Below are 144,179 nucleotides of genomic sequence, written 5' to 3'. Positions count from 1 at the left end.
AGGACAGCAGCAGTCTTAGCTGTGAGCAGTGCCCTTGGGGAATAAAGACCAAGCCCACTCCACAGCACAGAGAGCCAGGACAGATGCTAAAATAGCCACAGCTACTCACCTGGCAGCTATGGCAGTGAGAGGGCAGACTGGGCTGGAACTCTGTGGGGACACCCGGGATTTGGAGGGCACTCAGAATTTTTGCTGAGTTGTAGCCACAAAGGACGGTGGCCAGTGTGCTCCTTCCCCAAGCTGTGGGGAAAAGCAGCAGCCCTCCCCACTGAGATTCAGCCTGTCACAGGTGAGGCAAAGAAATGCAAATTGAGGCTCATGAACAACCAGCCTCTATCCCACCCTCTGGAAATCTTCTTATGCAGAACACCAGGGCTACATTCCAAGGATAAATGAGTAAATGAGACTATTAGCCACCAGGAAAAAGCTAGAGGATAACTAAACCTTTCCTGGGCTTGCAAATCTACCCAGGAAAGGAAGACTTGACAGTGGTGTTTAACATGGGCCCACCCAGGATCATCCAAACTCAGTAGAGGGAGCAACAAACAGCAGAACACCAACACCCACAGGGAAAATTTGGCAGGCTCCAAAACCCACTGAGATAGCCAAAATTGTGAGACAAAGAAACAAATCCCAAATGAAAGAGCAAGAGAACTCTATTGAAGATGAGATCAATGAAATGCAGCTAAGCAAATTATCAAAGGAAGAGTTCAGAGCCATGATCTTGAGGCAGCTCAATAGCATGAGTCAGGACATCAGCACCATTAGTAAAGATATAGAAACATTGAAAACCAACCAAGTGGAAATGAAGAATGACATAGCAGAAATAAAGAACACATTGGAAGGACTAACCAGCAGAGTGGAGGAAGCTGAGGGCCAGATCAGTAAATTAGAAGACAGGGTAGAAAATATCAACCTATCAGAAAACCAAAAGGAAAAAATAATTAAAAAACAGGAAGATAGCTTAGGAGAACTGTGGGACAACTGGAAATGTAATAACATTCGCATCATAGGATTCCCTGAAGAGGAAGAAAATGGGCAAGGGTTAGAGAATATATTTGAAGAAACAGTGAGAGGAAACATTCCTAATTTGGTGATGGAAGAAGGCATTGAAGTTCAAGAAGCATGGTAGAGCCCCAAGTAAGAAGAACCCAAACAGGCCCACACCAAGATACATAGTAATTAAAATGCCAAAAATTACAGAAAAAGAGAGAATCCCAAAGACAGCAAGAGATAAGCAACAGGTTACCTACAATAGAAACTCCATAAGGCTCTCAGCTGACTTCTCAACAGAAACACTTCAGGACAGAAGGGAGTGGCATGAAGTAATCAAGGTCATGAAAAACAAGGATCTGAATCCAAGACTACTCTATCCAGCAGAGCTATCATTCCAAATAGAAGGTCAAATAAAGAGCTTCCCAGACCCCCCAAAAAAAGGCTAAGGGAATATATTAACACCAAACTAGCACTGCAAGATATGCCAGAAGGACTGCTGTAATTAGTAGAAGAAATAGGAAGAAAAATATAACCACACTAAACAAAAATGGCAATAAATAAGTACATATCAATTATCACCTTAAATGTGAATGGTTTGAATGCTTCAATAAAAAGACACAGAGTAGGTGACTGGATAAGAAAGCATAACTCACATTTATGTTGTTTACAAGAGATGTACCTCACAACAAAAGACTCACATAGGTTGGAAGTGAAGAGATGGAGTAAATCTTTCAAGCAAACAGAAAGCAAAAAAAAAAAAAAAAGCTGGGGTACAATACTCATATCTGATAAAGTAGATTTCAAAATGAAGGCCATAACTAGAAACAAAGAAGGCCACTACATAATATTGAAAGGATCTATCCAACAGGAAGATATAACCTTGGTAAACATATATGCACCCAATATAGGAGCACCAACATATATTAAAAATCTTTTGGAGGACTTCAAAGGAGAAATCAACAGTAATACAATCATAGCAGGGGACTTCAATACCCTGCAGACATCACTGGATAGATCTTCCAACAAAAAATTAACAAGGAAACACAGACCAAATGAAGCGCTAGATCAAACGGATTTAATAGATATCTACAGTAAATTACACCCCAAAACTGCAGAATTCATATTCTTCTCAAGTGCACATGGAACATTTTCAAAGATAGACCACATGTTAGAGCACAAACTAAGTCTCTACAAGTTCAAGAAGATTGAAATCATATCAAGCATCTTCTCAGATCACAATGGCATTAAACTAGAAATCAATTGCAACAAGAACATGCAAAGATATTTGAACACATGGAGGATAAATAGCATATTATTAAACAATGAATGGGTTACTATGGAGATCAAGGAAGAAATTAAAAAATTCCTGGAAAATAATGAAACTGAACATATAACAACACAAAATCTATGGGATGCAGCAAAAGCAGTTCTGAGAGGGAAGTTCATAGCACTACAGGCCTACCTCAAGAAGCAAGAAAAATTTCTAAGACTATCTAACCTCACAACTAAAAGAACTAGAAAGCAAACAAGAGAAAACCCCAGAGCAAGTAGAAGGAAGGAAATAGTAAAGATCAGAGCAGAAATAAATGACATGGAGACCAGAAAAAACAATTCAAAGGATCAATGAAACAAAGAAAGAAAACTACTGGCCAATATCCCTGATGAACATAGATGTCAAAATCCTGACCAAAATACTAGCAAATCGAATCCAGCAAAACATCAAAAAAATTATTCACCATGACCAAGTGGGATTCATCCGAGGGATGGAAGGCTGGTACAATATTCACAAATCAATAAATGTGATACACCACATAAGCAAAATGAAAGATAAAAATCATATGATCATATTAATAGATGCTGAAAAAGCAGACAAAATCCAGCACCCATTTCTGATAAAAACACTCAGCAATATGGAAATAGAGGAATCATATCTTGACATAATAAAGGCCATATATGAAAGACCTACAGCCAACATCATACTCAATGGGCAAAAATTAAAAGCATTTCCCTTAAGAAGAGGAACAAGACAAGGATGCCCACTTTCGGCACTCTTATTTATTTGACATAGTACTGGAAGTCTTAGCCATGGCAATCAGACAGGAAGAAAAAAAAAGGGATCCAAATTAGAAAGGAGAAAGTGAAACTGTCATTATTCACAGATGACATGATATACTATACATAGAAAACCCCCAAAGACTCAATCAAAAATTTACTAGACTTAATAAATGAATTTGGCAAAGTAGCAGGATATGAAATTAACATCAAGAAATCGATGCATTTTTATACACCAGTGATGAACTCACAGAAAGAGAAACTGAAAAAACAATCCCATTTACCATCGTGGCAAAAAAATTAAGATACCTAGGAATAAACTTAACCAAAGAAATAAAGGACCTATTTGCAGAAAACTACAGATCATTGAAAAAAAGAAATAGAGGAAGATATAAAAAAGTGGAAGCACATATCTTGTTCATGGATTAGAAGAATTAATATCATTAAAATGTCCATACTACCCAAAGCAATCTATAGATTCAACACAATTCTCATCAAAATTCCAACAACATACTTCACAGATCTAGAACAAATATTTCAAGAGTTCATATAGAACCAAAAAAGACCTTGAATAGCCACAGCAATCTTGAAAAAGAAGAACAAAGTTGGAGGAATTACATTACCAGATTTCAGACTATACTACAAAGTCACTGTAATCAAAACAGCATGGTACTGGTACAAGAACAGGCATATAGACCAGTGGAACAGAACAGAAAAAACAGAAACGGACCCAAGGCAATATGCTCAATGAATATTTGACAAAGATGGCAAGAGCATACAGTGGAGTAAAGACAGTCTCTTCAATAAATGGTGTTGGGAAAATTGGACAGCTACATGCAGAAAAATGAAACTAGACGATCAACTTACACCATACACAAAAATAAACTCAAAATGGATAAAAGACTTAAATGTGACTCATGAATCCATAAAAATCCTAGAAGAAACTGTGGGCAACAAAATTTCAGACATCATACAGAGCAGAATTTTACTGATACATCACCTAAGGCAACAGAAACAAAGAAGAAAGTGAAACACATGGGACTACATCAAACTAAAAGGCTTCTGCACAGCAAAAGATACAATCATCAAAATGGAAAGGCAACCCACTGTATGGGAGAGCATCATTGCCAATGATATATCAGATAAGAGGTTAATTTCCATTATATAGAGAGTGCCCATACAACTCAACAAAAAGAAGACAAAGAACCCAATTACAAAATGGGCAGAGGAACTAAATAGACACCTCTCCAAACAGGACATACAAATGGCTAAGAGACATATGAAGAAATGCTTAACATCACTAATCATCAGAGAGATGCAAATTAAAACAACAATGAGGTAACACCTCACACCTGTCAGAATGACCACCATCAACAAATCATCAAACAACAAGTGTTGGTGAGGGTGTGTAGAAAAGGGGACTCTAGTACACTGCTGGTGGGAATGAAGACTGGTGCAGCCACTATGAAAAACAATATGGTGTTACCTTAAAAAATTAAAAATTGAACTGCCATTTGACCCAGTGATCCCACTTCTGGTAATATACCCTAAGAAGCCTGAAACACCAATCAGAAAGAATATATGTATCCCATGTTTGTAACAGCACTATTTACAATAGCTAAGATCTGGAAACAGCCCAAATGTCCATCAGCAGATGAATGGATAAAAAAGCTGTGGTATATATACACAGTGGAATTCTATGCAGCTGTAAGAAAGAAAGATCTCTTATCCTTTGAGACAATATGGAGGGACCTGGAAAGTATTATCCTAAGAGAAACAAGCCAAACAGTGAAAGACAAGTATTATATGATCTTAATTATTTGTGAAATATAATGAACATAACAGTCTGAGGAATGGAGTAGTCCCAGAGATGTGGAAGTGGGGTACAGAGTGACAATCTCCAAAAGAGGGGTGGTGGGGGAGAGATAAACCACAGAACTTATATGCATGTGTGCATGAACAATGGACATGAACAACAATGCTGGGGACGAGGGGGAGGGGGGAGTCAGTGGGGGGAAAAGGAGAAACATCTGTAACAAAAATAATTTAATTAATTAAAAATATATTTCCTTTCTTTATATCCTTATTCTAAAAGCTTTTTTCTATTTTTTTGAGTGTTTTTTATTTTTATAATTTTTTGTTAAAAACTAAGACACAAATACATATTATCCTAGGGTCAAAATCGTCAGTATAACTGGCTTCACTACCACATCATGTCCCACTGGAAGGTCTTTAGGGGCAATAATGCACAAGGAGCTGTCACCTCCTATGATAACTTAGCTTCTTCTGGAATACCTCCTGAAGGACCTGCCTGAGGCTCCTGAGGAGGTGTCATTCTTTACAGAAGTACGTTCGTGATGGTTTGCTTGGTGTGCTTCTTCTTTTATCATAGATTTGCTTGTAAGAAGATAATGCACTGGGAACATTCTATTAATAAAATTCAGCGTTGGGATCCATGTTTTCAAACTTTTTAAGGAACTTGTTGAGCCTGCAAAAGCTTCTTCTAAACCCTTCACTGCATATTCTTGGGGGTTCTTCTTTTCTGTCTCCTGAAGTTTCCTTTTCTCTTATCTCTTCTTCAGCTACGTGTTCCTGTTCTAGTTCCAACAACTTCTCATTAGTCGATTCCTCAGGAACCACCTCTAGGGGCTCTTCAGTGTCATCCCCATTCACACCCAGGTTAAAGCTGCTTGCCATCTCAACTACAGCCTTGTTGATTTTTGCAACCTCCTCATCTTTGGCAAATCTTTTGAAATTGCAAACAAACTTCTTGAGTGTCTTTTTCCAGATACCATTTCTACATTTTTTGATGACTTTACCCCAAGCCCAAGCAAGGTTCTTAATGCAGTCATAGATGTAACCCTTCCCGAATTGCCTAAGTGTCTTCTCAGTGTCTTTGATAGTTGCAGCAGTAGACTAGGCTTGGGTCCTCCGCAGGTAGAAGGCCTTCAAAGCTACAACAATGCCTTGATCCACTGGCTGGATCAAAGAGATGATGTCTGAAGGGATAAACACCACTTCAATATTGGGATAAAGATCACCAATAAAAGGAATATGTCCAAGAGCACTATCAATAATATGCAAAATCTCAAAAGGTATGTTATTCTCCAAAAAGTACTTCCATTTTTCTGACATAGCAATTCAGGAGGGCATCTTGGAAGAGGAGATGGGTCATCCAAGACTTCTTTTTGCCCCTGCAGTACATTGTCAGTGTGTGCTAATCAATATGCTTGAAGACCTGGGGTTCTCACTGCATCAGATCACAAAGAGTTTCACTTTGTAGCCTGCAACATTGCCCCAAGTAAGACCATTCTCCTATTCTTAAAAGCTTTCAAACCTGTCATTGACTGGGCCTTCTTATGGAGGAAAGTTCATCCAGGAATCCATTTCCAGAACTGGGAAGTTTCATTAATATTAAATATTTGCTCTGGCAAGTAACTTCCCTATATAATTAGCTTGTCTAGTTTCCCAAAATTTCTTGAGCTGCCTTCACATCACAACTCGTGATGCACCATCACTTGCACCAGCGTAATCAGTAAGGATTCTTGACTCATTTAAACCACCAAGAGTAAGCAGTAATTCAACATCTTGGTTAGGTCCCGCCTTTTCTTGCAACATCTCAAACAAACTCTTGCTTTGACAGTGATCATCATGGTGCTGAGAGGGATACACTTCTGTTTACAGTCTTCAATCCAGGTATTTGGAGGTTTTTTTATGTCTGATATAAGCCCTTGTTGGGTTTTGGTTAGTCTCATCGCCTTCAATGAAGTAGACCCTTTCACAGCTTCCATCTGTTCTTCTTCAAGGTCACATCTACGGTGGAATGAGATTTGCCTGACTGGCATCAAGACCATGACTGATTTTCCACCTTCATAGTCCTTATTTTCATTTCCAGGTCAATTATTCAATGTGGCCTCTCACTGGCAACATTAGCAGTGGATCTTGTACTTAAGGGTCATAATGAAGAAAACAATACAAGATCAAGTCAAGCACAAGAGAAAATGATACAATCAAGAGACACAGTAAACATAAGATATGAGGCTGCTGCCACCACAAGACAGCATACTGTTTTATAGCAACCCTTTTTTAAAATTTATTCAAGTGACATTAGTTAATAAAATCATATAGGTTTCATGTGAACAATTCTAGAATACATCATCTATATATTGTATTGTGTGTTCACCACCCTAAGTCAAGTCTCCTTCCATCACTGTTTATCCCCCCTCTACCCTCTTCTACCTCCCCCCACCTTCTTTCCCTCTGGTCATCACCATATATTGTCTGTGGTGTCCATGAGTTTTTGTTTTGTTTTTTGGCTTAATCCCTTTACCCTTTCACCCAGCTCTGCAACCCTTCTCCCCTCTGACAGCTGTATAAAGTGTACACTCTAAAATAATGATAAAAGTGCAGTGTAGTAAATATATAAACTAGTAACATAGTCATACATTTTCATTATCAAGTATTGTGAATACATAATTGTGTGTGCTACGCTCTTATATAACAGGCAGAGCAGTACATTGGTTTACACTAGAATCACCACAAACATGTGAGTAATGCATGGAGCTATGACAATATGAGAGCTAGGACAGCAATAAACGATAGGAACTTTCCAGCTCCATTAGCACCTCATGGGACCACCATCATATATGCAATCTGTCATTGGCCAAAATGGCTCTATTGCAATGACTATGATGCAATATAAATAATGTAAAATGTGTGTAATGTAGTCCTTTCATTGGACTCCAAATTATAGACAACACTACTATCTCATCACAGACTTTTTGTTGTTGGTGGTGGTGGTTCTATTGTTGGGGAGGTTGCATATGTTGATGGTATAATCTATGAATATAAAAGAGTATTTTGTTTGCAGGATGTTTCATGCTTAGTTGAAAAGAGAGTGTCGAAGGCCTTTGCATATTCTCCTGAGAACCTCACGTGACAAGATCAAAAACACACAACTGCTATATGAGCTCCAGAACTTGGGACTCTGGGCCATGCTGTGTCAAGCAGAGATTGTGGAGTAGGAGAATGAGTGATTGCCAGTTACCAATATGAAGCCCATGGCGGTCTCTGCTGCTCTTGTAAAGTGGAAGGAGATTTGTCACAAGACCTAAAGCCCCCAGTGACAGCACAAATCAACTGAAGAAATGTAGTTGCATTTACTTTCATCATTGCAGGGCTAGTCCACAGCCCTGAGTTGAAACAAATGAGTCACTTATCCTTTATCATCTATAAAAATCAGTTTAGCCCAGCCGGTGTGGCTCAGTGGTTGAGCATCAACCCATGCACCAAGAGGTCGCCAGTTCGATTCCCGGTCAGGGCACATGCCCAGATTGTGGGCCTGATCCCCAGTGGGGGGCATGCAGGAAGAATCAATGTTCTCTCTTATCAATGTTTCTATCTCTCTCTCCCTCTCCCTTCCTCTCTCTCTAAAATCAATAAAGAAAAAAAAAATTTTAAATCAGTTTCTTCTCTACTATTCAGGGATGTTGTGAGGATTAAATAAAATGCCAAAGAGCATGGTGGTTGGGGGAGTGGAGTCTGTGTGCAAACAAGAGACCAATGCTCTGATGAGAGAGATGCTTTCACCTACTGCAGAGGATGGGAGGAACAGAAACACAGTGAGTCTGTGGACTCCGGGCTTCCCTCCCACACTACTCTTCATGCCTATCACCAAACGTAACTCAACCACAAATCTCTTGTTTCTACAAAGATTTGGCAAAATGGGCTTATGATCATTTGCTCTTAAAAGGGAGTCATGGGGCCCTCGCCAGGTGCTTCAGTTGGTAGGAGTGTCGTCCACACACCAAAAGGTGGTGGGTACAATTCATGATCAGGGTACATACCTAGGTTGTGGGTTTGATTGTCGGGGGGGGGGTGTTCAGGAGTCAGTTGATTGATGTTTCTCTCTCTCTCTCTCTTCCTTCCTCTCTTTCTAAAATAAATCAATAAAAACATATCTTTGGATGAGAAAAAAAGAGCCATGGGAGGGAAACACTCGTGGACTCTGAAGATTCATTGTACTATAATTCGTAGGCCAGACAGTCTGCCTCCAGGTCTTTTCTGCACATTATAGAACATATCTTATCCAGGTTTCAATACATCTATTTTTCCACTTATTGAAATCCAACTTGGGGCTACATTTTTTGGATGTCACAGTTCACTTAAGTCTCACAACAATTCAGTTAGACGTTTTTCCTTTCATTTTGAAAGGATTCAAAGGTTTGGAGAGTTCTTAGAGTTTTTAATAACTTTACCCAATTTCACACAGCTAATGAGCAACAGAGTCAGAATGTAAACCTAGGAATGTCTGTCTGGTTACTTGTGCCTTTGCCACCATGACAGGCTAAAGAAATATTTAAATTATAGGTTGCTTTTTGAGAGGGCTGTGTCTTGCTTACTGTTGTGGCCTCGGTCCCTAGACACTTAATATATTTTCAATGAAGAATGAATGAATGATCACCCAACCACCGATTCCCCTAAGATTCCAGAGCACTTACAAGGCTCACAGGCAGCCTTCAAGGTTTCCTTTCCAGGATTGGAGCTAAGGGATAAAACCATAAAAGTATGTCCTCATAGAGACAGGGTTGAACAAGCACCTCTGGGATCTCCTGGTCTCTTCTTGATTTGTACCAACAGGTGAATCCAATTGTGGGCGGTAGTGCTGTTTAACTTTATGCTTTCCTAAACAAATGCCAGTCAACTGAGTTCAGTGCAATCAAAATGATTAAATTCTATGGCCTTAAACTTAGTTCGTGGCCTTGGATAAGTCATCTTATCCATATGGGCCTCAGCTGAAAAATGCATTGAGTAAAAACAAATATCTGACCTCAGGAAGACATCTGAAACTACTGCCTGTCTTACCTGCCAGGGTGCCCAGTCACTTAGAGCTGGAAAGTGGTCAGGCCCAGGCCCAGGAGCCGCCTGTCTGGCTTTGGATCCCAGCTCCAGCTCCGACTAACCTCGTGACCTTGGCACTTGCCTTCATCTTTCTCATCAGGATCAATATTTGCCTCATTTCTCAAAGCTGTATTTTTGCATAATCACAAAGAAAACAGTGCCACTGAACGTGACTGAAAACGTTACGAAGGATGGGTGGAGATGCACAAAGAGATGTTTGGTTGTGTGTAGAATAGGGAGGGGCACATTTAGTGATGATAGGGGCCTTCGTATTTCAAGTCTGGGGGATATTTTCCACGTGGGTTCAAGTTTTAGCTGTTTGAACTTCTTGACAGTGAACAGCATAAAAACATGGCATTCTCCACGTGCTGTGTTTTATCTGGTTAGTCATGAACTATCATAAGACTTCATAGAAAGTAACAATTGGTTGAGGAGTTGTTGATAGTTTAACAGAGAATATTTTAAAAATAAAGATCAGAGCATGGGTGGTTTTATGAAATCACTATATGAAAATTTTAAACGAAAATAGAATGTTCATAATTATTCAACCTCTCCATGTAAATTTTATGAATCAGTAAATGGGAAAAAAAACTTGATTTAAATTGAAAACAACTGAATAAAAAAAATAAAAGAAATGGGGCTCAGAAGGTATCAATTGTCTACTAATTAAATAGGATTATTGTAATAATAATCACCCATGTGAGATATGTTAATGCTCCCCATGGTGAGAGACCATTTTTCCTCTGTTACATCTTATATTGGCATTCTGTTGCTGCTGTAACAAATTGCCACAAACTTGGTTGGCTTGAAACAACACAATTTCTTATTTTACAGTTCTGGACGTCAGAAGCCGGACACTGGTCTCAATGGGCTAAAATCAAGATGTTAGTAGGGCTGCATTTCCCTGCAGGCTCTAGGGGAGAATCTGTCCCCTTGCCCTTTCCAGCTCCTAGCAGCTGCCTATATCCTTTGGCTCATGGCCCCTGCCCGTCTGCAAAGCCAGAAACAGAGGGTTGAGTCCTTCCCACATTGCATCACTCTGACCTCCTTTTCCTCCTTCCTCTTCTAGTTTTCAGGACACTTGTGATCACATCAAGCCCATCCAGATAATCCAGGATAATTTCCCCAACTCAAGATCCTTAATTTAATCATATTTTAGAGTCGTTTTGTCATATAAAGTAACATATTCCCAGGTTCTGGGATTCAGACATACACATCTTTGAGGAGTCATTATTCTGCCCTTTACATGTCTCTTTTGAATCTGTGTGTTATGGGTAAGAGCATGCATTCTGGAGGCGGACCCTATTGGTTCAAATCCCAGCTCTGCCGCTTACTAGTTATACAATCATATTCAGGATTCTTAACCTCTCTGGCCTCAGTTTCCTCATTTAAAAAAAGTTTTAATAATTCACACATATCTAGTTTTGAGAGTATTAAATAAATTAATAAAAATAAAGTGATCAGGACATGTTAATGCTATATAATTGTTAACTTAGTTAAAATACACTCACTTCTACAAAGAACCCAATTAAAAAATGGGCAGAGGAGCTGAATAGACACCTCTCCAAACAGGACGTACAAATGGCCAAAAGACATATGAAGAAATGCTCAACATCACTAATCATCAGAGAGATGCAAATTAAAACAACAATGAGGTATCACCTCACACCTGTCAGAATGGCCGCCATCAACAAATCATCAAACAACAAGTGTTGGCGAGGGTGTGGAGAAAAGGGGACTCTAATACACTGCTGGTGGGAATGCAGACTGGTGCAGCCGCTATGGAAAACAATATGGTGCTACCTCAAAAAATTAAAAATTGAACTTCCATTTGACCCAGTGATCCCACTGCTGGGAATATACCCTACGAAGCCTGAAACACCAATCAGGAAGAATATATGTACCCCCATGTTCATAGCAGCACTATTTACAATAGCTAAGATCTGGAAACAGCCCAAGTGTCCACCAGTAGACGAATGGATAAAAAAGCAGTGGTACATATACACAATGGAGTACTATGCAGCTGTAAGAAAGAAAGATCTCTTATCCTTTGAGACAATGTGGAGGGACCTGGAAAGTATTATCCTAAGTGAAAGAAGCCAAGCAGAAAAAGACAAATACCACATGATCTCACTTATTTGTGGAATATAATGAACATAACAGTCTGAGGAATACAGTAGACCCAGAAACATGGAAGTAAGGCACAGACTGACATCCCTCAGAAGAGGGGGTGGGGGGGTGGGAAGAGATAAACCACAGAACTTATATGCATGTATGCATGACCAATGGACATGGACAACTAAGCCAGGGACAGGGCGGAGGTGGGGTGGGGTGGGGGGTGCCAATGGGGTAAAAAGGTAAAATATTTGTAACAAAAAAATAAATAAATAATTCATAAAAAAATAAATAAATAAATGAATGAATAAAATAAAATACACTCACTTCTATAACATACAAATCCCCAAATGTTGGTGGCTTAATACAATATGCTTATTTCTTTCCATGAAAAGTTCAGTCACAGTCATAACAGAGGGACAGGCTCTACATCATGCAATTACTTTGTCTCTATCCCTTCCTAGGGCTTCCGAGTCCTGACCATTCAGCCATAGGGAGTCAAAGAGAAGAAATGAAAAAAAAAAAAAATCTCAAAGGAAGATTTTATGGGTCAGGTCTTCAAATTACTTGCACCATATTCCATTAGTTACTGCAAATAGTTTGGTAAATGTGGTCTAACTAGGTCCCCCAAAAGGAGAAAAAAAAAAAAAAGCTTGGTATTCTCTGCCAAGGGTCTGCCAAGAAGCCACAGGGTCGACATGGAGAGGAAAGTCCCAATGACACTTGGCCCCTTTGCAAACAGATGAGCCATTCTGGGTCATTTGTGAAAGAACACTTCTAGAGGAGACAGAAGGCTGTGTTGGAGACTTCCCCAGCCCAGACTCCATGCTGCTGTGGATAAATTGGAAGCTGGGTCTGCGGCTGTAAGAGGAATACGAGCCCAATGTGGACACAGCCATGTGATCGCCGACCGAAGCAAGGGATATTGTGAAAATAATCAGCAAGCAATTAAGAAAGTGAATCTTGGTTGAGAAGGCAAATTTGGGCTGCAGATATGGATCTAAGCATTATTGGCACAACAATTAAAGGCAGTAATTAAAGTTAAGGAATGTGTTAAGAGCAGGTACATTGAGAATAGGACGAATGAAGAACAGAAGGAGAAAAACCACAGGGGAATGAGTAACTGGGGAGATAGCAGAAGAGGAGAGTGGGGCAGGGGGTGCAAAAGAAAAGGCAATTTGTGCCGGCCAGTGTGGCTCAGTGGACTGAGCATTGGTCCATGGACTGAGATGTCCCGGTTCGATTCCTGGTCAGGGCACATGCCCGGGATTTGGACTCAATCCCCAGTAGGGGGCATGCAGGAGGTAGCCACTCAATGTCTCTCTCACATCAATGTTTCTTTCTCTCTCTGTCTAAAAAATCAATAAAAACATATATATATATATATATATATATACACACACACACACACACACACACATATATGTGTGTATATATGTATACACACACACACACATATAAACATATATATACATATAAAAGGCAAACTGTCAGCAGTCTCAAATGCCAACAAGAAATAAAATGACAATGACCCATTGCCTTAAGAAACTGAGAGGTCACTGGCATCTCTACAGGAACAATCCTTGCAGAACGTACAGTGGAAGGAATGTTGCTGAAGTCAGATTATACAGTGATAGGGAGCAAGGACAAAAGAAAAGTGAAGGAGGGGACAGCTCCTCCAGGAAGCTTTGTTGTGGAAGGGAGGAGAATGACAGGACTTTGACAGGAGACGGTGACTGAAGAGTTTCCTCTTTTCCTCTATGGGATAAGCTTGAGCACATTTGCAAGCTGAGGGGAAAGAACCAGGGATGGAAGGCTTGAAAAACAGAAAACAGGGATGATGGACAGGCAGGAGATGGGAGGCAAACGAAGAACCCCAACATGTCTCAACAGTCCTAGTCCCACTCTTGTTAGGATATTGAGGGGACGGGGAGCCCGCTCCCATAGTATGTGAGGGCCTGAAGAACAATGCCGAGCAGCTGGGCTTGAAAGGCCCTTTCAAGGACATGCACAGTTGATTTTATGCCACTCAGCATCGCTACCTACAATTATGGAAATGAGCAAATAGCTTGATTCACACTCTGCCTAATAAAATGCAACTTCTATTTTAATTCAATAACCTGAAACCTCTCACTATACACCAGAGAACAGAGCAGATCCCACTCCTAATTAGGAGACTCTTTCATTTATTTATACCTACTTCGACCCAAAAGGCTTTAAGGTGATTAATTAAAAAGAAGGAATCCAGATATTTCACGCCTTCCCTCAGATAAGGATTTAATGCTAGAACAATTAGAGCAAGCAAGGAGTTTGGAGCTGCTCCCCCTCCCCCCAAAAACCCATCCCCAGAAGACTATATGGAGACCACAACCAAGGTTTTCTGAAGCAGGAAACGAAGAAACACTACTCCTCTTTTTAAGTGATAAGAAAAATCAGTGTTCAATTAAGTGGATATAAGAGATTTAGTAGAATTGTTCATAGGTATTGAAATCTAATTCCGTGACGTGGATAATAGTGTTTATAAGTCATCATTAGTAATAAATCAATGATTTAAGAAAACAAGAATAACTAACTGCTTATGATATTAGATGTGAGATGGCTAAAGAAGTCCAGAGAATCTTGCAAAGTGAGCAATGCAGCCACGAACTCCAGGCATCAATCTTCACGTGGAAGCCACAGCTCAAGCAACGTCATGGTCTAGGACGAAATGTAACCTGGCTTTGCAAGTTCAAGACCTAAACAACGAACTGCAGGGTATGCACCCACTAGGACCCCCTCACGTTCTTCCACACACCTTCTCCCTTCCAGCACTTACTTTTCTCCATTTTACTAGCTACAAGTAAACATACTATATTTTGTTTTTAATGCTTTTTACTGACTGTTTCTCCCCATGAGAATGTACACTCTCAATGAGGTGAGGGATTTTTGTTCAGTTGGGTCAGTGTTATATCTCCGAAGCCCGTAATAGTCCCTGTCACTCAATAGATCCCTTTCAAGGGGAGAAATGAATGAAGTAACAGAATTGACTCATATTTTAATTACCATTTACTCTACCATCTCAGCCTCATCTTCCAGCGCTCCCCATGCACCCAAAGCTTCCTATTCTCAAGTAGCCACTGCTGTTTCAGATTCCTATGTCTTTCACACAGTTTCTCCATTGATTTGGCATCTTTTTTCCCCTTAGCCCCTTCTCAACATGCCCCCCCCACACACACACACACCCTTAACTGCCCCAAACTTTCTTACTCAACCTTCAAACATCAAATGTCTTAGCTTAAATATCTTTGCCTCAACAAAGCCTCCCTGCCCCACCCCAGCAGGTTTACTCTCTCTTTCATTCAATATTGACTCATTTGACTGATGTCATGGAGGGTTCTCCACGTCTCTGCTCCTGGGACGGACATGAAGCACACCGGCATGTGGACCCTGTGCCTGTGGAGCGCACACCACTCCCCGTTTCCCGTCTCTATTACAGCATCTGTCAACTTCCAGTGCAGTTGTGTTTACATCTGTCTCCTCAACTGGATGCTGAAGTCCTGCAGGGCAACACCATTTCTTATTTGTTTTCATTTCCGCAGCACCCAGCGCAGTGTTCGCTGCTTGATAAATGTCTGAATGAATGAAACAACTTAATGACCAAAGGATATGAAATGTACTGTTTCTACCCTTCATGTTAACAATCTGCTTCTTTATAGTCCTGGTACTGTAGATGTCTGTGCTGTTGCTGTTGAAGTTACTGTTACGCGTGGTCTGTTTCTTCTTATCCAGCTTCTATAATGGCTAGCTCTCATTCACAATCTGCTTTGTGCTAGGCACTGTGCTAGACATTGTGCAATATCAAGGACCTCAGTGAATACTCACCACAACACTTCCAGGCAAATAGGGTTGTCCCTTTAAAGAAGACCTTCCCTTTCCTTTTCTAATACCCCTTCTCCTAGTCAATGTCCTTTCTTCCTTGGTTTTTCTCAGAGCACTTCAGCCGTACCCCTACCATGAGAGAAAGGCTCTGAAGCCTCAACGTTTTACAGGGAGATCCAGATCCTTGTATCAGTTCAGCCCCTCCTGCCCTGTTGCTCAACTTGCCTTTGACCATAAATTGTCCGATACAGATCTTGGCAAGGTAACAAGTCTAGACTATATTGATTTCCTTGACAAGCAACAAATAGAACATCATGATGAGTTATTTCAGTAAAAACCAAAAAGAGTTACAACTTCGGACAGCTGTCACTGAACCCAGTGCTACCTAAAGATTGATACCAGGTCCTCTCTCAGAGAAAAAGCTAACAGCAGTCAATTCTTCCCCTCAAGCCCCTTGACTGCTAGGATTTACGAGCATTTGAGTTATTTGGCAGCATCTACATTGGCGTAAGTCACAGCTCACCAAGACGTTATCCTCAGACTATAGGGGGTTAGTGATTAAGATGTGAGAATGACCTCACTATACCTCAGTCTCACCTGTGACACAGTATTCAAACTGTGTCCTCAGTCTGATTGTATAGGGAGGTTTGAGGGAATCTTCAGATTTTGAGGTCAGATAGACACTGTTGGAATCTCAACCCCTTCATTTGTTGGCTATGTGACCTTGAGATAGCTATTTAAAGTTTCTTATTATTTTTCCATCTGACTGGTAATTTCAGACACTACTCCTAGATTCCATAGATTTTCTGGGACAATTAGATGGAATATCATAAATAAAGAGTCTAGCATTTCATAATGCATGTTCATTCTCTATTCTTCTTTTGCCCTGTTCTCTCTATTTCTTTCTTATTAAAGCATGGAAATTTAGAATCTTACAACTATAAGGGAATGAGATGCCAGCAATGTCAAACACCCAACTACTGCAGAAAGTGTTCCATTAAAAAAAAAAATACATTTGGTTTTCAAGGCTCAATCACCCATGAAAGCTTACTACTGTACCAGGCAGTTGATGTTGAATGAAGGAATGGATGAGTGAAGCAATGAAAAGATGCATGAAAACAAAACACAGCCCAATACTTTTAGGTTTCCTTGGCTATGACCCATTATCTGTGGTAATAAAAACCTGTCTGTTGTAACGCCAATCTTTCTCTATTATGTGTGTGTTTGTCTACCCCTCCTAAACCGAGGCCGCGTTCTTCACAGGGCCCATTTTCTCTAGCACCTAGAAAAATAGCTGCTATAGAAAACTGGATCAATAAATATTTGGGTGAAGGATAAATGAATAGATATTTTAAGAGTTCTAGAAGCCCTTTTTATATTAAAAAGATTTTACTATAACGACCTACACTCCTGCTGCTATGCATTATATTTCCATACAGTTATGCTGGTTGTGATTGTTCTAACATGCATGTACATTCAGCACCATCGACAAAGTCCTCTCTCAATAAAGGGGGTTGGGGTCTCCCTGGAATAAGGTGGACATTCTCTGCATGAGCCATAGGAGTTAGAGATATATAGTCAAGACACTGAAATGTGGATACCAAGAGAGCCTAGAGTTACACAGGCCTCTGTACAGAGTAGGCACCTGATAAATGTTAACTAATGACTGAAGGAAAATGAAATCCCATTGCCTCAGATCTAAATTATACATTAAGACTGTCCTGACTCTTTGAGGCTGATAATAAATGGATAAAATAAAAACACTTTGGAGCATAAATTCTTAAAGTGTGGGGAATTTCTTCCTCTAAATCTTTCTTTAATTCTTATGTTAAAAAGAAGTTTCTTCCTTTTTAGTGACAACAATCTCAATTCCACAGGGCCTGTTGGAGGGCTAATTATAAAACGTTATCCATGCAGTTTATAAACCATGTATTATTGCCCCAAACCCTGAGCTAGCCCCAGGGGTGGGCAGTTTGGGGACAGTAAAGGAACAGTCCCTGCCTTTGAGGAGCTCCCAGGTTCATAGGATAAAGAGATAGCAACATAACATAATAAAAAATGTATTTGTTTTCTAGGGCTTCCATAACAGATTACCATAAAGTAGGTGGTTTAAAACAACAGAAATTAATCTGTCATAGTTATGATGACCAGAAGTTCTAAATCAAGGTGTCAGCAGGGCCACAGTCATTCCAGAGCCCCTACAGGAGAATCTGTTCGTGCTTATTTTGCTGACTTCCATCACTCCAATCGCTGCCTCTGTCTTCACATGGCCTCTTCTCAGTGTCTGACTCTCTTCTGCATGTTTCTTCTAAGAAAACTGTATGGATGAAGGGAATACCTGAATATTCCAGGACGATCTCCTTATCTCAAAATGTTTACCTCAATTACATCTGCAAAGAGCCTTTTTCCAAACCAGATAACATTGAAGTGTTCTAGATATTAGGATATGGAAACATCTTTGTGTGGGGCTACAATTCAGGCCACTACAATAATTAACCCTGTTAAGTGTGGCTGTCTTCATATGAAAAGCAGAAACTGAGGTTCCAAAAGGTTAGATCATTGGTGCAACATCATTGAGGGTGGAAAATCAAAGAACTGGTTACACCCAGGTCTGGTTCAAAGGTGTTTCTTCTCTTCTTCTCAACTATGCCTCAGTCATGAGATTATAACATAGTATCACGCAAGGTCCCAAATGGTCATGAGATAGAACTCAGATCAAGTAAGGAGGATTGTAAGACTGGTCTTGAAAGATGAGGGAGTAGAAAAAATGCTACCTATAGAAAGATAACGATGCATACGTAAATAAGAATAAAATACTAGATCACAAAAAGTCTGCCATAATGGAGGTGAAGTGCTTTGAGTGAGTAAAGTGTTCTGAGATTGACATATTTCCGAAAGGAAGGTAATTACTATTGGGATGAGGGGAGGGGTAAGAGGAGAGAGCTAAAGAGGCTTTCTGGATGGGTAGCAGTCGTTGAGAGGGAACTAAAAAGAGAAATAGGATTTGGATGTACCAAGAAGAAAGAGAAGGTACCCCAGGAACTGAGGATGTTAGTACAAAAGCAAGGAAGAGAGAAGCCAAGGGGTCTGCTGGGAATCTGGACAAATACAGTTTGGCTACAGTGCAGGGTACTCAAAAGGGATTACTGAAAGAAAGAGAAATAAGGAGTCTTGCAAAGGACATTTGATGAACCAATTTAGTGCTGTGCCTAGGAATTTAGATTTGACTCTATAAACAGTGGGAGCCAATGAAGACTTCTCTCCAAGATACATAGTGAAAGAATAAAAAAAGAAAGTCAAAGGGAATGAGATTTGCTTCTGGTTCTTTCAGCTTCTCTCTTTTGTGCCTTCATCCTAAAAATACAATCCTAATTAGTCCTTCTTTAGCCTTTGTTTTGGGGAAGAAGGTGGTAAAAGAAAGACTGGCTCTGAGGTATGTTACAATTGTAGAAGTTTTAAAATGGTACCGTGTCGGCCATTTACCCCCTATTAGGAAAATAACTCATCTGTTTCTGACCCCAGGGCAGAAACGTGATTATCAGCTCCTTTATGCTCTGCAATGTGTGGTCTGTGTACACTGACCATCTCTCAACTTCTGTGTCTAGACACTGGCTGAGGTCTAACAGGGCTGGAATGTCTAATGAAATTGCAAACAGCATTTGATCACAGCTTCTTCAAAATTGAGAGAATATAACTTTCAACCCCACTGAAAAGACTCTGAAGCAGAGTGAAACAGATGAGTGGGCATCAGGAGTTCATTTACTTATACTGGAGGGGCAAGTCAACCCCTGCCATTGCTACCTCTCTGGCCCTGGATGAGACCATATGACAGAGAAAACGTGACTGCTCACCTCCGATAGCACCATTGACTGGTGCACCAGCAGCTCCTAAGGTCAAGGTCAAAAGAGGTATTGAAAACAAGAATTTCCACAAAGACCCCTTCCAGGACACTTCTTCATTGTCCCGTGAGTCAGTCCATCGGCTTCTCCCATCACCGTTTTCACTTAGGTGATGTAAGAGGAAACTGACCTGCTGTCTCAGCATAAATGAACATCTGGTAACAGGAAGCAGGGAATGGTGTCAATGAATCTTAGGAGATGTAACGATAGAGGAAAATATTAATTATGCCTGACATTTGTAGACCCTATTATAAAGCACTTTCAGAGGCATAATTCCAGTTTATCTTTATAGAATTAAACAATACATTAAACATGCTTAGACGTGTGCCTGGAACATAGCAGGTGTTCAATAAACATCATTCTCCTTCTCATTGACCACTAAACTGTCCCTGCTGTCTGTCGCCTTTTCAGCCTGACTCTAGGCTGTCACTTCCTATTACTCTCTGCGGTGAAAACTAGGGCAATATTGTTCTCTTCCGTTCCTGCTAACAAACAGAATCCGACCAACTCCCTTTCAAATGAACCTGCAGAAGTGCAGAGTGACAGTTTTTGTAAATCATTTTAATGGGGGAAAAAAATGATTTCTCTGCTCAACATGAACACAACCCGGGCCTGCTAAGCTAAAACAGTCCAACGCTAGCAATCTATTTCAGCTGCCTAACAACCAAATTACATCAGGATATATTGGGTCCAGATAATTGCCACATGATTAGTTATGAGGATGATCAGAAATATTAGTACAGTCACACTGTCATGGCTTTGTCTATGCCATGGAGGGAGCAGGCTGGCCCTTTAAGACGAAGTCATGGAAAACTTGTGATAACTACAAGAATTCATCTGTAGCTAGAGGTCTGCTAGGTGTGAGATATTTCTTTCCCATGTGAATCTTTCCTCCACAGAAAACATCTATGTACGCTAACTTACATGTGCAGCACTACGGTAGGAAGACAGTTAAAGAACTGTTGGCACACACCTCTTTCCTGTTGCCTACAGCAGTAAATAGATCTAGATCCTTTCTCTGTCTATCAACGTGGTGTTCATTCTTCAATGTCACTGCCAAATCCCCTGCAGTCAGAATGAACCACTTGTCCTTCTGGGCTTCCACAGCTGGGTGCAGGCATGACCGATTAGCCCTTAATTCTTTCTGCCATGTGTAATACTCGGTTGTTTATTTGTTAAGCTTCTCTACAAAAATGAAGGTAAGACAACACCTTCTTTATCTTTATAGTCTCTCCAGGGCCTAGTGTGGTGCCTGGCCCTTGGGTGGTGTTCAGCGAATGTTTGTAGAATTTAAATGCAAGTTGGGTAAAAAAGTATGGAGCAAACAATCATTTTTTGAGACAATCTGCAGACCCATGCTGTTAGAGCCCTCCTGATTCAGAAACTTGGAAGCCTCAGCAGAGACCACGTTTGTTGCCCACAGTGTGTACTCAGCAGGCCCTACAGTACAGGAACCTTTCTCAATACTATATTGATGGTTAGGGCATGTATTATACTGACCCCAAGACACTCTGAGGCCTTTATAAGTTATAAATAAGAGAAGATTTGACTAAACTCAGCATGAGAATCAAGGGGATCAGTCTCTATGAGCAAGGAGTCCCAGAGACTGTCATTTGATATAGGTCAGTCAGACGTGCCAATCAGAGTATTACCAAGTTGGCGGGGCACTCATGTTATCTGGAGATACATGATCAATAGAGCTGGGAAGAACCAGAGCCCACCTCCAATGTTTCACTGCAGAGACATTGACTCTTGACATTTGAGGACCCTTGGAAATAGGGGTGCTATAGCTGTCATCATTTCTCCCCTGATATCGGGTTCTACTCTACTGGGATCTGCGGTATCTTATCTTTGAGAGAGTGTAGTATGGTACAGAAAACGTGACCCTTGTATCTGATTCAAACCCCAAATCTACCAATGGACAAGTGTGTAAGCTTGTGCAAGTTAATGAAGTAACTGGGCTTCAGTTTCCTTATCTCTAAAATGGAGATTATAAGATCTTCCTTATGTAAAAAAAAAAAAAAGTTCACTATCATCCTCATCCATCCATGGCTTAGAATACATTAATATTACCCACTCTGGTCCCAAATACAAACACATGAGTTTCATCCACCCACCCACACCGCTAGGTAGCTGGTGGTTTTCTCAAGGCTTATGAAACTATGATAGGCATTTTTATAGAGTGGCCAAATACTATTGTGTATGAGGCCAAGAGGCACAGTTGGGGGAGGTGGGAAGCATCAATACCACTTAAGGTATAAATGAATAATTGCTGTTATAGATGGGACAAGCAATCTTCTCAGATGCTATACAGGGCTATGTTTTCTCAGTCATTGGCTGTGACTGTGCCCACAAAGGTATGACCTCCTTGGGCCAGGTGGCTTCCCATCAGCTGAGGGCAATCTTCTAGAGAAGGGGGACAATTGTAGCCATTAGCTGCCAGCACTCATGACAGCCAGAGATGGGTTTATTGATCCAGTAAAAAAGGGGAACTGGGCAGAACATTCACCACACAGATAAACTGGCTGAGAAGTATTAAAGTATGATGAATACTTGTACCCCTTGTGTTAATCATCACCCCAAAGCAATCTGTCCCAGAATCTGCAAGCTCCCAGTTCTAACCTTGGAACATATTTGAGCCTGACTACACATGAATTCTTGAACATAACAGAAGCTATTAGTGTTCCAGCTATAACCCTCTGACACCCAGCTCTAAGAACACACCTATTGCGACCTAAAGCAAGTACTTGTCCTCCCTGCCCAAGGGCTTTCTTTCAGTCCACATACATTGGGAAGGCTAGAAGTGCCAGGGGGCTAGTGCCCCAGAACAGCCTTCAGTCATCACAGATAGGATCCAGAGGATAAATATCCAGTTTTCTCCCCCCTGGGGTGGCATAACTCAGAGTCATGTTCTGTACCATCACCAAGAGCTCCCCAGCAGGGCTGAGCCCCAGTTGCCCAGGTGGTAACACATTTTCGGCTATCTTTTTTTTCTTGCCTCACCTTTGGGTGCTCCTTTTAATAACCTCCCAAGTAAGCTACCTGTTCTTGAATTCTGAACTCAGAGTCTTCTGGGGGAACCCAATCTAAGTCCATATTTAACCACTAAGATTCAATAGCTACATTTCCAGCACAGCCTAATTCTTCGAAAAATTGTATTATATTAAGATGCGTGATAATTCTTTGTTAAAAGATTATTTGATTAAATTTACCTACCATTTTCCTACAGGGCTGAAAAATAGAGTTAACTATATTTGTACATAAAGAGAAAGAGATCGAGTCTCATTTGGAATGTTCTACAAATAGAACAAGCCTTTTAAAGTATATGGCTCTCTAAGGTTACCCTGGGAGCCCCTGACTGACAGTTGTGTATCCCAGTCTTGACCCCTGGTGATTCCCCCAGCACCAAAGCTCCTCTACTGATGAGTTCCATCAGGCAACCAATCTCTCTCCAACCCCTCTCTTTCTCCCCCAACCCCTTCCACATCTCCTCCTCCTCCTCTACTTCCTATTTCTCCTCTCTTCCTTCTCTTTCTATTTTCCAAGTGCATGATCATTAGAAAACACCACGCCATTTTGAATTCCCATTCTTGCTACACTAGCAAATCTGAATTGTAAAGTAAAATAAGCCCCATAAGATGAAACAGACCTATTATTTCCTGCACTTCTCCATGAGCTGAGTGACAAATGGAGCACCAAAACACCAGGACAGCTCATGTTAATTATGACTAAATTTACTGAATCAAACAATGAATTTTAAAGAAATAATTCTAAGATGTCATTTCAATTAAGGCACTGTCACTGTGATAATGGATGTGGGTGTCGTCCAGCAAAGTCGATCATGGCACTGTTATAGGAAAGAACTATTAACTCCAAAGAAGCAAGACAGAAAGGAAATTGACGCTTCCCAAGGCTTCAGGAAGAAGTAGAAATCACAGAGCTGTTTGACTATGAAACCTCTCACCCTGGCCAGCATTGCTCAGTGGTTAGAGCATCAGCCCATACCCAAAGGGTCACAGGTTTGATTCTGGTCAAGGGCACATACCTTAGTTGCAGGTTCAATCAGGGTCATGAGGGAAGTAACCAATCAATGTGTCTCTCTCCCATTGATGTTTCTCTCTTTCTCTCTCTCTCTCTCTCTCTCTCTCTCTCTCTCTCCCTCTCTCTCTCTCCCTCTCTCCCTCCCTTCTACTCTCTAAAAATCAATGGAAAGATATCCTCAGGTGAGGATTAGCAACAACAACAAAAAATATGTATCTCAATTAAACTCAATAATCTAGAACAGGTCACCCTAGCAGTGTTCTCCTATCAGTGACATTAAGCGAGAATGTACTGTATTTAGAGAGAAAGGTTCTAACTGACACCGCCTTGGCTTTTCTCCCCAAAATGATTCCCTCTGTTGGGCCCTGAGAAATGAACCACAGCAGCTTCATAAAGTTTGGGGAACTGGAACATGAAGGGGAGAGGAATCACAGCCACAGAATGTAGATCAAGAAGAATCTCATGAAGGGTCATCTAGAGACACTACAGAATTGTCTAAGCAACAGTGAGGATCTAGAAATTGGAGCCTAATCCAAAACCACACAGTCCACACCTCACACCTACAGCCTGTCCATTTTCTCCCTGCACAACATGGGTCTCTACTGATGCTAAGTATAAGGAAGTATCCTGAAAAGACTCTTATTAAAAATGAACTAATCACCCTGGCCAGTTTGGCTCAGCAGTTGGAGTGTCAGCCCATGGACCTGGGAGTCCTGAGTTCAATTCCCTCTAAGGGCATGTACCTTGGTTGCAGTTAGTCCCTGGCCCTGTTTGGGGTCATGTGGGTGGCAGCCACTCGATGTTTCTCTCTCTCTCTTCCTTTCTCTCTTCTTCTCACTCTATCTGAAGATAAATGCAAAAACAAAAAACAAACACAAAATGAACTAACCAATGAAATAGATAGCAGGTTGACGACTAACAGTAGGTAGGCAGGGGTGTTTGTGGGGGAGGTAGAGGGATTGAGAAAAAAAGAGAGAGAAACAACTCTTTGACATGAACAACAGTGTGGTGATTGCCACGGGGGGAGGAAGTGGGGGAGGTAGATGAGGATATAGGGAGATAAATGGTGATGGAAAGAGACTTGACGTGGGGTGAACATACAGTACAGTGTCCAGATGATGTGTTGTAATTTTGTACAACTGAACCTGTATAATTTTGTCAACCAGTGTCACTCCAATAAATTCAATAAAAAGGATTTTAAAAAATAAAAATTTTAATTAAGGAAATAAATCTTCTAATATGTCACCAAGAACAAGCATGCAAAACACCTCTTGGTTTCATTTTGTTCGCCTGTAACACAGTTATAATAACTACTAATTAAAGGCTAACCCTCCCCCGCAAAGTACCCTGTTCTCCCTATGTACACATCACACTCTATTGTACTTATTTAATGTACGCTGTCCCACTATATTAAACTCCAAGCAGGCAGAAATTCAATACGTCTAGAAGACAAAATTTGTGTGAGCTAGAGTGTTGGTCAGAAGTAGGGTGGTGATGTAAGGTGGCAGAGTGAGTCCTCAAAGCTCTTTCCCCTCCCTGGGTGAACAGCAACTATGTCCCTGATAGTGAGCCATGTGGAAAGGATGGAAGAGACACTATCCACCCAACAGAGTTTAACTAATTATCCTTTGCAAATATATGTGTGTGTGTGTGTGTGTATAAATATATATTTTTTAATATATATTTATATAAATATATATATATTTGTCTTCTGTATCTTAGAATTTTTCATAAAATGAATAGCTCTCCTGGCTATGGACACCCTTGGGGATTTCTGTTCATCTTCACAATCTGAAAAAAAGGACAATTTCATCTTTAATTATAAATATTCATGGGCTTGAGATTGTGCGTGTCATTATATTTCTCAAATTAGTTCAGAAGGAAACTGACATTTTATTCAAATTCTCTTAATCTTCACTGAAACAGAAGAGGATGACATTGTCGTCTGAAAAGAAACTTTTCACTGTCTTTGTCACCTGATAAGTTCCCATTCCCAATCAAATCCTATTTACAGAGCTTCCTCCCAGTGTTTCTAGAAAGATCCAAGTGATCAAGAGGGTGAGGACACTACGAAGTCTATGAGGAAGGAACTGACCTAGAAAAGATGAAAGCAAGAAGAAGGTGACAATGTGAGTCACATACAGTAGCTCGTGGAGTCCTCACTGCCAGCCTATTACCCCTCACTCTACCAATGAGAAAACTGAGGGTCAGAAAATTAAATGGTCTGTCTATGTTCCTTTCACTCTGAAAACAGTAGCATAAAAATGCAAAAGTTGCTATTTGGATAGCAAATCTAGTTCTCTTTCCAATCTACCGTAGCTGCTTATAAATCCAATAAGCCCCATAGATTATTGTTCTGTTTGTAAAAGCTTCTCAGCAGCCCGACTTCCTGACAAGGACCTCCTAATGGGCCACCTGACATGCCTACCACAGTGACTCCTGTTTCACAGATAACAAAAAGGAGGCATAAAGAAATGTAAGTAATTTAAAAATATATTATACAAAAGCACCTGAAGTTATATACATTTTTGTCCTTGAATACCGTCGCATAAAAAGTTTAAGTAGAGGAAAGAAAATGGGAGAAATGATGTGTAGGACAAATTGTTAATCATACAAGGTGGGGTCTAGATTCCTTTCACCAACACAGAAGCTTTATTAGTCTTCTGGACTGGTGAATAAATTATAAAGTTTGCAGCTTAAAATTCATTTATTACCCTACAATTTCTGAAGGGCAGGTGTCTGGGCACCGTTTAACTGACTCTTCTGCTCAAGACCTCACAAGGCCAGAAGCAAGGTGCTAGCTGTCTCATCTGAAGCTCAGGGTCTTCTTCCAAACTCACATAACTGTTGGCAGAATGTATTTCCTTGCAGCTAAACAACCGAAGGCCAGCAAAGACATCTCTCTAACTTCAGAAGAGTCTTAATCCCTCTTTGAAAGGGCTCATCTGATTAGGTCATGCCTACCCAGAAAATCTCCCTTTGCTGAACTCAAAATCAAACTAGTTAGGGACCTAATTATATCTGTAAAATCCCTTCACCTTGGCCGTATAATGTAGCATAACCATGGGAGTGACATCCACAATACTCACAGGTCCTACCCATAGTCAAAGGGAAGGAACTATACATGGAACATATACTAAGAGGTGGGAACCTCAAGGACCATCCTAGAATTCTGCCTACCCAGAAGCAATACCACTTTCCAACTTACAGTTCTCAGGTTCATGTTTAATACACTACTGGTAATCCATACACCAATGTGACATTATCCCTGGATTTTTTGCAGATCTTTTAAATAGATGCCAGATCATTACCTATTAGTTAAGCCAGAGTGAGTATCTAACTGTCATGCCTGGCACAGAACAAAAAGTCTAGAAAGACCAAAGTAGATAAAAGATTCAGTCCTTTCTAAGCAGATACTTCCAATGTACTCTGAAGAGAGCTGGGCTATATTGTTTATAATAATCAGTAGCTAAAATTTATTTATAAAAATTGGTAAGTCACTTCCACACTCATAGGCTTAGTCACCAATGAAGAACATGGGGACTCAAAGAAGAAGGGACCAAAAAATAAAAATGGAGCTATTTCGGGGTCTGTAAGACTACACCCAAGGGTAATGCAACCTTTGTCAAGTTTTATTGGAATTCAGCTCTAGAAAGAACTGGGGGTGGGGTGTGGGAGGGAACCTAGAATAATCCAAGGACCTAGACCTTCTTGAATGTGGCCCTAATTTTCACTGTACGCTTGTATGACCTGAGTAGCTCTCTTCCCCTCCATGAGTCTCAGTGTCCTCGTCTATAAATAAGAGTGACCTGCCTAAGTTGAGATGATATCTAAGGTTGCTCCTCCTCCTCCTCAAAATAAGTGCTATGATTTTGTGGTCAGCATGGAAGGGCCTGGAGCGCAGTCCTTCAGCACCGTTGAGATTGACTACAGAGACAGATAGCACTTCCCAAATAGCACAGTTCTCTTCTAGAATGCATGGAATCAAGCACCCTTCCCTTTGTAGTCAGGAAGGTTTTTTGGCAGGCCATTGTCTTTCCTCTTCTTGGTGGTTTTTATAGGTCCCTTGTGTGTTTCCCCTTCCAACAAAATATTAATTATCCATGAAGTTGGGTGTAGTGATGGGACCTGTCTTACAAGTCCATGGACAAGTAATTTAACCACCTAGACCTGTTTCCTATTTAAATGGGGATAATAATGCCCACTCAAAGTAGTGGTAAGAGAATTCACTAATGGGTGTACAATCAATCATCCAGCAGGGGTCCTGGAACATAGTAGGTATTTCTGGCCTAGGCTTAGCACCATTCATCCCCTTAGAAGGCCAATTTTGAGGGCATTATTTATGAAAGGAGAGAGGCTGTCTGCCTGCTAAGTGAGCTTACAGAGAATTCAGGTCTGATAATCAAAATTAATAATGGTACTCAATCTAATTTTCCAAGCCAGAGGAGTGGAAGGCTGAGCTGTAATCAATCTTTAGAGGTCAATTCACAGGGGATTCACCAGGTAAAGGCTTACTGTCCCCTTGTGCAGACAAATTCCGCACTCTGTTCACACATTTACTTCCAGCAAGATGCCCTGTGGCTCTCTTTGACAACTGAAAATACACCCACCCTTTTATCCACCTCTAACTAGCCAACTCTTGGTTAATTTCAACTCTTTCTTTGAAAAATTGTGAGTTTGATTAGTTTCTAAACAGGATATACTTGCCTTGCCCGTGGAGCAAAAATCAAAAGTGTTTGCTTTTAGTCTCCTTGCCACTTCTGAGTCCAGACAACCAGATGCAAATTCCTCGAATCCTACCATAGATAGTGTGTGTACTTATATATGTGCACACACACACACACACACACACACACACACAAATATGTGTATATATTCTTTTGCATCGTGCTTTTTACTGTATCTTCCTTTTTTCTGCACCTTAGTTTTTCACAATCGATGTTGGTTATCATCCCATATCTGTACATTCCCAAGTTGCCTTAGTATTTATTGACTGCATAGTATTTTATTGTATGAGTGAACCATAATGCATATACACACATATAGAAATATTTGTATATATGTTCCCAATCTTGTGCTATTTCAGATCATTTATTGCAATTTCTGTAATTAATCATCTTCTATTTATATTATTATGAATATATTTTTTGGATAAACTCCTAGAAATGGAATTATGCCAACTATTCTTCTAATTATTCTATTTAATGTATTCACTCAACAAATATTTATTGAGAATCTAGTACATAACAGGCCTTATTCTAGGTGCTAAGAATATAGCAGTAGACAGAATAGACAAAATTTTTCTTGTGGTGTTTGTATATTTTAGTTATAATAATTCATTAAATATTTATAATAGTCCTTGTTATAGATGGGAAACTGAAACACAGAAAAATTAAGTTATTTGCCCAAGATGATACAGCTGGTAAGTAATGGAGTTGGGTTAAAGCCAGGAGGTATTGTTCTAGAGGTCAAGTTCATGTGTTTTACTTTCACAACCCCTCTGAAATACTCTACGCACCGCAACTTAACTCCATCCTACAAGAAGGGCCTACTGTTTTTTTAACAGATGTTCACCACAGAAGAATGTGTCTTGCCTCCAAACAATTGATCCATGGGTATAATTTCTAAAGACCTGTCTTAGGTCAGGTTTCCTAGAAGAGGCTCTTGTCCAGGCGAGTCACTGAGAGAAGAAAAGGAGTGGGGGCAGCAAGTTAGAGCAGGGGAAAGGCTGCATAAAGATATGATCTCACCTGAACTCTAGTCTCCGCTGGGCCCCTCGGGAGCTTGGGAGCATAAATGCCTCCACGGAGTTGTCCCACCCAGCAGCAACGGGAATGACCAGCTGCATCACCATTATTAGTCAGTCAGTGGCTGTGGGCTGCCTCCAAGGAGTGAGCATACCTTCCCAGGCAATTTTAGGTGAAGAAAAGTTCCAGAATAAGGATGCAGGTATGAGCTGTTAGCAATCAGCAATCACAGCAGCTAAGAGGGCTATGTGCTAGCCCAGTAAAGGGAATTTGGCCAGGGCCTCAATGGTGTGCACTGCAACAAATATAGGGCATAGCCTCTGCATCTGATTTTCCTGCAGGTACCTCAGAATCAACAAGTTCAAGACTAGGTGCATCAACACTTCCTGCTTCTATATTCTCCATCACATTAAATAGCACCACCTTTCATAGAGTTGCCCACTACAGAGGATCCCAGGTCCCTTACTTCCCTATGTCCTTCATCCCCTTCATCCTCTTTAGATAACCAGTTTATAATTTATAACTCACAATGTGTTGCCTTCCTTTAAGGAGAGTGGATTCAGGCAACTAGAAAGTCCTACTCATCCCAACTCAACAGTTACACGGACCCCATTATTGCCTTCTCAAATCTATTTTCCACTTGCAACCTGAGTGATCTGTCAGATCAACACCCAGCTGATCAAGCCGTCCCAGGAACCAGACTTATAAATAAAGAAGCCTTCAGATGACCACATGACCACAGTCTCAACCACCATCAGTGTACAAAAACATTAGAACCCCCGAGCTGAATCCAACAGCCCGTAGAATCATGGGAGAGAATAAAGTTGTTAAGACAGTTTGGGGTTTATTATTATATAGTCATTGATCACCAGAACTATAATTGAATTGGTGTATAGGCTATGAATTATAATTGTTTCTCTGCATTTCTGTTTCTCTACTAAGCAATCTAGGAGAAGGGCCATATATTGTTCATCTCTAAATCTTATAATGTAGTGTACTGACAGTCAGATAGACTTAAGAAATATTTGATAAGTGAATTAATGAATGAGAAAAGAGAAGATTCTGAGGATGAAAAGTCGTGTGTGTCCTGGGCCCATCTTCAATGAGTCTACCATCATTGCTTCCACAAAAGTTCAGTTTTATAAGCATTTACTGGGTGACTACACTGTCCAGGGTCAGATCCCAGGCTTGTCGTTTACAAGTTGTATAACCTTAGGCAATTGACTTAAACTCACTGAGCTTCATTAGTTCATCTACACACTTTGGATAATGAATGCCTAACTTTTTTATATTGTGGAGAAGATTACATAATAGGATTTTATAATTCTCACAGTAAATGTCTCATTCCATGTTTTCCTTTAATGTGTGTTAATTGAATTGATAGCATATATGAAGTTAATAATCCAGTAAAAGAACTAGCAAAATAATCGGTGTACTTCATAGAGTCTCAATAAATATATCCTCTCCTTCACTTTATTCCCCTTCATTATAAGGTCATGGGGTCAGCCAGTACTAAGACTAAAAAGTCCACAGTACAATTGAAAAATGATGGCCAGATTTAGTTTTGACTAGTTATTTACCATGCATCCAGAACTGGTATGAGCAGCAATGCATCAATGTCCATACCTGCAGTCAACACCAAATTTCAGATTCTGAGTCAAACTTTCTAAGAAATAAGCCTCTCTACAAGTAATCAAGTCTCCCTCCAGAATGCCCCTGCGTTTCTCCTCCAGGGAAACGTTGGGACGACTGTTCCAGCCACTGCCGCGGCAAGTTTTGTATTTGTTCCTCTTCTATAATGAACCAAGTTATTGAAATTATGGGCTGTTGGCCATTTCTCCAAAAAGAGAAATCTTTTCAGCATGACATTTATGTGTAGTGGGATGTTTATCAGCAAAGAGCATTTCTTCCTAAAGCAGCAAATGACTCCATGAGGTAAAATTATGGGGTGATCTCATACTCCTGCTGAACAGGAAGGGGAAAATGTCAGCACTTACATCCAGAGGACTGGAGTGTCTATAATGTGTCCTTCCCACAGCGCACTTAGCATGAAGGGCTGTTTCTACAAGCCATTTCCAGGGTATTTTACCTGGAGTAACACAAATACCTGATCACCATAAATAGGGAGAAAATAACAGGCACTTTGACTTCTAGAAAGAAATGTACTCATTACTATCAAAGAGAGGAACATTGGGCTGATTGAACATATATAAATTGACTGAAGACCTGTCTAGTTGCTAATATATCCTCTCCTCTCCATTAGTCTATGACTGCGTTTTTTAAAAATCCATTTCCACAGTGCTACTTAATAATAAATATAAAATAAAGTGAAGGTGATTCTCCTTTCCCAGCAAACAGAGAAAAATATATCTTGTCTCCCACCTTGGAAGCTGTAGTTTGTCCACATAACCGGTTCTTTCCTCATGTCGGGGCTAGCACACACGTTCAAACTTTTATGTGACTGTATCAAACAATTGCCCCCACAAAGGCAAACATGATATGGGAATAGCATGAGCCCTAATGTCAGAGAGCCTAGGGAACATGTCCTTGCTGTCCTCAGCCTGGAGAAAGATGCCTCCCTTCTGTGGATGTCTCTGTCCTCCCCTTCCTCCCCATATTGTTCCCAGTACTCATCGCTCATCCTCTAAGAACCACCTCAGCTGTCATCTCTGTAAGAATTCCTCCTGACACATCCCAGCTTTGGGGACAAACCCCACTGTGTGTTCTCAGCGCTTTGTGCTATAATTCTTTATTTGTCTCTCTTTTCTTGGAAAACACACACACACACACACACACTTCTTTCCTGCACAGTAAGATTGTGCTGCATTTACCTCTATAATCTCAGCAATTAGCCCTGGGCCGGGAATGTAGCTGGAGTTCTTTAATGCTGAAAGGAGTTGCATGGATGAGAATAATCAAACAGATCCAGACTGGCCCTTGGAGAATATCTTGTACATGTTCCTCATTTAATAAAGACAGTTGTGAGATCCAAAGAGACTGAGGGGTTGTCCAGAATCATGCAGCATGTTAATTGCAGAAAGAAGATTGGAATTTGGTTCTCCTAAATCCTAGTCCAGGACTCTGTTAATTATAGTACGTCAACAATATGTACTGGGAACATGTGTGAGAGGTTCTGTGCCTTGAGCATGGCTCACGGCCTCATGGAATTTATATTTCAAATACAAAAGGAACTACGGGATGCATGAAGCGTGGCGGGATGTAACTCTTAGAGTTGTACAAGTGAAATAGCATGGGAGCGTGGTGACGTGAGATCGATTCCAGGGGAACGGTCGCAGACATTCTGGTGTTTCGAGTCCCCTTGCCTTGGCTGCCTGTTTCGGCAGCTCACCTTGAGCAAGCACTTTGTTTCCTGCCCCAGAGCCAGGAGCCACCCAGCATTTACACAAGCCCCATGGAAAGGGGGTAACAGCCTCTGGGGGCAAGGCTCAAAGATAAATACGCTGGTCACCCATCCTTCAGGTGGGGGAGAGATTTTTTTAGCATTGATTTTTAGAGGGAGAGGGAGAGAGAGAGAGAAACATCGATGAGAGAGACACATAGATTGGCTGCCCCATATAGCCCTCCACTGGGGATTTGGCCCACAACCTGGGCATGTGCCTTGACTGGGAATCGAACTGGCGACCTCTTGGTCCATGGGTCGATGCTCAACCACTGAGCCACACTGGCTGGGCAGGGGGAGACATTTTTATCTTTAGGAGTGGAGGTCCTGGAGAAACTAAACCCTGTTGACCACAATGACCTTGAGAACACATGTTTTCATGGGCTTTTCCTCTCTCCACCTCTCTCTCCCTGCTCCCTCACATCAGCTTGCTCTGATCACTTCCCAGGTATACAGCCCTTAGAGCCTTATTTCAGGCTCTGCCTCAGAGGAAACCAAAATTAAGACAGGAAATCAGAGGTTCAGGGTTGCTTTATGACTTCCCTGGGCTCCGGACATTTTTGCATTCATGGGTCCCTTCTCCATTCAAAAAAAGAGGTATGTAACTATAAAATTATACCGTACATAACGATAACATTATACCTTACCACTGCCTTGGTATAAAGACAAATATAAAATATAATCCAGGCTGTAGTCATTATTATATATTCATTATAATATTCTGTTTTTCCATATGACTTTAAAAGCATTTAAAATTAAAATATTATCATGGCCCAAGGCCCAGTGCCCCTGTGCCTAATGGACGAGTCTGTCGTGCAGAGTTAAAGGGACAGCAGGGAGGCCTCGTGGACACGGTGTCATTGGAACTCATCTTTAAAGAATGGGCTTAATTTGAACAGACACAGACATAGACTTTTTATCCTTTCAACGCAGATTATTGTTTTTTAATATTTATTTTTATTACATTCGTAAATCATGTTTATTGTAGGAAATGTGAATAATTCAGAAATATTCAGATAAAAATAACAGTCACTTTTAATTTTACCAACCAGAATAAACTCAACACTTGATCATATTTCCTACGGGTATTGGTTTTGTGTTGTTTGGTTGGGATTTTTTTTTTTTTTCATCATTTCCATATATACGTGCAGACTTTTGCCTCAGTCTTAGAGAGAGTTTTTTCTTCTTTTTTTTTTTTCTGGTATAAATTACTGACGATGACTGTCTGCTGTTTGTGTGACAGGGACTTCCTTAAGTCATCTGTCTTTTCTGCCTGGTAACATTCAGAACTTTGTCTTTGTGCACAAATGGCGTCCTTTCCTTGCAGGGTGTCTAGGGTGAGACATCACATTCTCTTCTCTCCTCCGTTCTTGAACTTCTCTTTCAGTTTCCAGCTCATTATCCCTCTCTGCTGTATTCTGGATGACTTTGGTACTTCTTCCGTTCTATTTATTCGCTCCTAAGTCATGGCTGGGCTCCCGTTCAAACAGTCCGTCAACGTTCCTTCTCACCCATGGCTGTAGTTTTCATTTCTAAAACTAGCTACTTTTTTTTTTCTTCAGATTGGTCCATCCTCTTTCATTATCTCCATTTTCAGGGACTCCATCACTTTGCAACTTTGAAGAACAATACGTTAAGACGCTTCTTTGGCTGACTTTGTTGTTCTGCTTTCTCAGGTATCCGTGCTTCCATTTCTTGCACCTGCTGACCATCCCTCCAGGTGGTGTTTCTTCAGTGTTCTGCGGCGGTTACTTCTCAGCTTATCTTCATCTGGGGTTTCCTTTAGTGGGAGTGTGGGGCGTGCAATGCATTAGGGAGCCCTCCCTTGGATATTCCCCGGGTGCCTCGGCTTGGGGTCGTTAAGGGCTCACGGGTTCGAGACCTGTTCATGCAGTGCTCAGCTCAGGTTTACAGTGCACACAGGCAGTGCCAGCTCGGGGCATGGTGCCCCTGGTAAATCTGATCCCACCTTGGACCGACCAGAGTAGGCAGCGAGCTCTCTGCCCTGGCTACACAGTCTGCCATTCTGACAAATAAATCGGCGCTTATTTAAATTTTGCACCCTGCCTTTTAGCCCTTCATTTTTATAAAATCAGAATATAAATAAGAAAGGTTTCTTTGTCTGGAGGCTCCAGTACTTTACGCAGTTTGTGGAATAGGCTGAAATTGTTTGAATATTTTGTGTTTGGGCTGCTCTTCTTTTTCCCTGTGGAGAGGGTCTATAGTTTTCATCAGATTCACAAAGGGATCTGAGACCCCAAAAAAACTCAGAAACCAATACAGGGGTGGGCAAAAGTAGGTTTACATTTGTTTGTGTGGAAAATAATACAATAAGTAATCAATAATCATACAAGTATAAACTCTGTGTTTTGCATACTCACAAGTATAACCGACTTTTGCCCCCGCCGCGTATTTCAAACACTCTTCAATGTCTCCTACATTAAGTTTAGCCCTTAGAAATATACCAAGAACTATAGCGGTAAGTTTTGAAGAATTTTTTCTACATCGTTTTACTATAGAGCAGAGCTGAGAGGGAAATGTTTGGAGCCCAGTGTGAGTGATAATACCGCATGCAGGAAATGAGTCTTTCTTTCAGAGAATGTATAGATTCTGTGCTTCTTGGGGCTCAGGGAGCAAAGGTGCCTGGGAGGTCAGTCCAACCACTGTGAATGACTTACTCAAACAACTACCATCCTGAGTCTGTGTTTTCTCTGCGCCCCTACCCTAGCCCCAGAGAAACATGAGGGCCCAGAAATATTGCAAAATCAATGCAATATGGCATATATATACACACACACACACTTAGTTACCAGCACATAAAATAACATCACACAAAATGATTTTAAGATAAAAGCATGATTAGAAATAAAGGGATCAGCCTGGCCGGTGTGGCTCAGTCAGTTGAGTGTCATCCTATGCACTGAATGGCTGCCGGTTCCATTCCTGGGCAGGGCACACACCTGGGTTACAGATTTGATCCCCCGTTGGTAGTGTACAGAAGGCAACCGATTACCCTGGCCAGTTTGGCTCAGCGGTTAGAGCGTCGGCCTGCGGTCCAGAGAGACCCGGGTTCAGTTCCCGCTAAGGGCACGTACTTCGGTTGCAGTTTGTCCCCGGCCCTGGTTGGTCGTGCGGGTGGCAGCCACTCGATGGGTCCCTTCACATCGATGTTTCTCTCTCTCTCTCCCTTCCTCTCTCTCCCTCCCACTCTATCTGTACAAAAAATGGAAAAATATCCTCGGGCGAGGATTAAAAAAAAAAAAAAAAAAAAAAAAGAAGGCAACCGATTGATGACTCTCTCTCACATCAATGTTTCTCTCTCTCTCTCTCTCTCCCTCTCTCCAAGCATGTCCTTGGGTGAGAATTTTTTTACAAAGATATTTAAAAAGAACAAATAAAGGGGGTTGCTTTCTAATGACAAAAATCCCAATTCACCAAGAAGACATATTATTGGAAATTGAATGCATCGTGAAAACATAGGCTCACAATATGAAAGCCAAAACTTGACAGGATTACAAGAAGAATATGACTTGTTCATCATCCTAAAAAGAGACTGTCAACACCTTCACTCTGATAGGTAACATCTATGACTGTGTTTTCTCAAATAGTAGCTGACCAAGTGACTGTTCACCAGCTGAGATTCAGTGTGGGCATCTTCATAGTCACACAGCGGGGAGGTGGCCAAACACAGATGCACATCCAGGTTCATTTGAACCCACAGCCAAAACCTTTCCAGTAGACCAGAGCCTGCTAACAAGCACTAGGGAAGAGATCGCACAATCAGAGTGACTATTTAATACACAGGACTCATTCTGAGTATCTTCCCCCCAGCAGCCGTCAGTTGCTAGTTCTCCCCACCTGTTAATTACTGGGGTTCGTGTGGGGGTGGACTTGGCTTCCTGAGCAGCCCACACAGGTTGTCACACTGTCAAGGATCCCTCTATTAACGAGCTGTCAATACGTTGCCAGCAGCCGCCATTTGGTTTGTTCAGGGTGTGGAGACTTGGTGCCATCATTTAGAGGAATTTGGGGAAAAAAAAAAAAAAAGGCAAGAGGCAGATGTCTTCCAGTCTGTTCTTCCACAACAGACTCGGGGATACGGCGTGGGTTTTCACTGGCGGAAGAGGGAGAAGGTCTTTTAAAATAAGTGTAACGGAGGAACAAACGAGGCATGAAGGAGGGAAGAAAGAGACTGATGCACTTGAAAGTCCACTTTTCTTTCCTCCAGACTTCCCACGGACAGGTTTCTAAACGCCAGACGTCCTGGCCACCGTGGACGTCTCGAGCTTGGATTTTAAGTATGATTAAAGAGGCAGGGTCTAGATTTTTAAAGTGAAAGGTGTCATTTGCCTGCAGCCTTTTCAAAGTCACCCTAATGAAACAGAGGGGAAATCTGTCTGTTTGAGGCCTGTGTCCTTTCTGCTTATAAGTAAGAATAACCTCTGAGCTGACAGGCCCTCCCAGCTCACCACTAACAAAGATGCTTGCAGAAATGCCAGCTTTGCAGGGTGCTTCCAATAAGGGGATGGGAAGCCCTGCTTTTGAGCAGCTACATTTAGAGCTGGGCCCCGATAAAAAGCCATGATCCTGACCTATTAGCATCACTGAAGACAGGGGAAGAGGCTCTGTGCACAGAGGGGCATGCATTATTGGAGGCTGTACAGACATTAAGGGACAATGGCGAGACTAGGAGAAACTTGGGGATTTCCAAGAACCTCTGATCAGCAGGATTCATCACAAGCACCAGGCAGGAGACCCTATCAGAAAGAACCTGGACGGCAAACAAACAATTCAAGTTTGCCAACCTCCTGACTCTAGCTTGTGCCCAACCCCCATGTTTCTCCCCATCGGTTGTCTCCTTGGGAGTCCCTATGGGATTTTCTCCTATAAATCTTTGAGCTCCAAATAGAGAGGAGAATATCAATCAGGCAGCAACATTGGTGTCTTCCATTGTTGGAGGTAACATTTTCAGAAAGATTCTTCTCGTGTCTTCTGTTGCCAGGTGTTATAGAACAGGGGTTGACAAACCAAAGCCCATGGGTCAAATCCAGTCTGCCACCTACTTTTGTAAATAAAGTTTACTGGAAACACCATCATACCCATTCGTTTGTAAATTGTCTGTGGCTGTTTTTATGCTACAACAGCAGGGCTTGTAGTGACAGCAGAGACCACACGTGGTCCACAAAGCCTGAAATACCTACTGTCCAGCCCATCATAGGGAAAAAATCTCAAAGTTCAAATCATCTATACATGCTGGATAAAATATTCAAAATAGATTTCTAGAGAAGGGCTGAGACAGCAAGGAAGTTAGTAAAAATTGGGCAGGAAAAATGAACTCACCCTGGCCAGGTGGCTCAGTTGGTTGAAGCATCATCCCATACACCAGAAGGTGGCAGGTTTGATCCCCAACTGGAGTACATAAGGGAGACAACTGATTGATGCTACTCTCACATCAATGTTTCTCTCTCTCTCTCTCTCTCTCTCTCTCTCTCTCTCTCTCTCTCTCTCTCAAAATCAAGACATAGCCTCAAGTGAGGATTGAAAAAAATTAATTTACAAAAACAAATACACTAGTGAATAATCAGGCTCATTCTTTTCTCCCTGAAGACACAGATCATTATACAATGGAACCTACAATCAGGGACACCACAGAACTCTGGGACCCTGAAGAGTGAAAACCTCCCCGAGAAAACCTGCAAAGAAACCACCTTGCAAAGAATGACATTAAGAAAATGTGCCTATCTTAGTCTTGCCTCTGGATGGAGGGGAGACAATCTCCCCTGAGAATTAGTAAATACAATCCAACCTTCAGGCACATTTGGGGCTGGAATTCACACTATCTATGTGGCACGAAAACATCCAAGGCAAGAACTTAATTTAAAATAATATAACTTAATTTGGAATTGGTAGTATGCTCATGGCTTGGAAAAAAGCTAATGCATGTTCTCTCTGGAAGAAAGCACCTTATATACACACAAGCTTTAAGAAATTTCCACTCTTAATGTTTCAAGGAACATGAGCTTATAATAAAAAAATAATAATAACTTAACATATGAGAAAAACAAACCATTTAGAGGAAGTGAGCAAAGAACAAACTCCGCTCTACAAATAGCAGCAATAATACTAGCAGCAATAGCTAACACTTGTGTAGGTTACCCCATGCTGGATACTCCTCTAAGAGCTTTGCATATATTAAATCATTTAATCCTCAAAACAATCTATTGAGTAGCAATTACTTTTATTCCCATTTTACAGATGAGGAAAGTAAAGCACAATGTCTTCAGATTCTAGAATGATTAGAATCAGAATCTAAATATATATATATATGTATACACACTTTAAGACATAAGTAATTAAAATTATAAGTCCCAAAAGTGGCCAGACATATTTGAAAGAAATATTCAAAGAGAACTTATAAATGTGAAAAATATAATAAATTAAAATAAAAACTCAAAATGTAGGCTAACCCTGGCTGGCTTGGCTCAGTGTTTAGAGCATCGGCCCAAGGGCCAAAGGGTATCGGGTTTGCTTCCAGTCAAGGGCATGTACCTGGGTTGCAGGTTCAATCCCCAGCCCTGGATGGGGTCATGCAGGAGGCAACCAATCAGTTTGTCTCTCTTGCATCAATGTTCCTCTCTCTCTCTCTCTCTCTCTCTCTCTCTCTCTGTCTTGCCCTCTCTCCATCCCTCCCTTCCAATTCTATCTAAAAATCAATGGAAAAATATTCTTGGGTGAGGATTAACAACAACAACAAAAATATATATATGTGTGTGTGTGTGTATGTGTGTATTTAGCATATATATGTGTGCGTGTGTGTGTGTGTGTGTATGCTAAATAACAGATTAGACACAGTTAAAGCAAAAATTATTGAAGTGGAAATAGTCCCAGAATGAAAAGGGAATGACTTAATGGGAAGATGAATGCATAAAATAAAATTAATAATAATAAAAAATATATAGCACAAAGATCAAACATATGAATCAGAGGTAAAGAGACATAGGAAATAGAGCAATGAGATCTAAGACATGCTTAATTGAAATTTTAAAAATAGGTAATGGGCTGGTAAATAGACAATATTTGAAGAGAGAATGGCTCAAGATTTTCCAGAAGTAATGAAAGGCATAAATTCTCTTATTTCTAATCTGAATAGGATAATTAAAAAGAACCTCACATGGAGATACAATCTAATCAATCTGCCAAACACCAAGTAACAGGCAAAGCCTTTAAAGGAACCCAGAGGAAAGAGCTTACCTCCCCCAATGACGATGCTTCGACGTGGATGGCTCCCAGCAGCAGCAACGGAACACAGGGGAAGTGCTGGACTGGAACAGCTCTCCACTGGGAACTGCATACACATCAAGGCGTACCTAAAGAGTGAGGGTGAAACAAAGACAGTCTCAGACAAACAAAACCTGGATTAGTTTCCAACAGGCCTTTACTAAAAGAACTTCTAAAGAATGTATTTCAGAAAGAAGGAAAATGATTTTCAAACAGAAATTTAATGAAGAATTGAATTTCATGGAGATATAGTGAGCAAAGAAAATGGTGAACTTCTGGGTACATCTATGAATATTTAACTTAAAAAACAACAATAATAATGCTCCATTTGTGTGATAAAATATGAGCAAGACACAGAAAGTTATTAAGTAACATATAAATCCTGGGAAAATATTTAGGAAAGAAGTGTTTTAAATTTCTTACATTTGTAGGTAAGAAGGCATTGTTGACTGATTTTAGACTTTGTTAAATTAAATATGTACTAAAAATTTTTAGAGTAATAAAGTAAATGCTATAAATAGAATGGAAAACTTCCAAAATAATAGCAGAAAACTAAAAGAATTATAGGGTACAGAAGAGGACCCTCACTCAATTCAAAAGAAAAATGAATTCAATGCTAGACAAGTGGAAAATATAAAATGAGAGACTGGAAAAAAAAATTCAAATATATCAGTAAACACTATGAATGAAAATGTACTAACCCCACCAATTTAAAGATAGTGATAGTCAAACTGGATAAAAATATGCCTAAATCATGAAGGCAAAGATAATTTGTAAGATAAATTTATAAAAATAATATAACGAGTCAATACCAGCACAGGAAATAGTATCACACAAAATAAAATGTAAAGTAGAAAGTATTTTCAGTGATAAAGGAGAAAATCCTACTATTTGTGAACATGGATGAACCTGGAAGACATTCTGCTACGTGATGTGAGTCCTCCCAGAAGGACAGATACCCATGATTCCTCTTACATAAAGCATCTACAGTCCTCGAAGAAATGGAAGGAGGGGATAAAATGGTAGGTACAGGGGCGGGGGGAGAGGGACATGTGGAACAGGAGCAACTCCGAGACTGGTAAGGGTAGAAACACCGAGGCTCAGGAGGGCAGGGGAAGGTAAATGCAGAGGCCTCCTTCAGGAAGCCTGGTCTTAAGGGAGGAGGAGAAGAACACAGACGCGGGGGGACCTAGGACTCAGGACAGTTCGTTTCTTTGTAGTACATAAAACCAGGCAGGGAAGGAAGGCCACGGGAGAGGAAGAGCAGCTGCAAACAGAGCAAAGAGAGAAAGGAAAATTCCAGAGGACTGACCACTCAACAGAAGACAGGGACACCTTTCTGCACTAACAAAAGGAAAGGAGAAAGCCATCTTTCAGAAATACGGAGGTGGCTAACAGCAGGGAAGGAAGTGGCCACAAACCCCTTTACATCATGTGGGCCGCCACGTGACTTTTCTCCACACACTGCAGCACACATAGAATCTAGTCAACGGAGCATGAGTTTAGAATCAAAACACACATAGGTCCCAATCCTGACTTGAACACACAGTAACGGGGCAGCCTCGGGAGAGTAGTCCAACATTTCTGATCATCTCTTTCTCTATCCTGAGACGGAGTCATGATACCAGAGCCACACTGTTGGTGAGGATCACATGGCATGACATGGGAACCCAAGTTCTAATGTCTCCATCTGTGAAAATGCAGCCGGGACAAGTGGACTTTCCTGGCCCCTTCTGGCTCTGATGCTCTAGGCGTGGATAGGTCTCGGGAACGGCCCCAGCCTCTGCCCTCCCAGGCATCTAAAAGCAGGACAAGTTCATTCGATGGCAGAGAGAAACCCAGAGTGGACACCCTGGGAGTTCGTGGCTGACTTACGTAAGCTGTTCATGCTCTGAATCAAGAGGCAGGAATCACAGAGCCCGTGAACAAAGGAGGCTAAGTGGTAACTGGATGGTGATTTTTATGAGGGAAGTACTTTTCTAGAGGCTTGACAACCCCTCTCTGGAGCTGGAAAGCTGGCAGGCAGCCAAAGCCAATTTCTTCACTCATTCAGAAACTATTTGACTGCCTATTCTGTGCCAAGCACTCTGCTACATGTTGGGGATACGACAGTGATCAAAACAGGCCAAAAACACTGCTTTGAGCAACTAACGTTTCTGTAAAATAGAAAATATATATGATAAGGTAATAAGTGCTATAAAGCCCTGGCCAGTTTGGCTCAGCAGTTAGAGCATCGGCCCGCAGACCAGAGACCTGGGTTTGGTTCCCGCTAAGGGCACCTACCTTGGTTGCAGTTTGTCCCCAGCCCCGGTTGGGGTTGTGTGGGTGGCAGCCACTCGATGCATCTCTCTCACATGGATGTTTCACTCTCTCTCTTCCTCCTTCTCTCCCTCCCACTCTATTGGAAGATAAATGCAAAAATCCTTGTGTGAAGATAAAAAATAATAATAATAAGTGCTATAAATAAATAAAGCAGGGATGAGGAGGGAGGAAATGGTGGATGGATGCAGATGTTATCGTAAACAGGATCATCAGAGAAGGCTTCACTGAGAAGGTAATGCTTAGGCAAAGGCCTAAGAATGACGAGGGCAATAGCCATGTAGACATCTGGGACCAGCCAGCCAAGCAGAGGAAACAGGAGCACCAAGGTAGGAATGTGCCAGGTGCTTTCAAGCCCCGATTCAGGAACACTGGTCAAGGCCAAGTGCACACCACGATGCTAGACTCCTCTCTAGACAGTTGCACGGAGCTCAGAAAATATAAGAAGCTGCCACCGGCGGGACACCATGCTAGTGACACTGAATTATTGAAAGCTCATGGAGCCTCTAAATATGGTTTCCTAAGCAGCCAAACTGCTTATTATAATTTGTTCATTTCCTTTTCTTTTTTACAGGATAAGATATTGGAAACTCTATTTCGTTTCGCTAGAAGGGAAGCCCTTTTTCTATTGGCACAATCCAAAAAAAAAAAAAAACTCCAGAGAATAAATTCTACAACTCGGAGAATAAATTCTACAACTCAGCACTGCTCTCTAGTCACCAGGATTATTTATTTCAACACAGCCATGGCCCCATAATTCGCTGTTTTACTCTCATTCTTTCTTATGCCCCCAATTTTATTTTCGCTCCTAGGTGACAAATTTCAAGCAATCTGTGGGAGCCCACAAGAAGCTAATTTTGAGATAAGGATGGAAAAGTGTTAGAAAGCATTCATTACAAGTACAGGGGCGTCTATTTAAAATGCTGATGTTCCGTTATCCGCATGATGCAATTGAGAAGTTATGAATCTGGAGCGGTGGATTTCATGTCCCTCTCCCTGTGCATTCTGAATTGTCAGCCTAAGGTGGCTGACTCCTGCTTCCTCAGTGACTGACATTTCTCTTCCATGGCGCTCTCGTTTCCAAAGCCTCTTCGTATGCCTTCATTCACTGTCACCTGGCTCCCTCCCTCCCCATTAACCACCTAACCACTAAATGGCACGGACTGTCTGGGCTGTCCCTGACCTTGGCCTTCCTGCAGCACAAAGCTCTCAGCTACTCCTCCCTAATCACTCTCTGCTGTGCCCTCAGCAAAGTGATTCTATCCCGTGTCTCCCCATCACCCTCCTTGCTGGCAGACATCGCTTTCTCAACACACTCGGATTTGGGGTATTCCGCGGGGTCCTGTTCCAGCCCTCTTCCCAGTGAGATCTTCGGATCTCCTCGTCAAGTGCCCTGCCAAGGGTCCCGGAACATGGCCTCCAGTCTTGAACATTCAGTCTCCACTGATCTGGCTCCGGGTGTCCATTTGTCAGGAGGCCCTGGGCTCTCGGAGACACCTTGAACTCGACAGGCCACAGCCAACCACAGCAGCTCATGTAGCTTTTGCACGGGAGGTTTGGTACTGACTCCTTTTCCTTCCTTCTCACCGTGGCCCCAGGGGGTCCACTTCACATGCTATTTCTTCTGCAAACTTTGGCTCAGACATCATGTTTTCCACGGTCCTTCCCATGACATCATCACTTTCTCCTTTGTCCTGTTGCAACTAATACAGACATCTTTGCCTGCATTTACATACTAGGCTGTCATTTTTTCTCGCACTAGGATCTTTGCGGTCACCAATGATTTTATTTATCTGTGTTTGTCCAAGGTCTGGCACAGCGTTGCAAAAATTGTATTGAATAATAGTAGGAAGGAAGAAGGGAAAAGGAAGGAAAGGAGGAAAGAGAAGGAAGGAAGAAACATTGTATCTTTAAAACCATCCTGATTTTACAGATGGAAAAAAAATAACATGTTCAGAGAAATGTAAAAACAGCCCGATCCACAGCGAGAAACTACAGTCTTTCAACTTCAAATGACCAGCAATTTCCCCCATCCCGGAGCCTTGGACGCCACGTTTCTTGCAGTTGTCCTAGAAAATGGCATGGGTGTTTTCTTAAAGACAAATCAAGAAAGATCATTCTCTGATCTAAAATTGAGACAGGGCTTTTCCCTGGTCTCTCCTGTGCTCACACAGTTGAGAGGGGAAAAAGTGTGTTGCCCTCACGGTCAGCTGGAAGTCATTAAAGCATTTCTCAGATAAATCCTGCAGGATTGCAGCTAGCGGTATCCGCAGTCCCAGACCATTTCCTAGTCCACAGTCCCCGTACACGAAACAAACGGTTGTGAGTAGGCGTCACTCCTGCCACCACTGTCCCTGGCACTGCCGTCACTCTTTACCTCTTCCGGGGACTTCTGTGATCCTCTGTCCTACGGAAACACTCCTCCAGTGCTGGCCAAGTGACCAGAACCAATGTGCTTGGGGAAGGCACTGGCAGCGTCTGCCCACTAGACCGTCTCTTCGCAGGGGGTGAGCCCAGACGATGGAGACGAGGAGGGGCAGGGGAGAAGCACCTGCTCTGTGCCCGCTCCTTTGGGCTCCGGCCTGCTGCAATGTGTGCAATGTGTCAAGTGAAGGCTTGGCCAGGAGTCCCAACTAATTCACCCCTTGCTGCTCAGACCCCTGATGGGAGACCTTACCTCTGCAATGGCAGGAAATATGTCCAAGGGCAGGGGAGCAGCACGGCAAGGTGGTGCCAGAGAGAATAGCATCTTAGAGCCCAGCCCTGAGGGACCTGCTCCCTCCCACCAGGCTCCCCAGGAGTGTTTGGAGGTTGTGGCAGCAGCGGACAGCCACAGCTCAGCTCTCCTTCAGGACAGTGTTTTCCTTTTAGCTGCAAGGAGTGAAGGAGCTCATAGCCTCCGGCTGCAGAATTCCTGAGGGATCAGAAGTTTTCAATCATCCTGGCCAGTGAATTGGTTGAGCATCATCCCATGCACCAGAAGGTCACTGGTTCATTTCCAAGTCAAGGCACATGCCTGAGTTGCAGGCTTAATCCCCAGTAGGGAGTGTGCAGGAGGGAACCAGTTGATGTTTCTCTCTCTCTCTCTCTCTCCCTCTCCCTCTCTCTCTCTCTCTCTCCCCCCCCCTCTCTTCCTCTCTCTGTCAAATCAATAAAATTATATATAGAGAGAGAGACAGAGAGGTTTCCAATTAAGGTCATGCTTTTCCAGGGCAGCCCCCAGGCACTGCAACTTCTAGAACTTGGGCATTTCAGTCCAAGGCAGGACTCCCCTAGTGGGCATTCCTCACTCTGGAGCATCTTTTGTGGGTCGGTCAAGACTTTATGAGATCTGCATTGCAGTCGGAGTCTCCTTCCCACTTGACTCTTCCATGGACTTTACACTTTGACCCCAATACATCTCTCGCACTCCTCACTCTGTCTCAGGACATGTTTCCCAAATAATCCAAATAACACAGAGGTCTCTACTAGGTTCTTGCCACTTTCCTGCCCTCACCAGTGATTTTTATTCTTTTTTTTTTTCTACTTGACTGTATCTTTACTCTGTTTATTTGACAATACTGTTAATCTGTTTATTACTATATATTCATCAGTTGGAGGTGGAGCGTGGCATGACTGGGGAGCGGTGTAATTTTCAAATGCAACTCCTGGCTTTGTTTCCTAAGAGAGAAATTACTTCACTAAGGATCCCCTTTCAGATGCACATTCTAAACCCGATGCCCACGGACTGGTGTGCAGTTGCATGTATATGTGAACACAGGCACTACCCTTGCCCAGATGCCACTTAAAATTTTCTCATTGTCAACTCTCCTAACTCCCTCCTGAGACAAATGGTTTAGAGTATTTAAATAATGATTCTTAAAATGATATATTACTAGCACAAGCAAATGAGATTAAATGTAAGAGGAAGTGGGTGTTTTTCTCTTTCTTTTCAACATGTAGTCTATTTTTGCCTCTAATCTCATTACTATCTGTCTAGATAGAGACTTTCAATTCACAGTTCATTCTCATGAGAGAACTCCTCTGATGCTGGGAGGGGGTGAGAAGGCTTAAGGGAGAAGGAGCATGGAGGGTACTCTGTGGGTTCATTCAGAACCCACCTTTGTAATAGATGCCAGTGGGATTCTTCCCAGCGTCCCTTACTGGGCTGTGTACCTGCATCGGCTGCTGTGAACACTGGCTGCTAGGACTCACTGACCACTGCACCTGCTCCTGGAGAATTGCCAATAAGTTAAAGTAAGTTCTTTCTTTCAGGCCAGTTCTTTGTCCCCTATAAATCTCCCTACAAAATAATATCTCTGGTAACGGCCATGTTATTTATGAGACTGGTAAGAAAATAAGATTGAGTCTGCCTAATTCACTTTGGAAGAAAGGTAAATAGATTAATCTATCTAGCTAACATATATTTATTAAAGGTGTACTCTCTACATAAGACTAGGCAATGTAGGAATAGCTCACAGGACTGACCTCACATTGTTGGAAGAGTGTTCCAGTTACCTATTCCTGAGCGAAAACCATCCCAAACCTTAGTGGCTTAAAACAATTACATGGGTTTTGCTCATGAATCTGCAAATGGGACAGATATTGGTGAGGACAGCTCGTTTCTTCTCCACGTGGTGTCAGCTGAAAGAGCTCAAAGGCTGGGGGCTTTCCATGGGAAGAGTCTCCCCCTCGCAATCTGGTAGTTGATGCTGGCTGCCGGCGGAGTCCTGTGCGGGGGCTGTGATGGGAACTACTACACACAGCCTTCTGGTGGCTGCGTGGCTCCCTTGCAGCATGGTGGCCAGATGTCTCAAGAGGATCAGGCAGAAGCTGTATCATCTTTTATGACAGCCCCAGAAGTCTCATCTCATCATGTCCCCCATAGTCACCAGCGCACCCAGGTTCAAAGAAAGGAAACATAGATGCCACTGCTCAGTTGGAGACACATCTGTGTCACATTGTAAAACATCATGTGGGATGAGATATACATCGTTCTACCAACTTTGGAAAACACAATCTTCAACAAGGAGATAAGAAGTACATCTAAGGCCAGTTGGCCCTTGTAGTCACTGTCACAAGGCAATGTGAGTGTAAGCCAGAACGCAGGGGTGGGAATGAGCCCAGGGAGGTGTCCTGCGATATGCTCAGCTTACCTGAGCGGAGGGCCAGAGGGATGGTCATTTTCATGATACCCTTGAGCATACAATGCCCACTGGCTGTGCCCACGTCCATCACAAGCTGCTTTCTCTCTGCTTTTCCAATCAGAGTAGAGACTGTAGTTGCCATATGAGTTCATTGATTTCTTTCTTTTTTTATAGGATAAGTATCAAGTAATATAAAATTTAATTAAGGATTCTTGAGCACACAGAAACATGGACAAGGAAATTGAAAGCCCTTGTGACTTTTTCCACAGAGAGGCAGCTGAGATTTTTCATTCCTGTAATATCCAGGATAATCAAAAGGAGAGAATTTTTCATTAACCCTCATGTTTCTTCACTGAGCATATTTCTCTAAAGAAGCCAGAGTCACAAGGACCTCCAGGGCAGTCCCATTAGTCCAGATGTCAGGGCAATAGACAAGGGACCAAGAAAATGCATCAGAAAGGTCATGGTCCTCAGTACCAGTGAGACTTGCATTCTAGTTTTACTGTTGACTAGCTGGGTAACCCTGGGCAAGTTGCTTAATCTCTCTGAGCCACATTCAGCAAATATTTAGTGAGTGTCTGTGTGAGTCAGGCAATGTTCTAGGCACTGAAGACAATAAAAACCAGCAACAAAACATAAAGTCCCTGCCTTTACAGAGCACACAGAGCCTTTACAGAGAGAGAGAATAAATGAAAGACAGACTATGTCAACTGCTAAGTTTTGAGAAGAAAAAAAGAAGAAGAATACAGGATAAAAAGAACAAATTACGATGGAAATGAGGTGATATTGGTCAGGCTTCCCTTCACAAGGACCTGAAGGGAGGGAGGGTGGGAGTCGCACAGATGTCTGCAGAAAGAACATTCAGTGGAGAGGCCACACATGTAAAAGACATGAGACTCCACTGTGCTTGTCGTGTTTAAACCCTGGGAGAAGGAACCCCCAGGAGGTCAGGGGGACTGGGGTAGATGGAATGGGGAGAGGAGGGAGGTGAGATCAGGGAGTAGGGAAGTGGCCAGATCATGGAGGACCTCACACGGACCACTGCAAGGACCGTGTGGTTCCTGGGAGTCATGTGGGGTGCTGTTGAGTGGCGCTGTGGGCTTTGTGCAGAGGAGCGACATAGTCCGACTTCAATGTACCTCATGGATCACTGACTACTGTGTGGAAGCAGGGGGCTGGCTGAAACTCTTAAAGGGTCCCTGTAAGAGATAGTTGTTCCTTGGACCAACTGGCAAGTGGGGAAGTGACGGAGGTGGTAAGAAGTGGTTCGGTTGGGGTCGTCTCCCGAATATAAGAAAAAAGAAAATGTGCCAAAGGGTTAGAGATAAAAAACAAACAAACAAACAAACAAAAAAAAAACACCAACATGAGAAGGCTGTTATGAGGGTCAAATGAAATAGCATGTGAGAAGTGCCTTACATACTACCATATTCTCAGTCCGCCTCTACCCTCCACTCCTACTATTTCTTCTGAGTAAAGCAAAATCCCTGGAGAATTCACACAATCTACTGGAACAAGAGAAAAAAAAAGAAAGGCTGTGGAGTCCCTGCTTCAACCAGTACATGTATGCTCACCTTCCCTGCTCCCAGATCGCCAAAGTCCTCTAACCCTGGAGAGCCCTGGCTAAGCGGGGGCTTCCGAGTAATCCCATGTTATCAGCTAGAGGAATAGAAGTGTTCTCCCAACCAGGCCGTCGCACATACCACTCACCCCCCTCACACCCTCTTTTGCCATGGCTCGTCATCTGGGACCCTGCTTACAAGCCAAGATTCAGCCTGTCATGAGTGATTAAGTTTCAGGAGCCCCTCCAGCCCTGCCCTCTTTATTCTGCATCGGAGAGGCCTCTGTAGGTTCCCCAGCATCCTGGAGCTTACCATCACTTCCCCACATTGGTTGTAACTGGATAGAGAACCCATCTGCATTACTTCTTCATGTGCAAAGATAATGTCATTTCTTCATTCAGCCAATAACTTACATGTTCTTCCTCACAAGCCCCTTCCCAATTGATAAGCCAGAAAAGAAAAGTGAATTTAATTTAAGCTAGTACTCTTGGGTCTGATTCTAAGCTTAAAGAATTTGTTAATGTTCAAGCTCTTTAGATGAAAATGCTCAGATTCTCAGATTTCTGAAGTCCCTCTCACAGGTTCCATCAGTGTCCTTGAACTGACCCTGTATTCTCTGAATCCTCTCTGGTTTCGGCTGTGGACAGGCAGGGCTGAGCCATTCCCTAAACTGGTGTCCCCTGAGGAGATGCCACCCCACCCCAGGCATGTTGCCAGTACCTGCTGTGACATCTCAGGCTGGTGTGACCTGTGCACTGGCCTCTTTCAGTTCTGTCAAGATTCGGTGGTGCTCTCTAGCTGACTGGCCCTCCCCTGGGCTTCACTGATCCCTCTCATGGACTCCTCAGTGTTTCTGCCTTATCAAAGCTCATCCCTGCTGGAGGATCGCCTTGCCTGCCCCACAGGGCCACCCTACAGAGACCCCTGTCCTCAACACATCCACCCTCCATGTCTGAGTTCCACCATGCCACTGGAGAACCAAACGGTATTCAGGGACGCCCACTCCAGCCCATCCACTCTCTGGCCATAGGCCTTCTGTGACCACATCTCCATTTCCTGTCTTCACACATCTGCCAGGACTAGAGAGGGCTTTTCCTTCCTGTCTCTCCTTGATTTGCAAAGACTTCCATTACGCAAAATTCTGTGACCAAGTCTGACAGCCCTAACTTCTTGTTATGTTGAACGGGAACTAAAATAATGAACAGTATTTTCTACCTCCATAAAACCTATATCTGTCAGACTGCATGACAAACAACCACAAACCCTCAGTGGTACGCTCAGTAGGCACTTACTTAGCTCCTGGGTCTGGAAGTCGACCAGGAGTGAGTTGATTAAGGCTGAGTTCCACTGGGGTGATTCTGCTCCACTTGTATGTCATCTCTCTCATGGGACAATCAAGCTAAGATATGTTATTCTCAAGGTGATGGCAGAGAGCAGGGAGAAAGCCCAAATGTGTAGGCATGTTTCAAGTTTCTACTGACTTCATATGCTAATATACCACTGGCCAAAGCAAGTCCCATCGGGCAGAGAAATGTAGTTCCCTCAAGTGAAAGAGCTCTGCAAAGTTACATGAGTAAGGTTGTTACCCATGATGGAATGAAGATCTGGGACATGAACATGGAAATCCTGAGTATTGTCTATTTTGGAATGATATTCTAAGACCCATTCCCACATCCCCAACCTAAGGGTGATTGTTGAATGGTTATCTTTATTATGGAATTATCCATTTGTTTGTATCCCTCCATTAAGCTGTGACCTCCTTAAGATTAGAGGCTATGTTCTATTTATCTTTGTAAGCCCAAAGACCTACATATAGTATCTTGTAGAGGATGCTATAGTTGCCTCCCCAACAGAGAGTCCATCTCTCTTCCCCTGTTGCATAGCAGTCATATATTTTGGCTGACAATGAGCATACTTTTAATTTTAGGAGTGGACCCATCTGTCTAAAAGTTCACAAAGGAATATAACAAGGCTAAAGCTGATCAGTGAATGATACTCTCCTCCCCTGGACACAGAGTTCAGGGATGATTCTATCAGAGAGAAACTCAGAACTTTTGTCACCCTGTTGTAGAAACAAATGCTCAATCTCCTTCTGAATATAAATGAGAAGCCACGTAGCCCTGGTCTACCAGCTGTCAAATTGCTCACATGAAGGAAGTGGCCTAGCACAAAGCAGATCTGAGAGCATCACAGAGAAACAAATTTGGACAGCCCAAACTGTGTCTCTGAAGTTTTAAGCTAAATAATACCATGCTCTCATGCCCCCACCCCTTGACATTCTCTGTGCCTTGTATTCGCCTTCTTTTTTCCCAAAGCACTTATCACCTGAATCATTATGTTTATTTATTGAGATTAACATTTATTTGTTCATTGTCTATCTTTCCACACTAGAATGCAAATCCATGTGGGTAGAGACGGTTATATTTACTGCTCTATCCTCAGCATCTAGAACAGTGTCTGACACATAAAAAGTACTCCATAAAATGTTGTCGAATAGAAAATGAATGAATGAAAGAATGAATGAATGAATGAATGAATGAAATGTTTAAGTACATTTTAGTTGAGTTGTCTATTTATTACCACTGAAAGAATCCTGATATGCTGTTCAATGACCCTTTCTGACTGAATGGTGGATATAAGAGTCAGTGAGAATAGGAGACACTAGAGCTGTGTTCAAACATTCAAAGACTACGCTATGAAAAAAAGTATTAGATTCATTCTGTGTGGCTCCAGAAGTAGAGGTGATATCTAATAAGCTGTTCAAAATAGAATGCATTGACACAGCAGATGCTGAGCTTCCTGTCACTGCTGGTACACCAGGTTACATAAAAAAAACTACAGAGAGTATTCCTGCAATGATGACAAGCTAGACGCTGGATCACTTCCAGTAATGAAAATGTACAGTCCTACTTTCTCTCCTGGGCCTCCATACTACATCTGCATCTTAAAATCTGAAAAGGTGAGGATGCTTCTTCTTTAGATATCTGTCCCTTGCAAAAAGTTTCTAGCCCTACTTGGACACTTTATAGGCCTGTGACTTTGGGAAGGTCAGCTTACCTCAGGGAGCCTCGATATACTTATCAACAAAAGGAGGGATTGGAGGAGATACTGTGCTAAGGACTTCAATTACTCCTGGTTTAATGAGATTTTTATAATAATGGAAAGCTTTACACTAAAAGAGACACAATGCTATTACTGTCTTTCTATAGATAAAGAAACAGAGACTTAAAAGGCCAAATAACTTGCCCCAGGTCACAGGACCAGAAAATTCTGGAGCTTGGAATCTGAACTATTAGTCAGGTCTCTAAATTGTCAAAACTAGAGCTTATACATTATTCAAGGTTGAGAAAATGACTACATTCTATAATACTCCAGTGGGCTCTTTTAGCTCTGGTGGTCTTTTAGCTCTGGTGGTCTTGGATTCCACATTTATCCTATTGAACCACATATTGGGGTCAACCTAGGCAAGGAAGGAAGACTCAGCCTACTTACCTGTCCTGCTGGCCCCTCTGAGCTAAGTATCTCCACACACTTAGATAACAACAACAACAACAACAACAAACTCCCTAAAAAATTGTGTTTCTCAAATATTCTCTACCCTATCCCATCCCTTTAAAATCCCTTGACTACAAAGAGCCAATATAGAGTATCTCGTCTGAGTCTGACTTCTCCAATTAGGGAGGCAGGACCAGTGTGTGGGAGACAACATTTTATGTGGGCAAGAAGGATATTATTAACATTCCCATTTAACAGAGAGAAAAACTGAAGCTCAAACAGATTGTGTAATTTGTGTCAGGTCACTCACAGCTAGAAAGTGACAAAGTCATAACATTTGAATTCAGTATAACTGAGTCTAAAAATCCCATTCATTCCCTCCCTCCCCCCATTTAAGTATTGTCCTGGGAGAAGTGGAATATGTATTAGAAATGTATTTCCTCTTCTTAATTTGAATTGTTGAGAGAACTTTTAGAGCTATCATTTGTCCACCTTCTCTCTAACTATTCTTCTAACCCTACCCTAATGAATGGCCAAAAATATTATTGTGCAGAAATTATACAAAGTTTTCTATTCTGACCTTTGATTAATGTATCAGTTAGCTATTTCCACAGATTTACTACCTAACAAAACTTAGGCACGTAAAACAATAATCATCTATCCACTGTCATGAGTACTGGGCTGATTGGGGTGGTTGGCTTCAGACTACAGCAGCTGAGCATTGCCTGACTCAGACCAGGTTCAGCCAGGTGGCCTATGCTTCAGGCTGCAAGGCTCTGCTTCATGTGTCTCTCATCTTCCCTGGACCAACCAGATGGAGCATGTCATTTGCATGGCACAAGAACAGGCACAAGGGATGAAGCCAAAACATCCAAATATTTTTTAAGCTTCTATTCACATCAGGTCTGCTAAGATTCCACCGACCAAAGTAAATCATATAACTAAACTCGAAGTCAAGGAATAGCAAAGTACACTTAACTTGTAAAGTTGTTAGGGTTTATGATTTTGCTAGGTCTATCGTCGCAAAATAACATAGGCTGGGTGGTTTAAACAAGGTCATTTTATTTTCTCACAGTTCTGTAGCCTGGAAGTCATTGTAGATCAAGGTGTTGGCAGGTTTGGTATCTCCTGGGGCCTCTCTCCTTGGCTTGCAGGCGGCCACCTTTCCACTCTGTCCTCGTACCACCTTGTCTCAGTGCATGTACATGCCTGGTGTCTCCTACTCTTCTTATAAGGGCACCAGTCACACTGGATTAGGGCCCCACCCTCATGACCTTATTTGATCCTAATTACCTCTTTAAAGGCCCTATCTCCTAATGTGTCACACTGCAGGTTAGAGTTTCAAAATATGAATTTGGTGGAGGGGACCCAATTAAATCCATAACACAGGGTTAGTGAATTTTACTGAACAATAATTCTTGGTCTCATTTTAAGGTTTTTCATAATTTGGAGTCTGACTGACCACAGTTTGAAATTCTGACTCTAGTGCTTCACTGTATAACCTTAGGAATATTACTCATATTTCTCCACTTATAAAAGTGAAATAATTATGGTTACTAACTCATATGTTTGTTCAAAGCTGAATGAAACAATTCATAGAAAGAAAGTCCAGCCCTGGCCAGTTTGGCTCAGCGGTTAGAGCGTCGGCCTGCAGTCCGGAGAGACCCGGATTCGGTTCCCGCTAAGGGCATGTACCTCGGTTGCAGTTTGTCCCTGGCCCTGGTTGGTCGTGCGGGTGGCAGCCACTCGATGTGTCCCTTCACGTCGATGTTTCTCTCTCTCTCCCTCCCACTCTATCTGTACAAAAAATGGAAAAGTATCCTCGGGTGAGGATAAAAAAAAAAAAGAAAGAAAGAAAGTCCAAAGTAATTGCTCAATAAATATTGCTAGTGTGTGGATCTTTGCGATTAGGAAGCTTTCATTTTATTCCGGGAGGCTGTCCGGATTGTAGCATGAGCCACGACTTCCCTTTTGGGACCTGGATTCCCTCCTGCAGCAAACATCATTCTCCCAAATCCATCTTTCTTCAGTCTGTTTCTACAATATGGTGACTTTTTTAATCCACTTAACATTTCTCTGCCAATAAATTAGGGGCCAGAAAGAAAGAAGATGGTAGGCATTTGCCTTTACAGACATTTTGCAGATGGCCAGCTGCCTTGCAGACATGTCATAGCTGCTGAGACCTCAGCTAAGAGCTTGATTTCCACCTGCTAGGTCAAAAGCCTGTGAGCTCAGACGAGGACTGAACGCATTAAGTAGGGGTCTTTGAGAATTTTTCTTGGGAATTCTTTTTGGAGTTAATGCTATATAGTCTAAAAAGACTTTCAAAACTTTGCAGTCATTTCTCACTATCAGGTCGGTTGGTTCATAAACTAAGTTCCATCAGAACCTCAATGAGTATCTTCTGGCGTCCTTCTCAAAGGAGGTGATCTTCTGTCTAACTTCCCCAGGATTCATTCTTTCAAAAATTACTCTTATTAGTGTTTCAAGTGGTTTTTAAATTCTCAGACATTACCCAAAATATCTATAGCAAAGAAGGGTGCTTCATTTCTCTGTTCTGCACATAGCAACTTGTGTAATGAGACAATATGCTTGAACAGCAGTTAATATTTTCCATCTTTGAGCATAAAGATGTTAAAATTAAGTTTTGAGTAAGGCACCGAGATACAACAGGTATGCATGCCAAAGTTAGATACAGACAAAATGCTGGATTTAAAAGGAAATGTTGAAGCATTCCCAGATTGCTTGGCTCCCACAGGCAAATCACAGATATGAAAAGAGGTTAAGATATATAAGGAAAGAAGAAAGAATTTCATAAGAAATATATCTTGAGATCAATGATATTTAAAATGTGGTCTCTTGACTAGCAGCATCAGCAACTAGGAATATAAATTACCAGGCCCCATCCGAGACCCACTGAACCAGACTTTCGGAGAGAGGCCCAGTAATCTCTGTTTCACTAAATCCTTGGGTGATTCTGATGCAGGCCAGAGTCTGAGAATCGCTGCTCCACACAGAAAGCTCTGCTCTAACTACTCCTTTCTCCCACCCAGGTAACTTCTCTGGATTGCCCAGAGCAGTTGTTCGAGACCCTTTATGGAACCAGGGTCAGTTTAAACAGTGACACCCTTCACAGCCGGTCAACTTTCAAGCTTAGTGTACCTGATCATTTGGGGACCACTATTCCCCAGGCCAGGAGATTTGGGAAAGACAAAAGCAGGACCAGACTGTCTGTGAGAAGATTTACAAGTTTATTAAAGACATGAGTTCACTATGCCCTCACATCTATGCCCTGGTAGAGCCTGCCTCACTGACTCTTTCTAATGCCTGGAAAAACACAGGATGAGCCAGGAACCTCCCGGGGAAGTCTGGGACGAGATGAGAGAAAAGCTGCCGACAGACTGGTTTCCTTCACTCACTCAAGTGCGCAGACTCCGGTTCAGCGATGAGGGAGGTCTTTACCTGGACCACTCCATCTAATGTGTGTCTCCTGAACTTTGTGGAAATCGGTGCACTGAGCCCTCACAAATCCTGACAGGAAGCAGGAAGCACGATATGGCAAGTTGACTTAGTGCCTTTTCAAGTCGGCTCATTGGTACAGGTACGTATTCCCTGATTTTGCCAGCACAAGGGATGTGTGAGTGTTTCTCATGGGCCAAAGGTGGATGGTGTGCTCAAAACGCCAGCACGGCCTCCTCTTAGGCCCTATGTTAGTTTTCTAACGATGTGTACTAAATTATCACAAATTTAGTCACTTCAAACATCACCCATCTATGAGCTCATCATTCTGTAGTCCAGGCCCTGTGCGACCAGGTTATTTACTCTCAGGGTCTGAAAGGGCTACGGTGGGGTGCCGGCTGGTCTGCATGCCTTTCCGGAGGCTCTGGGGAAGAACCTGCTTCCAGGCTCATTCAGGGAGCTGGCGAAGCCCAGTTTCCTGCTGCGATAGGACTAAGGTCTCCGTTTCCTTGCTGACTGTCCGCCGGGGTCTGTTCCTCGCTCCTACAGACCATGCACATTCCTTATCACACACCCTCATCCGTCTTACAATCCAGCAATGAGAACCCCTCCCACACCTGGAACTGGTACTTTTCTGTCTCCAAACTCTTGATATAGATATAAAGGACTCGTGTGATTAGGTCAGAACACCCTGAAAAATCTCCTTTTGATTCACTCAAAGGCAAACGATTAGTTACATACAAAGTCAACTGGTTAATTTACATGAGTTGCCCACGTAAACCTTCTGCCATGTAACGTAACAATCAGAGAAGTCATATCCCACTAGATCCTCCGATTCCACCCACATTCAAGTAGACAGACTCAGACAAGAATGAAGGTCACTGAGGGTCAGCTTAGGATTCTGCCAACCACAGACCCAGAAGCTAGAGGAGGAAGGGACACCAGCAGGAAGAAGACGGCGATGAATGCCAGTGTCCAGATCGTCTTTTGGCGATAAAAGATTTTTGCCTGAGAAGGAACCCAAACAAAAGAAATGTCCAAGTAGCTCACGAAAGTGTCCTTTGAGAGAGAGAGACAGAGTTGACACTAAAACTCTAGCAGTCTCGGAGAACGAGACGCCAGGGGAGGACATCACCTGTTGCCAGTTACATAAGAACTGCTTTGAGCTTCTCTTCCCTTCTATTCTGTCAGCTTTACCCTGGGGCAGAACATGCGCTAGCCAGCGGGATGGGGTGGGGGGGAGCAGGTAAATGCTAGTGCAAGAAAGAAGAACCAAGCCTTCATCCCCCTTTTCCCCAAAAGGCACTGGCCACCAGGACAGGCCTTAGCTCGGTGGAGGGATGCCTTACCTTTGAATGAAGATGGATGGAAGTACTGATTGATGTTAGGGGCTGGACATTTTTTCCAGAATTACAGTTACAGTTTTTCATTTGTTTTTCATTCTCTCAAGCACAGATTTAAAGCAGCCACAGATTTCCGAATCATGAACAAAAAGTCACAGGGATGCCTGAGCTTTTATCAAACAGTAGGGAAGAACCTTTCTCCAATAAATAAAGTTTTTTAAAAAAATGGGAGACAAAGAAGAAGAGGGAGGAAGATTTTTATCACATCCCAAGCATCATGAATATTCAAAGTACTGGTTACATACTTGTGAGACAACTAAGACCACGGGTAGTGAAGAGATTTATCCAAGATACACAAATAGTAAGCTAAGGAGTGACTGAGCTGGGCTGGGAATTCAAGTCTCACTGATTCCGAATTCCATTTTTCACTTTACCAACATGTCAAATAGGAATGTAACTACAGGAAAATCACAAATCTGATGAACAGAAATCCAGACGGGAGCTGTCTGGAGCTATAAGGCCACTCCTACTGTGGGTAGGTTCTTACCATCTCCTTTTCCTTCACATGGGTTCTCTTCGGGCTGTAAGATCCAACATGACTGTTCACAGTACTGTCTCGGCACCTCCAAGAAGCCTAAGCTGTTTTTCCTACATCGAACTAGAGAGACTCGGAGTCTCTTTTCTTAAGGCAACTAGGGGTGAGGTCACAAAGTGTGACCAAGGACACCCTGTGCGGTTGAGAAGGACCAGGGACATGGGAACTAGACAGCTTGTGATTTTGCACATTTTTAACAAGCCAGTTTGGATTTCTTTACCTCATCTGATAAATGGGCATGCACCTGCCTAGATAGTAGGATGAAAAGGAATAACATTTATAAATAGTTTACACACAACCCTGGCCGGTTTGGCTCAGTTGTTAGAGCGTCGGCCCGCGGACCATAGAGTCCCAGGTTCAGTTCCCGCTAAGGGCACGTACCTCGGTTGCAGTTTGTCCCCGGCCCCGGTTGGGGTCGTGTGGGTGGCAAGCCAGTCGATGTGTCTCTTTCACATCGATGTTTCTCTCTCTCTCTTCCTCCCTCTCTCCCTCCCGCTCTATCTGAAGATACATGTAAAAATGTCCTCGGGTGAGGATTAAAAAAAAATAGTTTACACGTAGTTGGCATGACTCTTGGCTCTCTCCCCGATCCTTATTATACCTTTTGGTCACTGCCCTGGGAAGTTAGAATCTTTAGAGAAGTTCTCAGGGCTCACACGGAAAATAGAGTCAGAGTCGATTACGATCTTTGTAATGAGGGAGAAGATCCAGCCACGGCCTCGGGCCCCTCGGTCCTTGCGCTCCTTCGCGTCAGCCCTGAGCTGCGTTCCGAGCCTGTTGCTGGGTTTGTTGTCGGACCACGGCCCTCAGGGGGAGACAGCCTCGCCCGCTCCTTTCTCCTTCGCAGAACCAGAGTGATGGAGTTAATGAAGGAATGTGAAGCGGAAATAATCACATTGTAACTTGGAACACCAAATCCGATTGCTCTGCCAATCTTTCCACAGCAGAAAACCTTCTAAAGAAGAGAGAGGAAAACTGAAGCATAAAACACAGACACAAATTGGCAGCCATCCCCTGAGGGGTGGACTTGAGGACCTATCTGAGCTGACAAAGCAGCAGGCACAGAAGGGTCGTCTTACCCGCTGTCCGCCTAGGTGAGAATGTGCCCGGGCCTGGAGGCTGCAGCTGTAGAACAACTGGCCTCGGAGGACATGCTCCACCTGTGCTTCCTGGCTACAGGACACCACCTTCCCAGGTGTCAAAAATGCCAGGTAAATAGAAAAGTGGTTCCTATCCATAAGGAACTCACCAGTGACTGGAAAATAAGATACTATATTAACCAAGGTAATTAATCCCAGCTTCCCCAATAGATGCAACATTTCAGCAGCTTAATAAAACACATCCCCAAATGTGTCTTGAGTGGCTTTCCTTCAGCCTGTAGTTACAAAATCTGAGATGCATGGTCTTCAAGGTCAAACAATGCCCCGGGGACCGGAAGGGGTGTTTTCAAGGGCCAGAAGTGGCACACATCACTTGTGCCCAGACCCACTGGCCAGAACCCAGTCACGGGGCCCAGCCTGAGAGCAGCGGAGCCTGGAAATCTAGAGGAGCACGCAGATATCTTCTGGGAATTAACAGTCTCTGCCACAGCTAAACAACTAAATAATGGCAATGCGATGAGTTAAGGGCGCACTTGATTTATGATGTAGGATTGGCAGTGGCCCAGTGGGGGGAGCAGTAAATCCTGTTTTGGCAGGTCCAGAAAGTTTCATGAACAAGGAGACTGTGATATGGGCATCAGAAAGGGAGACAAAGCAAGCTCATGAGGGAGATAAGCAGGCATTTTCAAACAGGGACACAGACACACGGAGAGCATGACAAGTTCAGAGACTGCACCGGATTCGGCATGTCTGGGGCCCAGTGTGCGTGGGAAGTGCACGGAGGATGGACTGGAGATGGGAGGGAGACCTAATTCGAGGTCAGGAGGGAAATTCCAGGGCTTGAACTTGAAGTCCTTCCCAGGCCTCAGGAGAAGTCTGCACCCCATGGTGCTGCAGATAAGTGGATCTGGGGACTCGTGACCCTCAGCCAATAAGCAAAGCTTCCTACGTTTCCTGCTCCCATGACAAAAAGGCACCCGTCGCAATGACCCCAGCAGGCTGCTTTAAGGAGCAAGCAGGTTTCTTCCTCCTGTTACAGCACCAGTTGTGGCAGCATCCGGAGGAGAAGCTGGGCTTCAGCATCACACAGACCTGGCCACCAATGCCTGCGCCACCACTGCTGGGCAAGGGGCCCTCTGCGCCACAGTTTCTCCAGAATGAGGGTGACGAGGCTGCCATAGGAAAACAGCACGCAGATGACATGGAACGCTGCCTGTAGAGCTACAGGAAGGACATCAGACAGGGGGGTTCCAAATGTAGCATTAGCACTTTCCACCAACACACCCAGCTCTTTCCCTGGGTGTGTCTAGTCTAGTTTTTGGTCACACAATTGATGGATTTAGATTGCTGGCCAGGCGCACTTGCTTTGCACAGGGGTGTCCTTAGGCTCGGTATTTGTTGGAGTAAAGGTGCGTATTGCCTTAACCCCCTGCTCCGACACCACCCCTGGACAAAGTTCTTGCAGGTTCCCGGAAACAGGACACTGCTCGGTGTTTCCTTGAAGCCAGACTGACATTGGAGTCTAGAAGTTTTCTCAGATCCATTATCTCATTACATATTGACATCGCCCTTTGAAACAGACAGCATCATTCCCACTGTACAAATGAGGAAAACCACAAAGGGCCTTCAAAGGCAAGGCCAAATGTATTCTACTTTCTCTAATACAATTCTAATATTCTCTCTGGTATAAAACAAAAATGACCACTCTTGAGTCCTACCTTCACATGTAGTAGGGAAACATGGAGGTATTTTGCAAGGAAATGAGATGACTCTAAAATCAAAAATTGCCTAACTAGTTTCCCTTGTAAACACCCAGGAAAGTCGGTAGTCCCAGAGCACTAAGCAATAAACACCAAACTCCAGAGAAAAGATACAGAAGACATAGCAGGCATCTTTGGCTTGTACTGAGCTGAAACATACTAGGCACAGGATTACCAAGTAACAGACAGGTCCCTAGCATATGTTAAAAAGATAACCCTCCTTCTTTTCGGTTAGTACTGTGTTACTGAGAGATCTCCTAACTCATATATGTTTAGATACATAAGACATACAGACACATGTGCACCCAAACATATTTATGCATATAAACATGTGCATGTACACGTACCCCATTTGACACTATCCAGACTAGATACATATTTTGTGTTGCTTTATTGTGGCACACGTGCCCGCAGTAAGACAGTATTGGAGGAGGATGCTTTGGATAATCTGACCCCTTCTCCTTCTAGTAAAGATAGAGTGACAGCATGTCATGGCCAATACTCGAGTCAATGAGCATTATGACCCACCTATTCCTTCTACTGGTTCCCATAGCAGGAAGTGTCAGGGCCCCACTATGTCCTCTCAGCCCACCTCAGAGGTCATCTGCAGACCGTTCCCGTATACGCCACTCTGGTCCTGGGAGCGTGCTCAGCTCAGTCTCCGACAACTCAGAAGTACCCACGAGCCGATGCCTCAAGAGCTGCTCTCAGGACTGAGATGTGACAGGAGACAGGAGCTGGTGGACAGAAACCCCAACTTCCTCACCCTCAACGGGACAGAGTTTGGGTATGCTCTCCATAGCCTCCCATAAGGTCCCCATGAGGACTGCACCCCAATGTCCATGGCAGAGATCTGCTTCTAATGTATCCTTTATTGGCCTTTCCCGCCCTTCTACTGTGCTCCCTGAGGTCACTGCTCAAATAAACTACTCCCCTAAACAACTATTTTAGGTTGCACTTGTAAGGGACCCAAAATACAAAAATTTTCCAATTCTAATGCCTCCCAAACAGGTCTCCAACCCCAGGCATCTGTTTCTCCTGCTAAATGCGCATGGCTCTGGCATGCTTCTAGCCAGTTCCCGAGGAAATGACGGCCTCCTCCCCTGTGCTGTGACCGTTTTGTCTCCCCTGGTGGCCTGGAGCAGGGATCCTGCTGTGTCTCCAGGGCAGCACTAGGAAAAGCAGGAGTTCAACAGGTCACCCGTGAGTCATCTCGTCCCCTCTCTGCCCCACACACCCACAACTCCAACACATCCGACCTGGTTCTGCAGCCTTGGTGTCAGGAGCCGCCTGGGAGGCCCAGTGGTATGCTTTACCGTTACAGCAGATGCACAGATGGACAAACCAACAGGCTCCTGTCACTGGGGCCCTCTGCTGTCCTGGTGTCGCACCTAAGAGCTAAGCGATTGGCCACCGATCGCTCCTTACCCACTGTTCCCAGCTCCTCCTCTCAGAGCCTCCCTGTGTGAGTCCCTCGCCCCCTGATGTGCCTGAACATTCCAAAGAGCATACCTCTCGGGCTCCCTCAGGAAGAGGCTGTCCTGCAGCTGGACTCTTAGACAAAGTCACCCCACATTTGAAAGGTCTTGTGAATACCTCATAGGGTGTTACAGCAACTAGAAGGGTGCAAATACCCCACCGCTCCTCACCTTCAGTGTGGCCTGCCCTCCCCCCGCAGGCTTTGCCCAAATCCTCTGGCAAGCCCATGCCCCGATACCCATGACCATGCCCAAGCCTGAGCTCCCACAGTTGTCACTGCATGCACATGTCTTTCGTACTGGACCCCCGCCCCCACTGCTGATCATGGTACTAATTACACATAAGGCTTTATATATGTTGAATCCATGAGTAGGCAGATCTTTCCACACCAGGGGGGCACAGTCCTTACGATGCCGATACCCCTTGGAGAGGGGACACGGTGATCTATAATCACTGAAGAACACTAAGGCTCTGAAGTGTAGAGAAGTGGAGTCCTAAGTGGGGAGAGGGGCTCAGAAAGGAGAAACGAGGATAACAAAGGCAGGCTTGGCTTCATTCGCATACCTGAGCCTGGGAAGAAGGGGGGGGGATAGAATCAGGTTGGATGGTGCAGAGAGAGAGAGAGGATGACATCTTCTCTCAGCAGACCATTGCTTCTTTTGGTAAAAAGATTAAGAACTCTGAAATCAGACAGAATGTGATTTGCAGCCTAGTTTTTCTGAGGTTGTTCATGAAGGACTCTGCAAATGCCAAAACACAGTAGCGAAGGAGCCCTTGGAAATGAGCTAAGGCCTGTTGGCATTTCTGACTGTTAACCAGTCACAGTGAGGTTCATCTCAAGCCTGTTTGAGGCCAGTGGGGAAATTAACAAAGGCCATCGCTGCACCAATTACCTTCCAGATGAAACTTCAACAGAGTGGAGGGAGGGAGGTGGTTTCTATTCATTGACTCAACTTAGAAAACTTCCTGGCAGGTATTAGCAGGGACTTGATCCAGAGACAACTCTGGGTAGGGATGTTTTAATGAGAGTCAGAGTAAACACCATAAAGTCACTATCACAGCAAAAGGGGGATGCTGGTATTTTAACACACCTGGTGGAGGCCGAGCCTGGCCCGTGGCACACAGCGCTGGCTTGCAGACGTTCGGGAGTCTCAGCACAGATTTGGCGGTGCTGGGCAGCTGCGTTAGAGCCCTGGCCTGATGTTGTGGAAGGAAACTTGTAGGTACAGCTTCATCTAAGGTCTCCTAATCAACTGTGTGAAGCAAGATCCTTCAACATTCTCCATCCATTTCCATTTCTATATTTCAAAGTGGGAGATGATCCTTTTTCTTTAAAAAGGTGGGGAGCAGGGGTGCTTATAGACCCTTCTGTGCTTGGGTGGCTGCCTGTTCACCAACCCTGCCAGCACGAGAAAGATCAATAAGGCACCTGGAGTGATGTTTTCCCATCAGCCATGAAAAGTTCTGTTTGATGTTCACCCAAAGTCATCAGGAAGAACCTGAAGGCAATAATATGAAAACTTGAAAAAAGTACCAAGTGCCATCACAGGCATGCAAGTGAGAACCACAAAGAGCTGCCCTAGCCCAGCAACATGAAGGGTTAGCAAGGATGTAGCGCCTCCCAACTCTCAGCTGCTGCTAGGAGACACGTACCCTGATACAACCACTTCGAAAAATAATTTACCACTACCTCTTAAAGTTAAATGTGTTCACGATCTATGAGCAAGAAATTCCACTCATAAAGTAAGTCATGGGAATAGAATATACAGCACAGGGAGTATAGTCAGTAATATCCTAATTACTAGACTTATGGTGGTGATCATTTTTTAGGGCATATAAATGTTGAATCAGTGTGTTGTACACTTGAAAATAATTTAACATTGTATGTCAACTATAATTAAAAACAAAAAAAAAATCCACTCATAAAAATATTTACTAAATTCTTGCATTTATGCTCCATAATATGAAACACATATAAACATGTTTATAGTAGCATTGCCCTTAGCAGACTAAAACTTAAAGCAAACCTAATGGCCATTAGCAGGATGAATAAATAAAATGGATTGTACTCATGCAAAGAACTACTAGACAGCAATGGAAATTAATGAATTACCATTAGACTGAGCAAAATGCATGAACTTTGTAAGTTTGATGCTGAAAAAAAACAAACAAATATTATTCCATTCATACAAAAGATGAAACTAGCCCTGGCTGGTTTGACTCGGCAGTTGGAGCGTCAGCCTGCGGACCAGAGAGTCCCAGGTTTGGTTCCCACTAGGGGGCACATACCAAAAAAAGATGAAACTAAATAACATACTGTTTAGATTCCAAACATATATCATAAAATTCTAAGAAAAACCAAGGTACATATTAATTTAAATGGAAAATAATGGGCTAAGAGAAAGACAAGAGTAGAATCAAGGGGAGCTCAGTGGGGCTCCTCTGGTCTTGACAATGATCTGTTTCTAAGTGTGATGGCAGGTTCAAGGGTGTTTGATTAGTATTCCCTACCCTATATCATGTATGTTAGATACTGTTTTATGTGTATAATGCATTTTACATACAAAAAAAGCTAATGTCATAGTGGAAATGATCTGTCAGGCTCTGTGTTTCGGCATTACCATCCAACCACAGTTGGGTACTAGGAGTAGTACATGAACAACCTGCTCATCCCATCTGGCCTTTCAAATTCAGCCTTACTCACACTCTCAGATGATACAAATTTTGCTGCAGGCGTATGAACTCCATCCCCTGAATTCCCCCTGACTGCTTCTCCCTTGCCAGTTCCACAATACAGAGTAATCAACCACACTGGTTTAGAACGTGAATTTTGAAACTTGATTTGAATTTCAGAACCTGGGTTTGAATTCTAGTCCTGCGACTCATGGTCTGTGTGATCTTGAGAGCATTACCTAACCTCCATGTTTCCCAGCCAGTAAGGTAGTACTTATTTCCTAGGGTTGTTGTTATAAAGATGCAATGAGTTAATGCATGTAAAACACTTTGAAGAATGACCAGCATATAGTGAATATCACTTGTCGGTTTTTACCATTACTTCTCACTTTTCCTCTTGCTAGATTTGTTTGATCAGCCAACCCTTCTTGTTTGACCCCACATCTTAGTAACTACGATCAATCCAGCACCATTCTCAAAAATAGGGATTAACGATCTATGGCCTGTGGGGTCAAATAGGGCCAACTACCTAATATTTATAAATATAATTTAATTGGAACACAGCCATGTCCATTCCAGAATAGCAGAGATGAACTGTTGCAACACAACTGTCTGACCTGCAAAGCCTATGTGGCCCTTTATGAAACACATTTGTTGACTCCTGCTTAAGGCTATAGTTGAACTCCACTCTCCTGCCTTGATCTTGCCCCCTTCCCATAACTTCCTTATCACAGACCCCATTCCAACCTCAGTGGTATCTCTACGTCAACCTTAGGTACATGACTAGTGAAGCTAACATCATCTTATGTCCTTGGGCTAGAGGAGCCATAAAATGAAGCTGACCATCTTTCATCACGGGTAGAAAACTGAACACGTCACATACCCAAGCTATTCCTGACCACGGCAAGTCATGTGACAGCAGACTCTGATCTTAAGGTCTCACTATTTTGTATTAGAAATTTCCAACAGAATAACATGCCATTACCTCACCTTGAAGTAGACCACGTAAAAATATTCTAAATATGCCAGTCTTATATACCTTTAAACCATACAAAGATAATTAGTAACTATCAGCATGACTTGGCCATTAAAATGATTTCAATCTTAACTATTACCTACTTTATCCTCCTAAGTAAAGCAAAGTCTTTAAAATAATAATTATAAAGCCATATGATTCCTCAGTGTGTCTTAGGAGGAAACAAGTCGATGTGAAACAGGCATCTATTTTTTTATGTTATCCCTACGCCACTGAGTTGGTCCGCATGAACTCACCCGCCCAAGACAGCACACCTCCTTTGCAGTTCTAAATGAGAACGCCTCCAATAAGGGATGAAGGATGACACAAAGACAAAAAAAAAGAGGAAAGAAAGAAAGGATGCAAAGACAGGAGTTCCAGCACATCACCCATTCCCGCCCAGGGAAGGAAAAAAAAAAAACAGGAGAGCCCTCCTTTGTGTGCTATTTTGGTCACATGTGATTAATAGCCTGTCACACTGTCAGGGGAACCCAGACTCCATCAAATCAACACACATGACACATTTCTGTGTCAAAGGTGCCAGGGGGTTGCACTGTGTGTGTATATATAGAACACGTACCTGCATCCCTTGATCCTGAAATACTGCTGAAATTCCTCTCCCCACACACACTCCCAAAGTGTGTGTGTGTGTGTGTGTGTGTGTGTGTGTGTGTGTGTGTTTTCCCATTTCATTCAGCAAGCAGCTGGGAAAGCTATTATACTGCCTACATAGCAACAGAAAAGGATCTGGTAAGTGTTTAATGAGGGGGAGGTGTGATAAAAGGGATGGGGCAGTTAAATTGGGTAACAGGAAAGATCGAGATATGATCATGAATGCTGTTGTCATGGAAACCAGGTCATAGTCTAATACAGCTCTATCTATAACAGTCTAGATTCTGAGAAATGGGCAAATCTTTTCTTTTTTACTCATGAATATTATTTTACAGATATTAACAGTCTAGTCAAAGTACTTTATTTCCCCGCCCATTAGTAAAGCAATCCATAAATGAGATATAAAACATGACCTCTAGAATAGAACACAAAATCCCTTTGTGAATCCTAAAAGGACTCTCTGTAATTTATTTTTGTCCCTTCTTAAATTGGCTGTCACATTTCTCTTTCCTTCCCATAAACATTCTATCTTCCCAGCCTGCTCTTTAAAATAAAACATGCACATGAGAGCACCCAAGAATTTGATATTTTTCTGTAAGATTTGGCTTTGTAACCAAATGTGCCCCAACTTCCTGTGTCAAAAGAGCCCTTCTAATATTCTTCCCTGGAAGATTCTGGACTGGCTGATTTCCCAGGGAGAACTTAGCACATGGGATCCAAGGTGACTTTAAAACCCATCTTACAACACAAAAATAGAAATAAAAATAAAAATTTAGGACTCAAACATAAATCTAAATGAAAGATCAACATGGAGGAGAAACTGGTACAATACATATTTGTAGCCCTTAATGCCCTGCTTGTGCTTGTTGAACCAACAACTTGACTGAGATTCCGGATGACCAAAGCCAAAGAGAAAGAACAAAGAAAATAAATAAATGAGTAAACAATGGCATTCTTCAGAATAAGTCAAGCTTTTTAAAGTAACTCATATCGAAAGAAATTTCTTACTTGGGGGTTCATGTATGGGCCACTGAGAGATATTATGCATAGTAACCCTTGGAAATGCAGTAATGGGTTTCATTAGGTGTGATGCTCTGAACGCAGTCTGGAGGGGTAGGAAGAGAGGTGCTGAAGGGCATGGTGGGGGAATAATATAGAGCATCTACAGAGTGTATAGATTTGTCCTGCTTAAGCCAAGAATAACAAATTTTTCAAGAACCCACTTCCAAATATTCCTTATTTCAATTAACATAGAGGTAAGAATTGAAAAGCAGCCTTTTTTATTTCAATTCTCTAATCTAGACTGAAGATCTATTCTGGTTATTGTTGTTGTTGTTGATTGACATCTTCTTATGAAAATGGAGCAACTTCAACACTTTCCAATCAACTCCCAGATGATGGTGTTATTGCAAAGGAGTTATGACAGTGGAACAAACTCGGAAGATGGTTCTAAAAAATTTCACAGCGCAACTGTGTCATCCTGGAGAACTTGATCTTATTCATATTGTATCAAGGCAGAGACCAAAAAGGCTCATCAGATCTTCATGGGCTTCTCTACATTCCCCAGTCTCCTTTGCAGTTAGATTGGACTATATGGCTAAATTCTCATCAAAGGAATGTGGGCAAAAAATGATGTAGGCCATTCAAAAGTGCAAAGTAATCCTCCAACTTGCTTTTTCCCCTTGCTATGGAAACCTTAGAGGCCATATGTTCCAAATAACATGACTATAACTAGCTGTGATATGAAAAAAAAAAAATCTTTAATGTTGCTTATCCACTGAGATTTCAAAGTTTACTTAGTGTGAAAGTAAGCGTCAATTGCCTGGTTGACTAATACAATGTCCAACAAATGACCATCACCACTTCTTAAACCAAACTTTATTAATTTTATCATGAATGTTATATATTTTCGGTTTAAATAGTCTTTATAAAAATATAGAATTGTGCTTACATAAGTTTTAACTGCTGTACTACCTTTGGACATAATTTTCTTTCTCTCTTTCTCTCTTTCTCTCTCTCTCTCTCTCTCTCTTTCTCTCTCTCTCTCTCTCTCTCTCCCTCTCCACTGACCCATGCCATGCCTTCGTAACAGAGAGAGAAAAAATATAATTAGAAAAAAGGATAAATGTGGTATATGCTAGATATAGATAAATACAGGTAAAACAGATATGATGCTTAGATATGCTTCTGTAAGTTTCAGATGGGCATGGCTTTCACTTTCACTTCAACCAGTAATCATGTAAAGGCCACCCCTGTTCATTACAAATGTTGGCATTGAGCACTGAGATGTAGAATGAGATTAGCAGGTCCAAAGTGGTAGGAACGTGTTTTAACTCAAATGCAGTAGTTCTCATTCCACAGCCTGCGTCTGGCTGTGGAATGAACTGCCTCTGGCTGATCTGTCTTCCATTGACTAGGTCAACTTTTCCAAAATCAATCATTGCTTAATTAATGAGATTAGTGATAGGTCATTGTTGTTTCTTTTCTGCTTCCTGACAACCTGTATTTCTTTTTCTATAGACTGCCTGTTTTCTTTAAGAATATTTATCTACTTATTGATGTGTAAGAGTCCTTCATAAATTAAAAATCTTGATCTTCTACCTATCATATTTGTTCAAAAATATTGACCTAGTTTTCTTTTAATTTAAGGTGACTTTATTTATTTACTTTCCAATTTTCCTTTATTCTTTCTGTCATAAAGTTCTTACTCCAAACTAACATAAATACATGCTTATATGGTCCATGTATGCTGCTAGTTTACTTTTTTTCACCTTTACATGCTTTGTCCACCTAAGTGTTATGCTTATAAAAGGCTTTGGATTCTCCTTACTTTGTTTCCTTGAGTGGGTTTATTGTTCACAAATAGTCAGTTTTCCCAATGATATTAACAAATATTTGTGCTTTATCTTACTGACTTGAAGTATTTCTTTATTATACATTGGGCCAGGTGTGGTATAGCCGGGAGAGCAGACGATCTTGACTTGTAATAAGAAAGGCTCTGGTGTCTGCATCCAAGTTTGATGCACATGTTTTGGCTAGATATAATTTTATTACATGCAGGAACTATTCTTCTAGTACTATTTTGCTATAATGTGCATTAAATCAAGAATAGTCATACATTTCCCCTTTACCCACATAATGGAGTATCATAATATATATTTTTTATTATTAAGTCATCATTAAATTCCTGGGATAAAACCTACTTATTCATAGCACATAATTTCCTTAATATACTTGATTTCATGCAGCCATAGTGTGTTTAGAAATTTGCCTTTTCATTTCTAAGAGAGATTGGTCTGTAGTTCTCCCTGATTAGGCTAATCATAAGGGAAAAAACCGGAGAAGCTTATCTTTCTGTGCTCAGATATTTCCAGTGGCATGAGAAATTTGTGTTCTCAAATTGTTAGAAAGCACTCATGCTTAAAACCACATGAATCTGACATGTTTCTAGGGTTATTTTTAGACATTTTTCATAATTTATTTTAGGTTTTATTCCATTCTTTCCTATTTCTTTTATAACAGTTTTTTATAGTCCTCTAAAATTCAGTCATTCACGTATTTATCTGTTTTGACATGAAATTCTACATTTTCTGATATGAGCATATAAGCATATACAAATAACTATTTAACTACATCTCTTTAATCATTCCTAATAAAGTATATGGCTACTGTTTATTTCCATGATCACTTTTTATGAGAGTTTTGTTTGTTCTATTGGTATTGATTTTTAAAAAAAAAGAAAAAGCAGAGGGTAGAAAGAAAGAGGAAAAAGAAATAAAGAAGAAATGAAAAGAACAGAACTCTAGTATTTCTTTATCTCTCATTTTGTTATTTTCATATGTATTAATTTCTGCTTATATTTTTATTCACTTCATCCTTGGAGGGGACACAATACATCCCATTAGTGATTTATCTTTATTCTGTTACCTACTTAATAATTAAAATGTTTTCTATTATTTTCTTGAGTTTTCTATTTTTCTCTTTTTTATTTTGTACATCTGTATAATTCATCACCTAAAGTTTTGTGATTTTTTTTCCATTTGGTTTTTACCATTAGCAATTTAGATTATTCTTTTTTGTACATTTAATTTTTTCATATCATTTACTTCTAATATCAACTGCTTTCCTTTTGTTTAAAATTGCATATATGTCCATTTCTTCATTATTAAGCTATATTCTTTCACTGGTTTAGGGGGACCTACTAGCGAACTCACATAGTTGGATTTCATGTTATTCTAGGAGTTTTTCACATTTTCATTGACAGGTAGGTAGGTTTCATATGCCTAAATGTCGTTCTCCTTTATTATCATGCAAGAAAATTTTAAAATGTAGCAAATGCCAATTAAAATCAGAATGGGAGCCCTGGACAGTTTGGTTCAGAGGTTACAGGATCAGCCCATGGAACAGAGAGTCCTGAGTTTAGTTCCTGCTAAGGGCACGTACCTCGGTTGCAGGGTGTCCCCAGCCCCAGTTGGAGTCATGTGGGTGGCAACCAGTTGATGTGTCTCTCTCACATCGATGTTTCTCTCTCTCTTCCCCCCCCCCCCCCGCTCTATCTGAAGATAAATGCAAAAATGTCCTCGGGTGAGAATAAATAAATAGCCCTGGCCAGTTTGGCTCAGTGGTTAGAGCGTCGACATTCGGTCCGGAGAATAAATAAATAAGATCAGAATGGGACATGCACACCTCAGTTTTTGCATACACAAATGCCAGTGCAGGCATGTATGTATGCAACTGTGCATGTGTGCACGTTTATATACATGTACATGCATGTGACGTGTGCAATCTGAAGCCAAAGAGACTGAAAAGTGACCAACAAAGACCAAGCTTCAAAAAAGAAGCTATCCCCTGGGGCATGTTCATTAGCTTTCCTCTGTGCTACAAAGAGCTGTAGGCCAGCATACAGCGGTAGCCAGAACCTGCCCAATATGGTGAGCTATCACACTTCCGCCGAAGGAGAGGCCAAGGCAGCACCCGGAGATAAGCTCAAGAAATTCAGAAGGACAGGTGAAAGCTCATTTAAATAAAGAGTGAAATCAAGACTTAATGACAGAATAACCCTTCCAGGAGCTGCAGGATTTTGCTTTATATCCTTGTGCATATAGGTCTCTGACGGTAATACCCAAATAAACAATTATGGCTTGCCTGAGTCTTTGAATAATCAAATTTGTAACAGTATTGTGATATTTCTATCAACTCCTTTCAGGATGTCAGAACAATTTCTTCACAGTTAGAGGCTCCTGCTGGCTACCTCTCTGGACTGCCTGAACCCCATATAACCCTCCCTTCGGAGGACTGCCCTCGGCTGTCCAACTGAGCTACCTAATTCATCTGAGGCAGGGACCCAAACGGGCTTCCCTCAACTCAAGGTCTTGGCCAGCTGCCAGGTCCTAGTGACTGGCTGGATCAATCCTCTGTTTTTAGAAAGAGTGGCAAAGATTGTGCCTTGCCAAAAAAAATAAAAAATAAAATAGGTGAAATCTGGGCTTTCTGGAATGTGTTGCAGAAACACGCTCTTTTGGAATTCAGTATCCCATAGAGGAATTCCTTCCTGCAGAGGAAGACCAGTTACCCCTGACAGTAGAAAGATTAGGAACCAGAACACACCTGCTCCACACATTTATTCAAAAATAGATCCAAAAGAACTATATAGGATTTTTCCCCCTCCAGCAAGGTATAAAAGTATATCTCTTTTAAAGAAAGAAATATTTTAATACAGCCCTGGGATAGTCACACAGGTTTTTGAAAGCGAGTTTAATTCACTGCCCTCACTAGGAAGAATTTATATTACTTCGGCATCATCTCTTCCACTTTTAATGGTCTGCAAGTTGAGCTCACCTCTTCATCAGCCTATAGTCATAGGTATCAGGAAAAAAAATTTAAATACATTTCAGATGTCAGTGAACATCTAGGGAAGCATCATGAGTAAAGAGCCATCCTGTGAACACCTGTGGCCTCCTGAGGGCAGCCGCTCTCACAGAGTCCACTGTGACCTTGTTGGCAGGTGGCCTGACAGTCTAGGAAAGGACCCATGTTGGCGCTCGTCCATCTCACCTGCATTACGCTATTGGCAGCCTGAGAGTGTTCTCATCCTACTATGGCCCAGTTCCAAAAGGCCCCTAAATACTCTGTCAAGAACTACTTTACATACCAGTCTTCCCTTCTTAATTGTTTTATCACATACACAATGTGGTAAATATAAAAAACCAAGAAATATGATAAACAAAGACTGAATGAGGCACAGGTGTTTCACGCAGGTCTCATCAAAACACATTAAAACCAACCCATTACAGAGGTTTAGACGCATTACTCTCTCCTTTAGCAGATTTTTATGCCACCCTCCTCCGTACCCACATCCACAAAAAAAGGAACTATTGAAAAGTCAAATGTGTGTTCCTTAATACTGCCTGATTAACAGGCTCTGGTACAAAGAGATTGTGCTTTTCCAGGGAAGTAACCAAAGAAACACTGTTTTGTGTTTCCCCTCATGAGGTCATGAGCAGCAACCTCACGCATCAAGAGTGCAGAAGGTAACACACCAAATGTTTCACACTAAGCTCCATTTGTTACCAGTGTTTATGTTCTCGTCCCTCTTTTGAAGTCACAAAGAGCCCATTCAAGCTAGACAAAACCCTCCTTGCTTCCTTGAATCCCAGCCCCTGGACAGTCCTTAAACTCAGCTTTATCCCAGCTTTGAAACACCAGGATCATTTTCCAAGATCCCCCTGTGGCACACAGGCATTGCATAATAAAGCTTGGCCTGCATCTGGAATGTGCATGGCCACTTCTCTGACTGTTCTGCCGGCTACAGCTGATTAGAGTGGCAGGCTAATGAGTCCAAAGCCTCACACTGCCCCACCTCCCAGGGATTTCAAGAGAAACTGCTGGTTCAGGTCTCTAAGATTTGTAAGAAACCATCACATGGGTATTTAGCACAGAGGCTTCAAGGGGAAAGTTCCTGCATGAGTTGGGGGACTCCAGTACTTCAACCTCAGTGTCCCTTCAACAAAGATGCTACCAATGAACACATCTACTAAACCCATCAACCCCTTCGTGAAGCCCATTTCCCCATCTTGGCTGAGTAGGCCAAGATACAGCAGGTCGGTCAAGTGAAAGTGTAACTAGAATTCAAGGAATAAGAATGAACCAAAACTTGGTTCATGGCAAGTTTTACCTCCACTCTGGTGTTGCATGATAAGACTTTTTTTCATATAAGGAACAAATTAGTGAGGATCTATTATCTGGACTCTCTGCATCTTTAAAGCTCATCAATCAGAATTAGCTCTGAAAGAAAATCTCCATGAATTAGGTATCACTACAGTCACTAATATTCCTTGTTCCAGGCATGAATGAGATAACTAAATACATTTTGCTTAAAAAAAGGAAAAAAACAGGCCAACCCAAAACTTGGTAGAGTCTTCTTTGTGGTCGCTAGGATCAGCAGCAGTATCAGCAATCATTGAGCTCAGAAAGTAAGAGGAATACAGGAAAATATCACTAGCCAGGGCCATTCGGCCCAGGAACAAGCAAGCAACCATCTCCCAACATTGTGCAACCCCAGGGCTCCAGGGTGTGCCAAGGAGCAGATTGATCACTAGCCTTTGAAAGTCATTCTTCTTGTTTGAGAAGAAACTGTAGGCTAATCATTACACAGCTCTTGGGAGCCTCAACTGAGACCTCTCTGTAGCTTAGTTGTATTTTGTTTACACAGCTCCTCAGTGAAGGTTAACGACAAGGTATAAAATAATAATGCACACAGCCTTACACACCTGAGTATTCCAGAAATCAAAGTGTTAAATGTTATAACAGGCATAGAAAAAAATGACAGGAAAAAAATGGCGGCGAAGTGAATGGAGGGACCCAGACCGTCTCCCAAGACCAAACTGGATTTACAACGAAAACAAAGGCAAACCGTCAGGAAAGGGCAGCTGAAGGACACCTTGGAGGACCACTTAACCAGAAACACCCACTCAGTCCTGGTAGGCTTGCGAGGACGGGAGAGGGGACCAAGAGCCCAGGGTCCGCAGCGGCCTGGGCAGGGGCCAGGGAACTAGAGGGGAAGTTAACTCTACAGTCTTTCTTTCCACCGTGCACGGCCTGGAAACCCTGTTGCCGGCTAGGCTAGGCTCTCCGCTGAAGCCGCACAGACTCGCAGCCGGCTAGGCTAGGCTCTCCGCTGAAGCCGCACAGACTCGCAGCCGGCTAGGCTAGGCTCTCTGCTGAAGCCACACAGACTCGCAGACCCCAGGCAAATCGGTGGGACCGGGGAACGCGGTGGAGAGTTAACGCTACCGCCTCCCTCCCTGCCGTGCACGGCCTTGGAAACTCTGCAGCCGGCTAGGCTAGGCTCTCCGCTGGAGCCGCACAGACTCACAGCCGGCTAGGCTAGGCTCTCTGCTGAAGCCGCACAGACTCGCAGACCCCAGGCAACTCGGTGGGACCGGGGAACGCGGTGGAGAGTTAACTCTACCGCCTCCCTCCCTGCCGTGCACGGCCTTGGAAACTCTGCAGCCGGCTAGGCTAGGCTCTCCGCTGGAGCCGCACAGACTCCTGGCCCCCAAGGAACTGGGCGGGACCAGGGAACTCGGAGGGACCGGGGAACTAGGCGGAAAATTAATTCTACTGCCTCCCCTCCTGCCGTGCAAGGCCCTGTAGCCTCTGAAGCCGCACAGACTCCTGGCCCCCAGGCAACTCGGTGGGACCGGGGAACGCGGCGGAAAATTAAGTCTACCGCCTCCCCCCCCGCCGTGCACGGCCTGGAAACCCTGTAGCCGGCTAGGCTAGGCTCTCCGCTGAAGCCACACAGACTCCTGGCCCCCAGGCAACTCGGTGGGACCTGCAAACGTGGCGGAAAATTAATTCTACCGCCTCCCTCCCCGCCGTGCACGGCCCTGGAAACTCTGCAGCCGCTGAAGCCCCACGGACTCACGGCCCCCAGGGAACTGGGCGGGACCAGGGAACTTGGCTGGAAATTATTCCCACCACCTCCCTTGCCACCCTGCATGGGCCCTCCTAACGCTATAGCCTGCTAAACTCTCCGCTGGAGCCACACAGACTCCCGGAGAACAGGGGACTTGGCGGGATTAAAGTGGGTCCTCCCTGGTGCATCCAAACCCAGGAGAGGGAGCCACAAACAGCAAAACACGAACACCCACTGGGAAAACTTGGCAGACTCCAAAGCCCACTGTGATAACCAAAATGGTGAGAAACAGAAACAAAAGCCAAATGAAAGATCAAGAGACCTCTACAGAAGATGAAATAAATGAGGTGCAGTTAAGCAAGTTAACAGAACTAGAATTTAGAGCCATGATGTTGCGGAAGCTCAACAGCATGTGTAAGGACATGAGCAACATGAGTAAAGACATAGAAATGTTGAAAATAAACCATCTGGAAATGAAAAACCAACAGGAAGAAATGAAGAATGACATATCAGAAATGAAAAACACACTGGAAGGTCTAAAAAGCAGAGTAGGGGAAGCTGAGGACCGGATCAGTGAATTAGAAGACAGGCTAGAAGAAATCAACCAATCAGAAAACCAAAAGGAAAAAAAGATTAAGAAACAAGAAGAGAGCTTAAGAGAATTGTGGGACAACTGGAAACGTAATAATATTCGTATCATAGGAGTCCCTGAAGAAGAAGAAAGTAAGCGAGGGCTAGAGAATATATTCAAAGAAATAGTGACAGAAAACTTCCCTAATTTGGTGAAGGAAGAAGGCATTCAAGTTCAAGAAGCTCAGAGAGCCCCAAGTAAGAAGAACCCAAACAGGCCCACACCAAGACACATAGTAATCAAACTGCCAAAAATTCAAGACAAAGAGAGAATCCTAAAAGCAGCAAGAGATAAGCAACAGGTTACCTACAAAGGAACCCCCATAAGGCTCTCAGCTGACTTCTCACAAGAAACATTACAGGCTCGAAGGGAATGGCATGAAGTAATCAAGGTCATGAAAAACAAGGATCTGAATCCAAGACTACTCTACCCAGCAAGGCTATCGTTCAAAATAGAAGGTCAAATAAAGAGCTTCCCAGACAAAATAAGGCTAAGGGAGTACATTAGCACCAAACCAGCACTGCAAGAAATGTTAAAAGGACTGCTGTAATTACCAGGAGAAATGGGAATAAAAATAGAACCACACTAAACAAAAATGGCAATAAATAAGTACATATCAATAACCACCTTAAATGTAAATGGACTGAATGCTCCCATAAAAAGACACAGAGTAGCTGATTGGATAAGAAAGCAAGACTCATCTATATGCTGTTTACAAGAAACCCACCTCACAACAAAAGACTCACACAGATTGAAAGTGAAGGGATGGAAAAAAATCTTTCAAGCAAATGGAAAAGAAAAAAAAGCTGGGGTAGCAATACTGATATCTGATAAAATAGACTTCAGATTGAAGGCCATAACTAGAGACAAAGAAGCCCACTACATAATATTGAAAGGATCTATCCAACAGGAAGATATAACATTGATAAACATATATGCACCCAATATAGGAGCACCAAAATATATTAAAAATCTTCTGGAGGACTTCAAAGGAGAAATCGATAGCAATACAATCATAACAGGGGACTTCAACACCCCGCTCACATCACTGGATAGATCCTCTAGACAAAAAATTAGCAAGGAAACAGAGACTCTAAATGAAGCACTAGACCAAATGGATTTAATAGATATCTACAGAGAACTACACCCCAAAACTACAGAATTCACATTCTTCTCAAGTGCACATGGAACATTCTCAAAGATAGACCACATGTTAGGGCACAAACTAAGTCTCTACAAGTTCAAGAAGATTGAAATTATAACAAGCATCTTCTCAGACCACAATGGTATGAAACTAGAAATCAATTGCAAGAAGAACATACAAAGACATTTTAACACATGGAAGCTAAATAGAATGTTATTAAACAATGAATGGGTCACCGAGGAAATCAAGGAAGAAATCAAAAACTTCCTGGAAACCAATGAAAATGAGGACACAACAATACAAAATCTATGGGATGCAGCAAAAGCAGTTCTGAGAGGGAAGTTTATAGCACTACAGGCCTACCTCAAAAAAGAAGAAAAATCTCTAATAGACTACCTAACCTCACAACTTAAAGAACTAGAGAGTAAACAAAAAGAAAACCCCAGAGCAAGCAGAAGAAAAGAAATAGTAAGGATCAGAGCAGAAATAAACGACATAGAGACCAAAAAAACAATCCAGAGGATCAATAAAACAAAGAGCTGGTTTTTTGAAAAGATAAACAAGATTGATGGACCCTTAGCTAGACTCACCAAGAAACAAAGAGAGAGAACCCAAATACATAAAATCAGAAATGAAACAGGAGAGATAACAACTGACCCTACAGAAATACAAAAGATCGTTAACAACTACTATGAAAAATTATACGGCAACAAATTCGAAAATCTAAGCGAAATGGACAAATTTTTAGAAACACATAGCCTCCCAAAATTGGATCAGATAGAGATTGAAAACTTGAACAGACCAATAACAACAGAGGAAATTGAAGATGTAATCAAGACTCTTCCAGCAAACAAAAGCCCAGGCCCAGATGGCTTCACAGGGGAGTTTTACCGAACATTCAAAGAAGAACTAATACCCATTCTCCTCAAACTATTTCAAAAAATTCAAGAAGAAGGAAGACTGCCAAACTCGTTTTATGAAGCCAGCATAACTCTAATTCCAAAACCAGAAAAAGACACAACAAAGAAAGAAAACTACAGGCCAATATCCCTGATGAACATAGATGCCAAAATCCTGAACAAAATGCTAGCAAATCGAATCCAGCAATACACCAGAAAAATTATCCACCATGACCAGGTGGGATTCATCCCAGGGATGCAAGGCTGGTACAATATTCGCAAATCCATAAATGTGATACACCACATAAATAAATTGAAGAATAAAAACCACATGATCATATCAATAGATGCTGAAAAAGCCTTTGACAAAATCCAGCATCCATTTCTGATAAAAACGCTCACCAGTGTGGGAATTGAGGGATCATACCCAGACATAATAAAGGCCATATATGAAAGACCTACAGCCAACATCATACTCAATGGGCAAAAACTAAAAGCATTTCCCTTAAGAACAGGAACAAGGCAAGGATGCCCACTTTCGCCACTCCTATTTAACATAGTACTGGAAGTCTTAGCCACAGCAATCAGACAGGAAGAAAAAATAAAAGGGATCCAAATTGGAAAGGAGGAAGTGAAAGTGTCATTATTTGCAGATGACATGATACTGTACATAGAAAATCCCAAAGACTCCACCAAAAGCTTACTAGACTTAATAAATGAATTTGGCAAAGTAGCAGGATACAAAATGAACGTCAAGAAATCGATGGCATTCTTATACACCAATGATGAACTCACAGAAAGAGAAACTAGGCAAACAATCCCATTTACCATTGCGGCAAAAAAATTAAGATACCTAGGAATAAACTTAACCAAAGAGATAAAGGACCTATTCGCAGAAAACTACAGATCTTTGAAAAATGAAATAGAAGAAGATGTAAAAAAGTGGAAGAACATACCCTGTTCATGGATTGGGAGAATTAACATCATTAAAATGTCCATATTACCCAAAGCAATCTATAGATTCAACGCAATCCCCATCAAAATACCAACGGCATACTTCAAAGAATTAGAACAATTACTTCAAAAGTTCATATGGAACCAAAAAAGGCCTCGAATAGCCACAGCAATCTTGAAAAGGAAGAACAAAGTTGGAGGGATCACAATACCAGATTTCAGGTTATACTACAAAGCCACCATAATCAAAACAGCCTGGTACTGGCACAAGAACAGGTATATAGACCAGTGGAACAGAATAGAGAACCCAGAAATGGACCCTAGGCAATATGCTCAATTAATATTTGACAAAGGTGGCAAGAGCATACAGTGGAGTAAGGACAGCCTCTTTAATAAATGGTGCTGGGAAAATTGGACAGCTACTTGCCGAAAAATGAAACTAGACCATCAACTTACACCCTACACCAAAATAAACTCAAAATGGATAAAAGACCTAAATGTAACCCATGAATCCATAAAAATCCTACAGGAGACTGTGGGCAACAAAATCTCAGACATCATACGCAGCAGAATTTTTACTGACACATCACCTAAGGCAATAGAAACAAAGGAGAAAATGAACACATGGGACTACATCAAACTCAAAAGCTTCTGCACAGCGAAAGATACAATCATCAAAACGGAAAGGCTACCCACTGTATGGGAGAGCATAATTGCCAATGATATATCAGATAAGGGGTTAATTTCCAATACATATAGAGTGCTCACACAACTCCACAAAAGGAAGACAAAGAATCCAATTAAAAAATGGGCAGAGGAACTAAATAGACACCTCTCCAAACAGGACATACAAATGGCTAAGAGACATATGAAGAAATGTTCATCATCACTAATCATCAGAGAGATGCAAATCAAAACAACAATGAGGTATCACCTCACACCGGTCAGAATGGCCGCCATCAACAAATCATCAAACAACAAGTGTTGGCGAGGGTGTGGAGAAAAGGGGACTCTAGTACACTGTTGGTGGGAATGCAGACTGGTGCAGCCACTATGGAAAACAATATGGTGTCACCTCAAAAAATTAAAAATTGAACTCCCATTTGACCCAGTGATCCCACTTCTAGGAATATACCCTAAGAAGCCTGAAACACCAATCAGAAAGAATATATGTACCCCCATCTTTGTAGCAGCACTATTTACAATCGCTAAGATCTGGAAACAGCCCAAGTGCCCATCAGTAGACAAATGGATTAAAAAGCTGTGGTACATATACACAATGGAGTACTACGCAGCGGTAAGAAAGAAAGATCTCTTGTCCTTTGAGACTACATGGAGGGACCTGGAAAGTATCATCCTGAGTGAAACAAGCCAAGCAGAGAAAGACAAATTTCATATGATCTCACTGATTTCTGGAATATAATGAACATAATAGTTTGAGGACAATCCCCTAAGGAGTGGGGAGCTGAGAGAGGGATGAACAACAGAATTTATATGCATATAGGCATGAACAGTGGACATGGACAACAATCGGGGGAAGGGGCGGGGAGGGAAGGGGGAGGGGGGAACCACTGGGGGAAAAAAGGAGAATCATTTGTAACAAAAATTAATCAATAAAAAAAAAAAAAAGAAAGAAAAAAATGACAGGCATTCATAACAGTGTGGATTTCAATTCCAACACTGAATCTCTGCTCTTATTATCAATTTTTTAGATCAAATTTGATCAAAGAAAGCAGTGCACTTAACGTTCTCTTAAAGACACTGGTTGATCGGTGTTTCTAGAATATTCAACAAAATGCCAGCACTCTGTCAGTCTACAGTGTTGCTTGCCATCTACACCAAGTTGCCTTGAGAAGGAAGTCAGAAAATATAGGTTTAGTTTCCTTGGAAGGGAATTAACATCAGGATACTTAATCACACACACACACACACACACACACACACACAAAACTATTTGAGAAACCTATGAAGAGAATTTTAGTTGTATAGAGAACAAAGAAATACACAGATTAAAAACTTGTTTGTTACACTTTCAACATTCAGGATAATATACTTAATTACAGATGAAAGAACCAAGACCCAGAAAAGAGGGGTCTTACACTAACGATGCAGAATTAAGCCCTTAGAAATCAAGAAGAAAAGCTGAAAAGAAATTAATGAAGTTGATTGAAAACCCATTAACCAGAATAGTTCAAATAAAAGAGAACAATTACCAATAAGGGTGACAACATGGAAGAACTGGACCTCTCATTGCATTTGCTGCTGTTGGGATTGTAAACTGGTACAACCACTGTGTAAAACTATCTTGTGATACCTACTAACGTTGCTCACCTAACTATTCTATGACTCAGCACTTTCACTTTCAGGAAAGTACACAAAAGAAATGTATGAATATGTTCACCAAAATATATAGACTAGCATGTTCAAAACAGCATCATTCACAATTGCCCAAAACTGGAAACACCCAAAAGTTCATTAAACAAAGACTAATAAATATAACAAAACACTATGCAGTAATAACAATAAATAAACAACTCTACATAGTAGTACAGATGAAATTCACTTATGTACTGTTGAGTAAAAATATTGAAACAAAAGACTATATGTTGTGTAATTCCATTTGTGTAAAGTTTGGAATCAAATATAATTAATCCATAGTATTAGAGGTTAAAACAAAGGATGGTTTTGGAGAGAGTAGAGAGTGGAGAGTGAGTCATGAGAGAATTTTTGAGAGGTTAAATTTCTTAAATTAAATATTTATTACATAGATGAGCTGAGTTTGTGAAAATTCATCAAACTATATACTTAAAATTTGAGAAATTTTCTGTATACTATATATGTAATGGTTCATTTAATAAGATGTTGACTTTTTAAAAATATTTTTTCTTTAATGATTTTAGACAGAAAGGAAGAGTGAGGGATAGAGAGATAGAAACATCAATGAGAGAGAACATCAACTGGCTGCCTCCTGCATGCCCCCACTGGGGATTGGGCCCACAACCTGGGCATGTGCCTTGACCGGGAATCGAGCCTGCGACCTCTTGGTTCATGGGTCGATGTTCAACCACTAAGCCACACCGGCTGGGCAAGATGTTGACTTTTAAAACTGACTATAGAGATAGTGATAGATATAGAATAAACAGATGCTACTACAAGAATTCGATAACTGAAATAAAGAAAATTTATGAACAATAAGAAAAAATTAAATTTGTGAATGAAAAGAATAGTAACTTTTCTTCCCATTAAAAATAAATAAATAAATAAATAAGAAAGATAGAGAAAAGAAAAGAAAAACAATGAACACCAAAATCTTTTCAATTCCAGGTTAAAGATCTATTTCAGGGAGTTCAGCTTCTGGTAATAGTGCACTATGTAATTTAGAACAATCCTTACAGTGAAGGTAACTAATGGAAAAACTGGACAAAGTAATTTTTTTTAAATATGCTGGAAGACATTGAAAAGCTAATAAGGTAGAAAAGCCAATAAAGAATTACTATCACAAGATCTGGGACAAGTCTAAGATACAAGGAGGTGAGCCTTGACCTGGGTAAAGGATATATAAGTGCTCATTTTGTGTGCTGTGTATTTCTCTATGTCTGAGTTGTAATTCCAAACACAGTGGTGAAAAGGGAAATATCAAACCAGCAATCTAGTAAAATAATTAAAAAGTCAATCTCAAGTTTATCTAAAGCCAGGAAACTGACAGGTAGTTCAAATGCTCTGAAGGAAAAATACTCCACAAGTATTCCTTCAAGTAGAAAATATTAAAGCAACAAACAAACATTCTCTAGTATGCAATCACTTGAACAACCAACACTTGTGGGCTTTCCTGCAAAAACTACTAGAGGGTGAAATTTTGCTAGCAAAAACTCCATCCAAATATACACAATAAGAAAGGAGAAGCCAAGAAATAAGTACTGATAGTTAGATTTAAATTCACTTAAATATGAAACTGAGTCTAAGCAACTGTGAGAATTGTGAAGTCATTGGTTCGTTTCATTTCGCTGCAAATTTATCTCTACTAAATTAAAAAAGAATTATGTTTAATACTTTCAGTAAAAATAGCATGTGCTTTATAAACCCAATCTTTGTCCTCGATCTCTCTCCTTCTACTTATTTGTATATTAATAAAGGGATATCTAATATTGTGTTGACCAAATATTAAAAAGAGTTGTTTCTGGGCAGTAGGGTTTCAGGTAATTTACTTCTTTGCATGCATTTTATTGTATTTTTTATTTTTTAAAAATGAACATATATGTTTATTTTTGAAGTTATTTTCTCTCCAAAAATAAAAAATAAACTGGGAACAATATAAACAAAATGAAATCCATATACAAGAGTCAGGTAAGAAAGTATGTTTCCCTTAGTAACACTAAAGGAGATATTTAAACACAGTCAGCATTCGATGAACATATAATTTAGCAATCAACAAAATAACTGAGAGTCAGCATGTAAATTATTCATATTTTAATTTTTCAACTGTTTATTCTTTTCAAATATTTATTTCTCTCTTTAAAGCAAGAGTCTAAAATAAGAAATAAAGAAAAATTTTTTATCAAACTGGGTTTAAATTACATATTGAAAATTTAGGTTCAACAGAAGAAACTTCTGACAGTAGGAAATAGTCAAAGCTATCTTAAATGGTTATAGAACTATATATATTTTATTAAATTTGACTTATATAAAACCATTTTCCTACCTTAAAAACACACTACTCATACCCCCGATATATCCACTCCTAACACAGAAAGTCTTCTGAAATAGGCCAAAAGCTTCTCTCACTTTTGAGGCTCTTTTTTCATTGCTCATGACAACCAATCAGGGGTTGTTTTTGCAACTTCACCCCTAAAAAGTCAAACACATCCTCAGAGCTATACATTCCCATTGTCTCCAAAGTCCTATCAATTAGCATCCAGACTGGCTACCTCTCTAGTCTTTTAACCTCTATTTTTAACCTCTATTTTAACCACATTCATTCATTTCTTAGTTCACTCATGGAACCTACTATGACCAGGGCACCAAGCTGGGCCATATGAATGAAAGACTTCATGAATGAGTTTCCTGCCATTCGCCAGGTTAGAGTTCCATGAGGAGAAGGGCAAACAAGAGATGTCCGTGATACAGTGTAACAGAGGGAAGCAACCAGTCTAGGAATGGGGCATTGTCCAGGCTGGGGCAGTCGGGGAAGACTCCCTCAAGGGGTGACAGGTGAAATAAATCTGAACCATAGGACAGCCAAGTGCCAGAAACTCTACACCAGGCTGACAGAGTGTGGGATGTTTGGGGAAATGTCTAATTGTTCATTTAATCTGGACGTTCAAGGAGAGAAATGGAGAGGGCAGAGAGGGTGCGGCGGGGGTGTCCCACAGGCATAGCAGAACACGTGCCAGGAGGCACCAGCAGACTCCAAACTTCACACAATTCAGTCTGAACATCATGGCTTCTTCATCTTTCTAAATGTGTATCTCTAGTTTTCTTATTCCCTTGATTGACATTTGTCAATATTTCCTCAATTAAGTACAACCACTTTGGAATAGACGATTGTTTTTCTCCTTTTGCAGCAGACTGGTGGACAATGCTCCATAGTTCATGTATAATTTGTGGTGATAATGAGGAGGGGTGGGATAAAACACCAAGGGAAAACTACCAGTTTGGCTCCCCATATACCATCATGTTAAACTGAAAGTTGTAGTATGTACACATGTCCCTAAATGACTTTGATCACAAAAGTTGCCCTGATTGGAACAAAGGGAGTTTTAAAGTATAATCACACAACACTAGTTTTGACTAAATAAGAGAAGTCATGTGGTTTATGAAACTTTAGAACAGATTTAAAATTTATCTCAAGAAAGCACAGGCCTTGATGTTTCAAGCATGGTGATTGCCCCTGGGGACAAAGGAAAAGGCTTAAATGTACCCCACCCTTTTAGGAACCCCATCAATCAATTTACATAAATTAACACATATTCTGATTTAATGGAATCAACAGTGGTGTAAGTAAACAGTAGTTCACTCTCCATTCATGTGCTGAAGATCTAATGACAAACAGAAGACAGGCACAGTCATGAGGGAGGTAAACATGAACCACAACAGAAGTCTGATTAGCGCTCTAATAAAAATGTGTACAAGACTCTATGGGATCCAAGCTGATGCATTCTGTCTGTCTGTGGATATTCTGAAAGGCGACCCAAAGAAGACAGAAACTGAGCCAAATGTTGAAGAATGAGTGAGTTTCTCAGGCAGGCGAGGGCAGGAAGAGCATTGGAGCCCTTGCTCAGGGGTCTGAAGGGTGAAACAGCCTGTCTTGACCACAGGGGGCAGGAGACCATAAGCACCTAGAAAAGACAGCTAAAATCAAATGATAAGCTCCGGGAACATTTTGGGGTTTGCCTTTTGAAAAGTTCACTCTGGCAAGATTGAGGACCCAGGACAATAAAGGATGAGACCGATGGCGGAAAGGCAGTTAGAAAGTGTCAAGATAAACCCTGTGAGAAATGATGAGGGCTTGAACTCCTTAAAGATGAAATGTTGGAAACCTGGCCTTTTTAAATAAAGTGTTTGGTTCAATTCTCTCTCAGTGGGGGCTTGTTGACATAAATGGCAACCTTCAAAAGTGATTAAAATTAGATAATCTGACTCTGAATTTTAATTCTTTAATTTCTGGGTGAGATTTCTAGATAGCCTGTGGCTCTGGTGAACACCGCAGGGGTTGCTAATCTGTTTTAAGTCAATGACCTCTAAACTAATGAAAGCTACGGATCTTTTCACTCAAAAATTACATATATGCAATTTTCAGGTGCCGAGGTGTATCCAAGGGTGACCAAGATGCAGGCGTTTACACTTGGCTAGAAGACTTGGTAGATATTGTAGGGAATAATATTTTAAGAGCTTCTAAAGATTTAAGGTTTTACTCGGTAAAGAATCACTGATCTAGGTGTACTTAAAACTGGTTAAATTTATGTTTGTCATATGGAGGTCTACTTTTAATTATTAATTAAACTTTGGTTATGTTTCTTCATTAATAAGTCATATATTCTAGAGGGCAAAGGTGGGATAAATGGTGCTAGGAGACTTTACTTGTGGTGGTGAATACACAATACAATATACAGATGATGTATTACAGAATTGTACACCTGAAACCTGTTTAATTTTATTAACCCATGTCATTCCAATAAATTCTATTAAAAATAGCTCCAGGAATGTTTTTCCAACATCTACCAGGCTCCTAAATCTATTTTCTGTGAGGGTCTCGTTATTTATTGTTTTTTTGTTCTGTTTTTTTGTTTGTTTGTTGACAGTATTCCAGGTGTCTCCCATCTTCTCCCTTTTTGCCTGCCTCCATCCAACCCCTGCCCCACCCTAGGCCTTCCCATGCTATTGTCTGTGCTCATGGGTTATGAATATATGCATATATGTTATTTGGTATTTTATATAATAGATTAATTCAAGTTCTGTTTGTGGTTATCTTACCTGGGGAGGATCAGGAGTAAGAAGGCAGGTGTCAGGCTATAAAGGGAATTTTTCAGTAGATTACTTTATTTTTCTCCTCAACAGGGAATTAGAATAAAAATTATAGGACCATTTTTGTGTTAGGTATTAAGTGTGTTTTCATTTGAAATGTTCAATAAACCACTGAAACCTAGGTAGATACATGTTTTGACTTTGATTTTTAAGTAGGGGCCCTTTTAATCCCATTCTTCCCATTATCCTTGTACTATTACTAATAGCTCCTATTTTCATCCGCCCAAAAGGTCCTGGATTGGAATATAAATTATATGATCACACTAAGCTTCAGTCAGCTTTTGTCTCCTTACAAATACAAAGAAGTTAAGAATAATTAGACCCCTCTCCTCTGATTATTTAGTCTTAGAAGGATCTAAGCCATTGAAAAACAGTTTCTTGCTTCTAATGTTACATCCTTGATGAAAATGAACCAGTGCAGATCTGGACCTGTTTTGATAAACAAGACCAGGGAAGGAGAGTATTGTAAAAGGGATAATCTATAGATAAGGAATTGGAATTATTGCATTTGATTGATGCATCCACATCTCTTGGTCTCTGAAGATGATGAAAAGCAGTGTTCTCATGGAGCAGCTCCATGATCAAACCATATCCATCCCATTAATAGGGACATTATCTGCCTCCTGTGGTATTCATCTAGCCAGGGACTGGGGCACACGTTACTTCTGTGTTCACAACACCAAATAGTTGGGACTTCTGCTTTTGGTAAATTTATGTTTTATCTAAGTTATATCTTAATAAACATTTAAGAAGGCTTGTGGGAAGTGAAATGTGCAGTCAGCAAATGATTTGGGTTAGTCCAGAAGGCATACTGTATTCTCCTTCACTAAGGACTTTTTAACACTCCCACTTATTGTTTATCTCTAAGAACTCTTCCTTACTTCCATTAAAAAAATATTTCATGGTTCTCTACTTATGTTTTATTGACTTAATGTCCTCTCTGATTTCACTGAGTTTTTATTATTCTTTCTCTATTAATAGCAGTAACTATGTTTATTTATTTATTTTTTTTATTCTCACCCGAGGACATTTTTTATCTTGAGATAGAGCAGGACAGAGAAAGGGAGGAAGTGAGAGAGAGAGAGAAACATCGACATGAGAGAGACGCATCGAGTGGTTGCTACCCACACGACCCCAACCCGGGGCCGGGGACAAATTGCAACCAAGGTACGTGCCCTTAGTGGGAACCGAACCAGGGACTCTCTGGTCTGCAGGCCGATGCTCTAATCGCTGAGCCAAACCGGCCAGGGTGCAGTAACTATGTTTAAAAAGAACTATTTATCCATATTGGTATCTTTAATTTTTATTATTGATTTGGTAGATAGATATATAGTTAGATAATAGAGATTTTTTAAACAGAAACAGACACACACACACATCGGGAAGTTTTTAAAATGTTTACTTGATCTTATGTGGTGGTAGGATATTCATGTCTGCTTAGTTCTAGTTTACTTGGGTGCTACTGAAGGTTATATGGCTCGATTATAATCGTGTTCAAATCTTTAGGAAAATGTTGACAGAAAAAAAAAGGTTTTAATTTATTGAGAAACAGTAGTCTTTGGAGGGATGGTGTGGAGGTTTTTTGGTAAATAGAGGCAACAGGAGGCAGGCTTAGGCAGGAATATCCTTCCAGGGTAAACATTTCCTCTGACTCTTGAATCCTTTCTCTCCTTTCCACACATTCTACCTAAGCAAACAGAAGGAAGCCCACTAGGGAAGGACCCCCTCCCTCCTAAAAAAGGGGAGTGTTTCCATGATCTTTCATTCACATCCAGTCCCTTTGGAAGCTCTCTCAGAATTATCCCCACTGGGTATAGATCCTTGCATACCTCGGTTGGAAACTCTAACATGATCATAATTTACCCCCTACACATATCAATTACTGATAATCAGTTTTAATTTCCAAGCCCTGATGATTCCGTCAAGAGGAATATACTGAGTTGTTTGTTTTGTTGTTTTGTTTTGTTTTGTTTGCCAGAGGTATTCCTAACTTCTTAAGTAGGTCGTTTTGCTCTATGGAGAGAAGGGAGCTTATCAGTTTTTCCTTCTCATCTCTATTGTTTCTTGCCAAAATCCTTCAAGTTTTAGTGTGACACCATTTGCTGACTCATAATCATGATGTAGAAATGTCTTTGTTATTAGATTGTATCCATGGAGATGTGAAAGACTGGAAGATTTAGTCCTGTGGGTTTAGATGGCCATCAGGATCAGAAGTTGGGAGAAATTCCATTATTCGGCTTCATTGTCATAGGTCCAATCCATTCCAGTAAGCAGATAGTTCAGCCCATTCTAAAGCAACCCAATGGAAAATTCTTCAGTTATATGAAAGGGCAAAATGATCTCTTATCTGAGACCTTAGGAAAATATCCCTTCCTTCTAGAGCCCTGCCTGGTATCTCAAGGTCACCAATAATTAAATCACTATGAATCCAGCTGATAGGGAACACCAGAAAAACTGAGTTGAGTTTCCCAAGGTAATAGTACTGAGTACTCTTCTCTGAGTCTTGTCCTGGCTCTGGAGCCAAGCTTGCTCTTTTACTCCAGGTGTTGAAGTTACATAAACTATTTGCTGAAATATGTATGTGCTCTAAACAGTGCATTCATGTTATACCCCCTTCTTAGCATGTGATTCAACTTTGTAATCATTGTCAATATGGATTACATTATGCTCTTTATACTCTTGGTGCTTCACACATATAGAAAATTCTTATTGCATGCTGTTTCGTGTGTTAGGGACGTTAGTTTAGGGGTGAGAACTGGAGGCACAGTGTGGTTATTAGTGGCTACTGGCTTTGTATCTAGTTCTGTTTAACGATTGAGAATAATGGGGACAATTTAAGAGCTTCAACTGAACAGCAAGTTGCAAAAAAAGTTGTGTGTGTTTACTTGAGTTATTTTAAACTTGAGCTCCACCTACACACACCTGCTGAAAGTACAGAGGAGACGGAGGACATGTGGTGACAGTCCTTGAGCTGAGAGACCTCAAAGGAACCTAAGAGAAGCTTAAGGGCTCTGAGATCTCCTTGGAATTATGAAGTCTGTGAAAATGCTTCATCCAGGTGTCCTTTCTTCTATTTTGAACATACAGACAATCAGAAGGAAAAACAAAATGCTAATTTGCATTTTCGGTAGAAAGCAGAAATGTAGACCTTCAAAACACTCTATCCCCACTAGAAAAGATCAGCCAGCCATACATATTAATAGTGAAGACATCAAAGCCTAAACAGGTTAACAGTTTTATTCCCAGTTGAGCAACCAGTTAGCAGAAGGGGTGGGAGTAGGTCACATGTGTTCTAATTCCCAACCCAATGTTCTTATCACCACCCAAGGTACACTTCTCCATATTACTCTATGATCAAAGGTACTTGTCCATGATGATCTTGGTAAACATGTGAAAACTTCATTTTTAAGACTAATACTTAATTTCCAAATCACCTATGCTAGACTCTTCACAGCGTCTTTGACTTTCCTCTCTCTTGCATTCCTCTGACCACTGAGGAGGGCTTCTTTTCCTACACCCACAGATGCTGTCTCACTCCAGGCCTTCAGCATTTGGGGCCTGGATTGCTACAATGGCACTTTAATTCATTTCTTTCTTTAGGCATCTCGTTTTTTCAATTCTACATACTCCCAATAGCTTCATCTTTCTCCCAAGTGATTAGATCACCCTCTTTCTGAAATACCTATTTTGGATTCTCATTGCTTATAGAATCTCATCAAAAATCCTTAGCACAGCCTCCCAGGGTCTGAACCTAGGATGCTTCTTCAACCTCATCTCCCACTATTTCTCTTTACCAACTCTGTACTCCTGGCACTGGGGACTGCTAGACTTTTCCTGGAACAACAAAAAAAAAACACCTATGCGTGTCGGTTTTTATGTTCCAGGTATTGATTGATACTTACTGACTCATCTCTCTGGAATACTATGTTTTCCCTCTCAGAGTATCACTATCTGAAGCAGTATAGTTATTTGAGCGTGAATAAACAAAACAATAGTTGAATTCTTAGTCATTAGTTCCTTGAGAACAGGGACCATAGACCACCCTTATGTCATGCACCTTCCTGGAGATCGCTCATCCTGCCCTGCCCCCCACCCCCTGCTGTGATGTTCCACAAGCAAGTCTGCTGTCAGGGCTCCCTGAGCTAGTGGACATGTGACCTGCATACCCCATTTTCCTGTCACTGCAACTCAACTGGAGGAGAATAATCAGGGTCACCAATACAACGAGGATCTGGTCCATGTCCCCTGCCACCACTGGTTCTTTCCCCAAAGCCAGATGTATATCTAAATTAAAGAGAAGACCCTTGGTCAATTGTGCATTATGCCAAGAGAGGCCATATTTGACCAACAACTGGAGCCTAATGACCTAGATAAATGGTTTCAAGAAGAGAAATCCTCTAAAAATTAGGTGCTGATTTTCCAAGAGGGTCTCCTGAGGCTAGTTGTGGGTCCTTAAGAAGCAAGAGTTCTGATAGAGAAATGGTTCTTTTAAGTCAAGGACCTCATGGGCGAAGAGTTCTCATAGAGTTAATATTTAATGGGGAAGTGTCCTATTGGGAGGATTAGTAGTCATATGGAAAGACTCTTCAGGGGAAGAGTGTATTTGTAGGGGTAGGGTCCTCATGGGTAAAAGATTCTCATGAAAAAAAGGGCCCTTAAAGAGAAAAGGTCCTCATGGGAAAGATCTTTATAAAAGAAGAGTCCTCCTGGTTGTAGAATCTCTATAGGAGAAGAATCTTAAACTCCCATAAAAAGAATTCCTCTCAGTGAAGGGCCCTTTTGGGGGTTATTCTACCAGGACCCTTCCTCCATGAAGACACTTCTTCATGATGACCTTTCCGAGAAGAGTGGGACATGTGAGGATGACATTTCTGTGACATACTGGTTTCTGTGCCTAGGAACAAAATCAGGTGACCTAATAATAGCAAATGTTCCCTGAACACATACTATGTACCAGGCACAACCTAACCCCCTTTATAGTAGTAGCTCATTTAATCCCTAAAGTAATGCCAGAAGGCAGGTACTATTAGCATACCCATTTAACAAAGATGAAACTAAACAATAACAAGGCGAAGTAATGAGACTAAATGATTTAGTTGGAAAGTGGTAGAACCAGGGTTTGACCTAGAACTCAGCTTCTGACCCAATGTGTTATCCTACAATAAGGCCAAAGGCTTTACATTAATCTGCCTCAGAAAGGTCAGAGGCTATAAACCTGGAATCAGGATGTAACAGTTCCATAGACTTTATCACTCCCAGGTTCTGTTAACTCTGAGATACCTTCTTCCCAAAAGAGTAGACAATAAAACACTTAAATTGCAAAGGTTTAGGCATTTGTTTTCAGGACAGCTGGAGAAATTGAGTTTCTCTCATGACCAGGCTTTGGAAGAGGAGAACCCAAATTTGCAGTGGGAATTGGCTATTATTAAGGGGGGGAAAGTGAGTAGGTCTTGGATTGGTGCAAGGAAAAAGTGGGCCCACAGAGCTGGTTTGAGCCTAAACAGAAGAAACTTACTAAGGGTTCTTGACCCTCATCAGTAGCTCCTATGACCTGAGAAACTCTGTTATAAACCCAATCCTGAAACACTGGCTAAGGCCTCTCTGATGGAACACCCACTACTTGCAACTCATCACCAGCTCAGGAAATTAACCCTCACCTTTAGATTTGGACTGTGCTCCTGCCTAGATCCCACCTAAATTGTAATTCCAGATGTGCAGAAACAGCACACTGATTCTCTTTCTTTGAGTCTGGACAATGTGTTTCGAGACTACTAAGCAAATGAGTCTTCTAGAGATAATGCAACAAGAAGGCAGGTGGGATGCCAGATGATAACCCAGAAAGTTAGTGAGCTAAAAGGAATTACTCTGAGCCACATTGACCTTCAAGAACTAAGGGGAGAATTAAGCCCAGGGTAAGGCAATTCAGAGACTAAATTACAGCATGTTTAAAGCCACAAATCCTAAATCTAAACCATAGACAGCTTTGGCTCAGTCCTCACTTCAAATCTCTCCCCATACAATAACTAATTGACTCCATGTAAAGATGAGATGAGCCATAAATAAAAAGAAACCAGATTCATATATAAGACCCCCTCAAAAAAAAAAAGAAAAGAACACAAGATAAAAAGCATACATAAAGAAAGAGAAGAGCTCATGCAAATGATTCTTCAATGTCTCAAAGAATTCCACAAGACTTTCTTTTTAAAAAGGACCTCAGGAAGAAAACGAACGGTTCAAAAGGCTTCAAAAGAGACAGTAAGGTAATAAAAGGAGCATTAAAGTGAGCTGACAAAGCACAGATAGAAATGGCAAAAAAAATGAAAACAGAGATTAAAGTCATATTAGAAGCAGAAAATTATTGAATATATATAACTAAAAACACAGCCAGGTCCCTGGTTGACAAAGCTCAGGTAATTACTCAAACAGTAAGAAAAAGAACAGATATTTAAATCACTATTAAGGGGATGATAAAATAAAAATCAACTATAAATCAACATATGCATAATTGATATTCTGAGAAAGAAAAAAGGAACCATGTAATTTACCATATATATATATATATATATATATATATAATAGTTTACTACTGTTAATAGTAGTAGAATAATAGTACAATTATATATAACAACAATAATAGAACTAAACTTGCCTCAAATAAAGACATCCTAAGAAATAATGGTGGGGAAGGGGGGGGGAGTTGGTTGCAAAATAGTCATTAGCAAGTTCTATCATGATAGAGTTACAAAATATTAGGAATGAAGATGAAATAAATCAAAGACTTAAGCTTGTACTTCTGATAGTAACAGACCAAGTAATTCAGGCCAATCCTCTAACTGGGCATGAAAGTATTTAAAGCAAACAGAAATTAAGGGGTAAGAACACCTAAAGAAAAACCACGAGAAACAAGAAGTAATTGAAACAGCCCACAGGGCTTTAGGATAATGGAATTCCTAAACACAGTCTTTAAAAAAAAAACAAATCCTGAATATATTCAAGGAAATGAAAACACAAGAATGGAGATTCTGGAAGAGAATTAGGAATTATAAAACTAAAGCAAAATTCTTTTTTTTTTTTTTTTTTTTTTTTTTTTTGTGGTACATGCCCCTAGTAGGAACTGAACCCGGGACTCTCTGGTCCACAGGCCGACGCTCAACCGCTGAGCCAAACCGGCCAGGGCTAAAGCAAAATTCTTAGACTGAAAAAATAAATGAGCAAAATCAAGAACTTAATGTACAGCTTTAGACGTTGGTCAAAAAGATTTGCTGAATTGAAAACAAGGTCAGAAAAAACTAAAGTAAAACACAGGCGAGAAAGGATGAAGAGTGCAGAACAGGGGTCAGAAAAAACTGAGAAAGACTAACATGCATCACGGAGTCCCAGAAAGACGCTAGCCGAGAACTGGACAGAGGCAGTACTGGAAGAGGTGATGACTGAGAATTTTTCAAATCTGATTTAAACAAATAAATGAATAAATAAATAGCTTAATTAATTAATTAATTAAAACATTATCTTCTAGGTTCAAGAAGGCCTCAGCAGGGTAATAAAAAAATTAAATTAAATTGAAAAGAAGAACTGAATATTTCATAGTAAAGTTAATGAAAGCCAAACAAATGAGTTTCTAAAACAGGTGTGATAATTCTCTGCCCAGGCATATGGACCCCCAGACGCAGTTTGGTTCAAAGTGGAGACTGACGAAGCCACACCCACCACGAGGCTGTGAACAGCTCCCTGCTTACATAGTTGAGGTCTCTGGGGAGAGCGGGTCAGGCCCTCAGGCAGGTTTAGAGGGCTTCAGAGAGCAAAGAGAGGACCTTGGCCCAGGTTTTCATGTGCTTGGGCGGTAGGGCCAGGGAGAGAGTTCCCTTGTGCAGGCAGGGACCCCTGTGGTTTGAGTCTCCCATCAGCACCGAAGACAAGAGCAACAGGGCTTTCCTACCAGCTTGCCCAGGTGTAGGGCAGAAGGGGAAGAGGGGCCTTAAAAGCCGTCAGCAGACAAACGTCAAGAAGTGGAGTTCGACTCCTTACTTCAAAGAACTACAACAAGACTGCTAGGTGACCAAGTTCTCATTTGAAACAGCAGAATCAAACAGAAGACAAGGGACCCATGACTAAATAAATATATATATATATATATATATATATATATATATATATATATATATATTTAGAAAGAGAAAAATCAGATGGGCAACTAGACAGAAAACAAAAGTCAGAGGCAGGATTATGGGATGTGAAGGTGGACATGTTGGGGAGGGATTTGGCGAAGTGCTTGTTGATCTCAGAAGTATCCAAGGCAACATTTAATAGCAGTAGACACTGGTGCACGGTCCATAAAGATCTGAGCTAAGGAAGGCAGGCTCAACAACTGTACACCAGCCAAGTGATTCTTCCGGTACAACTGCAACTGACAAAGAGTCTGATATATGCAGGGATGCAGGAAGTCTAACACCTGGGAGCCCTTCATGAAGAAAATTATCAGAATATTTTTAAATGAATACAAAAAGCAATAAACCAAAATAACAAAAACATGAATGGACCCTAGCCAGTTTAGCTCAGTGGTTGGAGTGTCAGCCTATGGCTCAAAGGGTCATGGATTCAATTCCTGGACAAGGGCACCTACATGGGTTGCAGGTTCGGTCCCTGGGCCTGGTCGGGGGTGTGGGGAGGCAATGCCAAAGTGAAAGAAATGCTGATCTGTCTTAAAATAGAAGAAATATTGACAACTGTGAGAATTACAGTTAGAGAAAAGACTAAAATGTTATAAAACTTTAAAATAGTGAAATGACTAACAAACTTAGAAGTGTTGAGAAAAAAGTATGTTTTCTAATGTTTCATCTTCTATAGCAGATTTCCAAAGGTACCATTTAAAGTTAAATTATGTGGTTCAAATATTATTCCAAACTCATGAAGTTTTTTACAATAAATCTTTTAGGATTAATATATTTTGTAATAAAGAAATATCTTACGTGTAGTAATTTCAATAACAACTACTGTATTTTTAGGCGATTCTTCTAAACTTCGACCTGTGTACCTAGTTAGTTTTCCCTAAACATGCACAGAGAGATGTCTGAAATGAGTTTCATCAGAACTTTATTATTTCAGGATTTGTTTTGTTTTGTTTTATCTCTGGGGAGTGGGATATCTAAGAAGTTTTATTTTTCTGTGATCTTTTCTCTACTGGTTGAATGTTTTAATATGAGCAAGTAGCATTTTTTTCAAATAATAAAAGTTACTTTTTATAAAAGATAAACAAAATGAGAGAAACGTTTGCAACATATTTGACAAGTAATAGTCCAGATAAAGCAATATAAACATTAACAGGAAAAAGACGAACACCAGAGAATACGAGCAAAATATATGAAATGTCAATTCACTAAAAAAAATACAAATATTTCCTGGCTGGTGTGGCTCAGTGGTTGAGCATAGACCCATGCACCAAGAGGTCCCAGTTCTATTCCTGGTCAGGGCACATTCCTGGGATGCGGGCTTGATCCCCAGTGGGGGGCAAGCAGGAGGCAGTCAATCAATGTTTCTCTCTCATCGATATTTCTCTCTCCCTCTTCCTTCCTCTCTAAAAATAAAACATATAAAAATAATAATAAAATAAATACTTGTTCATCAAGTATTGGTAAAAATTAGAAACATTATCAGTCAACATTTGGTGAAGGTAGGCAAATGGTCTCCTTATACATTATTGGCTCATGACTCCTAGTACACTATGCTTACATCTTCCAGGCAAATAATTTGGAGGAGACAAAATAGCTTGTGCATTTTTAAATATAGTAAGTTTCAGGCAAAATCAGGACATTTAAGAGATATTATTGGGACAATAACAATCTTTTCATGTTCTCATTCTCTTCCAAGCTCTTCAATGTTTGTCTTTTAGCTCATGTTCCTTAAATGAAATTGTGCTACTTTACAGTGATTTCCAACATAATTTCATTACTTTGAATTACCAAAAGCAACCAGAATTTTTATGCACTGTTAGTAAGGATGTAAAATGTTAAATCATTTTGGAGAACTATTCAGGAGTTCGTAATAAAGTTGAAATATACACAATAACCCAGAAATTCCACTCCTAGCTGTGTACCCCAGAGAAATGAATGTACATGTCCATAAAATGTGTGTTTGAATATTCATAGCTTTATATATAATAGACAAAAACAGAACACACTAAAATGTCCATCAACAGGAGAATGACTGTGGTTTAGGAATGAGTTACTGATACACACAACACACATGAATCTCACTGACATTATGTGAGCAAAAGGAGGCAAGGGTGTACACACTGTATGTTTTCATGTACATGAAGTTCTAGAATAGGCACAGTATACCTATGGTGGTGATAAATGTCAGAATAGTGGTTATATTCTGGGAGGAGGTTATTGACTGGAAAGGGACATAAGAACACTTTCAGGGTTAAGAGAAATGTTCTATATGTTGATCTGGGTTTTGTTTACACAGGTATATGCAAAAGTTAAAATTCTTTTAACTGTCTACTTACAATTTCCGCATTTTACTGAAGTAAACTATACCCAGTGCTGTGTTATTGGCTTCAAGGAAAGGCCATTTCCCCCTGTGGAAGGAACTGAATATCATTTGCTCTCCACACGTGTCCTCCGAGCACTTCTCTCCCAACACTTCAATTCCTGGTTGCCTGGGAGCCACAGAGGCTGGGGAGGATCCGAAGAGCTGGGTGGATTCAATCCAAGGAGAGAAAGGGGTGACTGACCTCATTTCATTACTTTGGATGAAGCTGTATCAGTGCTGTTTGGTAAAACAGCACAAATGTAAACGAGGTGTAAACTGCTTTCACATCTCATTTAGGCAACAGATGAGGCGTGAAATGCATTTCACAGGCACAAGTACTGGAGGGGTATGCTTAGCTTGGTGCAATGTAGAACATTTGTTCCTCCTCCCTCAGGGATGCTGGATTATTTCGGAACATGGCCACTGTAGGGGGAGAAGGGGGTGGGAGTATAAGTGCAGGAGGAGGAAACAGGGCTCTGCTGTCTCCTGTGCCTACGGTACCTTCCTTCCTTTCTCTGCCTGACCACCTCCTTCCTACATATCTGTAATACATCACCTCCCTGCCCAGCACTGGCTCTCAGTACCTGTCTCTCTCCTCTGGTCACCCACAGCACTTGGCTCAGCACTCAGACTTGTCACTTATCTCCCTCTGTCTTGTGTTACAAGGATAAGGAATGTGCATTGTTCTCATAATCCAGTGTTTGGATTCAGTAGTTGCTCAATTAACCTTTAAGGAATTAATGTAAGCTAAGGCAGGGGAAACAGAGAGGGACAATAATGCACCTGGGGATGGCATTTTAGCAGTCAAACCTTCTTCAAACACCCCCCCAAAAAATAAAAGTTCCAAAGACCATTTAAACGCTTAGAAGATTTATAGTATCTTATATCTCTCAAAGACAAAGAAGTATATACCCTTCAGGGCAAGCTTACTCGTAAAGTTAAAAGTGGGAGCTAATGTATTTTGATCCCTGAAATAGTGTTTTGCCCTCTTTGGTATCTCATATCTCAGACTGATAATTGTTATATCTCTATCACCTATTCTAAAATATCTGATTGGGTTGATAGGCCTTTGCCCAATAACAAAGGCAGATCTTTTGAAGAGAACAGTTAGTTTGGGCTTAAATTCCCAATGCCACTGCCTGATAATAGCTGTGTATCTCTGCATCAGCCACAACTTACATATTGAATGTTGACTCTTTACTTAAGGTGACCAAAATAAGGTCAATTCCAAGGTATGACACAATTAAACTATCATACTAAAGAAATTTTACTTGGAAAATTCCAGGGAACTCAGGGAGATGACAGCATATTGGGAAATATATTTCACTAAGGCTGAGAGCAAGCCTAGCCACAAACTTGACCTCAAAAATCATTTAACATCTGCAGAGCTCAGCTTCCTCCTCTGCAAAATATGAGCAATTCTGGAGTTCAGTTGGCACTTTCCTTACGATCCAATGATTGCTTTCCTAGGAATATATCTCAGACAGGTACTCAAATTTAGATGCATAATAATATTTATCCCAGCATTGGTTATAAAAGCAAAGTGTTGGGAAAATGTGAATGCTTATTAAGGTAGACAAGGATAAATAACATTTGCATATGAAACAGACCTACGTAGCCTACTTAGATGGGTCGTAAAAACAAAGGATGAGTAAAATATTTTAGATGCACTTTTGAATTTATAGTACAATGGCATTTAGGTAGAGAAACAGTCAAGCTAGAGGGGAATAAAAAAGTATTACGGATGAAAGAGACAAAAATAATATAAAAGATCGAATAAAATAAAAAGAGACTACATGAAGTAACAGTCATCTAGAGACATTAAATCTTGGTTTAACAAAACAGAGAGAAAGATAGGCAACTGTTTCTGGGTGGACAATGTTTTATTTTCCCTGTTTATCTCAAGTCAGAACAAGACAAAATCTCAAGATTTTCAATGGCTTTAAATGTGGCCTCACATTTCAATCAGATCATCTACTATATTTGTGTTTCAATAATATGCTGCATAATGTAAGTGGTAGATAGTCATGGATTTTGTTCAGTATTGACAATCAAGGCATTTTTATTGTTAATGCAATGTTAATTGAGACCATGCTAACATTTAATTAATTTTAAGTACAATAGATAATTTGTCAACAAAGGGGATAAAAATATTCATCGAAACATGTGAATGGTTATTTGCAAGTATAGGAAAGATCTCACAATTAATCACAGTGTGATTGATTGATTTTAATCGATTCAAGATGGTTTCCTGTGGCATAACACAAGTCAGTCAATAAAACTTACGATTAAGACTCATTACGGAAAGCAAAGTTACTAAGCCAGTCAGCGATGGACAGAGCAGCAGCGGGCTGCTTTCCTTATGATGCAGAAAAGCCAGCATCCCAAGGAGGACAACAAAGGCACAGAGACAGGGCATGCTGGGAAGGTGGAGGAGGTGCTCAGGAAAGTCCTCAGCCAAATGTGGGAGCATCCTTGGGCCTGGGAAGTGGAAGCTTTGGAGACGAGAGGGTTGGACAGGGCATTGGATCCAGTGGTGGACAGGGAAGGACAGTGGAGCCAGCAGCCCTGTTCCTCAAGTACGGAGATAAGCGAGGCTCAGATACCCCAGGGGGTATACAGATGCATGGGGTCTGAGTATTCCAGAGGCTCTAAAACTTATTGGAATGGGCAGGATCTGCAAGTCTTATGAAATAGAAATGGAGTCTCCCTACAAATGGAGGTTAACAACAACAAGGCAGTCCGAGAGGATTTATTCAGGATTCCCTGCTCTGCAAATGATTCTGGTGGGAATTTAAGGTCAATATGCCTGCTCAGTTATTCCATACTCAGGAAATTAAAGTGACCGTCGCTTGTTTTCACTACATGCATGGAATGTGAGGCCTTCCATCATGCTACCTCATCAAACTTCTGTGAACAAAGTGCTTTTTTACAGGTGTTGGGTATGACTATAAAAACTTTTTGTTTTAGCTTGAGTTCCCCCCAGAGTACAGCTATGATATAACAAATACATCTGGTCTTTGTCTCCAGTTCCTAGCACAGTTTTCAAAACCCTTGGAACTCAGACTGTTAGGAGTGTCCTTGTTGTGGTAATAAGGTTACACCTGGCAGAGGCCTATGTAGCTTCAGGATAGGATCTGGTCATCAAGAGGAGTACAGGAGGACTATCCTATGATTAGAGGGTTGCAACTCTGGGCCAATTCAACCTCTGGAGAGGGGAGAAAAGCTGAAGATTAAGTTCAATCATGTGGCCAATGAGAAGATCATTTCTCATATAATGCAACCCCTATTAAACAATTTAGATATCAATGCTCAATGAAGCTGCCTGGCTGGTAAACACATTGATGTGCAGGGTGGGTGACATACCCAGATTCCACAAGGAGAGGGCATGGAACAGGCATAGAGTCCAGCCCCACTCCGCCTCCCTTAGATCTTGCCCTATTCACCTCTTCCATTTGGCTGCTCCTGAGATGTATCCTTTATAATAAAACTGTAATCATAATAAGTATAGTACTTTCAGAGAGTTCTGTGGGTTGCTCTAGCAAATTATCAAATTTGGGAAGGTCATGAAAGTTTCTGAATTTACGTAGTAGGTAGGACAAAAGTACAGGTGGCATCTGAAATGAGGGAGTTTTGTGAAGGGCTTTGCCATTAACTTTTGGGGTCTTTGCTAATACCAAGTACTTAGTATCTTAATTGAATTGAATTTTAGGACACCCAGTTGGTATCAGAGAATTGGTGTCAGAACAATTTATTTAAGAGGCAGGCCCAAGAGTCAAAATGAAGGGAGTGAAACAGATAAGGGAGAAAAGCCAATATAGAGTGCACTAAGTGCTGGTTAACTCTGTGGGCAGCTAGGGCTCAGTGCTGCTGGGGATGTTTTAAGGAACTGGACAGAACACACTGTTCTTTAACAAGGAAGGTAAGGGACGCCTCCGCTGAGTCCCTTCCCCACCTGGGTAAGGGTTTCTCTGGGGAAGTGGGTTGTTGATTCCTCTACCACTCTGGTTGTACCTGAGTGGTTCCCTTGGCTTCAGAGAAATTTCTGAATCAACAAAGCAAAGAGACACACAAGTGTAAGCTTGATGTGAATACTGGAAACATGCAGGAATTTGAAAGGAAGGAGTTTGGTGCCTAACAATTACCTGTTGCACTCATGAATCTCACTGCCCTCTATGAATTACTCCAAGCTGCCTTCTTGGAGTAAAAGTCTAATCAAATCATTTGTAAGACAAAATTAAAGCTTTGGAATGCCTTTCTTCACCCCCCCACCCCCACCCCAGTTCCACCCTGCAAGGGACACAGCCCTAGGAGTTATGTGCAACTAAGTCGCCAGCCTCATACCACATAACATTGGTCTCTTTGCAAGAGCTGATTGGATTAGGAATGATACCAGTGCTTGCAAAGCTAATCTGTGGCCAGTCAGAGATCCGTGGAAGGAATGAAGGAGAGGTCCTGCTGTCAGTGCTGGAGCTGGAGCAGGAACAGAGGGAGGTTAACTGAATCCTGATAATGAAGAAACCCCAGTACTGCAAGGATGTGCCAAGGTTGCCTGAGGCAAGAGCTACCTTGGGTAGAGCAAATATCTCATGCCCACATTACATTCTAGCATCCACAGAGCCCCTGCTATGGCTGTGATCCTGCCAGAGGCCTGGGTCCCTCGCTGACAACACAATAATCTCGTAAGTAGAGCTAGCCTGAATGAGTGCTCTGTTCCTGGCCACCAGAAGAGCCCAACACTGCTTCCAGCGGAGCCCCTCACAGATGCCCAACCTAAATCCTGCCATGACCCCCAGAACCTGCTTTGTCCATCTTGATGTTTATTTTCCTCTATCCACTATCATCATCACACCCTTGGGCCAACAGTTGTCCCAACAAACAAATCTCAGAGATATTTATTGAGTAAGGGTTTGGAGATGGAGAAACTGCAGGCAAAAAAAAAAAAAAAGATTCCACTCAAATGTAAGTAGGGTAAGATGCATGAGTGTTTCTCAGGGAAAGAGGAAGAAGGATTAAGAAGACATGCATTTTGACCTAGTTCCATACTCTTTCTTGAAGCACATACATCTAATGGAGCTTCGGAGTTGACATCTAAATTAAACCCCTTTCTGAGACAAGTCACCACTTTCAACCTGCCTCTCTTGACCGGAGTAATAGTACTTGCTTATACAAGAGTCAATATTAATAACGCACAGGAAAATTGAATTATAAATATTGTCTTCACTTCTCTTTGAATGTTAGCTTTATTCATTCACATTGCAGTCCACCTTACTCCACATCCTGGAACATTTGGCCAAACTCACACCCTGAAAACTTTGAGACTGATCACCATGACCAAGAGCATATAAATTATGTCTGCCTGGCCCTGGCCGGTTTGGCGCAGCGGTTGGAGCATCGGCCTGCGGTACTGAGAGACCCGGGTTCGGTTCCCGCTAAGGGCACGTACCTCGGTTGCAGTTTGTCGTCGACCCTGGTTGGTCGTGCGGGTGGAGCCACTCGATGTGTCCCTTTCACATCGATGTTTCTCTCTCTCTGTCTTCCTCTCTCTCCCTCCCGCTCTATCTGAACAAAAAATGGAAAAATGTCCTCGGGTGAGGATAAAAAAAAAAAAAAAAAAATTAAATTATGTCTGCCTGATCCTAAGTAATCTGCCCAACCCTGTTGGTTAGAAACATGGAATACGGTCCCAAAGGAAGGGGAAGGAAGACAGGTAGTGTTTAAGTAGAACAAACACATACGCAATAACCATACCCATCTCCACCATTTCCCCATGTAACTATCCCATAAATATAGATCATATCTACTGTGGGCCAAGCACTGTACTAGGTTCTGAGCTTGCAGTGGTGAGCAAAGCCAATATAGTCCCCACCCTATAATGGAGAGCTGCTGGCTAACTTTGGGAACAAGCTACCTAACATCTCTGAACTACATCGCTCCTCTGTAAAATGAAGATAATAGTATTTACCTTTCATTGTTGTTGTGGGGAAATCAGACATGGCTTCCAGTGTTCAGCATCAGCAGTTCAAGCTTTGGTGCTATGCCCAGGGTGGCAGCTGTGGTGGTCCCATTACCTCCAGTTCTGCAGTGAGATTCTGGACGTTGTTTCTGGCCACACAGCTTCCCAACTCTGTTCTTTAGCCTTGCTGTACACAACTTAATATCCTTTAATAAATGACCCTTCTGCTCAAATCAGTTTTTGTTGTTTGCTACTAAAAACCTTAACTGATAAAGAACGTGCTTGATAAATGGTAACTATAGTTACTAATCCCTCAGCTTCTTGTCCTTTTAATAAGAAAAGTACAGCTGAGAGCCATGCAAAGTGGGACCCAAAAGAAGCAGTCTTAGGAATTAAGTCTGACCCAAATCCCGCCATGGCAGAAGTTGATGGCAGCCCCAAGTCTGATAGACAGGCAGGGTGAAGAGTCCCTGTCATTTTCCAGGAGTGCAGAAGAAGCAGAGAGGTAGTTCTGCTTTCCACGTGTAGAGGTAAAATAATGATTTCTCCGAAGGACCGTTCATGCACTGCACTGATTAAAAATAATAAAATGTGGCTGCTTCGACTCCAGATTTAATTTCAGACACTTAAATGTGTTATGGCCTTTCAATTGAGTTCTGTGTATTCAGTGGAGCAGAAAGGTAGAGAATCTTAGATTTTTCCTTGTCATTCAGGAGACATTACAGGGAGCCAGGTCCACATCTCTGACTTTCAGAAGATGGGCACAGGACATGACTGTCTCATTGGCTCACAACCTGGACCTTGGTGGAACACTGGTGGTTTCCACAGGAGGAAAGTCTCCAAATTTTGCTAAACTGACCCTAGGATGATGCAACTTTCAGAAAACCCTTGAAGGGCAGATGGGCCACTACTCAGGCGTCTCGGCAGGTTACTCTCTGAGAACCAGAGAGGCAAGGTCTGTCTTCCCAGAAATACATCGGGCTGCAGTCAAATTACTGGAATTTACCTGGTCTCATTTCTCCTGCTCCAGACTCAACCAGCCCATGATTCACATCACCCCCTATTCTGCCACTTAGATCCTGTGATACTTTAATGTTAACTTCCTTCAGCCTCAGTATCCTTTCCTTTAAAATGGGATGGCTGAATCTAAGACACAGAGAGTATTCAATACAATGTCTATAAAATGCTAAGATGATATAAAGTGGTTACCCATAATATCTTACTAAAAGATCAATAAATGCAATTCATCTGGCCACTACCCCCACCTTCCCAGAGGGCAGAGGAAGCTCAGACAGCGCATGCAGCCTCCTTGCTGATTGGCCCTTGTGGCTCCCCTCTCTCCTTCCATATTCTCAGAGAGAGAGATGAGGTAGCCAGCAACAATGCCTGGGTCCTGTACCCCATTTACAAGCTGTTATAATTGTCCCAGGAAACAAAAGAAACCAAAACTATAGAACAGAAAAGCATGGTTTGGATGTAGGAGAAGGGAGTGAAAAAAAAAATGTAGACGTTAGACTAGCTCTCTGCTTAGCTTCTGGGCAATAGTCCTGCTACCCCACACCTGTCACAGCAGCCATAATAATAAAACAAACAAACAAACAAAAAAATCTGACCTGGGCTGGAAAAACAAAAGGGGGAGCACATTTTTTAACATGTTGAATTGAAAGTTCCTTTGGAAAAGACAGACATCCAACAGACAGTGTTGGTGACGAGGCAGAGACCAGGGTATTTTATTACATGACTTCCTTTCTCAAGGTCAGCTATACTTTTGCTATCATGATGGAAGTAATGCATACACATAGGAGAAAGTTAAGACACAGATAAATTGCAAAGTAAAAAACAAACAAAACCCCCAGAACCAAAATGGCAGCCACTCTTCCGACTCAGGAGTACTCGGTGCCCGAGGTGATCACAGGAGGGAGGGGAGAGGAAAGAAAAGGGGTCGTTGTAATAACAGGGCAGCTGCTATGAGAGCGGGTGGGGCAGATGCTGTGGAAGAACAAGGGGTGAGCAGCAGCTCTGGGAGGAAGGAAGGGGGTGAAGAAAAAGTCATCGAATAAGTGACATTTGAGCGAAAGTTCAAAGTGTGAATTGGCTGTTGTAAAGTAGGAGGTTTAATACAGGGAGCAGCAAGGCCAGCCACTGGATGGGAGAAGACAGTTGCTCAAGAGGGTCCATCAAAGAATTCATGTCCTCTAGAATGCCTACAAAGCACTAAGAAAGAACAGATGATCTAAGTGTTCAACGGACAGAATATTGAACAGGCATTTAACAAAAAGGGTACTAAAATTGGCCAGTAAACATAGAAGATTCCCAACTTAACTGGTCACTGAAGAAATGCAAATTAAATCCACAATCCCCTATCAGCACTCACCCAACAGAAGGACGAAAATTAAAAATATCAAATATTGGCGGGGTTGCAGAACAGCTGGAACTCACAGACTTTTCTGGTAGGAGTACGAATTGGTCGAGCAACTTTAGAAAGCGATTTAGGAGTATCTACAAAGTCTAACTAAAGGCCAATCTAAGAAACAGCAATTCCACTCATACATATACATCCAGCAGAAAGAGGATGTGTGCTCACTGAAAAGCCTATAAAAGAAGGGTAATAGCAGCAAAATCCATAATAGTCTCAAGTTGGAAAAACCCAAATGTCTATCCATGTTAAAATGAAGAAAATGTGATATGCTCATTAAATGGGGCGGGGAGGGGCAGGGGGAGACATGCACGATATAAATGAACAAACTACAGGAGCATGTATTTCACAAACATAATGTTGAGAAAAATAACTGGACATAAAATAGTATGTATTGAGTGATTCCATTTCTATAAAGTTTTTAAACAGTCAAAATTAATCCGTGGTGTTAGAAGCAGATAGTGGAAATTCCTGCAGGCAGGAAATTACTGAAAGGGGGGAGTAGGGGCTTTGGGGGTTCTGGTCATGTTCTGTCTCTTGATCCGGGTGCGGCCACTCCATGTGTTCACTCTGTGAGAATCCATCAAGCTGAAAATACACGACATGTGCATTTTTCTGTATGCACGTTGCACTTCAGTAACATTTACATTAAGCAAAACAAGTGAAAGTGGGCTCCTTTTGCCTGAAATACAAATTGCATCAGGAAACTGAACCTCGTGTTTCATAACCACCTACACAGTCTGCTCTTAAAAGCCAAAGACTGGAAATGGAGGTGGCTGGAGGAGCAGAAATCTGAATTCCTCAAAGAGGAACAAAGAAGAGGGAGGAAGAAGACAAAACAAGAGAGACGGAGGCAATTAAAACGAGGGCAGGTGGGGGCTTAGGAAGGCTGCAAAACTGTACTTGCAGGATCAGTTTTATAGTTTGTTACTGGAAAGGTTGCAAACTAGAAATTAACAGACAGAAGCAAGACAATGACTTGTAACGTCCAGCATTTTTGTTTTCTACATTTTATATAAGACATAATGCAAGCAAGAATAGTTAGAATACATAAGCCACAAAGCACCTAATTGTTCTCACTGCTTTGATTCAGGTGGGGTAGGGACTGCATTCTGAAGTGGAGGTTTTATGAGATTCTCCCATAGGGGAAGAAGGAAGGTTGAATAAGGGTCTTGAACTTTTAGGACTGAAGAAAACCCTTCCATTGTTTCCACCCTACCCTCCTCTCTTCCGACCCCCTTACGCTCATCACTGCCTCAGTCTGCTAAGTACTGAAGCTGCCATGCCCACCTTGATGCCTCTTTCCCTCCACCTCTCCTCCTTGCTGCTTGTCAGCTTTGCAAATGTCTTGCTGCCCTGCAGATGCCTTGACAGGAAGGGCTGGAGGCCCTGGGCTAGTGACTGAGGTCTCTGCCCTGCAGGCTGTGATGGAATTTCAGTGCAATCCAGCATCATCCATCACTGTCAGGTCTGGCCAGCACTGAGTGTTCACTATAGTGAGTGGAAATCCAGTTCTTCATAGACAGAAGGGCCTTCACAAGTTTGCCTTTCTATTCCAGATTCCCAGGAAGGTGTTGTCCTTCTCCTCTCGAGGAATAGGTTTGAGGCCAGAAGCTGGAATTTATGAGATATCTCAATGTGTTTGCAAGTCTTCCCCGTGGCTTTGGAGAAGCTGGGGTCAGGCCCTGAGGTCATGGTGAGGAAAGCAGCTTGTTCTGACTCGGGCAGAGACTCTGAAGAGTCTCCTGTAAAGAAGCAGTCCTCCTTTGGGAATATGGGTATTTTCTGCCCCCATTTGATCCCATAAGTTGCAGAAAGACGCACCTGTTAACGTTAAGACAACTCAGCTTCTGGGTCATGAAATCAAGAGAGGAGAACTCAAGTCCAGTGTTTCACAAAGTGTGGTCTCCTGAGCATGACCAACAACATCAACACCGAGGTGTTGGTTAGAAAGGCAAATTCCTGGGCCCCATTCCCAGATACAGACTCAGAAACTCTGGGGGTGGGGCCAGCAATATGGGTTTTAATAAGCCCATGGTAATTCTGTGCAAACGCAAGTCTAAGAAACACTGCTCTGAGCAGAAGACTTAGACATCACTTACCTGCCCTCTGTTCTAATTAGCTGGGTCTTCAGAACCTCTTCTGAGGAGCGGGGACATTTATGCAGTACCTGCTTGACGGATGAAGAATCCTAAATGAGAAGATCTCTTGGGAAGCTCCCTTTCAGCTTTGACATCTCTGATTCCATCACTTCAAAGCACTCTCATGACTTTCCTAGGGTAGACCTAGCAGGAGTTCATTCGTTATTCAAGCCAGATGCAATTATACAGCCCCAGGGATTTGAGTCAATGCCAGAGAAGTTGAGATACAGCGAGGAGCAACCAAATGCTAGGACATCACAGTGTCCTACAGAGACAGGTGGACCCTTCCAAGCCTCCACACCTGTCCTCTACTATTTACAAATTTGGCACATGCAGCATCAGCTGCAGGAAATGGATAGAGGAGAAAGAGTCTTCCCATTTTGCTGATGGGTCCCTCAAAACAATCCACGGGAGGAGGGGCAGGACAAACTTCCAGAATTTCTCTGTCCCTTTATTCAAACCACCTTCTACTTTATTGTCCCCAAGACCCATAGCACTAAAGCCTGCCTATTGAAAATAAATTTACCACAGTCTGTTCCAAAGATATTTGTTCTCCTGAATTTGTCCCAGATTGAAAACTGCACACGTCCAAGGTTTAAGAGCTTATGTTAGGAGAAATTGAACATTATCTCAGGATAATGTTTTCCTACTGCTACTTAAATTTCCAGAGGCATTTACAAAAATTAAACATCAATGGGAAGCCAAGTCCTTTATTTATGAAGCCAGCAGAAGACATTGATCCAGTGATAATGTTATTATTTTTCTTATTGCTCCTGTCAGTGCACATTTCATTATCATTGGGTTGGACGAGTCGAGGGTGGCACGGGAATAGAATGTTTATTGGCCCACAGTTTCTTGGTGCTTTATAAAGGTCTGTGGTTTTATCTTCAGGCCTTTAGAAAGCTAGTGATGCCCAAACACATATGAGCATATTAAAACTCTTAGTTAATTGGTGTTTCATGTCATTGCCTCTTGGCTTTTTAAAAAGTGTGACACTTGTATTTTTTTTTAATATGCTCTGTATTTTATTAACATATAGAATTTAGTCATGCATCTTCAAGTAGAGTAAATGACACGCAAGCCACTCAGCACACGCAGGTGAGGCAGATGGGCTCCCTAGGCTGCTTCATAAACTAGGCAAATGGCGACAGCAACTTCATTTATAAGAAAAGTGGATGTGAACAAGAACGTTAGAGAGTGCTGACTCATTCTGGACCCAGACATAGAGGACCCTGAACCAGACTGGGCAAATGAGGCCATAATACACCCTGAAATTATCCACATGGTCTGACGGAAGGGAGAAAGAGTCAACTGTAGGTCAGCAGGGTGTGAATTTAGGAAGTCAGGTGAGAATGAACTCTTGAAAAGAGTGAGTGTGCAAGAATCTTGGGCATGGGTAACTCACCTGGTCAGACACTGTGAACAGAGGCAATAAGGAGTTTAGCCTCATTCACTAAGGAGATGCCAGTGAAGTCCTAGGACTGCCTCCCTCCTCCACCTGACACACACACAGCTGCTGAGAACTGAGGTCTAGATAAAAGGTACCGAGCAGATATTGTGGGCCAGGTGAGGGAAGGAGAAAGAGCAGCTGACCCAGTGAAATAGTGTGATTTCCACAGCAACACACAAATCCCTGAGGTTCCATTCAAGGCAGTGTCCTTCTCTGCCAAGGTCAGTTCCTCCATTCGAATTCTTGATCTCTTCCCCGGTCTCTTCAGGGTATCAATTAGTCCATCTCTCTTCTGTATAGTCAACCCTTTCCTCTCAATCACGTCTTTTCAACATCACTTTAAAAAAATGTCCAGTCTCTCCCACCTTAAACATCCCTACCTTCCACTCCACCTTTCCTGCTCTCTCCCTCCTCACACCCAAAGTTTTCCAGAAAGTTATCCATCCTTGCTCCTCTCCCACTTACTCAATTCACTCCATTCTGACTTTCATCTCCAAGCTTAAAAAGAGTCTCTATGAGCATCAGGTGACCTCTCTGTTGCTAAAGTCCAAGGACAATTTTCAGTCCTCATTTTGCTTGAAACGTCAGCAGGGGTGACGACTGCTCCCTCATCTGTAAGCATCTGGGCTCTCAGGAGTCCACAATTCCCCAGTTTTCTTCCCGCCTGTCTGGCTGTTTCTGTATTTTTATTGCAGGTTTCTCCTCTCTACCTAATGTGCTAGAGTCCCTACAGTCTCTAAGGGTCATTAACTTTCCCTCTCTTCCTCACCACCCCCACCAAAAACATCAACAAATGTTGATAATCCAGGCCCTTTGGCGTTTGTTTATTCTGTTCACTGTGTCTGTCTTTACTCCTCTCACCTGTTGAGAGCTTCAGTAACCACCTCCAGCACGAAGACAGAAACTTGCCTAAGGTCATACAGTTAATTAATAATGGTCACTAGGAGTAGGACCCTGGTATTCTAACCCCTGGTGCACTGGTATTTCCCCATTACCCTAATATAAACACACTTTATCCAGAAAAGCCACAAATTAATTATGAATATGATGTCATTTATTATCGAGACATTGTTGAGGAAGTACATGGGAATATGAGATCCCTCTAAGCAGAAATATCCTCTTTTGAGTTGGCAGGATAAGGAAAACAGAGCCAAGGTTCCATGTTTGCCCTCAGAAGATCTTCCTGAGGACCATTCTCCAGGGAACTTAACAAAAATTGAGCTCCCAACTCTCTCCATCTCGTCTGGGTGACAGAGGGAGCTAATGAAAATTGAGGAAGGAAGCAGACAAGCAAGGCTCAAACTTCAAAGGTTTTGCAACTGTCAGCAAGAGGAGAGAACAGCAGATGAGACAGTAACACTCCCTGAAATAATCAATCCTTAAGGACTGTCTCATGAAATGCAGAGCGGACTTGCTCTGAATGGCTCCAGGAGGCAAAGTTAAGACTCAAGGGGAGAAGTTACTAATAGACAGACTTCAGCACAATATGAAAATGCTCTGTCGGAACTGTCCAAGGTGCCAACTGAGGGACTGGCAGAAGGAGCACTTTCATCTAGGCTGCATATCATCTTCTTATGGGTATTGTCACACAGACTCTTGCACTAGGGTACGTGAGATAAAGAAAGATCTGGTTTTCATACCATGGCTCATGGCTAAGACAGGGCTAGGTGGCCTGACCTTTGCTAAGAAACCACTGGACAGGTATTATTGCCTACTTATAGAATGAACATTTAGGCTCACAAAAGTTAAGTATATGACCTTAATCATGAAGAAACTAATGGAACATCTAAGATTTTATTCATCCACTCGACACAATGTTATGGAACATTATTATGCTATTCCTACTGAGGTGAGCATGGCAGATAGAGATTGGAAAGGCATTGTCCTATCACCGAGGAGATGACAAATAGAGGGGGCCCATTAATATCAGTGAGATGGGATGGAGGTTATTCAGTCTAGGAGGCTATTGAACACAGATGAGGGACACCTAACATGCTCAAAAGAAATGAAGTGGCCAAAGAACAGGGGCCAGAGCCAGATCTTAAAAACCCAGTGAACAGAACTTAAAAAGGTTAAAAAATGGGGGAGAGGGAGTAGAAGGCATGCTTTGATGCCCCACCGAAAGCTCCTCTACCCGGACAGTTCTCCTACCTTGTTCAGCTGCTGTGTTGACTGCTGTGGTTCACACCTGTCCTCTCCTCGGGACAATGGCTCCTGGCTAGTGGCAGCTATATCACCTGGAAGGTTTCACACTCCATCTATAGGCACAGCTTTCTCCAGTGACTAACGTGGAGGTCCGTGGGCCTTGCCTGAAATTGGGACAATCTCTATGGTACAATTCATACTCAGAGCTCTCTATAGAGTCAGTTGAGATTACATTCTTGCTTAGCTCCTTCTCCTACCCTATCCAGCTTCCTTCCCTTCTCCTGAGACCACCCCCTTGAGAAATCATATAAATCCCTGTCTTTCTCTCTGATGTTAGGGAACCCTACGTAAGTCGAGGGGGAAGGATGTTCTAGGCAGAAAGAACAATACGTGTGAAGGCATGGATGTAAGAGAGCACAGTGCAACACAGAGCAGCAGGAAGCGGGAGCAGGGGGGGAACTGTAGTGTGGCTTGACATAAACACAATCCCATTATCTCCTGTCATCTAGCCACTCACAACCTCCCTCTCCATACAACAAAACTGACCCTGCTCCCCCACATAGCTGCCTTAGAAGCAATATTTCAGAGCACGTGTAGGCCATGAAGTGAGTTTACAGAGGAGGGAGTAACAAAGCAAGACTCCTTGAATCAGTCCATGGCATTTCACAAAGCAAGAGCAAAGACAAGCCCCCTGGAATTTCCTGATTCTCGGGCCACATTGCCTCTGTGGAACTCACCACTGACTCTGCTTGTGGGAGAGCAAATGGTCTCGGTAGGTTATTTTTGTCCTCCTCTGCCTCTGCAGAAGCAGTGCCCCCCACCCCACTTCTTTCATTGGCTTCATCTGCTTTCTCTGCTTTTCTTTCTGGCCTGTATTCACAAGGTCTTGTCCCTGGGTCTCTGTCAGCACTAGCCTTTAAATCCTAAAATGTTCCAAAGCCAATGAAGGCCTTTAATCACAAAGCTGGGCTGCCAGGAAAAGGATGCTAATTGGAAACTTTTATTTCATGAGGTCGTGGGGAGTTTAGAAAGGGACGGGTTTCCTTTGTCTAAGGTGCCATTAGCACGGAATAGATTCAGGAGGGGCAGAAAAGCAAATGCAGTCCCAATATGAGAAATTAATCCAGAAAATATGCAAATTCCTAAGCAAATGAGAGATCTCTGGACTTTAAAAACTAAGCATAATGGCCCAGTGGGAGGCGGCTAAAACAGAGTTATTTTTTTCTTAGGAAGCACAGGACGGTTCCAAGGTAGAGAAACATCAACCCCAACCAGACAGGTGGGTTCACAATGAAGGTTGGGTCTCAGACAAAGTCCAACCCCTGCATCACTGCTCAGGGTCAGAACACAGAGAGTGACAAAAGTAAGTGTCCAATTATATCCACTTTCAAATACAATAATTAATAAATGATACAATAATAAACTGTGTTTCACATATTCACAAGCTTATTCTTACATTATTATTATCTTATTAATACACAGAGTTTCATCCGGCTGGTGTAGCTCAGTGGTTGAGCATCGACCTATGCACCAAGAAGTTGCCAGTTTGATTCCTGGTCAGGACATATGCCCAGGTTGTGGACCCTATCCCCAGTGGGGGGCATGCAGGAGGTGGCCAATCAATGTTCTCTCTCATTGATGTTTCTATCTCTCTCTCCCTCTCACTTCTTCTCTCTCAAAAAGATCAATAAAGAAAAAAAAAATTGTTTCAATACATAGAGTTTCTCTTGTAGTATTATTTATTTATTAATTATTGTATTGGAAAGTGCATACAACTGTAAACCTACTTTTGCCCCACCCTGTATAATCCCATTTCAGCCACACAAGTAGTTCTCTATATTTTACACCCCTTGCTGGTTCCTGGGATGACAGACAGGAGTAAAACACTGTTCTTGTCCTCAGAGTTTAGAAGGAAAAACAAAACATAGAAAAATATTCACAGCAGAGTTGCCTAAACTCAAGAAGAGAGAAGAAACACATTCCACCCTCTGGGGTAGAGGTGGAGGCCAGAGTAGACTCCCTTTCATGGGCTCTGCAGAAGGAAGACTTTCTCGTTTCCTTCCTAGACACAACATCTACCAAAAACAGAACACCTACCATGTGTCAAGATTTCACGTCCTTCCCTGCTTCTTTGGTGTCACCAATAGAACAGTTCTGGCTGACTTAGGCCAAAAAGTGATCTATTTGAAGAGTCTGTGATGCTCCACAGAACAAAAGACATGGCTGAAGGACTGAACTCGGACAAAAGCTGGGAACAGTGAAGCTCTGAGGACTTAGATAGCAGAAGTTACTACCTGCTGGGCCGTGTACCTCTGCAGAGCCAATGCTAAGGGCATGAGACCAATTATTGCACCCTTCTCTATTCCACAGGATGCGCAGAGTAGTTCTACAAAAGGACGTGAGGTGCTCTTGCCAGAGGAATGAAGGGTGGATAATCTCAGGATTCGATACAGGCATGTAAGCCACATGGGCCCGCCTAGGTTTTTTAGCTAAAAAGTGCATTAGAAGAGTTCTTATTAAAAAGGCAGAAATTCAGCCCTTTCCCTAGATACAATGACTCATAAGTCCCTGGATGGGGTCCAGGAACCAATATCTTACTAAGCTCTTAACTGGCCCTACCAACAAGTCACTGAAGCTGGACCATCTCCTGGATGAGGTCTGCCCTCCGATTTAGCCAATACTAGGGATGGGCTAAAAATTGCCATGAAAAAGATTATTTTTTCCTTTTTGAACTGCTTATATTTAAATCCATTATAATCATATTATAAGACTTGAGGAAAACAGGGCTGAATTTTTCCCTGTACTTGCCTGTACCTGGAATATCCCCTGACTCAGGAAATGCATGCATGGGATTTGGCTGACTCTCCGCTGTTACCCACCGAGATGCTTACGGCTCCAGGTCTGGATTTCTAGCCATAACCAGCAACACTGGAGGGCTGGAGGTACAGGGAAAACCCAGGAGTGGTCTTGCACCCACATTTATTGGTCTCCCTGATACATGTCCAGCACCTAGAATAGTGGCTGTTCCATATTAGGCTTTCTTTGTATTTGTTAAGTGAAGGGAATTAAGAAGGGAGGCACTGTTGAGCCACTCTCCAAAATTTAACTGGAGAATTAATCTCCTGAGTACTTTTTCACTGAGACCCAGGAAAAGCAGACTAAGGGAACTGGTACCGTGGGGAGGGCATGGGAGCTCCATGCCCTATGTGTCTCTTCTGTCTGGTTGGTTCTGAGTTCTATCCTTTTACAACAATGTAAAATGCTTCTCTGAGTTCTGTGAGCCGTTCTAGCAAATTAATCAAACCCAAGGAGGATGTCTTTAGAACCAGTGGGTCAGAAGCACAGGTGACAACCTGGACTTGCAATGGGCATCTGAAGGCTGGCGGGGGGGAGGGGGAACAGTCTTGTAGACTGAGCCTCTAAAGTTGGGTGCTACCTTTGGGTCAAGAGTGTCAGAAATGAGTCTGATAGAATTGAATTTTAGGACACCCTTCTGGTGTCAGAGAACTGCTTGTTGGTACGGAGAACACCCCACCCCATAGACACAAACACGGAAATTGGGTCCAGGAACCTACTTTAGTGCTAGATTATTTACTGTTCATTGCTGAATGGAGATGAGAGTTAAGGAAAAATTCTTCCCCTCTAATTTTCCCTTCTGCTTTAAGCCACAATGCAAATGGGGGGGGGGGGTGCGATTTCAAGGTTTAGCAATAGTATCCAACTGATCTTTGCAGGATTGCAAATAAAGGAGGCTGCATCCTCAGGAGTGCTATTAGAGCTAAGGTCTCTCCGCTCCTATTGTTAAACAACGTTCATTACCAGGCTCATATAAAATCCTGAGAAGGAAGCAAACATGAGTCTGCAATGTTCTCTGTAGTTCTTATGCAATTGCCTCTTGGGGCTAATTAGACCTGCTTTTGTAATTCGCCAGTTATAAATTCCTTCCAAAGCTCTTACAGCACTGGGAGGTTGGTCACCCCAAGTCACTGCTTTGTGCTGACACGGCAGGTCCACCCAGTGACCCAAAGTCCACAGCAATCTCGTTGATGACCTCCAGCTTCTCAACTTGTTAATGGTTTTCCTGTTCTCTGCTGATTGGGTTAAAAGATAACTGTGCAGACTGTGTGAGGCAGCACCTGCCTTATTTTCAGCTAATTTATTTTAAATTGGTTTAGTACAGACTTTTTACCCAGTAATGTCTACAGAGCTATGCATTCATTTCCTCACCCACCCTCCTGAATCTCATCAAGGACTGAAAGTGGCTGCACAGCTGTGTGGCAAGATTTAGAACAGACAAAGGGAAACAAACCAAGCTAATCCCCAAACTGGAAAACAATGTTTCAAAAGGTTCTTGCCCCTGTTGGAAATGACAGGACAGGCAGTTACATAAAATCTAATATCTGATCATGTAGAACAATACATTGTACTCATTGATTGAACTTCTAAAAATATCTGACCCTTTACACATTTCCCCCTTTTATGTAACCTCCCAACAACCCAAAGGAGGTACGTATCTATTCATCTTATTTAATATTAATAATAATGACAACAACTGGGGCTTGAGGAAATTAAGAAACTCGCCCAGATCACACAGCCAGTAAAATTTGAACCTGGGGCAGGTCAACTCCATGTCAGAGCCATTTCTCCATTACCTATATTTTGAAATCCCTTTGCTTTGACCTCCCAAGCAGGTAAGACAGGAGGTGATTTGGGGTGTCACAAAAGGATTCTTTACTTTCAAAGAGGATTCACGACGGGGTTCTTTGAAATAGCCAACTCCCCTATAGTGCTGAAAATATCATTTAAACTCCAAAATCTCTATTTACAAGAAACATTTTCTGCACCACTTCTGCTGTGTAGAGCAGAACAGGGTTCTTAAACAGACATTTTCTTTTTTTAAATGAAAGTACCAAAGATATAGGACTGAGGAGGTCAAATGTCACGAGATCATGTTAATTCAGTGATTAATATGATGTCTGGTACATAGTAAACACTCAAAATTATCATCTGCCATTATCATTATATTCTTTTCCACTGTCTCAAAATACATCCTGTGTAAAAATGGCCATAAATTTCTTCCCTCCCATTAGAAAAAGAAATCTATTTCTTCTCTCTTTGAATCTTGATTGTCCATGTCATTTGCTTTGGCCAATTGAACATTAGCAAATATGATGTAATCAGAGGCTTGAAAAATGCTTGAGCATTCTGGCTTGCCCACCTACTAAACTTGGAACCCTAAGACCATCATGGGATTCACGCTAAGCTAGCCTGCTGGAGGATGAAAAGTCCTGTGGAGGAGCACCCTGACACCCCAGGGAGTACCCCAGCTGACAAGCATCCAGACCCATGCTGCCAACCTGCCAATCACTAGATGTGCACGGACGGGAGGCCAGCAGACCAGCCAGCTGGCAGCAGATGCCTGAGAGCCAGCCATGATCAGCCGAGCCAGCCCATGGCAGAACTGGATGATGCACAGAACTGACATGAAATGAAACGGCTTTTGTTTGAAGCCACAGAGTTACAGGATCATGTTTTATACACAACCAAAAATAACCAATACAGTCCCAAGGCACTTTCTCTTATGTCCCTAAGCCTGACAAGAAGTAGAAAAGAAAACCACAGAATAACAAGAAGCAGAAGCTAGCAACAAGAGAAGACAGTGCCCAAAGTATGAACTGAGTCACTGAGAAGTTACGGGACTCAGAGTGATTAGCATTCAGCTCTTCTCTCTCCCAGTTCACGAATGTTTCCGCCACACCAATCTCTCTCTCTCTGAATTTTTTGGAGGCGAACTGGACCAACGGTATGCTCCCGTTGTCATCGCCAGCCCTGGGGGAAGCAAGTCAATTGGAGTTTTAAGTTAATAAATGAAGAATTTTTCCAGTGTGCTTCTTCATTTCTTCTTTCCTCTTCAGATCTCTTTTGCAGGTTACTCAAGTCAGCTAGCAAACTGGTGCGAAAAGTGGATGAAAGGAAAAACAGAAGCTACCAGAGTGTTGTATGACCAGAGGGTGTTTTTCACCTTCAAAGCACATTGACCATAAATTACAGGATGCACTTTCACAGTTCACGATTCTATATAATGTCTACTTTTGAGTTCCCTGGCAGAGGAGAATGTGTTCCTAAAATTAAATAAGAAAAATGTATAACACAGATGATGAATGGTGTGCTCCCCTCAGCATGGAGGGGAAGTCAGGGGAAACTCAGGAGGGACCTGTTTTTCTGGGCAGCAGTCAAGTTGAGTGCTCTACCTTACACACTGGAGAGAGCTGAGAGGCCACTCTATGAACAAGAAGAAAGTGCCCCTCCCCTCCCTCAAGCATAAAAAAACCAATAGCCCCAAAATAATGAATAAAGTTCTCATTCAGTTTCAAGCAATGTGATTCAGCTCCTCCTTCCTGAAGCCATCTTTTAGGGATGGAGAAAAATGTAATTACAGCAGATATCCAGTGAGTACATACCATGATAAGCTATTCAAATATTTAAATGCCTCCATATTGGCCAGTAAAACTGCCACGAATGCCAGAATTAATAAATAATGTAAATTCTAGCGCATGTGGTTTATCTCAGAAAGTACACACTGCTACAATGTCAAGATGTGTTTTCTGTTGGGTAGTGGATCTGCTACAGTCAATCATTACTTTTTTTCATGAGCTGAGAATTTGTCTCCTGGTTCAAAACCTTTGGGAGGGAGAGGGAGACCAATCAGCCAAGTTGGGCAGGATCCATCTGTATGCACCCAGGAGAAACACCTAACTCTGCTGAGTTCAGGTAATAGCTGAAGAGTGCTCACGGTCAATGGACCTTAACATACGTCAGAGCAGGGCCTCCACTTGAGCTCAGGGAGCTCTGCACTATTGGACAACACACACCACTGTGGGGAGCAGCCATCGCTGTCATTGTGAACAAGTCTTGGAGGACATTCTGTCCAGATGTCCCAGCAAATGTCTCCATGAGCCCCCTGTGCCTCCTCAAGTGACCTCTGGGCAGAGGAGCCTCATACCATCCTCCCCTCCCCTCCCACACCCCAGATTCCCCAGGGCAGACTGAGCCCATCCAAAGAGCCTGTCAATAACCATAGTTCATTTTTCTCTTTTGTTCATGTCCATTCTCCTTGTCTCTCCCCTTCTGCCTTTGCTCCACTTCACAGAGAGCACCCTAGCCAGGTGCCTCCATCTCTACAGTGCCCTCTCTCCTGCGCCTGGTCTGGGCACGGCCCGCAGTCATCTGGACTTCCCTCCATGAGAAAGGCAAACGGAAAAGCCAGGTCCCCGCCCCTGCAACCAGGAGGGGCCAATTTTCCCCTTGCCTGCTGTCCCCTACTCCCACCTCCTATTGTCCGCCTGTCTCTCTGGACCGCTTCCCCCAGAGGAGAAAGTGCAACATGTTGAAACAACCTGACCACCTTCAGGAAAGAGAAGATGAAAGGAGAGAAGTGGAGGCCTGGAGGCCGTTAGAGGCCTCAGTGTAAGAGGGGCATGAACCCCACTTGGCTGTTAACAAGATTGCCAGCCTCCCAGTGGCTGTCAGTGAGATGGGGAGACGCTGGAAGAGTCTGCTGCCCCTGTCAAACCATAGCTGACAAAGCACCTTTTAGCCAGTGAATGCTGTCTGCCCGAAGAGCATACGGACAATTTCAAAAACCAACAAGCAACTAGGAAGTTATTGTATTGATGTGATGAAGGATTTGTTACACATATGGCACTCTGAAAGAAGTTTTTAGGTTATACAAAGTTTATGTACATGAATATATATTATTATATATAATAAGAATATAGTACATATAATCTATACTATGGTACCTAAGTATATAAATGTAATATAAATATATATATAATATAGATTGATATAATTTATATTATATGCAGTATATATAACTTAGTTATAGAAATAAAAGGAGCTATATTTATTTTTTACTTTCATATTACATTGGTTAGTAAATGTTTTCAATATTATGGTATAATAAATCTAATTGGTAATATGTAAGAGATAATGACCTTGTACCATCACAGATATGGAAGCTTTAGTGTCATGGTGACTAATCCCCCAATATTCACATCACTCCAAATAATTATTCTAAACCAGTCATGGTAATTCCACCCCCTTATTGGTTAGTGTGTAAGGAATGGGCATGGACCCCAACTCTAGTCGATGACAAATAGTATCAGTGAGTGTCCTGGGGATGCTGGGAAAGCAACTTCTTAATGTAAACAGAAAACCAGAGAAAAGACTGTTTCCCCCCACCCCCCTCTTGCTATGGTGTCTAGATGACCTGAGGCTACTGAGGCCACTAAGCCACTAGTCCTAGGACAAAACTGATACATGGAGGAAGTCATAAACTAGAAATTCTGAGACACCTGGAGCCATTACAAATGAACCACAAACCACCTGAATGAGATAAGCCTACCTTCTTCCTCAGCCACGTGGTTGGCAGTTTCTATTGGTTGGTGCCAAAAGGATTTTATCTCAAAGACTCCGATTCCCAGACTTCCATGGAGACTGAGGTAGCCACCCGCTCAGGAGACAGATAGTACCTCCTAGACCCTCACGCTCGCTCGCTCTCTCTGCACTTTAAGGCTCCTTTCTCTCCCCACAGGCGGACCACTTCTCTTGGTTAGAGCCTCCAGCATGGACAGATAGTCCCTACTGACTCTCACTGATGTCGCTGCTATAAAAGAGTGAGACACCATACTTTGTGAGGTAGAGGAGGAGAGAAGGGAGCACTATTTGGGTCTGATTTGAGCCAGGTGTCCAAAGCCTAACCAGACCAATTCGTGCTATGGGGTGAGAATATTGTCTTATTAGAACAACTTGATGATGCTTAAAAATAATGTCTGTCTGCTTCTCGGCCCTGAGTTACCTTGTAAAAAGCTCTCTTATATACCTCCTTAGCCCTGGGAGGGGGCAGGTTATGGGGAAAGGAAGGATATCATATAGCCACATAAAAAATAGACCTTCTGTTGGTGATTACTTACAGATATGATTAAACCAACCTAATTTTAAGAAGAAAATCAACATAATTTTCCAGCTAGAAATTATCAAGACAGAATTAAAGTCATTTAATATTGGTCTGTTATCAAGTTCTGTCACTGATTTTCCCTGAGTTATACACTCTAATAAGAAATTTTGCGCCCTGGCCGGTTTGGCTCAGCAGTTGGAGCGTCGGCCTGCGGACCAGAGAGTCCCAGGTTCGGTTCCTACTAGGGGCACGTACAAAAAAAAAGAAATGTTGCCCAGCTGGTGTGGCTCAGTGGTTGAGCATCAACCCATGCACCAAGAGTTCACCAGTTTGATTCCTGGTCAAAGCACATGCCCAGGTTGTGGGCCAAATCCTCAGGTAGGGGACATGCAGGAGGCCAATCAATGTTCTCACTTATTGATGTTTCTCTCTCTCCCTCTCCCTTACTCTCTCTCTAAAATCAGTAAAGAAAAAAAAATTTGTGTTAATGTTTACTCTGCTCCATTCTCCAGAGACTCAGAATGAACAGACTCCAAAACAAGGTGTTCAGGGGCAACTGGAACCTTTCAACAACATGTAAAACAGAGGTTTTGGTCTCTGGTTGGCTTTAAAGTGCTGTTTAAATTTTAACAGCTTCCAGAATTTGTTGTTAGTGACATAACATAGTCACTATTGACACTGAGATTATTCAAGATTATTTAAATGAAAGAGCAGTTCTTAAGGGAGCCACCCCAATTTCCCCAGGAGAGTGTGTGAGTGGGAATAATCAATTCGAAAACTTCAATGGGGTTTAGAAAGTTGGAATTATTTCGACATATTTTCTTTTAATCCTCACCCAAGAATATGTTTTTATTGATTTTAGAGAAAGGAAAGGAGAAAAACAGAAAGAAACACTGATGTGAGAAAGAAACATCAATCAGTTGCCTTCTGTAACATGCCCCGACTGAGGATCGAACCCGCAATCTAGATATGTGCCCTGATTGGGCATTGACCTCACCACCTTTTGGTGTATGGGATGACACTCCAACCAACTGAGCCACCCAACCCAAATAGACATAATATTTTTTAAAGAAGGTAACATAGCTATCGTCACTCCTAAGTGATGATATAGCTATTACTGGTGCCTTTGAGATGGTGTCAGGAATATTGTAGTTGAATGGAGACAAATGCTCAAATGGCTTTCCAAATAGTTACAAACAATATGTTAATGATATATATTTGAAGAATCATGAAACACTATGTTATAAACACTCACAGTAGTTTTTTGGGGTTTTTTTTCCCTGAACTGACTCACACATTGACTACTTACCCTGGACTGACTAAGCTATTGACTGTTTTCTGGAATGATTCAGTTCCAAGTTGTCTTCCCTGGGCTGATAGAATCATTGCTTAACATTGTTTTAACCATTTTCCTTGGAATAATACAGTCATTTACTGTTTTCTCTTCTCTAAGGGGATTTTCATGTCACTTTATCATCAAGATCTTCTTGGATTGACTTGATCCATTATCAAGTCTTCTCCTTAGGAGGGGTGGGGGGTTGGTACTTCATCTCTGACTATCTGCCCTGTCTGACTCTGTCATCAACTTTTCCCCTGGTCCAACTCCATCATCATCATTATGTGTGCTGAGCTGAGTTGGTCATCAACTCTTTTCCCTAGCTTAAATTCGTCATAGTTTTTCTTGGAGTCACTGGATCATCAGTTGTTTTCCATGGACTCAGGAGATCACTCACTGCCTGCATCTCATTATTAACCATTTTCCTTGAGTGATTTGCTCAAAGGTTATTTTCCTTCAGCTGAGGAGATTTTAGCCATCTCCATCAACTATTTCCAGGAGCTGACTCAGTCATCGACTTACTTCCCCTAACTGACTAGTCTCAGCTCTTTTCTCTACACTGGCTCAATCGTTGTTTTCTTTAGAGTGACTGTCTCATCAGCTGTTTTCCATGGATTAAAGAGATCATTCACTGCCTGTCATCTCATTATTAACTGTTTTTCTTGTAGTGATTTGCTCATAGGCTATTTTTCTTCACCTGAGTAGATTTCAGTCATTTTGATCAATTATTTCTCCTGTCTGACTTGGTCATTGACATTTTTCCCCTGGACTAACTCAGTTATCGACTTGTTTTCCCTGGCTGGTTCTGTCATTGACTTGTTTTCCCTGGACTGCCTTGGTCATCATAGACTTTTTCCTCCTGACCTGACTTGGTTTTCCATTCTTCCCACGGACTGACTCAGTCATTGTTTTTTGGACTGACTGGCTCATCAACTGTTTTCCACAGACTCAAGGGATCATTGACTGCCTATCACTTCATTATTAACTCTTTTTCTTGGAGTGATTTCCTCCTAGGCTATTTTCCTTCACCTGAGGAGATTTCAGTCATCTCCATCATCAACTATTTCCCCTGACCCACTTGGTCATTGACTTGTTTCCCCCAGACTGACTTGATTATCAGAGTTTTTCCTCGAATGACTCTGTCATTGACTGCTTTTCTTGGACTGAGGCTGATTACGCTTTACTATTTTGGTTATCGTTTATGAAAGTGGGATTGCTCAGATTAGAAAATAATATTTTTGCCCTGGCCGGTTTGGCTCAGCAGTTAGAGCGTCAGAGAGACCCGGGTTCGGTTCCCGCTAAGGGCACGTACCTTAGTTGCAGTTTGTCCCTGTCCCTGGTTGGGTCGTGCGGGGAGCAACCACTCAATGCGTCCCTTTCACGTCGATGTTTCTCTCTCTCTTTCCCTCTCACTCTATCTGAACAAAATATGGAAAAAATGTCTTCAGGTGAAGATTAAAAAATAATAATATTAATAATTTTTTTAAATTAATGTATGTGAATATACACATATGACACATGCATATATACACATGTATGTATGTGAATTTCCTTCAGAACATTTATTGCAGGTTGTATCTTAACCAATAATGTATAAGGGGGTCTTTCTAAAGTCTATGTGTTGCCAAAATTTAATTTTCCCCCCAATATGATAGGTGAGGAATGGTGTTTTGCTCATTTCTGCAATCTGCTCATTTGGACTTACTCTCCATTGTGTTTAACTTTGCTTCCCTCTAACTTTCAGAGTGCTTGTTAACACTGTTCATGTGATGGAGTTATCATTCTATTTTTATTAAATTACAATTTATCAAAACAAATATATAACATATTTTAATTGCATAAGTTTTTATGGGGGATACTTGGGGACAGTAAAATAATGGGAAATTATGCATAGAATCCAATATTCTCTTGGCCTGATCAACCAAGATTGCACTAATCAACAGGGCACCAATCAGTGGCATCAACCAATAATGTCAATCAATTGAATCAATGCTACTGGCCCTGCCAGTCACTTGACCCACAACTCCCACCCCATTCGATCCCACCACGCGCACTTGCATGTGACATTAAGCTCTAAATAACATGCTCATCTCACACCCAATTCATATCATTTTAAATATCTGACTGCATTATAGTGGGGTTTTATTGACTATCATGAATAACTATACATATAAATAAACTGCACTATCTAATACAAAAGCAGGTTGTTAGAATGGAATTTAAAATGTACAGTGATTTCCCTGGAGAGACTTGGTCATTGACTGGGAACCCACCAGAGTAACAGGAGATGCATCTCTGTCTAGAAAAAAAGTTCAATTCAATTCAGTCTGGGTGGTGACATGTTAGGTTAGAAATAAGGGTATAAAAGCAGTGATACTTACTATCAAACATACCTTCAAACTCTTCAGCTGCTTACTTGTCTTAGTCCCACCCACTTCTACTGTATTGTCAGTTTGCAGAAATAGGAAGAAGGGCATATCTTGAAGATACCATCTGTGGGCTGCTGTGTAGCACCAGCATCCTTCCTGCTTTAGCCCTTACTTGTCTGGAGGAATAAGAAGGAAACAGCACTGTAGAGTCACAGAGAAGGTGAGCATTTTACTCAGTTCTCAGACCCTGAAGTCTAGAGTAACAGGGTCATGGACCACTCTGCTGACTCCCTGTGGGGTCATGCTCTGTGACATTTTTATGAAGTGAGAATTAGATTCACCCAGCAAGAGGTGTTTCCTGGATTATTGTCTGCATATGAGCTGGATACAGTAGCAGTAGTAGAAAGGGCCCAGATCCCCAAATCTATCCAGAAAAACTGTCCCCAAACCTCAGATTTAGCAAGACCTCTAGAAACATTGAGAGTATATATGGAAATTTTTCAACACTAAATTTCAACTTTATTTTTCTTAAAGCTGACACCATGTCCTTGCTAGTACCTTCCACTGATAAACATGAGTGAGAGAAGGAATATTTTTGCTCTCCTCCAAACACAGCTCTCACTCCACTGCTCTGTCTTCTGAGAGTGAGGAGTTCCAAACTTCCCTGCTCTGAGTAAACTTTTGAAAACAGTCAGAGCTGGCCCTGGTCAGTTTGGCTCAGTGGTACAGTGTTGGCATGCAGACCAAAGAGTTGCAGGTTCAATTCCAATCAAGGGCACGTACCTTGGTTGCAGTTTGGTCCCTGGCCCTGGTCAGGGTCATGCAGGAGGCAACCAATCAATGTGTCTCTCTCACATTGATGTTTCTTTCTCTCTTTCTCTCTCTCTCTCTCTCTCTCTCTCTCTCTCTCTCTCTCTCTCTCTCTCCCTCTCCTGAAGATAAATGGGAAAAAGTATCCTCAGGTGAGGATTTAAAAAAAACAATCCACTACAAGACCACTACAATTGACAATTCCTCAAGAGAAGAAGGGTGACATATGGACTGAGAGATGGCAGACCCTAGTGGTTAGAAATCTCATCAGAAACCCAGCAGCAGGAACAAACTAGGTTGACAAATCAATCCAGGGAAAATAATGCTGCTAGACCACAGTCAGAACATTACCCCCATCACCTATGCTTGAAAATCCCTTAGGGGACAGACAAGTCATACAAAGCATATACAGACAGAGATTAGGCCTAATGAATGTAAACTGTGTTCCTTATTTCCATTTAGACCCTTTCAAAGTCCTCCAACTCTATCCCTGCTGAGTTCTCTACAGTGAAAACTGCAGGATTCAGGACACAGATATTAAGCTTATGACAATAAAGTCTTCAGAGATAATGGTCTGTATCAGATACTGTAATAAATAAGCCTAGAAATAAATAGAAGCACAATAAAAGTTTATTCCATGTTCACATAACAGTTCTTGGCAGAAATGGATCATTCCACATGGTCATTCTGTTACCATAGACAGTCAGTTGGAGTGCCAGACAGTCTTTCCCATGGACCAAGATGACAGCAGGGGACCGAAAGGCTTAGGATTGTACACACCAAAAGCTAGAAGGATGAATGGATAGGGCCCCCAGCATGCAAAAAGCTAGCAAGATAATTGGATAGAAAAAAAAAAAACCTCCACTCCCTATCCCTATAAGAACCACAGGCTTAAGTGGAAACAGAGATTGGTCGTTGAGAGAGGAGTCCACCATTCTCCCAGGTCATGTGGCTCTTGAATAACCCTCTTTCCTTTTACACCAGCACCTACCTCACAAGTCTGCCTTTCATTGTGATCGGCAGCCAAACCTCCATTTTTTTTGTTCAGCTACAATTCACGGTGGCAGTTGATAATGGATCTTTAACACACAGTTTCCAAAATTACCCTAAAAGTCATCTCTAGTCCAGACAGTTGGAAAGGGTGAGGAGTCTGGAGAAACTTGTGTGGGAGGTTTCATGAGCTAAACCTGTGTGTGGTGCCCATCATTGACTCTCACCATCCATTGGCTGGAGTTCAGTCACATGAGCACACCGAACTGCAGAGAAAGCTTAGAAATGTCATCTAGCCCTATGTGTGAGAAGGAAAAACAAACATTTTCATACACAGTCACCAGTCTTTGCCTAAGGACCTGTCCAGGGATAATGATCAAAACTTTTTAACATACTTTTTTTAATTTCTGTATACTCATACAAAGAAAGAAACCCCTAAATAGACCCTTCAGAATCCAGTTGCATATATCATTATATCCACATATGAGTTTCAAGCTTTCTGCTTTGGCCTCAAGCAGCTCGGTGTTTCCCGAAGTCTGTTAGACTGGTTCAGGAATTCAAGTTTCTTTTGGGGTTAACAGACAAATAACAGAAATGTTGAGATGTTTGCTCATAAGAAATGGAAATGTGCTATAAAAATGTACTTTCCAAAGCCTGACGATACTGAAAAATAGAAAACAAGCACAGCAAATGGTACTGTTCAACGATAAAAATAATAATGGTACTTATCTATTCAGGCAAATACCACAAACCTGCTGTAGGTTTTTCATGATAGAAAATGTAAAGGTCAGGCTGGAATGTCCTTTCTGCTTAGACCTACAGACTTTTTCTTTTTAATTTGCAGCATGTTATAGTAAGAAGAGCTTAGATTTTTGGAAAACAGACTAAGCTCTCTGAACTATTGGCTGTGTGACTACAGCCTCCCCATCTGTAAATACAGGAGTACAGTTAAGACAAATAAGATGTTACAAAGCACCCAACCCAACATCAGCTTTACTGTAGGTGCTTAATAGCTATTACAATTAGCTGTGGACACAGGGAAGCAGAAATGGTCACAAGAATGTCCCCCTTTTGGATTTTGACAATGTTTGAAAGTGTGGGCTACAATAATTCTACCTAAATTTCAATGGCAAAGCAAATAAGTTGTTACAATAAAAGGCTCTTTTCTGGCTCCTTCTTTAACTGGCAAATTCCTATTGGTCCTTGAAAGAAACTCAGGCATCAGGTCCTCCAGAAAGCTTCTATGATCCCATTAAGAGTGCACAGGTGCTTCTGGGCTGGTCCCTCAGTCTACCTCTGACCTGTGTCTGTCACTGTCATTACATTCATCAAGAAGAAGCCTGCAATTGTTTGCTTATTTTTAAGTTTTATCTTTAAGATTTTAGGGCCGTATTGTGTCTTCTTTATTATATCCTTGTCACCTTGCAATACCTTTGGCACTTAGTAGACCATACTTGAAGAAAGGAATGCATGCTCAAGCCCAGTAATGCCCCAGCAGTGTTTAGGAACCTGTCGAAAGGAAGATGCTCGTGATCTGCACAGCACTGCAGAGCTTGGGGAAAGCCATGTTCATGCCCACTAACCCTGGCTCCTTCCGAACCAATTATTAACGTCCCCATCAGAAAGCTTTTAACCAACACTTCTGACAGCTTCCTCCAGGATATAATGGAATAAGACAGGGGGCTGGACTGAGGAAATCCAGGAAGAGAAGAAGGCCACAGTTCCTTTTCATTGACACCGTAGAAAAAGATTCTTGTTCAATGGAAAAATATGTATGTATCTTGAGTGGAGTTAATATTTTTTTCCTTTTCACTCAAAACTGAAATAGAGTTATTTTCTTAATAGCTTGTGGCAGCTTGTTTTCTACAGCAGCTTTTTAAATTGAGCTCATACGGTAATAATTTACTGCAGAACAACTGAAGCAGTTGGAAAAAAATACCAGATGAGGAAAAAAGAGAGAAAGGCACTGGCCAGGGGAGCTGGTTGGATTTTTTTCCCCCTCTTTTTGAGATTATCATTAAAGCACAATATCTTTCTTCTAGACCTGGATGATTCAAACAAAGGCTAACAAATCACACAGTAAACCAGCAATAAGCGGAACAATTACTCCTAGCCAGAAGATGTATTTCCTATGGGCAATGTGATTTGAATCGCTGAGGTTTTTAAATTCACCTCAGGATGCTCCTGGGTCATGCTGCCAGTAACAGGAAAATTCCGCTATTTGGTATTCTCTCCCAAGTGAGCCGGGCATCATTATTACATGATTACTGTTGTTATTTAACATTCAACAGATATCCACAGGGGTTAGGTACCGCTCAGATTCCATTACAGACCGCTCCTGTCTTCAGCCCGCCTGCGTCCCAGAATGACAATAGGAAGAACGCAGGGAATGAAATGCATCTTAAAGACATGCTGTGAGCTTTGCCTGGGATCCTTTACATGACTTGCATTCTTGGGTGCATGTGATAACTTCCACAGGGAGTGAAATTTCTCTCTCCTAAGACAGGTGACTCCAAGACTCAAGTCATTTTACAGGTGAGTACCAGAGGCCAGGCAGGGAAGGCATAATCACCCCCAGGGTGATTTAATTTAGCAGTAATGTAGTATCTTGCATCCGTGTCACTTGTAGAAGACAAGACTTGGTACATTTCTTTCTTTTTGTTATGGCAGATAAAATGACCAGTTAGCCTGAGTATTTTGTCAACAGAGGTAGCTGAGTAAGCAATCTCACAAAAAACCTAAACAATGCATAGTTAGCATACCGGAGCTAGGCAGGGGAGGAAAGACTAGGTGACCTGCCATAGGTCACATGGCTATTTAGTGACAAAGGCTGTCCAGGTCTACAATTAATGAACAGTTACTCTCACAATTTCCAACCTCTACCTCGCCCCTGATGATGGCTACTGACACACGCCTTCTATATAAAAAAGAAACAACATGGAGAATAGAAAAGGAGAGAAGTCAGGGAAAGAAGGTAGCACTTTGGAAGACTTTATCCATGTGTTTGTATTTCTTGCCTGTGTAGATTTCCTGAGATGGTAAAGCCATATTCGGTCTCTCAGGAGCCTGGGAAAAATAAACTAAGTCCATCCTCTGTGGTCTAACCTTATTAAGAGCCAAAAGTGGTCTGGGATAGGTTCTTCTGGATCTCATCTCATTAAAAGTCCAAAATAGTGCAGAATAGTTATCTAGACTTTATCTCATTAGAAGCCCCGAGTTATTCAGAACAGAGTGGCTCTGGAAGAAAAGGATTTTCAGAAGGCTCTGGAAAGGTAGTTTGTCCCATTGAGATGTGCATGAGTATTCTAGAAAGGTAGAAACATAATGAATGGATATACAGAGGACACAGCTGGAGGAAGGCAATGGGCTTTTGCCTTGCATACATTTCTGCACATGCTCCTCAATTTTAGAAAGTATCTCCAGTTCTAGGATTTCTTTCCTTTTGATATCTAGTGATTAGCTGAGGTCACTTTGGTTTTGAAAATAACATAAGATGGGTTTGGCCCCATCTCACAAACTGTGGGAAATCCATGCCCTGTTCGGTGTTTCACTGAATTCCATGTGGTGCTTTTTGTTCCCAGAGTCCCGTGAAAGCAGGTTGGCGGTCATGCTCCACCTAACTCTCACTGCATTCTCTCAACATCCATGACCCCCTACCTGCTGCTGACCCAGGGACAGAACACGGGGACTTCCCTAAACACCCTTCCCAAAACACTGCGTGTTGCGTGTTTTCACTAACTCTTCATAGTAAAAATGGGTATCACATGGCATCAATGTACAGACTAGCAATCAAACTTGATTGCTAGACAGCCTTGTACTTACACACCTGCTGCACACCACAGGCACACACACAAACACACACACACACACTTGCCTCCAGGGATTTCCTCCTCAAGCCCCTTGGACTCTTGTGTTCTCCTTTCAAATTAGTTTTGTATCTATTTATGTGGCTACTTCCAGCTCCCCAACTTTCTTTTTTTTTTAACAAAGGGTAATGAAGCTACCTACAGGTTTTCCCTAGCATGCCAGAGGTTCCATTAGGACATTATCTTCAACAGTTCCTAAAGTAATTTTCTCTCCACCATACACTCCTGAATTCCCAGTCACTACCCTAGTTCAAATTTTCATTACTTCATGCCGAAGCTGGATTCTTCCTTGCTTACCGTCTGTCCCACTTCTAACCTAACCTGATGCTAACAGACTCATATACTAAAAACCAGCTTCCGGTGCAGCCACACTCCTCCCTTCTCAGACACCTTCAGTCACTCCTCATTGCCACTCATATTTGCACACAGATTTTCAAAACTGAATTTTCTAAAGAAAAATCTTGAAAGGCATGAATAAATATCTCAATATATCACCACCTAAGGAGAATCAAAGCTGATCAAAAAAAATAAAGCTACAATTAATGCACCATTAAACAGGAGCTGTTCAGAGCACAGAGGTCAAGGAATCCAGTTATGTTTTCCATGAATAATAATAATTAATAACACAAGCTATCTGTGGCACTTCATGCTCAGAACACTTCACAGACATAGGCTAATTAATTACACAGATAAAGATATTGCAGGTCTGTCTTTTGGTATCAGAAGGTTCATTAAATTCCCCATTTGGCTAACAAAGTAATTTCCTGTACTTTTGAATCCCTGAGTAGTGTGGCAGGAAAGGAGAGAGCAGCAGAAATGTCAAACACAGCTGCCACCCTGACACTAAGACCTTGGGTGGACACACCTTGTCCGTCAGGGTTACCCCTGCCCAGGACATGGCAAGAGGGCGGAGGTCTCCCCATGGGGTAATGAATCCAGGGTCTATCTGAGACCCTCTACATGCCCTGGATATCGAATAACTCCCAAGAAGATGCTAGGACTCATCTGACAGGCCCAGGCCCCGTTCTATTCCTTCCCTCCTCCCCACCCCCACGCAGACCCTTGCTAGAACGTCAACATTCTCCTGTGCGCTCCTTTGGGAGCCTTGGCCCTGGACACACAGCTTTGGACATCTAGCTTCACTGTGACCCATAAGACTGGGGGCTTTGGTCTTCCTTGAAAGCTGGATCCGTAGAAGCCTAGTTCACCTTTTTTTTTTTTTTTTTTTTTAATAAGCCATACAGGCTGTTTTTTTTTTTCTCTATTGATTTTAGAGCGAGAGGAAGGGAGAGGGAGAGAGAGAGAGAAACATCGATAAGAGAGAACATCGATTGGTCACCACCTGCATGCTCCCCAGCCGCCCAATGGGGATCTGACCCACAACCTGGGCATATGATCTGACCAGGAATCAAACTGGCAACCTCTTGGTGCATGGGTCGATGCTCAACCACTGAGCCACACCAGCCGGGCCCTAGTTTACCTATTAGACTAGAACTGAAATGCAGTCCATTCCTAATGAAAACTGCTGGAGACCGTCCCCCACCACCATTGCCTAATTACCAAGCAGTGTAACGAGGGTTAGGTCATTTCCAAGCCATATAAAAAGACACAAATTTGTTACAGGTAAGATCATCACATGAATTTGATAGAATTCCAGCACAAACTTCTACCCAGCCTTAAGGGACAACATTGTATTATGGAAATGGTTTGACTCTATAGCCAACTGGTCCTGGGCTCAAATCCTACGTATGCCAAGAAGAAAGGAATAAACCTTTGAAAGTGCCTGGCATACAGTAAGTCCTAAGTAGGGGGATTTGTTTCGTTCGAGTCAGTTGCCCTTACTATTACACTAATCAGGACTGTAAGAGTGGTTCCTGCAGTCCTGGAATAGCACAAACTAAAATAGACATTTTGGGCTGTGAGAATTAAGAATTATTTTTATTTTGTTTCCATGGAGACAGAGAAAAAGATTTGTACAAGGTCTTCTAAGTTCCAAAATTTCAAAATCAACCCTAATTGCTCCCATCAATTCTATTTTATTCAATATAGTTCCACAGTCACCCACTTGGACCTTTAATATCCTAAAAAGGACAGAATCAGATGCTTGGGCCTCCCCTTCCAAACCTGATTTTTGTTCCAGAAAGGAAGAAATGAATATTCTTTATCATTTGCCCTGCACTCTTGATTACAAGAAGCCATAACCGGATTCAATGTCTGTTTGTCAATTAGAGGGGAAGAGGCAGCACAAAGGAGGCTCGTTTTTCTTTAAGGTTACAACACCCTAAGAATTACTGGGATTGGAAGCAAAGTCGGAATATTTTCTTTCCCTTCTGAGTCCATTTAGAGTTATAGATTAATTTAATGTTAGATCTGCCTACTATGCCAGACAATGCCCTCAATATCGCAATAGCCTTATGAGACATCTCCCCATTTCTCCACCCCAGCCCTTGGCAATCACCATTCAACTCTCTAATTCTATGAGATTTGCTTTTTTTTATTATTATTTATTAGTTTTATTATTCCACATATAAGTGATACTATACAGTTTTTGTCTTTCTCTGTCTGGCTTATTTAACGTAGCATAATGTTCTCCAGGTTTATCAATATTATTGCATATGATAGTATTTCCTTCTTTATGTCTGAATAATATTTCATTGGATATATATATACACACACATATATACATGTATATATGTATATATGTGTGCATATATATACATATTTAGATGTATATATACATGTGTGTGTATATGTGTGTGTGTGTATATGTGTGTGTGTGTGTGTGTGTGTGTATATATATATATATATATTTATATATCTCACATTTTCTTTTTTTTTTATCCTCACCCGAGGACATTTTTCCATTTTTTGTTCAGACAGAGCAGGAGGGAGAGAGAGGAAGAGAGAGAGAGAGAAACATCAATGTAAAAGAAACACATCAAGTGGCCGCCACCCGCATGACCCAACCAGGGCCGGGGACAAACTGCAACTGAAGTACGTGCCCTTAGTGGGAACCGAATCTGGGTCTCTCGGGACTGCAGGCTGACGCTCTGACGGCTGAGCCAAACTGGCCAGGGCTACACATTTTTTTTTTTATCCTCACCCGAGGACATTTTTTTTTTTTTTTTTTTTTTATATATTTTGTTCATATAGAGTGGGAGGGAGAGAGAAAGAGAGAAACATCGACGTGAAAGGGGACACATCGAGTGGTTGCCACCCACACGACCCAACCAGGGCCAGGGACAAACTGCAACCGAGGTGCATGCCCTTAGCGGGAACCGAACCCAGGTCTCTTTGGACCGCAGGCCGACGTTCCAACCGCTGAGCCAAACCGGCCAGGGCCACCACATATTCTTTATGTTCATCTGTTGACAGATACAGTTGCTTCCACATCTTGGCCAGTGTGAATAATGCTACAATCAACATGGAGTACAGATATCTCTTCAAGATACTGATTTTGTTTCCTTCAGATAAATACCCAGAAGGGGGATTGCTGGAATCACATGGTAGTTGTATTTTTAATTTCTGAGGAATCTTCATAGTGTTTTTTATAATGGTTACACCAATTTACATTCCCATCAACAATGTACAAGTGTTCCCTTTTCTTCATACCCTCACCAACCCATTACCTCTTGTCTTTTTTATTATAACCATCCTAACAGGTGTGAGGTATCTCATTCTAGTTTTGATTTCCATTTCCTTGATGCCTCATGATGCTGAACACCTTTTCATGCTATTGGCTATTTATATGTCTTCTTTGGAAACATGTCTATTCTGGTCTTTGTCCACTTTTAAATCATATTGTTTGTTTCTCTATTGAGGTGTATAAATTCCTTATATATTTTGAATATTAGCTCTTGATCAAATATATGATTTGCAAACATTTTCTTTATTTTGTAGGTTGCCTTTTCATTTTGGTTGTTTCCTTTGCTGTGCAGAAGCTTTTTTAGGTGATGTAGTTCTACTTGCTAATGTAGCTTTTGTTCCCTGTGATTTTGGTATCACATTCAAAAAAAGTATTGCCAGCCCTGGCTGGTTTGGCTCAGTGGTTAGAGCGTCAGCCTGCGGTCCAGAGAGACCCAGGTTCGGTTCCCACTAAGGGCATGTACCTCGATTGCAGTTTGCCCCCGGCCCTGGTTGGGTCGTGCGGGTGGCAAACACTCAATGTGTCCCTTTCACATTGATGTTTCTCTTTCTCTCTCTCCCTCCAACTCTATCTGAACAAAAATATGAAAAAATGTCCTCGAGTGAGGATTTAAATAAATAAATAAATAAACAAACAAACAAAATTATTGCCAAAATCAGCATCGAGTTTTTCATTATGGTTTTCTTTTCTAGTTTTTCTGTTTCAGGTTTTACAGCTAAGTCTTTAATTTATTTCTAGTTAACTTCTGAGTACTATAAGATAAAGGTCCAGTTTCATTCTTTTGCTTATGGATATACAGTTTTCCCAGTACCATTTATTGAATAGATTATCCTTTCTCCATTGTGTGTTCTTGGAGCCCTTTCAAAAATTAGTCTGCTGTATATGCATGGTCTTATTTATAGGCTATCTATTCTGTTCCATTAGTCCATGTGCCTATTTTTATGCTAGTGCCATACTTTTTTGATTACTATAACTTTGTAATATAGTTTGAAACTAGGAAATATGATGCCTCCAGCTTTGGTTTCCTTTCTCCAGAGCACTTTGATAATTTGGGGTCTTCTGTGGTTCCATAAAAGGTTTGCCTTCTTTTCAAAGGTTATGAGTGGAAACATGGTACATCATTGCTACTGCTTCAACCTCCAATTCTCATTACAGATATCAGTAATCAATTACAGTTCCCTCTCATACTGAGTCTAGATGCAGCCTGGGAGTCCTTCCCAAAACAGTGCTCTAAGCAGCCACTACTAATCAATCTACTGCAATTTTGAGAAGAGGTTTCTGCTACCTGCCACGCTGCAGCAGAGTCAACTTAATTGACTCAAGTGCCCTCTCCTCTTGATCAGAACCCATAGTCCACCAGGCAAGTAGAAACAAACCAAATGACTCATTCTCAGTGGCTGACCACTTCCTTAAAATTGACATTTGGAATCTGCATTTGCTCTTGCAAATTGTCACAATATTGAGCTAGGGAAGATAATTTTCTTATTGTTATAACTATAATTGACAAGGGTGAAGGAGTTAATTTTCACAGAAGTTGCCAAATATCACAGGTCTACTCTCTTTTCTGTGTTGAGCACTTTGCATACTTTAATTAATACTCACAATAAATCCAACTGGGTAATAATTACTAACCTCATTACAAAGATGGACAAACTAAGCTAAAGTACTCATTTTGCCAGTGAATAAATACTGCCCAAGACTCGGTACTCAGAGATGGTAGGAGACCCAAATAGGAGTCAACAGAACATGGTTTTGCTCCAGCTTTGCTACTTCTGTTGCTGCAACATCAAAATGGTCACAAGAACACTGCTCTGCCACCCCACATGACTCTTTGTAAAATTTAAGAGAACAATGTATATGAAAGGAAATCTAAACTGATGCAATAAGAAAAAAGAGACGCAAGGATATTTAATGACATGTTCTCATGGCAACCATGAAACAGAGCCAGGATGTACATTCCTTCACACCCCTGTCAAATGAGGCATCATTTTTGAAACAGCTTTGCAAATACCTACACAGAGGGACAAGGTGGATCTATGTCCTCCCTTAGCCCATGCCGCATCATGGGGCACAGGTATGCAGGTGGTACCCACTTCCGTGGCTGTACTGTCATTTTATTTATTATTATTATTATTATTATTATTTTATCCTCACCGAGGATATTTTGTTTAGATAGAGTGGGAGGGATGGAGGGGGGGGAGAGAGAGAGAGAGAAACATTGACGTGAAAGGGACACGTCGAGTGGTTGCCACCTGCACGACCAACTAGGGCCAGAGACAAACTGCAACCGAGGTACATGCCCTTAGCGGGAACCAAACCCAGGTCTCTCCAGACCACAGGCCGACGCTCTAACTGCTGAGCCAAACCGGCCAGGGCTGTACTGTCATTTTGTACAGAGGAATAACAATGATGCAGTAGAAGCAGTCCTCCACAGGTCTGAAATTTCTGAGTCTCAGAGTATTTTATAGGTTCACTTAGAGGCGTTTCTCTCATGGAGTGCACAATCTAGGGGGCGCATGGAATAAGCAGATAGTCACACAAAGCAATTATGATAACGGCTATGCCCTGGGTGGGCACAAACCTGGCAGACCTGGTTTAGATTGGAAGGAGCTGTCCTGAGATTGGATGAAACTTAAGACTTTTCACAGAGTGGATACCAGAGAGAACACATGACTCAATACTCAGTTTCCAACTATTCAATAAAGGACGTTCACGTTTCCTTTATCAAGAAAATTTGTCATATTGAAAAGAAAAAAAATTTCTATATTTTTTGGCCCCTCAAGTGCTGGGAGTTGAATCACAGGCATAAGGAAAAGATATAATAAATCCTTGCTGCACGGGAAAGTCTAAGCCTTCTGGTATATGAAAGTAGGGAGGAGAGAGAAAATGGAGAAGCAATCAGAAACACGTCCTGGCTCCCCTCCAGGCTGAAATCTCAAAGGGTTTGAGCCTAACAGGAACTTCCAGTTAGCACAAAGATTCATGAGACCTCGGGGGCTAGCAAACCACCTCCTAGATCATAGCTGGGGGGAAGCTGCGGTGCTTTAAGAGACTCGCCCTTCTGTTTCTCACCATAGATTGATGACACAAGGGTGGAGGGAGTTATCTATATATAAGACCTGAGAGGCAGCCTTGATTTCTTATGGTTGGTACGTGGTAAGCAGGGGACTGAGAAGACTCGCTATGTCCTGCTGAGGGGACATGAAAGTACCAAGAACACTAGTGAATCAAGTGAGTCTATGGTTTAAACAAAGAGGTCATGGAGAACCAGGATTTGCAATAAGACTTCAGCTTCAGGTGACAGCATGCACATTGGAAGGCTAGAGAAGGTCAACCAGAACCCAGTACACCTCTCCCAGTGGTTCAAGAACCAGACAAAGTATCAAGTTCATGGCAGAGGCCAACACCAACCAGACAAACACCAGGATTTCTATTAACCCATGTAAGGCTCGCTCTCCCAACACTGTGAAGACACATTAAACTGCCCCCCCCCCAAAAAATACCCAATAACACCTTGGGAAGGACAAAGAAAAGGAAGAATGAGAACTGTCTTTTTCCAGAAAAGTACTGAGTTACCTCAAAAACATAGTTTAAAACAAATACTGGGAGGGATATCTCACACACATATGTTGTAATGTAGCGATGGCTGGGAAGGGGGGACAGGGTGCCCATGATCAGCATTCAGTCAGTTACAGGGAAATGAAGAAGCCGACCTGTCTTTGCCTAACTGAGTAGAACTGTGGACATGTGCAGACCCACTACCAGCGTCTCCAAACCCTGCAGCCTAGAGAAGGTTCCAATGGATTCTTTTCCTTGTATTTTAGCTTTTTCATTCACTGCCCCATCCTCAGTTGTTACTATTTCATGGACCTCAAGACATTTCCTTATCTTTCTTTGTAAGTTTCAGGAAAACTCCTCAAGTAATTATGTTCACATTGTCTACATGGGTGGTAAATATTCAGAGTACTTGATTTCTCAAAAATATCTTTAATTGAAAGCTTGGCTGGAAACATGAAACATTTGGAGTTTGTCATTTTCTTCAACGACCAAAAAAAGGTATTTCTTTACTCTTGACTGCGAAAGCTGCTTCTCACTGCCTCTCAGGTAACCTGCATCTCATGTATAGAAACATTTAGGATTTGCTTTTCATCCTCGGAGTTTTCTATTTTAATTTGGTTGCTTCTGACGGCGGATCTTTTTTCTTGGCAGCCTGCTTCATGTGGGTTAGGCCAGCACACTCGGAAAACTCTTTTCTGTCTTCACTTCTGAGAAACGTTCCTCTCTCCCCGGGGCTTCTTCCACACCTCTGTCCTCCTTCTGGAACTCCTAATGCACGAATGGTCAACCCCTTATTGCTCGATTTTACTCTTTTCTGAATAGTAAGAACTGAATCCACCCTCTCTGTCTAACAATAGCTGACTGATTCATTTAATCAGTCTACATTTGGTGGTGAGAGGTGAAGTTGTTTTTAAAATGATGATTTATAAAAGAAAATCTAGCTGGGCATGCAACTTAATCAACAACTACACCAAAATTACAGCACAAATATACTAGGAGGAAGAAACTTGAAATCTCAGACAACGGAGGGCTTTCTGCACCAGATACAAAACCCAGGACTATTAAAGATAATTTCATAAATTTGAATGCATAAAGTTTGATACTTGTTTTGCCTCTGTTTTTTGATAAAACTTGTCAAAGTATAATACACACACAACCCTGGCTAGGTGGCTCAGTTGATTCGAGCATCAATCAATGCAGCAAAAAGTTGCATGTTCAATCCCTGGTTGGGGCACATATGGGAGACAACCAATCAATGTTCTCTCTCACATCAATGTTTCTCTCTCTTTCCCCCACCCTTTCTCTCTCTAAGCATATCCTCAGGTGAAGATTTAAAAAGAAAAGTATAATATACACAGAGGGAAGCACACATAAGAGCACAAATTGATAAGATAAGGTGAGATAAGATAAGATGAGATGATAAGATAATAGGTAGGTAGGTAGGTAGATAGATAGATAGATAGATAGATAGATAGATAGATAGACAGATTGATTTAGAGACAGATTAACTCTAACATGCTCTTTTTGGCTGGCTTCTTTTGCTCGGCGTCATGTTCCTGAGATTCATTCACATCGTGTGTAGTTCCGTTCTGCTCATTCTCATTGCTCTATACTCTTCCACATGTGAATATACTCTAATTTATGTTCATTCTACTGCTGATAGGATGATCTCTTACACGTTTCACTGTGGGAGAAGCTTGATTTATCTTCTAGCTTCGGTCTTTAACCCTGGCTTTTCTTAAACAGAGAAGCATCCATGTGAGAGTAAAACATCGATCGGCTGCCTCCTGCACACCCCCTACTGGGGATCAAGCCTGTAGCCTGAGCATGTGCCCTGACCAGGAATCGAACCAGCAACCTTTCAGTGCAAAGAAAGACACCCAACCAAAAGAGCCACACTGGCCTGGCTTTTCTATTTCTAATTAAATCAGTCCTTTGATTCCTTTTTTTTAGTTTTATTGAACATATTTTTAGTTTCCAGGGATTCCTTTTTTGCTACCCGCTTGCTCTCTATATAAATGTATATAAAAGGGCTCCATGTAGGAGGTAGAAGCTGGTGACTTACCGACATCCCTGTGTGGTGCACGGCTAGGGAGCTGTCTGCAGCTGGGGACCCCCACAATCTTCATACATAGAGAACTTGGGTCTTACGTTGAAATGATTTATTGGGCGAAGCTGCTTTGGTCTTGACGCTTTCTTTCTCTTTTTCTAATGTTAATTACTGCTGGGTTAATTTCTGCTCTGCCCAGCTTTCCTGCAGATCTCCAAAACCACAGGAAGATTCCCTTCCTAGGAAGATCATACATTTTCTTTAGAGACCAGTTCTTGGACTTTGTACCCTTGTCATATGCTCTGAGTATGAGGGGAAGTGGGGGAAATGGGGCCACCCTCCCGGAGCCTCAGCTGTGGTAATGTCAGATTTTTAAACCCACCCTGAGGATCACCCTACGAGCAGAATTTTGTATTTGCTGACCTTGACCTCGAAGCTTTTTGTGTTCTCCCTTAGAGAAGGCTGGCGTTTCTCCAGTTCGATTATCTCTATCAAAATGAAAACAGCTGTCTTTTATCGGCAAGGATCTCCTTACACTTTTTATTTTGCTGTTGGCTTCTGCCCTTGTCTTCTAGCACTATTATGTTTAAGTTATTTTTTTCTAAAAATCTTTTTTCTTTCGGGAGGCTTTTGGGAGAAAGGCAGGTGAGGCCCATCAGTCTGCCGTCTCCAACCTGGCACCAGGTGGGCACCTTCACGTGTCACTCTGGGGGAACTGAGGAGACGGGGCTGGCTTCAAGAAGACACAATTGCAATAGTCCAAGCATGCTATGACAGGCCCTTAGGTTCGAATGGGGACAGTAGCGACGCAGAGAAGTGGAGAGATTTATTAAGAATTATGGAAGAGGAACCAGCAGCATTTGGTGAGGGATTGGACACAGGAACTGAGAGCAAAGCTCTGAAGGGGGGTGTAACCAGTGGACAGAAGTGCTAGTTACTGAGTTGGCACTTAGCAGGAAGTGTGCTCATTGTTGTTGCTGACGTTGTTTTATAATTATGAAGGGATGACATTCTAATGCATCAAAATATTCCTGATTGTAGCCTAAACATTGCATAAGCTATGAGGAGTCTGCGCATTTTCGGAGTGAGCCTTGTTGATAAGATGCAACCAGGACCCCCTGGAGACTTCATCAGGCAAACTCAGGAAATAGGCAACAATAACTTCCAGGAGATTCAGGCCCTGCACTGTTCCTTAGGCTACTAAACTGCTAAGACTATGTCTCGTGAACAAGTTTTATAGTAAAGTGCACGGATTTTGAGATATGGGATGTCTCGGGAAGAAGTTTAATCTTTTTATTTCCTCTGGTGCACTCCAATATAATTAACTTCATGTCAATAAATGCTATACTTTTATAGCATACAAAATCTGGACTGTTCTATTTTGATGTTGTTTGCACTCCATATGGAGGCAGTCTTCAGGGAGGATGCTAATATCTGATTTCAAGTGGGAAGGAGGGAATTAAGAATATATTTTCAGAAGCAAGAAAAAGTGAAAACTGAACTCAAAGGAGGTCATCTTCAAACTTCGACGCCGGAGCCCCATCCTGCTCCCACCCTCTTCCTTGCATGCCTACTGCACCATCACAGCAGACTGAAGGACGGTTTTCAAAGAAGAGTGATTCTTTAGCTCCAGACATTTCATAAAAGAAATGCTGAGCACTCTGGGGATATTTTGTAGAAAAATACAAGAGCTTATTCAATAGCTTGGTTGCAATAACACAGAATCTTATTGCAGAATAAGCCAACGTCAAAAAAAAAAAAAAAAACGAACACATCTTGTTTTCTGTGTTTTATTCCAAATTTGAAGCATCTATAGTAATTAAAATACCTGTAAAATTCCAGCCAAATCTGTCCTTCAAAGAAGTAGTAGAAAAAGGTTTTTTTGAGGGTTTGCTGGGTGGTGGGGGGAGAGAAAAGGGCAGCAAGTGCTTGGTTTGGGATAAAGGTGAGGAGAGAGGGAGTTTGACCAAAAGAGAATGGAATCCTTAGGTGATTGAAAGTGAAAGTGACATTCACCTCCCTCTTCAGCACCTTATGAGCTTATAAAGTACCTTCACTCTAACATTTCAATCGCTGTTGCCCTGGTAGACAAAGGACAGTATATTATTAGCTTCATTTTATGGGAAAATTAGTCAGAGATTTTTAAAGGAACCTACCCAGGGTTTCACAGCTGGCTGGTCAGGGAAGCCCCCGAGATTTCCGAACCCCAGTTTTGTGATCAGTGGTAGCGCTTTAAAGACCACAGTCCTTCTTCCGTGCTTTGTACTGGCCACAATCATTCGGGCCGGCCAAGCAGCAGCCTTATTGATGTTCTTCTCTGCTGAAGGAAAAACAAACAATCAGTTTAGTTCAATCAGTCTAATTTAAAGTTGACTTTGTGTAAATGGGGAGGCAGGGAGACAGTGATTTGAGTCTCCAGCTCAGATGGTATGCGACATTTAAAATTACTTTCTAATCGCGCTGCATTGATTATCTCAAAGCAATGTCCACAAACTAACGAGACCCAATCTGATATGAAATTCATAACCATTGATCTTCACCATTGGGCTTCAATTTGTCATTTGTTTATGCACACAATGGAGAATTCCAAACGGCTTGCCCCGCCACCATCTGCCATGGGCTCTGGTTCTGGTGTGTGAAAGAAGAACTGGGTGGTGATGAGGGTGGATGAGTGTGTTTGTCTCCTGTGTCTATGGGGGTGTACGGGATGCTCCGATGGGCTACGAGGAAATCTATGAGGAGTGGAGCACTGCCCTTCTCTAAAATTAAAAATCAAGAAAACAAAATAAACACGTAGATTTGCCCAAGTCTCCCAGCAGCAGGGTCTGACACAGGGGTTCAGATGCATATTGTTTATGGAAGAGGTACCCTCAGGAGAAGGGAGGTAGGGGAGCAGCTTGGGGCAAGCAAGGGCTCTGAGCCGGAGTTTCAGACTGCTCTTCCTGGGAGCTCTGGAGCACGACTTGTGTCATAGACTTGGGCCCACCTTGAGGCCGAGGACAGGCTTTATTTGCCCCTGTATCAGACCGTCGTTGGCTGCAGACGCAGGAAGAGGGGAGGGGTCAGAACATCTGGGCCGAGCAGCTCTCACTTGACTGAGAGCCAGTTGAGCAGAGAAGGGGCAGCTGTGAGCCAGCAGCAACAGCAGGTGGGAGGCAGAAACTGGCCAGGGAGGGGAATCTGGTCAGAGCACCAGCAGTGTCCAGTAGATATCACACATGTTTTTATTTTGTGCAAAGTAAACTCACCCAGAATACAGCTTGAATCTCCTGCATTTCTGGATCAGCAGCTATTATGCCCGAGGTCAGAAACCACTGTGGTTGTGAAGCAGTGTCGAGGCTGAGCGAGGTCTGCAGGTGCCCTGGTGGCATTGGGTGGTAACAGGGAGAGTCCACAATTGGTGCCATCCGAGCCGGGCCTGTGGTCTAGTCACCTGCACTGCGCCAATGTCAGTTTCCGGGTTCCCATAACACTAGTTTAGCGAGACGTTCTCTTTGGGAGAAGCAGGGTAATGGGTGCACAGGAATGCTCTTAATTATTTGTACAACTTCTCGTGAGCCTATAATTATTTCAAAATAAAAAGTTGTTTAAAAGAAGAAGATCTGAAGTCAGAACATGAGGTTTTAGTCCTGGTTCCTTCAACAATGAGCGGTGCAATCCACTACATTGTAGCCACTTGAAGAGACCTTTATTCTTCTACATATTTCCTGTCCTGGCGCAGGGGTCTGGACCCTAAAAAAAAACATGATGAGAGAAGAAATCACTTGATGATTCAATGAGTGAATGAGAGAACAAATAGTTAACCTGGAACAAATTAAGCTCCCTGAGCCTCAGCTGCTGCATCCGAGCCTGGGGTGATTGCAGGAATCCAGTGCATTCACGTATGAACCGTGCTCTGTGGGTCACCTGACTGCTCTTTACACCGTCAGCAGGACGTGGGCCAGGCTGGTGGACTACTCAGAATCGCCTGGGAGACGCTTACAAATGTAGATTCTCTGGCCTAACTCCAGATATCTGGGATGAGGCCCCAGAATCCTTAGTTTTAATCACTCCCCCAGGTGACTGGGTAGCAAAGTGGGGGACTTTGGCAAAGATGCTGCATGTTATTCACCTGCGAAGTCAGAGGGAAGAGGAGAGGGAGAGAGGAAGAGAGAGGAAGAGAGGACAGGCGGTCATCAGAGCCGGCAACGGCAGCAGGTTACTTCCTGCTGGGAACTGGCAACATTCCCTCCAGCCTTCTTGCTACAAATCACTGCCCAGGCCGCCCGGCCTCCGGGCCTCTCTCCGGCGGGAATCCACAAAGAGATCAGGAGAAGCAATCCGCAGGCCGGCTGCCCATGAGCCCACTGATTGAAGACGTGTGTGGACCCCTTCTGTCTCCCCCTAGAGTCGCTTAGGAATCTACCAGATAGAAAATGACTCAGACTTTGATTCCAGAAGAATTTTTTTTAAGTAGGTAGTGTTGTTTCTATATATAAAAAGTCTGTCATTATGGAAACTTATCTCAAATAAAGCTCACTTTAACAAAATAAAAGTTTTCTCCTTTGCATTTGCCGGCATCATTCTACAGGCAGAGAGGGGCTTGGAAGAAGGACATTCGGGTAAAGCTGTGGGGAGATGAAATTTGCGGGGCCGAAGTATTCAGACTGGCTTGTTACTTTCACGCGTCTAGAAGTCACCCAGCAAGTCTTTCCCTCAGACCACCAGTCTCCAACAGCTTTACCGTTTTGTTTCTCAAAAAAGTGGAGAAATAGCATCTTCCTTTTTAAATGGATTACAGGCAGGCACTTGGCAAATGATTGTAACTAGCTCTCAGGTTATTTGAAATGATTTTAACTAGTTGCACACACACGCATGCTCTTTGCCCACAGGGATGAAAGTAATGATGGTCCCTTCGCTTTTTCTGTCAGAGGAATGATTCTGATAGAAGTCAGATCTATCTCGGTTTCCTTCCTTGTACACCCCGCAGTGCCCGATGGTACCTTCAGGGAGGCATCAGGAGAGCACTGGGCTTGGAATGAAAAGGTCTAGGTAGAGAAATCTCTCAACTTTCTCTTTTCTGGC

Source organism: Molossus molossus, unplaced genomic scaffold (assembly GCF_014108415.1).
Source record: "Molossus molossus isolate mMolMol1 unplaced genomic scaffold, mMolMol1.p scaffold_m16_p_18, whole genome shotgun sequence".
NCBI lineage: Eukaryota > Metazoa > Chordata > Mammalia > Chiroptera > Molossidae > Molossus > Molossus molossus.
The sequence above is the reverse complement of the archived record's forward strand: the minus strand, read 5'-3'. Positions refer to the sequence as shown.